At 46.5% G+C, this 144179-nt stretch overlaps 2 protein-coding genes across 2 annotated transcripts; one reads left to right on the top strand and one right to left on the bottom strand.

Annotated features, from left to right (window-relative positions):
* The first annotated feature begins 53049 nt into the window (after positions 1–53049).
* On the top strand, positions 53050–124148 carry ASB6 (ankyrin repeat and SOCS box containing 6). Its single transcript, XM_069609226.1, has 7 exons — positions 53050–53215; positions 66128–66279; positions 105265–105440; positions 107540–107646; positions 122415–122523; positions 123158–123244; positions 123329–124148. Exons 2-7 carry the CDS (start codon positions 66134–66136, stop codon positions 123988–123990), a joined length of 1287 nt encoding a protein of 428 aa, XP_069465327.1. The 5' UTR covers positions 53050–53215; positions 66128–66133; the 3' UTR covers positions 123991–124148.
* An 18334-nt stretch (positions 124149–142482) lies between these two features.
* On the bottom strand, positions 142483–142992 carry LOC138471421 (protein LDOC1-like). The gene has a single exon (XM_069609058.1). The coding sequence runs from the start codon at positions 142990–142992 to the stop codon at positions 142483–142485; it is 510 nt and encodes a 169-aa protein (XP_069465159.1).
* Between the last annotated feature and the right edge of the window lie 1187 nt (positions 142993–144179).

Here is a 144179-nt window from a genome sequence, read left to right as displayed (position 1 = left end):
GGACGGGCTGGTGGCAGCGTCAAAGTTCTACCTTTTTTTTCATTGCACTCATGTGCCGGCTTATTTTTTACTGCATAAAGCCATTTTGAGTATCATATACTCAAAATGGCCATGTCATGTCGTTTTCGAACTGCCCTTTGGCTAACTTGTTCTTTCACCACCTTCCTGCCTTCTCAGGTCACGAAATGCCATTTAAGGCCTTCACCTTACCGGGATCCTGTTTGCATTCATGGGCAAAGTGAGCGTGTGTGACCAGGAGGTTTGGTCTGTCTTGTCCAGATCCATATTCTAGGCAGAGATGTCTGTTGCTAGGCACATGTGGGGTTAAAGGTTGTCCCTGATTGGACAGCCCTTACCTTTGAATGGAGTCCATCCTTGCCATTGGTGGGTTGTGGCTGCCCCCAGTGGGAATTGGAGATAAGAAGAGCAGCCTGCGTTAAAGACTCAGAAGACTGCAGCTGAGATGACCAGCATTGCCAAAGCCAAGTCACAGTGAAGACCTGCCCCTCGTGCATCAATCCTTGAAAACCCTCATCTGTGATTTGAGCCTTGGACACCTACACGAGAAACGAGCCACCAGAAGCTGTCGAAAGTTCCCCGTACCATGCTGTAAGCTGTCCAGCCTCTGCAATGGCCTCTTTGCTGAACTGGTCACTTTTCTGGGCTGCAGCTCAGGGCTCCGCAGGTCAACAATTTGTGGCTGAAGACCACTTCTTCGGCGGCTGCTGCTGCTGCTTTCCAGACCTAAGATGCTGGTGCCAGTCTCTGCAATGTCCTGGGTCTTTCCTTACATCGTAGGACCGGCCATGACTGCTGGCCTTAGGAGCCTGCCACGTAGTGCTAGAAGGTTTTTGGAACCATCCTAGCGGAGAGCAGAACCTCTGTCTAGCCTGAACTAAACTCAACACTGATTTCAGCCCCTACATCCACAGCCACTGGACTCCCTGCAACTGGACAGCAGAAGAAGGTGGTTCCAGCAATTCTGAGTACTATAGTGGTGGCCACTCAGAAAATTGGAGCTCGCGCACAAATCCGCCTACCTGTTTTCACCCCCCATCTGCCATAGGGATTGTTCAGGAGCAAAGTCCACTCCCCAGCGCTCCCTTGCCTGGTGGTGATTGACTGGTTGAGATCCCCACACCCCTCTCTCCACAGTAGCACCTAATTGTTTTGGGATTGGGAGAATATCTCCAACACCTTTTTACTTACCTTTAAAACTCCAAAAGTGCTTTACTCTGGAGCTATACTCAACCTACTGCCGATGACTTCTCTAGGGGGACTTTCGGGACTTCCTGCTCCCTACTCAGGTACTGAGCAGGAACATTGACTCTGTTGAGGCACTGGGCCTACTTACCTGGTAGGGAAGGACCGCTGGAGCTATTGGGACCACATCATTATGCAGCAGAGTTTATGGCTTAGGTTTTAAATGCATTGCTTCTCCCCTTTACTGATTATAGTTTCTCTTATTTTATTAATGTGAACTGCTTCTAGAGTTTTTCATTGTAAAGTGTAGGTGATCTCACTTTGAAATCATCTGTGTACATATGTCTGTATAGGTGTGTTTTAGTGAGAGCTGTTTAAATTTTACTTCACCTGCTTAGAGTAAAAGACCTAATAAAGGATTATATATGTGTACTTGTGTGTTCCCTATTTGATTTGAGTGATGTATGTAGTATTATGAACTGTACTATTACACCACCCCATATCTCCTTAAGTTTGCCTCATTGCTCAGTCTATGTCGCCCTGATAGAGCACCGTGTTCACTAACTAGGGTTTCCTCTTTGAACCCTCCCACAGGGTTGGTTCTGAAAATCCATATTAATATTAGCCTTGACGAGGAGCTTTTGCCAGGTACCGCCATTCTCCAGTGCCAAAGTGATGTCACTTCCTGTGGTGTCATCTGGGTCGAATGGCATATGACATCACTTCCTGTGATGATATAGGTCTCAAAGGGTGCATTTTGTCACTTTTGTTACACATGCCATTTTAGTGATTTACCATTACTTCCTGGACCCCAAGAATATTTCTGTGAAGTTTGCACACATGGTTGTTCCATCCTCGATATTTCAGCCTAATTGCATTGACAGCTCTCTTGTGTTGGTTGCCCCAAATAAGTTCTTGCCTTTTCTTTATAAACATTCTTAATAGTGAGGCTGACTGTACTTAGTTAAGTGAACTGTGAGGAATCCTACGGATCCCTCACTAGACCCGTGCATAAAGTCTCCTCCCAGGTGGTATGGGAAAGGTAGATGCTTCCTGACCTTGGGGTAGTGTTCTGCGGCAGGATCGTCTGAGAGGAGAAAAGGCTCAGGGAAGTGAGAGAAATCCGTGGGGTGAGATGCAATATTTGCCTTCCCTTAGGGAAGACACATCACAAATTCCAAAGTATATAATGCTGTGTTGTCATAATCTATAGATATAAAATGCTTAGGTTTGCTTCTGTACTCAGCGGATGCAATTTATCAGTGTTATGTTGCCCTCTGCTGCCCAAATGGAAAACTGCACCTCTGCGTCCCATTCCACTTCAACAACAGCGATGATTTACACAAACAGAATGAGCATGGTTCTACGCGGTCACCTTCACCTTCCACCATAGCAAGCAATCAGAATAATTTCAAGTTACTTCTTTCAAACCCCACTTTACTTCACACAGGGCTCAGCAGTTCCAGTGTCAATGAACAGTTAATTACCGGATCAATGTTTCAGTCTCTAAAGAGTGAAACGCTGTATGATGAATGCCTCCTCATGAGCTAAAACTGAAAGTAGGTGCTGTAATTATGTGCTGTAATGATGTGCTGTAATTATGCTACTATGCCATCTTATGCCATCACTGGGACTCTGCAATGGAACAAGGTTGACAATTATGGGTCTTCAAAGACACATCATAGAGGCCTGTCTAAGGGATGGATTAGACTTAGATCCTGTTCTTATACAGCGCATACCTCTCATTTGATCTGTTACACATATTCCTTTCAAATTCAAAAGAAGACACCTTCCTATATGTTTAGGCTTTTGAATTACCATCACTAAGTCACAGCGGCAGACTTTTGACAGAATCTGCCTGTACATTCTGAAACCTGTATTCAGTAACAGACAACTATTTGTTGCTCTCTCAAGAGTTTGCTTATTCGGCTCATTAAGTGTTGTATCTGAGAATAACAAGATTTTTAATTGTGTTTACAATTAAATATTTGAGTGAATAAATAAAAAAATGCAATGATATTTAATTAATAACCTTTAAGATGCTAGAAGGGTGTATGTTACGCCGGGTACAGCTAGTGATTTGTATATTCCACAACAGTGTGTACTGGCTGCATGTCTATTTAATTTATATCTCTCGGACATCAGAGAGCAGCTAGGACCAGCCACCTTCATCTCGCCTAAAATCCACTAAAATCCAAAAAACCTTGCTTGCTGTCATATGCAGATGACTTTTTGATGTTTGAATGTACTGCTGTCGGTCTGCAGAGACTATTGAATGTGTTTACAATGTATATGAATAAACATGCATCAAGTATAAATCCAATCAAATCAAAAATTTGCAGTGCACTAAGTCTCGGAAAAAAGAACCTCATATCAATGGAAAATGGATGAGAAGGCAATTGGGAAGGTCGACTCACTCATTTACTTGGGCTTCTTCCTATCCTCCAAACCACTCAAAGTCAGCCTGTTTGAATGCTTGAAGAAGCGCGGCCAAAACCTAACCAGGGTCGACTAGAAATATGGCAGGTGCACTCTAAAGCCAGTTCTAAGCTTCTATAAAACTCCTTCATGGGGCTGATATTTTTACATTAGTACTTTTGGACCATTTACCCATTCTGGAGGCCTTGATTTGGCAGAGAGTGTTACGGCTCCCTAACTGTGTACCAATTGATGCAATTAGGTATGACCTTGGTATTGTGTCATTACAGGCCCGTGCAATTTGGAAAATTCTGACACTTCTACGAAAAATGTTGTTTCCTTCTGTGGCGTCCTTATTGGAAGATTTGAGTACTTATACTAGAGGCCAGGCAAGCACATGGCTTGGAGAAGTCTACTCTTTATGTATCCAACTTTTGACAGAACTGGGTAGCTCTATTTGGGACCTGAGGCATAATCCAATGCATATCAAAAAACTATTATTTGACCCAGATTGGATTGCAACTATTGGTAAATTCCTTTTGTATCCCTCACTTAATCATGTCCAAATTGATCATAAGAAGATCGGAACCCTGGCCATTTTTCTTTCCATATATCCAGCCAAATCTACTAGGCATGGTTAACGAAGATTTCGGCTGAATTTATGTAAAACAAATCTTAGCAAGATACAGGGTCATTAAAGAAGATGAGGTGTGGTGCCGCTTCTGTAAGATCGTCTCTGTTTCAAGCCTGAATGCGAGACACTAAAACATTTACTTATCTATTGGACGGCTCTTCAGGGGCACAGGTGGAATTTTATGAAAAGGGTGTTCCTTGATCAAGAGACCATGTGCAAAGCAGAAAGTATCTGGCCCATTCGTCTATCTGGACACACAACTTTAACAGTTTTAGTGGTAACTAACTTCATTACTTCCCTTGACCTGGAGACTGATTCACAAGTGTGATGTAGTAAAACACTATAAGGGTAAAACTTGGTATTAATGACCTTAGACTAAATTGAGAACGGTACACTTACGGTACACTTATCAATGTGTGACCAAGAAAGCTGAATGTAGAATATCCTTTTTAGCTTGTTGTTAATATCAGTAGCTAACTTTGTATAATGTGTACTCTATTTAAATGATTGTTTTTAAGATGTGATTGTTTTATGAAATTGGTGATTGACGTTTACAATTTTGTATCTATTCATCTTTTATGAATTGCATTATTTTGTAATGCCTATATGCTAAAGGTTGTTTTCAACCAAATAACATTTTTAAAAAAATATTCCACAAGTTGAACACCTTACTGTGGGTAAAAATGGTCCACAACCCTTTGGCATGAAGAGAACCCCCCCATTTCAAACCAGAGGAACTTGTACAACTAAAGTCTCCATTAACTCTCAAACGTATAGTGAATATGTGTGAATAATAACGGCCTGAATGTTAAAGATCTGTATTCCTCTTATCAATCAAGCCCCATGACTAAGCATTATGGCACTTCATTGGAAAATGCTGTAACAGAAAAACAAATGTTGTTACTAGGGTCTTCAAGTCCCACAATTCCATAAGTACTGGGACGAGAAGAGAGTTGAAGAGGAACAATGGAGGAGTAGTCATCTAATAATGTAAATGACCCACACCTGAGGGAGACTACGAGACTACGAGGCATAAAAGTGCCCCTCAGGTGCAGGCAAAGGAAAGAAGTAAGGCTGAAGCAGAGGCAGAAGGAGAAGGAGGAAAGCAGTGTGAGCAGAACGAGAAGTGCATACCGTGTATGCAGGTGAGGTTGGGACTGGAGAAGGAAGACGCAGAGACCGTTGGGAAGCCAAAGACTGTGGCTGGTCAGGAGAGGGTCTGTGTCTCCAATTGTCGCTGGTGCAGAGGTCGTACAGAGGGAATTCTGTCCCTTTGAAGGCTCATTCTGCAGATGCTGCGCAGCGGAAGGCGAGAACAGTGAGGGAAGTTTTCCCTCTCAAGAGGTTTCCGGTGGCTGGTTTGTGCCAAGAACTCTCAGGATCCAGGAAGGTTCCAGCAACAAGTGGCGAGGGTGAAGGCAGAGCCAGAGAGACTGTTTGCCGGGTCACTGGGAGCCACAGAAGTGAAAGACCTGCAACCACGGAGTGGATGTTTGTTACCTACCCGGTGAGTCTGCAGTATGAAAGTGACTCTGGATCGCTTCAAGATTGCTTGCGCGTGCGCGTATAGTAAGCAGGCAATTTCACTTGCGTGTGAGTGAAAGAAGTATTAACAATATTTTTGAATACCGAACTATCAAAAAGCAGTGAAAGTGGTATATTAAGAAATCAAGTGACCGCACAAGTGGGAATGTGGGTTCAGGAAAACAACCTGGGGAGGCACCATTGGTAAGGGAGTAGCTTCTTACCTGTAACTCCATTTCTCCAGCATTGGTATCTTTCATGGATTCACATGCTGTGAATATTTCCCGTCGTCAGGCTGGGAAACCTTGGTAACTTTAACCTACCATTTTCCTATGGAAAACTTCGACACCTTAGTGTCCTATTGATGTCCTTTTTGGGTGCTTTAGGCTACACCAATAGGATGTCCAGTATAAATAGCCCCGCCCCCACGGCATCCCTTCAGGTTTTAACCTCTAAAGTAGAGGAAACCCGAATCACGATTTGCCTGCAGGGGGAGGCGGGCGGGCGCATGTGAATCCATGAAAGATATCACCGCTGGAGAAATGGGGATGCAGGTAAGAAACTAATCCCTTCTCCAGCATTGGATCTTTCATGGATTCACATGCTGTGAATAGATTACATAGCAGTATGACCAGCCCTTGGAGGTGCATGAAAGGCAAACCAACCTGATGCCCCCAGGCCAAAACCACAAACACAACAGATAACATCCAACAACATGCATGATAACAGAACCAACAAGTGATGGAGTAAAACACAAAACTCCGGAAGCTGCAGGGCTTACCTTATTGAAACAGGTTTTGAAGGACCGCCCATCCCACCTGCACATCTTCCACATGTTGCTGACCCAGACAGTAGTGTCTGGTGAAGGTATGCAGCACCACCCAAGAAGCCGCCTGGAAAATGTCAATGAGCGGGATTCCATCCCAGAGCCCGACGACGACGACGTGGATCGTGTACAATGGGCCTTAGGATTGCCCCTCAAGGGATTGCCAGCCTTTTCCCGACATAATGAAATTGTGGACGAGACCCAACAGGAAAGTCCTTGCTTGGAAATAGATCGTCCCTTGCTGGCGGAACCAAACGCCACAAACAGCTGTTTCGACTGCCTGAAGTCCTGAGTATGGGCCAGATAAAACATCAGCGCCCTCTTGACGTCCAGAAAATGCAGGGCTCTTTCCGCCGGCGTGGTCGCCTTAGCGAAGAACGAGGGCAAAGCAATTGTAGCGTGTTTGTGAAACGCTGATGGCATTTTTGGTATGAAGTGCGGATTAGGTAACATGAGAACTTTGTCTCTCATGAATCGCAGGTACGGCGGGTCAATGACCAGCGTCTGAAGCTCCAAAATCCTTCTGGCAGATGTGATTGCCACTAGAAATGCAACTTTCCACGAGAGGAACTTCAAGGACGCCATTGACATGGGCTCAAACGGCAGTTTCATGAGAGCAGCGAGAACCACATTGAGACTCCATACCGGAGCAAACTTTTTCTCCGGGGGAAATGTCCTAAATAGTCCTTTCAGAAAATGCTTAACCAATGTGTCACTAAAAAGAGGAGTAGCATGGTGCTGTCTGGTGAATCTGGAAATGGGTGCTAAATGCACCTTGACTGATGCAGCAGGTGTGGAAGAACCTGGGCCGGTGAAACCTCCCACGGCCGCACTCCCGGCTGCTGTTCACACCAGGCACAGTATCTCGCCCATTTTCAAATGTAAGAGCCATTAGTGGAAGGCGCCCTTGCTGCCTCCAGGATCCGACAGCACTACTGTGAAATACTCAGATGACCGAACTCGCAGTGGTCAGGAGCCATGCAGCCAGGCTGAGAGATGCAGGATTGTGATGCCACACACTCCCTTCGTCCTGTGATAGCAGATCCTGTTCTGCCCCCAGACAAAGCAGCTCTTCCACCGCTAGATGAAGGAGATCTGAGAACCACGTCTGTCTGGGCCAGAATGGGGCGACTAAGATCACTCTGCATGGGTATTTTCACACCCACTGGATTGTCTGCCGAACCAGCAGAAACGGACGGAACGTATACCCGAAGAGGCCCGTCCATGGGAACGAGAACACGTCTCCTTTCGACCCTGGATGAGCCACTGTGCTGGCAAACAATGGGCACTGCTTGTTCTTTGGCGTGGCAAATAAGTCAAGTTTGGGAAACTCCCACTTCCTGAAGATCTTCGTCACCTGCTCCTTCTTGAGCGTCCAGTCGTGCAACTGGCCCCCATCTCTGCTGAGAGCGTCTGCCTGCACATTCTGGCCCTTGGCAGATGGTAAGCTGCAATGTGAATTCCCTGAGCAAATGTCCAATGTCACACCTCCTGAGCCTCTCTGGACATGAGCCGAGAATGCGTGCCTCCCTGCTTCCTTAAATAGTACATTGTGGTGGTATTGTCCGTCAACACTCGAACCACTGCACCTTGGATGCGAGATAGAAAGGATTTCAGGGCCCAGTGCACCGCTCTCAACTCCAGTATGTTGACATGCAACACTGCCTCCTCCCGAAACCACAAGTCCTGGACCTGCGACTGGTCGAGGTGCACCCCCTGTGAAGGTTCGTGTTGTCGAACCCCTTCTTCCTCCCCTTTCTCCAAACTCTCCTCACCTGAACTCTCAGAGTAGTCTGTGTCTTGTAGGTTCCACTGGCTTAGGTAGTCTCTTTCCTTTTTTAGGTGCACTTGCCTGTCACGGAGAGAAGCCACAGTGACCACTGATAGACAGCCGTCCGGGACTTCCCTTCCGGGAGCAAGCCCGAAGAAGGGAAAACCCCAAACAGGGGGGAAAAACCCTTCGTGATGTGAAGCCTCCGAAATGTCCGATAGTCCCAAAGCGGAGTAGGCTGAAGCGTAGAATGCACCGGAGCAAACTTGCAGGCTGGAGGATGTGAGGAAGTCCGCAGGCAGAACAAACCGCTAGCCCTAGGAAGTAGGGAAGCAGGCAGCTAAGCAGTGAATGTTGCAGTAGCTCAGATGGGGACCGAGAAGCGCTGGCCAGAGAGAAAAGGCAGCAGGAGCAGGAGAACGTAAGAGGAGAAAGGGAGAAAACAGGATAGTAGAACCACCTGCAGAGTGGAGTGTGGCAGAGGGAGAGAAATCAACCCGCCGCCAAAGCAGTGACAGCGGAGGGAGAGAAAACAACCCGCCGCCAGAGCAGCGACAGCGGAGGGAGAGAAAACAACACACTGCCGGAGCAGCAACAGCGGAGGGAGAGAAATAGGGAGAACAGTTTCACGAGGAGCGTGAAACCAGTAAACTCGGAGACCGGCCGCTGGATCCGGGAGAAAAGTGCAGACCAGCGGTCGCAAAGAACAGAGCGAGGGAACCCGAAAGTGTCGGAGCGTATCCAGCGAGGTTGCAACGCAGTGACTGCCGGGGCGGGGGAGGATGATAACTCCCGGCAGTCCTGCGCCTGGCCAATGGGCTGCAACCAGAGACAAAGAAGGGACTAAATCCCTTTCCTACCGTGTTGCAATCTCCAACGCGGAAGAAGCCGCCACTCGCGGCGGCGGTGGCGGATGACACCCCCCAACCCACCTGGGAGGCGTCCGCCACTATCGTGAATTGAAAATCCAGCTCCAGCAGGGGCATGCCCCTTACAAGATTGTCTGTGCATGCCCACCATCTCAGGGCTTCCACCAGTCCCTGGGAGATGACCACCTTGTCCGACCATAACCCTCGACTCTGCGACCACCTGTCTGCGAGAAATTCCTGCACCGGTCACATGAACAAGTGACAGTTGGGGATAAGCGGCATGCAGGACACCATGGCACCCAGCAGCAACATGTAACTGCGGACCGAGACCACAGTTCCTTGCCCCGATTCTGCCGCTCTGGATTGCAACTTCACCACTCTCTCGTCCAAAGGCTTCACCAGATTGTCCTGTGTGAAAAAAGAGAAAAACCAACTCCCTGGATGGCGTCAGAAAGGATTTTGCGAAGTTTACTGCAAACCCCAGCCGTTGTAACAGGTTCATGGACACCTGGAGACACTCCAATGCCCTTTCCGGCGCCAGCCTCTGTACCAACCAATCGTCCAGATACGGGTACACATGATGCCCCCCCACCCCCCTGCGGAGGTAGGCAGTGACTGTAGCTAGGCATTTTGTGAAGGTTCTGGGCGCAGATGGGAGCACAGAACTTGTAATGATCGTCCCCCACCAGAAAGCGCAGGAACTTTCGATGGTTTGGCCTCATTGGGATGTGGAAATAAGCATCCTCCAAATCGAACAACACCAGGAACTCTCCCGGCTGCACCGCCCAGATCACATCCTGCAGCGTAAGCATCTTGAACCTCAGGCATTGCAGATTCCTGTTCAACGGCCAAAGATCTAGTATAGGCCTCCATTTTCCATTGGGCTTTTTGATGACAAAGTACCGGGAGTACACCCCCTGGCCCCGTTCCCAACCCAGGACTGGGTCTATCGCCCCTTTCGCCAACATGAGTTTGACCTCCTGCTGCAGGACAGGCAGGTGCGGCTGCACCATGTGCACTGGTGTAATTGGGAGTTGAGGATACTGAAACTCCAACGAGTGGCCGAGACGTACCGTATCCAATACCCAGAGGTCCACAGTAATAAGAATCCACTCGTTGACGTGTCGCGACACTCTGCCCCCAAGTTGACTGCCCGCATGGCAGTCATTGGTGAGACTTAGACTGCCGTGCCTTAGCAGCTGAAGAAGCAGGACTCTTCTTATGCTGCGCCTGATAGTCTTTGCTTTTCTGCGCCGCTTGGAATGAGCACCTGAAGCCTGGGGAAGAGTAACCGGAGCAACTGTAACCTCAGTCAGGAGAAGCGGCAAATCTGGCATTACCAGAGGCCCCTTGAAATACCTGAAAGGGATGAAAAGAACAACATGTTTGCAGAGCCCCCAGGGACTTCACCGCCTCAGTGTCTTCCTTCATTCCCTGAGCGCCTCATCGATTTTTATTCACAGGGCATATCCATTACTTTATGCTGGACCTCTGGATGAAAGTCAGTGCAGCGCAACCACGCTTGCCTCCAGAGAACAACACCATTATTGATTTACTTGAAGCCTGACTCCGCCAAGTCCACTGCAATGTTGATGCTGTGGTTGAAGGCCTCCTCCCCCTCTCGAACCAGCAGCATAGCCTCTTTGTGTTGTTGTTCCGGGAGATGTTCCAAGAGCGGGGCCAAATGGTGCCACATCTCCCTGTCATACCTGGCCATAATGGCCAAGGAATTTGCTCCCTTCACTGTCGTAACGCCCACGTGAGGACTTTCTTCCCGAAAGCATCTTGTGTCCTGGCCTCCCTGTCCGAGGGCGTAACACTTGTGTTGGCTCCTCGCCTTCAGACTAGCCGCCACCGAAACCACTGACTCCGGCATGGGCTGAGACATGAGGCACTTGCTGGTCAATTCAGGTGCCTTAAACTTCCTCTCCAGACGCCTCTTCACGGCTGGTTCCGAAAAAGGATGGTGCATCGTGCACAGGTCCTCCTGCCACACATGGTCCAAAATGGGGTCCGAGAAGACTGCCTTCTGCCGCTTCCCCATGTGATCAAAGAGAAAACAGTCTTTTCGCTCCTCCTCATGCCTTTGCCATCATAGCGTGAAATGCCCCAATATCATCCGGCGGAGGCGGCTGAGCTGGACTACTAGGTGGTTGCACTTCCGGGTCTGTATTCCATGTATCGTCTTTCCTGGGCAACGAGGACACAGTCGACATTGTGTCACGAGGCCTGCTCTCCGGATCCGAATCGACCAGCTCCCCTTCCTCTGGATGAGTTTGTGGAAGGCCCAACCCCACCGGCGAAGGTAATGGCAGCTGCACCTGAGGCAAATCCCAGGGGAGACTTGGGCGAGGGGCCTCAACAGGCACACTACGCAAAACTAGAGCCACCAGGCACGGAGCCGCTGGACGTCGTGCATCCAATTGGCCCAACAGCGACTGGAGCGTACTTAACACCTGCATTGACAGCAAAAAGAGAGGGTTCACCAACGGGTACAGGGGCGTCCCAGCCCCACTCAACATAGACGGATCTGCCTCCCGCAGACCCAGCGCCGATGGATGGAAACCCGGTTTATGCTCCTCCTCCAGACCCGAGCACACTGAATTAGAAGCCGGATCCTGTTGAAGAATGTCCACCCGGAGCAACGGCCCAAAAGCAGGCCCCAGACTGCCATGGATCACCTGTCGGCAACAAACCACCATCCGCCTCCAGCTGCGTTGTCGACAGAATTTGCAGGCCACTGACAGTCACGGCCATAGACGGAGCCGATGACACCCCCGTCGACGAAGGGAGTGAGGATTGCACCACAATCGTCGATGAAGGAACCTCCGTCGACGACCTCATCGTCGGCACTAAGGCCTCCATAGGCCTGGCCTTCTCCAGCGACGCAGGCCACGTGGTTGGAGTGCCGGAACGTGTTTGGACGAGTCTCGCTGGAAGAGCACCTATGATGGTCCTTAGACGATGACTGCTTCGAAGAGGACTCTCTCACCCTCGCCTTCTCCTGCTCCACCGACGCAGAGTTCTGCGCTGACTTCTCCGGCCTATCACTCGACCCCTTGAACTTGTCCGGTCTCGCCTATTTGGACAGCGAAGAGCTACTCACACCTTTGGACCGATGAAGACTTGCTTCCCCGGGACGAAACCTCAGAACCCGGGTAAGTGCCCTCGTTGAGCCAACAAATCAGCCAGCGGAGGCAGTCTTTTAGAGTTTACTGAGAAAAACCCACGACAGATCTCACAGGCGTCCGCCGAATGATTGGGGTAAAGACAATGCAGGCAATATGCATGGCAGTCTCCCTCAAAGACCTTCTTTAGGCCACAGGTTGAACAAGGCCTAAACAACGATTTCTTCTGGCCCACAGATGACTATGGCCGAAGTACGAAAAGCATGTGTAGAACACGAAGAGTAGACACGAGGTGATCCCAACTGTTTGGAAACGGTTGAAATCTGAAGGGAAGCCGCGGGGGTGTGGCTATTTATACCAGACGTCCTATTGGTATAGCCTAAAGCACCCAAAAAGGACGTCAATAGGACACTACGGTGTCAAAGTTTTCCATAGGAAAATTCTAGGTTAAAGTTACCGAGGTTTACCAGCCTGATGACGGGAAATATTCACAACAAAACCTAAGGAAAGGACTGAGTTGTCCTGAAACTAACTAATGTAAATGGCGACAGAATTTTAACTAAAAGACGAAGGTTAACACCAGAGTGATGGCTAGAGAGGAAGATACAACCTCCCACATGGGTCTGTTTACAACTACCCCCACACACTCTTTTCTTTAAAGCACTTAATAAATAAATAAAATATAAAATAATAGAAAGTATCCAAGGAAGAGGGGTTACGCCCTCACAGGGGTCGGAACCCCGCCCTTATAGAAGCTGTTATCTACTGAGCTATCCGGGCTACTGACCATTCTGAAAACGCAAAATGTGTTCCAGGCATCACCTAAACCTATTGTTTAGCAAAGAGTACACTGAGCAAGTGCACCTCAACTGCTCATCCTAGTAGGGTGTGGAACCAGCAGCATACGAGGGATTCACCTCTCAGAGGAACACAGGCCAAGCCTGTCACCGAGCAGGTGACAGCATACCTACAGGGAAGATAATGACAACTGCCACATGCAGCACCTAATACACAACAAAACTGCCGACTTTTAAGGAAAGAATACACTGAGCAAGTGTATCTCCAACTGTTCGCCCGAGCAGGGCGTGATAACCAGCAGTACACGAGGGGGTAACCTTGCATTAGAACTCAAGCAGAACCTGAAACCGAGCAGGTTATGGCACACGTACAGTGAAGGTAATCATCAATGCCATATGCTGCACACAAGCCAAGTTGCAGATTTTAAAAGAGGAATACACTGAGCAAGTGCACTTCAAACTGCCCACCCGAGTAGGATGGCAACCAGCAGCACACAAGGGGAACCTCGCACTAGACCACAGGCAATGTCTGTCACCGAGCAGGTTTGGCACACTTACAGTGAAGGTAATCATCAATACCATATGCAGCAACCAAACAAAGCTGCCAACTTTAAGCGAGGAATACACAGAGCAAGTGCACCTCAACTGCTCACTCTAGCAGGGTACGGCAACCAGCAGAGGGGGCAACCTCGCACTAGAACACAGGCAAAACCTGCCATCGACCAAACCATTTACAGCATTTCAACAAAATTGCAGACTGGCAGCGCATCAGGCTTTTGCGCTGGATGTTCAGATATTGACCTAGCAAACACACAGTCTATCAGTATACATTCTTTCTTTCTAGCACTAAAGGTAAGGAAATGTTATTGTGTCACCAGGGATACAAAATTACAAACATTAGACAAAAAACTATATTTTTTAATATTAAAATGTTCGCGCCTGAGGAGTATCTGTGATTCAAACCCCTGTTGTTCTGCATGGGCTTGCTTCCAAGACCAACAGGTTGCCCTTGTGCTATAATCCTTCTGAAGAAATTATGAACCAACAAAATCCCCAGAAGGAAATCCATGCTCAACTGAGCCAAAAGGTGACAATCAAAATACATCCATTGTAAAATATAATTATTTATTTAAAATATAATTATTTAAAATATATATTCTAAAACATATAAAAATCTATAAAAATAAATAAATAAAAATAAATAAATAAACATGCACTTTATTTGGTGGGCCGCGGACCCGGGTCTTCCTGCATGGAAGACCTGCAGCTCAATCCTTGAGCTAACCTGCCTCTGAACTGAAGCAGAGGCTTTTGCTACAAACATAAGCCAAACCCAAAGCCTGAAGCACCTGGAATCCCCAGGTGACCGTAAATCCCCCAAGGGGCACGAAGTCCAACAAGAGCCCTGTGCACGCCAGGTCTCAAGCAACAGCACGTTTCAGCCGGCGCGCAACGGGAGTCTAAAGGGCGTCACGCCCAATAAACCACTACGCCTGGAATTCACAGGTGAAACGAAAGAGGGGACAGTGTAAACAACACTGCTCGTGCGCGCCGGGAGAGAAGCCGGGCTTCTGCTCGAATGGCGCGTGCGAGTTCAAATGGTCACGAATACATTTTACAAGCACATAAAACACTTAAGTTTACAAGCACGACTGAAACGTAAAATATAAACGTAACAAATATTTTCTGAAAGACCCATAAATAAAACCAACGGCCGCATGCGGCTACACAGATACAATGTATCAAGCATACAAATTCCTTTAGAATAAAGGTAATTAACACATATTTACAATATATATACCATATTTAGACTAATAAAGCCTAATTAAGCCTACTACTGACAAACATAAAAGACACAACTGAAAGGGGTGACTTAGCTGTGGTGTCAGCAGCAAAGAAAGAGGAATTGGGATTAGAGTAATGGACTTATATAAGGAAGGGTCCCTGCTCATTGGTCTCTTGCAGGGCATGACCTATCCTCCATGATGGATTGGGGAGCTCCCTTACATTGACATTGAACACTATTTAGTTCTGTTTTTTACAACTTCTTTGTTTGTAAAAGTTTTTTCTTTACTGCTGTGGTTTCAGAGTAAAGATTGTAATGCATAATATGAGCCTCCTGTCTTGTCATAGAATCAGAAACTAGATTGAAGCTATTTCTTCTGAAGCAAAGAGAAGATGCATATTAAATATATGCATTTAAAGATGTGGCTTATAAAAGTGAAGTAACCACACAATGATGTCCTACTGAGAAATGTTATGTTCGTGCAGAGAGGGATAAAACTGCTATGAGTGAAAAGGCTGATGTATGGCTGAAGTATAGTAACCACCAGGGTGGCATATGAGGACAGTTAGAACGAATATGGTGTAGTTTAAGAAATGATTGCTAACTTGTTCCCACAGCACATTATGAAGCTTGAAAAGTTTAGAAATAATATTCAAAATCAATTTCCTTGAGCAACAAATGAGGTGGCAGAGGAGGACATTAATATTAGATATACAGTTACAAATTCGGTAATGTCAATGTGCACAAAGCAATGGTGTGCAATTAAATGTTAAAGTGAGGTGATTGTCAATGAGGTTAGTTAATTGGATCATTATACTGTTGATTAGAACTGTTATTATTTAATTCAATTGGCAAGGTAACAGTAAAAGTGTGATTTGGAATAAAGCAGAGATTGCAATATTATTCACAATAATAACATGCATTTCGTAAATGGCAAATAAGCTTACATTCTAGTTGCCTCCGTTTCATACATAGGTTACCACCATGTTTGCTAGTTGTGGCTTTTGCCAAACCCAAAAAACGTATGTCTGCTTTATTGGCTAATTGATGTTGTGTTTGCCAATGCGACGCCAGAGGTAAATTAGCATCTGTTAGGTTACCACCACATTTGCTAGTTGTGGCTTTTTCCAAACCCATAAAAGTATGTCTGATTTATTGGCTAGTTGATGTTGTGTTTGCCAATGTGACCCCAGAGATAAATTAGCATCTGTTTCATTGAGACTTGAAAGATGTTCTGTATTGCGGACTCTCAACATTTGGCAAATATTTGCTATAGACTCGGCGCACTTAAAAGATTGAACATGGGTGTTGTGTCGTTCTTCCTGGTCGATGCGTCGGCAGGAAGGAAGGGAAGGCAGGGCCTGGTGTGGGAAGGCCCTGCTGCGCTGCGCGAGCGGAATGAAAGACGACACCAGTGTGTGGCTCTGTGCCCGGAACTGCCCTCGTGGAGCGGGGCCAGGGCTTTTATTAGGAGCGCCTTACATCACCGCATAGCGAGACGTAAGGTGTACATAACATTCCTCCTTTTTTCCAAACAAAACATTAATCAACATAGTATGTGCCAGAACTGTGATCACAAATGGTGTGTACTCATAACGCTATGTGTTGTGGTTCTACCACTCATACCCTTTTAGTCTTTCTGGAGGTTTCGGTGCAGTTCTAACTGCATAGCGCCCACCTCTGGGGACTGTCCCCTGACTCTCATTTAGTTGCGGTTCACCTTCGTTATTGGAGTAGGTCTCCTCTGGTTCGCTCGGCAGCTCGTCCATTTCACAGTTCACCGCCGCTTCCCCCTGAAGATGATGGTATTCGTCCTCGATTTGCAAGTCTGTCTCTTCCGAGGGTTGCTGGTCTCCATTGGTCCACAGTTGTCGTGGTACTTTCTTGAACCATGAGGTGTTCCTGGTGATCTGCTTCTGGCCCCTTGTGGCCGTTATCATGTTGCCACGCCTTTGGATTATGGTCCAGGGGACAGAGTCATACTGGGTGTCCAGCTTCAATTTGGATGGGTTTCGCACCATAATTACATGATCGCCGATCCAGTGATTGGACTTCCTGGCGTGTCTCTTGATGCTCATGCGTTCGTCCGCCACGGTTCTTCTTTGGTGGGTGCGCTCATTGTCGTAGGTGTCTGCACCCCTGCTTGGGTGGTGTGGGATGGATGAATTTATTAGTGTTCCATACATGACGTCTGCTGGGGGTAACCCTGTGGTGCTGTGGGGTGTCACCCGGTAGTTTCTTAAGAACCTCTATAAGTCCACCCTCCAGGGGCTCGAGTTTGCTCAGGATAGGCATAGCACTTTATTGATGGTGCGCATGAATCTCTCCACATCACTGTTGGCTTGTGGCCATCTCGGCATGATATGGTGGTATTGAATGTTGAGGTCGTCTAGGTATTTTTTGAGTTCTTCCCCTTGGAAGGGGGGCCCATTGTCGCTCGGGATGCGTCGCGGGAGGCCATGGGTGGCGAACATTTTTTCAAGAGCCGGTATCACCATCTCTGCTGCTGTGGACGATACAATCTCAACTTCTGGGTACCTTGAGTGGTCATCCACCGCTACTAGCAGGTACATGCCCTCCTGGATTTTGCAAAAATTGATGCTAATGGCGTCCCATCTCGAGGACCCTCGCTCTGACGCCTGTATTGGTTCAGGATCTGGTGGTGCGCTCGTGATCTGACATGGGAGGCATGTTGTGATCAGTTGTTCCACTTTCTCATCAATGTGCAGGAACCATACGCGGTATCTGATTCTGGCTTTGGTCCTTACTAAGCCCTGGTGGCCCTCGTGCGCCAGCGCTATGATTCTGTTCTGTAGACTTGCGGGGATGACTATTTGAGTCCCTCTTAGTATCAGTCCTTCCTCGGTGACAGACAGATCTTGCCTTACTGTGAACATTCCTGCGAGGAACTCTCTGGCCTCGGCTGTGCGATTATGTACGTTCCGAAGGAAGGATCTCCATTCGCCCGAGATGACGGCGTCTTTGACCAGGTCACAACATGGGTCAGCTTGGGTCACCTCCACGATGTCTTCGATGCCGATCGCTTTGGGCTTCATTGCGTGAACAACTTGGAAGATGTGTTCCTTGGTTTCTTCAACCACGTGTACCTCCCCTGGCGTGGCTGCTCTCGGGTGCCTGGACAGGAAATCTGCTGGGTTTCCGCTGCCAGGTTGGTATGCTAACTCGAATTCGTACTGTTGTAGATGTAGCAGCCACTTCCCTATTCTGGCAGGAGGGTGTGAAGAGGAGCCTGTGAATATAGGGATGCAGGGTTTGTGGTCCGTGTAAGCCTTGAATTTGCAACCATACAGGTGAAAATGGCGACATACCCACAGTACTGCGATAGCTTCCTTTTCTATGTGTGAGTACCGTTGCTCCGTCGGGGTCAAGGCGCCGGACGAATATGCAATTGGCATTGATTCTCCGGTGTGAGCCACTTGAACTAGGATCACCCCAAGGCCAACAGGGCTGGCGTCGACGTATAGCTCGGTCGACAGTGTGGGATCGTAGTATGCCATAGTGGTGGGGTCGGCCGAAAGAGATGCTTTGATTTGTTCGAATGCTTCCTGGCAGGTGGGGCTCCAGGCCCATTTTGTGCTGGCCTTGGTGAGTTCTCTCAGTGGCTCGAACATGGTCGCCAGGTTGGGGATGAATCTCCCACAGTATGTTGCCATCACTAAGAAGCTTTGTACTTCGGTGGGTGTGGTCGGGGGAGATGTAGCCGGGATGTCTGCCACTTTTTGAGGGTCAGCTGATACTCCTGCACTGTTAAACACATACCCGAAAAATGAGATCTCCTCTTTCAGGAATTCACATTTGTCTTTGTGAATCGTTAGGCCTGCACTCTCTAGCCTGCTGAGTAGCATGTCCAGGCGACGTATGTGCTCTTCCCTCTCACTGGCATGGATGAGAATGTCATCGCTGACGTTGAGTACCCCCGGGATGCCATGTATCACCTGCTGGATAGCCTGCTGGAAGACTTCGGCCGCTGAGGAGATGCCAAAGCCTGAGCCTCCTCCTGCATCTTGAGCAGGACTTTCTTAAATTCCGGAAACTCCTCAAGACTTTCCTCTTCACCTCTTCCTTCCCTTCTCTCCTCTGCTAATCCCACAGTTGCTGTGATTGGTGTCCAGACCCTTATGTATCCTCGGGCCCCTGCCCTCCCTCAACCAATCAGCTCAGCTCCTGTCTCCTGTTGTTGCTGTCACTGTTGCAGTCGCTGAGTCCCCACGCTGGGCCTCTCAAATCTGGGTGTTGTTGCATTCACCACTGCACTCCCATTTTAAGTCTCTCAAATATAGGTGTTGTTGCAGTCACTGTTGCAGTCGCTGTGTCCCCACGTCGAGCCTCTCAAATCTAGGTGTTACATTCACTACTGTGCCCCCCACATTGGGCCTCTCAAATCTAGATGTTGTTGCTGCATTCACCACTGTGCTCCCATTTTAAGTCTCTGAAATCTAGGTGTTGTTGCATTCATCAATGTATCCCCAGACCAAGTGTCTAAAATCCAGGTGTTGTTGCAGTCACTACTGTGCTCTTACGTCGGGCCTCTCAAATCTAGGTGTTATCACCTTCACTACTGTGCCCCCAATTTAAGTGTGTCAAATGTAGGTGTTGTTTCAGTTACTACTGTGCCCCCATTTTAAGTGTCTCAAATCTAGCTATTGTTGCATTCACACATCTGCCTCCACTATAAATGTCTCATATCTAGGTGTGTAGCACTCACTACTATCCCCCAAACTAAATGTCTCAAATCCAGGTGTTGCTAGATTCTCCACAGTATGCCTCTCACATCTGGGTGTTCCTACATTCACTACTGCCCCCCATTTAACTATCTCAAACCTAGGTGGTGTTGCACTCAGTACGGTCCCATCACTTTAGGCACTTCCCTCTATTCATGTTTTGCAAATCTAGATACCACTGTCCCAAATCTAGTTATCTAGCAATGACTGCATTGCCCCCATTTAAATAACTCAAACCCCCATTTTAATAACTCACTTTAGGCACTTCCTCCCTCTATTCAGGTGTTGCAGATCTAGGTACCAGTGCAGATACCACTGTCCCAAATCCAGTTATCTAGCAATTACTGCAATTACCTGACTTGACCGATTTGCCCCACCACAATACCCCTGACCACAGCACTCCCTACCTGCAGCGACCCACCTAGGCCCAATCAACCCCCACCTAACGCAATGCTCCACCACACGACAAAGACCACCAATTCCAACCCAACAAAAACAGAGCAAGAACCAAGACCACCTCTCCGCGCACTCAGCGCTCACCCAACAACTACACAGCCACTCAAAACAGCAATCCTGCAGACAGCCTTTCCACTAACACTTCCCAAACAACAAACGAAAGAGGCACATTGGCAAGCAAATGAGCTTCGTCCCACCACTGCCTTTCTAGCACCATCATTCTCAAACTCTCCAACCACATACCGCCACCGACCCCTAACCCCAAGCCCAGAAACATCCCCCTCTCTGACGCCCTACTTCCATCACGCTCTCAGCACTCTGCATCCGTCCCTCAAACCAGAGGAGCCATCAGGCCCATTACAAACCTTCCCCTCCCTACCAATCCCCCGCTCACTTCTCCTCATGCTCCACCCTTGCGCAACACCTCCACCTGGTCATACGCCGAAAATGATATCGCCATCACTCTTGCACCTTCATCCTCAAACTCCAACCACAGACCGCCACTGCTCCCTATCCCCAGCCCCAGATACAGTCCACTCTCAGACACCATACTTCCTTGTCGCTCTCACCATTCTGCATCCATCCCTCAAAACATAGGAGCCATCTGGCCCATCTCAAACCATCCCCGCCCCAGCAATCCCCCGCTCACTTCCCCTCATGTTCCCCCCTCGCACAATACCTCCACCTGGTCATACGGCGAGAATGACTGTCACCCCTACTCCACCCCATCGCACTTCCTCGAACTCCTAAGCCAGAGGAGTACTATGGTGCTCCAAACACTATGTCCAAACCTCCCCCCACAAACTTCACACCCAACTCCCCACCCCCCCAGACCTGCTGCCTTAATCACTGCCCACAACACCAAGAAACCCACACCGCCCTACATCCAACTCCCAAGCCACAGGAGCACATTGGCACTCCTAACACAACCCCCTTACACCTACTGTTCCATCTGCCCCTCGCAAAACCTCACCCCGTAAATCACCACCCCTCCCCACACCCATCCACACCTCTGCTGAAACCCTGCAGACCCTCCCCTCACCTCAAACCTCATCAATCGCTCTTTCGGGTAGAGGTGCAAGGAACTCCTGGTGGCAACAGTAAAGACAGAAACAAGTGATCACAGTTCAAGGGTGTTCATTAAACTGTACGCAGGATGGAAAAACACCCCATCTAAACGTAAATCTAAGATGCGAGCAAGCTTCGACCATCAAATGAAAATAAGGCAGTACTTATGGCATCTTGTCAAAATAAAGGGCCTAGAAAAAAAAAACACTATTTCCAAATCCTTACACCTAAATATAGACAGAGTGTGGGATAGGGTTTTCAAGAAAGAAAGTGTTCATAAATAAGAAGTCGAGATGCAAGTTTGTCAGAGTCTACCTTGCCTATGTTTTTAGCACGGGACAAGGTGGGACTTCGGAGCACAGCACCCTTCTCGGGCTTTCTCCAGCATGAGATGACAGTTCCAGTTTCAGCTTCTCAAAAGCTTCGACGGCCAAGTCTCTTTTCACCCAAAGTCTCTCGCCTTCGAGGGTCAGTGAAATAATAAACAAATGAAGGTTCTTTTCAACTGGTATTTTAGACCCCTATTCTGCACCCTTGGGGCTCCCCCTTCTGGGTGCAGACCCCTCTTGATTCTCAGCCTCCCTCCATCGGGTTCATTATGGCTTTTCTCATATAGAGAAATCATAATGGGCCTCATTACACGTTGTGCGGTAACCATGGCGCTATTAGCGCCATGGTTGCAGCCGGTATTTTAACGTGTCCGCCTTGGTGGATGGCGGAATTACCGGCCTACTCCAAGGTGAGCAGGGCCGGTAATTCCCCATTCACCAAGGCCCTTCCCCATTCCCATTTTTGCCCCCATAGGCATAATGGGAATGGGGAAGGTGGTAATTACCGTACCGCAAATTGCGGTACCGTAATTAGCACCGAGGTCCCTTTGCAGCACCCTACTTTAACGGCTGGTAAAACCAGCCGTTAAGGTCGGGTCCCGTAAAGGGAACTCGTAGTAAGGCGGTAAGGGTTTACCGGTACCGGTGCCCTTACCGGTACCGGTAAACCCTTACCGCCTACTGTGTAATGAGGCCCAATGTCTTTTTAAACAGTTCTCTGTGGACATCCCTCTGTCGGGTTCACTTTTGTCAACACACTGTTTCTTGGGACTTTAGACTCAGCCCCTCTTTATTGGCATCCCTCTGCCGGGTTCACTCCAGCCACTTCACAATTCCTATTGCTTTCAACGATTTTGGGATTCACTTCCCTTGCTTTCTCTTAACAGTTTGTTGGTCAAAGCCTTTCGACTGTACACAGATTTTGCTTCACCTCCTGTATGACCACTTTGACATGTCTTGGCGGCTCTCTTATGGCCTTCTGGTATGTGTAGTGTACCCACAGACCCTTTAAAATGAGGTAACAGTATCTGTGATGGATGGGGATGCAGATCTTACTCATATATTAATAATCAGACCAACTCAGGAAGTTGGCAAAAACACAACTGTTTTAATTGCAAATGTCTAAAACAGGGAGTATAACGGGATTCAATGGACGCAACACAGTCAAACGTCTGTCAACGATTTACATGACAAAACACAGCAATATAGTAAAAGCTCATGAGTGATGTCAGACTACATGGCAAAATAAGAAAACCTACTAGGGGATGTGACAGGTTTAAGGGGAACATCTTCATATACTTTCTATGGGGTACTGGACTGTGAGTGGGTCTCTAAGGTCAGGTGGACGTCTATGCCCACCCCTAGTGCAAGTCATCTTCCATGTCATACTAATACACAACGTTCTATTGGCTTCTCAAACTATAGGGCTCTTTGCTACATGGCCCTCTATAATTGGTTGGCATGCTTGTAGCCTTCTAGAATATTCCACTCGCTAGCAGCACGCAAGCTGGTACCCCAGGTGCTGGAGGGTTGGACTTGACCAAGCCTCCCCACCCAATTAGCCCAACATTCATCATCACTCCTGCGTTCTGCCATTCAATTAGTGCTTTGAACTCGGCCTTGCAAAGGATCACTGTGCCTGAGAATAAAAGAGAGTGTGAGCATGTCCTTATCTTCTGGTCTCGGTGTAGCTTGCCCAAAGTCTATTTTCATCTGACCATGTGACAGGAGACCACATTTTGAGCTCCTTCGTGGAATTTAATACTATTAAATGAATAAAACATGGCACTGCTAGTGTTTTTCCATTACACCTCAAACAGGAGCTTGACTCGCTTCTCAAGATCATTCTATCTTCTCAAGTAGATAACCAGGTTCTTGGAAGTCCCAGCTTTTGACACCGGGCCAGACAAGGTGTCATGCCCCGCGTTCCCGCACACGGACGACTGGGGTCATCCGTTTCCATGTGGAAGTTGCCTTGGCGACTATTTCCAAGCCGCGGGACACGCCGCACTACATTTCCCAGCATTCCCCCTTTTTGCGGTCACATGACATGCCGACAACGCGTCTCACGTCCTGGGAAAGAAACTCGTATTTAACTCAGATTGTCCATGCAACGGGTGCTCCTAAAACTAAGCAGTTAGTTGAAGTGCCCGATTCTCGTTATCCTGTTTTCTAAATCTCCTGGACCCGGCTCTTGCTTTAAGGACTATTCCATACGTTTCCTCCCTTACCATTTCTGGCGCTAAAACCCTCGACTGTTTTCCCTTTGGTAACCGAACCCCTGGCTTTTTATACGGATTGCTCTCTCCTGCTCCTGTTTGTTGTGACGCTTTCGGATTTGCTTCCTCATCACTGAACTTCCAATTAAGCTTTGTTTATCTCTGGCTGCTATCTCCACGGACATCCTAATTCCCCTCCGATATTCAACGCTTTTTTGTCACAAGACACATCACTCTACGCATCAACGTGACTATATAGACGCTTTCCTGATTTTACTGGTCACTACCTGGATTGCTTACCATCACTTCAGGGACGCTTTGCTGAATTGAACAAAGGATTTCGTTTTGGACATTAGCGGCGTGCCGTTTGGGTTAGGTGAATCTCTGCACTAACTTCGACCAACTGGGACCTTCTTCCTGCATCACCCGGTTTCCGTGGTGTGTTTGAACTCACATAAGGTTGTGGGATATCTTTCTGGCTAAGCAGGTAAGAGAGGGATATTGTGGGTGGCTGGTCGCTGCATTTTGGGTAACCTTAGTTATCCTATTGAATCATTGTTTTGTTTGCTCCCTTAGCTCTGTTGTCGCTGCTCCTGCCTTTTCACTCAAGCCCCTGGCCTGTTAGTTATTATTAAATTCCTACAGGCTATGCTCTTGGGGGGGAAGTCTTGTTTAGCATCACGCGCAAGGTGTCCCGGAAGAATCTGGTTCACTGCACGTTCAAGCTACCCCAGAGCGGAAGGGCTTCCCGAGAGTGGATGCTGACTGTATCCTTTACACGACTGTATCCTTTTATAAAGTTTGTCTAAACTGTGACAGATTTAGGAGCCTATTCTATTATTGCCTGTCGGTCATGGACACCGGAGCTGATCAAATGGCTACTTTGATGCAAGCCTTTGCGGCTTTGCGTACCGACATGGCATCAGCACATGCGACCCTCCATCAGCGCATGGATGTACTACAGAGTTTCGTGCAGCCACTACCACCCGATGAGGAGTTTGATGATGCTGTTGCAGCGGCAGCTCCTCCTACACCCCAAGTTCAACCTCCTGCTTCAGCCCCCATTGTACTTCCTGGACCTTTTCCCTTGGCCCCTCCGGAACGCTTTTTTGGAGATCCAAAAACATATCGGACCTTCATAAATCAGTGCCGTCTGCATTTTCTGTGTCGACCACTGGCTTTTCCTGATGCTGTTACTAAAGCAGCGTTCCTTCTTTCCCATTTGGGAGGAACAGCAGCGGCTTGGGCTAACCCGTTACTCCAAGCCAACGACCCAGCCTTGTATGATTTTGATACCCTTATTCAATCCATGAATAGAGTATTCGACATGCGTTACAAGGCACAAACTTCCGACCTCGAGTTCCTTGCTATCAGCCAGGGCAAAACGGACCTTTTATCTTACCTTGCCCGCTTTAATCAGTTAGCAGTGGAAACTACATGGCCCGAACAGAAGAAAGCAGCCGTCTTCTATAAAGGACTTTCGGAAGAGTTAAAAGACGCTCTATCAGTGGTACCGGCTCTACCGCCCAGTTTTCCGGAACTGGTAGACTTGGTTTTACAGGTCGAGGCTAGGCTACGACAGAGATGTGGCGAACGACGTATCCCTGATCTTCGTCTTCCAGCCAAGTCAGAAACCTCCTCTTCTGCCTCTCCAGGAGAGGTCGAACCGATGCAAATAGGAGCTGTCAGAGGCCCGTTAACCAAAGCCGAACGGGAACGGCGTATGGTTAACAATCTATGTTTCTATTGCGGCCAGTCAGGTCACTATATCCGTGTATGCCCTAGGCGACCTGTCAAGATGGCGGGAAACGCCAAGACTCGTCCTTAAGCCGAGCCCTAAGGATGAGTCACCAAACGGATGGCTCGGAACAAAGTTCCCCCTCCTCACACATCTACCTGGCTATGTATTTTGTGATCCCTGGTGTGGAGCCTTTCACCAATCCAGTCATGATTGATTCGGGGGCTAACGGTAACTTTATGGATATACAGTTGGCTCGGTGCCATGGTTTAATGGTAGTTCCTAAGGTTAGACCTGAGGAGGTGCATGCTGTAGACGGTTCTCGTCTGGTATCCGGATGGGTAACGGAACAAACAACCCCGCTTTGCATGTCCACCACAGAAGGCCACACTGAATATATAGTATTTGACCTTATTTCGGCCCCTCAGTTTGGGATCATTCTCGGTCTCCCCTGGCTTCGGACTCACAACCCTGAAATCGACTGGATCCAACAGACGGTGCGTTTTTCTTCTGTGTTTTGTACCCAACATTGTCTTCAAATCCCAGATACGACGTCTGTTTCTCCTTGTTTGGCTTTGGTGGCTAATGTCCCCTCCATTAATACCACGCGGAGTGATCCAACGTCCGAACTGCCGACGGTATACAGGGACTTTTCTGATGTCTTTGACAAGGGACTATCAGAGAAACTCCCTCCACACCGTTGTTACGACTGCCCCATCGACTTAGTGCCTGGGGCAGTGGTGCCCCACGGTCGTGTCTACTCCTTAACTGTCCAAGAAGAGGTTCACCTAAAGGAGTATGTGGATAAAGCATTGCGTCTGGGACATATTCGACCTTCCCGGTCCCCTGCTGCCTCTCCCATATTTTTTGTGCCAAAAAAGGAGGGGGACCTACGCCCTTGCGTAGATTATAGGGCCTTGAACAAGATAACAATAAAAAACCAGTACCCACTACCCCTCATAACGGAACTACTTGACAAGATGACATCTTCCACCATTTATACCAAATTAGATATCAGAGGGGCATATAATTTGGTTAGAATGCGAAGTGGTGATGAATGGAAAACCGCATTTAAGACGAAGTTTGGGCTCTACGAATACTGTGTCATGCCCTTTGGGCTTTGTAACGCCCCCGCCACTTTTCAGCACTTCGTTAACGACATCTTTGGAGACATGCTGGATTGTTATGTAGTGATCTACTTAGACGACATCCTGATATTCTCGGATTCACTCACTCAACACATCCAGCATGTCCGCTCCGTGCTGCGGCGTTTACGTACTCACTCCCTCTATGCTAAGCTGGAGAAATGTGTGTTCCACGCCGCCTCAGTTGAGTTCTTAGGGTTCCAAATATCAGCAGAAGGGGTGCTCATGTGCACTTCCAAAGTCAAAGCTGTGATGGACTGGCCGGTTCCGGACTCTGTAAAAGCGCTCCAGTCTTTTCTGGGTTTTTCAAATTTCTACAGACGCTTTATTGCCTCCTTCTCTGAAATAGTGGCACCTCTTACTCGTCTCACTAGTCCCAAAGTCCCCTTTGTTTGGGACAATGAAGCCCAGTCGGCCTTTGAGGCATTAAAAAAGGCCTTCACCACAGCTCCTGTTCTACAACACCCAAACTCCTCTCTCCCTTTTATAGTGGAGGCTGATGCCTCCGCAATAGCGGTGGGGGCCATCCTGTCTCAGACCTGCCCTGCTACGCAGCGGTTGCACCCGGTGGCCTATTACTCCCGAAAACTGTCCCCGGCTGAACGCAACTATACCGTTATGGAGAGAGAGTTTCTGGCAATTCGAGCGGCTTTCAAGGAGTGGAGGCACCATCTCCTGGGTGCTCGACACACCATAACGGTGTACTCTGACCATCGGAACCTCCAAGCTCTTTCACATGCAAAATGTACTAATGCCCGCCAAATTCGTTGGCATTTGTTCTTCACACTGTTCAATTTCACGGTTACATATCGCCCTGGCCTTCTACATGGGAAGGCGGATGCCCTATCCCGTGTCGGTACCGATTTTATTACCCAGGACTCGGTGTCGCCTATATTGCCCTCGGGTTCTGTAGTATGTGTCTGTTCGGTCTCCGCCTCACTCCTTGACCGAGTACGACAGTGGACCAAAGATCATGCTTCTTTTCTCAATACTTTGGATGCCCGAATTGTTACGGGTCTTCCTTATGTTCATGGGCTTTTGTATTTACCTGATGACCAAACCAGACGGAAGGCCTTGGAATGGGCACATGATACCCCGTTGGCTGCGCACCCGGGTCAGCTTAAAACCTATGACCTGTTACATCGATGGTGCTGGTGGCCGGGCATGAGGAAAGATTCTGATTCATACGTATCCAAATGTGCGGTGTGTATTCAATGCAAGAGACAACCTGGGAAACCTTTCGGTCTATTGATGAAGATGCCTCTCCCACCACATCCGTGGCATACGGTTACTCTAGATTTCGTGGTGGAACTCCCCTTGGTCAGGGGGATGTCAACTGTGCTTGTAGTAGTGGATGTTTTCACAAAGATGGCACGGTTTATACCATGTTCTGGTCTACCTACTGCTCCATTGCTGGCTAAACTATTCTTCGATCATGTGGTACGTTTTTTCGGTCTTCCTACAATCATGATTTCCGATCGGGGCACCCAGTTTACCTCACGGTTCTGGAGAGCCCTTACCCATTCCTTGGGCATAGATGCACAGCTTTCATCATCCTACCACCCTCAAACGGACGGACAAACCGAGCGCACCAATGGCACCATGGAGCAGTACCTTCGCTGTCTGTGCTTGCAACATCAGACCGACTGGTTGTCTGTTCTGGGAACCGCAGAATTTGCTTATAATAACTCTCGGCACTCTTCAACAGGTTGTTCCCCGTTTTACGCTTTGTATGGTCTACACCCAAGGATTCTTCCGCATGTCCTACCTTCATTGGACCAGATCCCTGCTGCAAAATCTACAAGAGACACATTGGTTGCTATCCGCGATTCGATTATGTCTCATCTACTGGCTGCGCAGTCTCGGACAAAAGAACAAGCGGATAGGCATCGTTCACCTGCCCCCTCTTATGCACCGGGTGATCGTGCCTGGCTCTCGACCAAGCATCTCAACATTCGGGGTAAACGAAAGCTTTTGCCTCGCTATGTAGGTCCTTATAAAGTACTGCATTGTCTCAATCCTGCGGCGATCCGTTTGGACATTCCATCTCATTGGCGGATTCACCCTGTTTTCCATGTTTCCCTCCTCCGCCCCTTTGTACCTGGTACCCGTCTTTCTGTTACTCCCGCTCCCATCGATGTGCAGGGGGAAGACGAATACGAAGTGCATGCTATACTGGACACTCGTCTGCGTCACGGAGTGCGATCTTACCTGATTGATTGGAAAGGTTACGGCCCCGAAGATAGAACTTGGGAACCGGCCTCAAATGTGCATGCACCCCGGCTTTTGCGTGCCTTCTTTTTGGAAAGATTGCGTGCCCGCAGGGGTAGTCGCTCTTTGCGGAGGGGTACTGTCATGCCCCGCGTTCCCGCACACGGACGACTGGGGTCATCCGTTTCCATGTGGAAGTTGCCTTGGCGACTATTTCCAAGCCGCGGGATACGCCGCACTACATTTCCCAGCATTCCCCCTTTTTGCGGTCGCATGACACGCCGACAACGCGTCTCACGTCCTGGGAAAGAAACTTGTATTTAACTCAGATTGTCCATGCAACGGGTGCTCCTAAAACTAAGCAGTTAGTTGAAGTGCCCGATTCTCGTTATCCTGTTTTCTAAATCTCCTGGACCCGGCTCTTGCTTTAAGGACTATTCCATACGTCTCCTCCCTTACCATTTCTGGCGCTAAAACCCTCGACTGTTTTCCCTTTGGTAACCGAACCCCTGGCTTTGTATACGGATTGCTCTCTCCTGCTCCTGTTTGTTGTGACGCTTTCGGATTTGCTTCCTCATCACTGAACTTCCAATTAAGCTTTGTTTATCTCTGGCTGCTATCTCCACGGACTTCCTAATTCCCCTCCGATATTCAACGCTTTTTTGTCACAAGACACATCACTCTACGCATCAACGTGACTATATAGACGCTTTCCTGATTTTACTGGTCACTACCTGGATTGCTTACCATCACTTCAGGGACGCTTTGCTGAATTGAACAAAGGATTTCGTTTTGGACATTAGCGGCGTGCCGTTTGGGTTAGGTGAATCTCTGCACTAACTTCGACCAACTGGGACCTTCTTCCTGCATCACCCGGTTTCCGTGGTGTGTTTGAACTCACATAAGGTTGTGGGATATCTTTCTGGCTAAGCAGGTAAGAGAGGGATATTGTGGGTGGCTGGTCGCTGCATTTTGGGTAACCTTAGTTATCCTATTGAATCATTGTTTTGTTTGCTCCCTTAGCTCTGTTGTCGCTGCTCCTGCCTTTTCACTCAAGCCCCTGGCCTGTTAGTTATTATTAAATTCCTACAGGCTATGCTCTTGGGGGGGAAGTCTTGTTTAGCATCACGCGCAAGGTGTCCCGGAAGAATCTGGTTCACTGCACGTTCAAGCTACCCCAGAGCGGAAGGGCTTCCCGAGAGTGGATGCTGACTGTATCCTTTACACGACTGTATCCTTTTATAAAGTTTGTCTAAACTGTGACACAAGGCTTCTCGAATCTTCCTTTGCCATCAGCTGTTTTATTCTACTGTGCCACACTTTCAGCCCTTCTATTCACGGGGTCCAAGTTTACAAAAATTCAATGTGGAACATCCAGATTCTATACACACATTTATATATATTGGCGGCATCACCTGCAGTCTATTCACTACGTATAGCCAGCCTTATGACAAATTAGCTCTACTTGCGTTACTGCATCTGTACAATTATAAAATTGCATTGAATTTTCTTTAGTGCTTCTCCCGCACGTGCAATCTTCTGCTCATGAAATGTTGCTCAATTCTTTACTTCGCCATCAGATTCTATAAGCTGTATTCACCTTTTTCATTGGCATCTCTTCTGGGTTCATCATTTCTCCTTCATGTGATGTCACCTGTCTTCTCTTTCACTCATCTTCACCCTTCAAAAGTCAGAAGACTGTCATTTCTCAGTGGATACATCATGCAGGGTTTTCTTGAAGGACACCTTGTTTCAAGGACTTTATGTGGTATAGGTACCATTATTGGCTTTGCGCATGTTGCAATTTCCGAAGCCAACATATAGGCAAAATGGGGGCGGGACTTCTTTTAAAGGCACTTGGCTCCTCCTTTAAACTAGTTTCCATCAAACCGGGATCGACCAGAGTTTCTCGAGTCAGCACCCACGTGGTGCTGGTTGCCTCTGCAGCTACAGTTCTTTTAACTTTCTCGGTATTCCACTTTGCGACTTACATTCAACACAGTTTGGTTGCTTAGCGATTCTCCCCTCGACTCACCGGCTTAATGAACCGCTTGGCTTTCTTTGTATCTGGAGTCAAGGCCGGTACCACGGTAGCAGGAGTCTCCCTCAGTCCTGCTCATCAGCGTAGGCCCACTTTATGTTCCGTTGACATCTGCAAGACTGTATAGCTATTGTTCTCAGGCTTACGTTTTCCTCCTTCAAGGTTTCGCGGGTTTGGGTCGCAAAGGGCAAGGTCGCTTTTCTCACCCTCTTGATTCTCACCGCCTTCCTCCTGCTCTTGAACTGCCGTGCTTGATTAGCTGTCTCATCGTGCTGTCTGCCTTGCACGTACTGTGCTCTCTTGCTCCAGATTTTATCCCTGTGGGGAAGGGAAAGGGTCGTCAGGTGTGTGTGTGATTCTGGTCAATTGCCTGACTCTTGTATTGAGACATGCCAGGTAAATTAGTCTGGTGTTAGTCTGTTCTCTTGCGTGTTGTGCGAAAGTGTTCGTGTCAGAAAAGGGGGGCGAGGGGGCAGTGTTTTTGGATGTCCTATGTGGTAGGATGGGGAAAAGATGTTGAAAGAAGGGGGATACTGTGTCTGTAACGCTCACCTGGTATCCACGGGGAAGTCACTCAGCCTGTTCTGACCTCTTACAACCTCAAACCCTTCCCTGGAGTCTACTCGACTGGATTCTGGGCCTTGTTTTCTTGGAAAGTGTGCTCTCCGTCCTGCTTTCAGCGCAGGGGCACGTTGATTGATGCGGGTTCGTTGCTGCCTAGTTACATCACTGGCAAGAGTCCGACAGGTAAGAGTCTTTTGAACAGTTCTCTAACTTCGTTCCTTTCCTTCCTTAGATGATGGCCGGCGTCCGGGGATGGCAACGTGCTGCTGAGATGAGCAGCGCTGAAGGTGAGTGAGAGCGCGATGCGCGATGCGACCCTTTCGTATTTGTATTGAACTGAGTTCTTTTTCTGTGTCTTTTAGGTGCCGCAAAGTTTTCAGCGTGGATGCTGGTTATGAAGAAATGCGGTGAGTAAGCGCAGTAAGCGGCACCTCTAGATGTTTCCACGCTAACCTGTAGTGTCTTTTCCCTCTTGCAGATGGATGAGAAGTTCCGGAGACAGAGTTCGCCCAGAGCGGCTGGGATTTAGGTAAGCGTTTGAAGCTAGTACAGTCTTTAAAAATAAGCGAAGATTTGCTGAATGCTTACTAATGCCTTTTTTCTGTTCTTTTCCATTTTCCTTAGGAAGCGGTGTGCCGGGATGGGAATGACACCGCCGAAGATGCCCGCAGAACAGAAGAAGTGATGAATGATGGGCAGAAGCGCCGCAAGGTAAGGCTGTTCCTAACGGTGTTCTTGTTCTTGCAGGAGCTGAGCGCAGAAGAAAGATGCAGGCCTACTGGAGACCGATCCGAACACGGTGAGTGTCACGCTGCAGGTGCAGAAAACACAAAGCATGTTTCTCAGCCTGGCCGTGGCTTAAATAGTCTCTGGGTATCTCAGGTGTCTCTGGGCTGAACCACACCCAAAAGACTAGACTGCACATGCAGTTCTGGGAAGCGAAATATGTGGGGGCATCCCTCTTGTCCCCATCAATGCACTACAAGTCCAATCCCCAATGTTATCCTATGGGAGTGAGTGAGTCTGGTGCCACAAGCGCCAAGTCTGACTCCAAGTAGGTCTTTGGAGGGATGGAGAGACCCTTGAGGGCCATGTAGGTGATTATGGCCTGGCTCCAGCCTGACATCTTGGAGGGCTGGGGCCATGAGGGGCAGGAATCATGACAGCACTCCCACCCCAAAGGCCCTCTCAAGGTGGCTCTTCTGTCTGGTCCTGGTTTGTTTGGACGGTTTTGATGAAATCGTCTAAGCAAGCGAGGTGCATGGATGTACTCACAAGGCTCCCATGTCCTGTCTTGTGGACCATACCCCTTCCAATCTACTAGGTAGTATAATTTGGATCTGACGTACTTTGAATCCAGGATGTCCTTAACTTCGAATTCTGGCTCCCCGACGACTACTACTGGCTGCGGTGGCGTTGCTACCCGGGTCCCAGGTTGAACAGGTTTAAGGAGAGACATGTGGAATACAGGATGAATCTGCATGTTTGACGGCAAAGCTAGTCTGACTGCCACAGGATTTATCACGGAGGTGACGGTGAATGGACCCAGGTATCTTGGACGGAAAGTTCGGGTTCCTTTAATGGACACGTGTTTTGACGCCAGCCAGACTTTGTCTCCCACTTCGTCGTTGGGGGCCTTAGCTCGGTGTTGATCAGCAAACTTCTTTTGGCAATTCTTAGATTTAAGTAGGTGTTCAGCTGCCCTTTTAAAGGTTTGAGAAATGGTCGTGTGCAAGATTTTGACTACTGGCATTTCCAGGGTTGTAGGATCGTCCAACTCAGAAGTACGTGGGTGCCTGCCATACATGGTATAAAAGGGTGTCTGCCCAGTGCTGGTTTGTAGGGAATTATTATAAGCACATTCCGCTATCCATAATAGGTCGAACCAGCTTCCTTCAGCTTGGTGTAACATGCAACGCAGATACTGCTCGAGCGTCTGATTTGTCCTCTCAGTTTGACCATCCGTTTGGGGATGGTGACTGGTGGATACCCGGATGTCGATCGGGCCATAGAGCAGCATTTTCTCCAGAGAAGTTAGATACGAATTGAGTACCTCGGTCTGAGACTAAAACTGAAGGAAACCCATGCAGCCGTACAATGCCTTCAAGAAATACCTTTGCCAGAGTGGAAGCATTTGGGAGCCCCTTAAGAGGAATGAAATGTGCCATTTTTGAAAATAGGTCCACGACCACAAGAATAGTGTTAAACCCTTGACTGGGTGGTAAGTCAGTAATAAAATCGAGGGACAACATATGCCAGGGTGCTGGTGGGATTTCCAATAGTTGTAATAGCCCAGCCTGTTTCTTCTTGGATGAATTGTTTTGAGCACACACTCCACAAGATAGGATGAATTGGATAATGTTTTTACGCCACGTGGGCCACCAATAATTTCGTTTTACCTTGGCTAGGGTTTTAGCGATTCTGGGGTGGCTCTTGATCAAGGAATCATGATAACCGGACATGGCTTGTTCTCGTAGTTCTTGGTTTGGTAAGAATAAACGATTCCTGAAGTAGGGCAACTGATCTTTTATCATGTAATGTTCTCTTTGTGCACTCCACGCTTGTAATTGCTCCGGACTCATCAGGTTTTGAATTTCTTCATGTAATTCTTTCTGAGTTATGGTTCCTGTGATTCCTAGGAGCTTGTCACTCGGGATGATTGCTGTTGGGTCAGGGGTCTGATACCCTTGCTCTTCCACCCCCATACGGGAAATGGCATTGGCCTTCCCGTTTTTCACCCCTGGTCGAAACGTAATCACGTAGTCATATTCAGCAAATAAAGAGCCCAACGTAGTTGTCGTGAGGATTGGGCCTTTGCCGTTTTTAGGTACTGGAGGTTCCGGTGGTCAGTTATTACGGTAATTGTGTGTCTGGCGCCCAAGAGGTAGTGCCGCCATGCCTTAAAGGCTGACTTAATAGCCAGGAGTTATTTGTCTGTGATAGCGTAATTGAGTTCAGGCAGTGTGAATTTACGCGTCCAGAAGGCAACAGGGTGTAACTGGCCTGTTTCGGGGTCCTTTTGTGAGAGGACGGCTCCCATAGCCATGCTTAAGGCGTCCATTTCCACCAGGTATGGGAGATCAGGGCGAGGGTGGTGTAAGATTGGGGCAGATGTGAATCTTGCTTTGAGTTCCTGGAAAGCTTCCTCGGCTTCTGTCGTCCACTGGAACTTTTTGATGCTTTTCCTTAGCAATGACATGATGGGATGCACGATTTGCGAAAATCCTGGGATGAACCGGCGGTAGAAGTTTGCAAAACCCAGCATACTTTTAACCCCCTTGAATGAATTTGGGGATGGCCAGTTTAGGATAGCATCTACCTTGTGTACATCCATTCGGATTCCATTCGGGCTGAGAATAAAGCCCAGGAATTCCACCTCGGAGACGTGGAATGAGCACTTTCGAGCTTGGCGTAGAGCTGGTGTTGACGGAGTTTCTCCAATACGGATCGGACGTATTTAGCGTGGTCCTGCTTTGATGCGGAATATACTAGAATATCGTCGATGTACACTAGAGCACAGACATCAATCAATTCCCGTAGGACATCGTTCATGAAGTTTTGAAATGCTGCAGGTGTGTTGCAAAGGCCAAAGGGCATTACTTGATATTCGTACAAGCCGTTTTTGGTGCGAAAAGCGGTTTTCCATTCGTCCCCCTGTTTTACGCTAACAAGGTGATATGCCCCCCTCAGGTCTAGTTTTGTGTAGATTTGGGCATCTTTGACTTGATCAAGCAATTCAGGGATCAGTGGCAGGGGGTAGCTGTGTTTTACGGTAATCTGGCTCAGTGCACGATAGTCGATGCACGTTCTCAAGTCCCCCTTCTTTTTTCGATACGAAGAATAGAGGACTGGCTAATGGAGACTTCGAAGGACGGATGAACCCGTTGGCCAGGTATTGGTCAAGATAGGCCTTCAGGTGCTGGTTTTCTGGTTCCGTGAGTGCGTAAATTCGCCCACAAGGGATTTGTGCACCGGATATCAGGTCGATTTGGCAATCGTATGGTCTATGCGGTGGCAGGGTATTAGCCCGTTCTTTCTGAAAGACATCTTGAAAGTCCTGGTATTCACTTGGTAGGGTGCCGATTGCCACAGTCGCAAGCGTGGAGGTTCTGGTGTCTATTGGTTGTTTCTCTTGGCGATAACATGTGTGGGCGCAAGTCTCGGGAAAGGCCAGTTCTTTTGCTTGCCAATCGATTCGAGGATTGTGAGCTACCAACCATGGCATTCCCAAAATCAACCGGAACTGTGGTGCCTTAATGAGGTCAAAAACGATAGATTCTTGGTGTCCATCCTGGCACAGAAGGGTAAAGCTGCAGTGCATTGGGATACTGGACCAGAAGCTATTTCCGTGCCGTCGACAGTGGTAACAGTGTTGGTGGTTGATTTAGGGCGTAACGGAAGCCCCATCTTTGCCGCAAGATCCTGGTCGATGTAATTCCCAACGGCTCCACTGTCAATGTACGCTCTTACTGCGTGCATCCGAGATGGTTGTTGGTGATTGATCAAGACCACAGATAGTGCAAAATGGGAGGTCTGTAGTTCACTTTCTTCGCTCGACAAGTGGACCCCTACACTTGCCGGGCTGGGGAGTTTTCCGATTCGTTGATGGTATCTTCCGTGTCTGTGGCCCATACCGTCCTCCTCGGTGGCTTCACAGGGCACTCTTTAAGGAAATGACCTGACCTTCCACAGTACAGACATAACTGCTGCTGTCTCCTTGTATCCCTTTCCACTTTAGTCAAGGGGGATCTGACCCCCCCCAGATTTGCATTGATTCTCCTGAACCTTCCGTTGTGCGGGCAATATTGTCCTTTGAACACACGTACATAGGGTGAGGGTCCGGTCTGGTTCGATCTGCTCTTCGGTCCTGCAACCTATGATCCAGTTGAACAACAATGTCAATTAATTCTGAGCAGTCTTTCGGGGGTTCACTACTTGTGCGAGAACATCCTTGAGCTCCCCCCGCAACCCCTGATGAAATAACGTGGTTCTCTTCGCCACTGGCCATTCTGCTTCAACTACGAGTCTATTGAACGTGGCTATGTATGTTAATAGGTCTTGATTCCCTTGGCGTAGGGACAGAAGTTCGTTGTCTAATGCCTGCCCATGAGTACGACAGGCGAACAGCTTTTCCATCTCCTGCTGAAAGCCCCTGAAGTCATGCAGCAAAGGATCGTCTTGGGCCACAAAGGGTACAGACCAGTCCGCGGTGCTACCACTAAGGTAGGATAGCACAAAAGCGACCCGTGATGGGTCATTCGGAAAGGCACCTGGTCTACAAAGGAAGTGCAGGCGACACTGGTTCATGAACGTTGCAAACCTCTTGGGATCTCCTGTAAATCGTTCGGGCGGGGCCAAGGGAACTGCCCCAGGAAGGGTTATCTGAACGGGATTGGCTGATGGTGCTGGCATCGAGGGCACGCTTCCCGGCAATGGTGCATGCCCTGCTTGTGACTGGAGACGTTGCCGGCTTAAATCATCAGTGCGTTCTTTGGCTACTATCAGCTCTCTCCTCAGGGTGTTGGTCTCCTGCCTGGCTGCATGTGCTTCGGAACGTAGCTGCCCCAACATGTGGGCTAACTGGTCGGTTTCTGACGTTTCCATGACGCCCAGGTGGATTTTGATGTGAGGCTTTGTGTTCTGTAACGCTCACCTGGTATTCACGGGGACGTCACTCAGCTTGTTCTGACCTCTTACGACCTCAAACCCTTCCTTGGAGTCTACTCGACTGGAGACTGGGCCTTGTTTTCTTGTAAAGTGTGCTCTCCGTCCTGCTTTCAGCGCAGGGGTGCGTTGATTGATGCAGGCTCGTTGCTGCCTAGTTACTTCACTGGCAAGAGTCCGACAGGTAAGTATAATGAGTCTTTTGAACAGTTCTCTAACTTCGTTCCTTTCCTTCTTTAGATGATGGCCGGCGTCTGGGGATGGTGACGTGCTGCTGAGATGAGTAGCGCTGAAGGTGAGTGAGAGCACGATGCGCGATGTGACCCTTTCGTATTTGTATTGAAATGAGTTCTTTTTCTGTGTCTTTTAGGTGTCGCAACGTTTTCAGCGTGGATGCCGGTTATGAAGTAGAAATGCAGTGAGTAAGCGCGGTATGCGCCACCTCTAGATGTTTCCACGCTAACCTGGAGTGTCTTTTCCCTCTTGCAGATGGATGAGAAGTTCTGGAGACAGAGTTCCCCCAGAGCGGCTGGGATTCAGGTAAGCGTTTGAAGCTCGTACAGTCTTTAAAAATAAGCGAAGATTTGCGGAATGCTTACGAATGCCTTTTTTTCTGTTCTTTTCCCTTTTCTTTAGGAAGCGGTGTGCCGGGATGGGAATGACACCGCCGAAGATGTCCGCAGAACAGAAGAAGCGATGAATGATGGGCAGAAGCGCTGCAAGGTAAGGCTGTTCTTAACGGTGTTCTTGTTCTTGCAGGAACTGAGCGCAGAAGAAAGATGCAGGCCTACTGGAGACCGATCCGAACACGGTGAGTGTCACGCTGCAGGTGCAGAAAACACAAAGCATGTTTCTCAGCCTGGGCGTGGCTTAAATAGTCTCTGGGTATCCCAGGTGTCTCTGGGCTGAACCACACCCAAAAGACTAGACTGCACATGCAGTTCTGGGAACCAAAATATTTGGGGGCATCCATCTTGTCCCCATCAATGCACTGCAAGTCCAATCCCCAATGTTATCCTATGGGAGTGAGTGAGTCTGGTGCCACAAGCGCCAAGTCTGACTCCAAGTGGGTCTTTGGAGGGATGGAGAGACCCTTGAGGGCCATTTAGGTGATCGTGGCCTTGCTCCAGCCTGACATCTTGGAGGGCTGGGGACATGAGGGGCAGGAATCATGACAGTGTCTGACTCCCACTCCCTTAGGACCCCCATGCAGGTGATCCTCCCTCACTGGTCCACCCCCAGTAACTGGATCCAATAGCAATGACCGTGTCCCGGCCACCTGGATGACAGATCCCCGGGGACTAGTTAGGGAGACACCTTCAGGTTTCTTACATACCCTTCCCTCATGCGATGTAGCCACATTTGTTTCACAGGGGAATCGGGAAACAAAATCCACGTTTCCCTGGTCTTTTTCTTTCTGGTGTTCCACCGTGAAACAATAGGGTTGTAGGTCTAGAAACCATTGCATAACTCGAGGGTTGGACTCTTTGTGTTGGCTTATCCACGCTAGGGGTGAGTGGTCTGTAATGAGTGTGAACGTCCATCCCAATAGGTAATACCTAAGATGAATAATGGCTCATTTGATGGCTAAGGCCTCTAGTTCTACCACAGAGTAGTTTCTTTTCATGTGGGAACAACGTGTGGGAGCGACTGGTGTATAGTACAGGATGTTCTAGTTCATCACAAATTCGGGACAAGATGGCTCATAACCCTGTAAGGGTGACATCAGTTTGTAACAGAAACTCCTCCGAGAAGTCGACTACCTTTAGGAATGGGTTCTGGTATATAGTCTGCTTTAAGATGTTATAGCTTACCTCATCGTCGTCGTTCCAATGAACGTTCTGAGGTTCATAATTTTTAAGTTTGTCAGTCAGCTGGGCCGTTTTGACTGAAAAGTTTGGGATACACCTACGGTAATATCCTATTAACCCGAGGAAAGCTCTAAGGTCTCTTTTGGTCTTGGGAGTCGGTGTATCCAAGACAGCTTTTACCTTTTCATGTTGGGGTCGTACATTCCCTATGTTACGGCTGATTGGGCCAGTCTGCATTTAGCTGGATTAGCAGTTAGGCCAGCGTTTCTGAGGACGTTCATGATGGTATAAAGATGGAAAATATGGTCCTCCCAGGTCTTACTATAAATGACAATATCGTCAATATTAGCACTACAGAAATCGGAATAGGGTTGCAGGATGTTATCCATAAGACGTTGGAATGTAGCGGGCGCACTGTGTAGGCCAGAAGGACTTTAAACTGGAATAATGCAAGGGGCGTTGAGAACACCATTTTTCCCTGATCTGGCCCATTTACAGGTACTTGCCAGTACCCTTTGGTCAAATCTAGGTTAAATAGAAAGGTGGCTGTCCCAAGCTTATCAATTAGATCATCTCCTTGATCTCTCAGCTGTCTTTGACAGCATTAACCAATCAATCCTCTTTGACCGGCTCCACTCCCTTGCAATCCGAGACTTGGCACTCAACTAGACTGCCCCGTACCTCAACAGGAAAAAGATGAAAAACATAATAATAAAAAAATCACTATCCTACCTCCTTTTACCTCCTCAGCTCTCAGTACCCCAGGGCGCTTGCCTCTCCTCACTCTTTTTCAACCTCTACCTGACCACGCTGCAAGGCATCAGCTGCTCACACAACCTCACCTGCTACAATAATGCTGACGACACACAAATTATCCTTAGAATCCTGAAGGCTAGCACTGATCACCACCACGGACATAGCAGCAAAGCTCAATGATATCGATCAATGGATGACTAGAAACCACCTTCTCCTCAACCTAGGGAAAACAGAGATCATGGTATGTGCAACACAGCTCTACTCCCGCAACCACTCCCATCTCCCATGCCCCCCCCACCTCCAACACAGTCAAAAGCCTTGGCTGCACATTAGACCCGGGCCTAAACCTGTCCCACCAGATCAATAATGTATCCAAATCCTGCCACTACCACCTCAGACAGCTGAGACACATCTTCCCTTATCTCTGCTTCCCAAATAAATTGACTTCTATTACATCAATTATCATGTCCAGACTGGACTATGCTAACTCCATGTACCTGGGTGCTCCGGCATACCAACTTAAACTCCAAAGAGTCCAAAACGCAGCAGCTAAACTCCTGCTTGCACTGGGACGAAGAGAACACATCTCATCTGCTCTCCGCACCATCCATTGGCTACCCATTGGATGAAGAGCCACTTTAAAAATGCTGTCATCCTCCACCGTGCAGTGCATAAAGCCGGCCCAACATACCTCCAAGAGAAGACCTTGCGCTACCACCCATCACGCACCCTAAGGTTAAGCACTTCCCTGCTACTAATGATCCCAGGCACCAATTCAGCCAGACTTGGAGAATCAGCCTACTCAACCTTGGCATCAAGTCTATGGAATTCACTGCCCCCAAAACCCCCTCCCGAATTCAACACAACCAGGACTACATGGACTTCCGTAAAGCGTTAATAACATGGCTCTTCCCGAGTCTGTGAAATGGTCCACCCAAGGCCATAAACCCATCCACCCAGCGACCAGACTCCTGTGAGGATCAGCACCATCCTGAAACTCAACAGGAGAGCCGCAAAAAACGGCTGACCAATTCATTATCTGAACCCGAAAAAGCAGAAATCAGCCAGGGCACGGACGTCAACCTATAGTGTATTGACTCCTGGACGATGCAGCTGCATGCCGCTTGCACCTAGCTCAAACAGCAAAGTAGAGCTAGTGCGATATGATCAATAGAGGCGACCCCTAGAAAAAACGTACAACCCTACACCAGTGACACAGGAGCAACTATACCTGACTACAACCCACTGGGGAATCATACAATAACCCAAAGAAGCATGCAGCAACCCAGCTTAAAACTCCTCCAGTGACTTGGAAAATAGGCCCTCGGAAGTCCACCTACCGAGTGCCTGAAAAGGACGGCCCGACCAGGATACCACACAATACCCCACTGACCAGTTTACCTCTCCCTGAAATCCACTATCCTAAACCACTGAGGCAGACACAGCTGGGGCACTGAGCTTGGAAAGCATTCCCAAGGGGACCACCTGCCGACAATCCCAGACACTCATTCCTACCAACATGCTCACTCTACGCTTTACATCAACAAACAATATAATGCAGCTACATCCCTCAATCAATTCAGTCTAGCTGCACACATACGTACATCGCTCATTCAACACCTCAACAGCCTGGTAGAATGCAGCTACATTCCACACAAAAAAATCGGCCTAGCAGCTCACATAATCTCTTACACATGCCCCACGCCAGCTAAAATCCAGACTCGGAAACCACCTCCTTGCTGCACACATTACACTGACCTCCGACATCCACCACTCCACATTTAGCTTCAGAATGCAGTCAATCCGCGCAAACCACTGTACCGCTCACATATCAAGTGCACCCAAGCACTATATGCTACACTACTATCTCGACTGATACAGACCACGATCCCCGAGGGGGTTGAACCCACAGCGCTTTGCGATCATACCAATGAGACATAAGGTGCTATACAAAATCACTATAACAGAACATTCATGCTTGATAAACTATATAACAGCAGCCAATATAAACACACATTGCCAAAGCCAAGAAAGAAGCAAAAAAAACTATTTCCTTGACAATATTTGGTTACTGGTGCAGTGAGGAAACAAAAATGGCAAAGAGGCTGCCTTTCTGGAGAAGGACATTCAGAGGATGAGGAGCATAATTTGCAGAAGTGTCGTACATCTTAAAGAGCCCAGAAAGTGAATCTGGTTTCCCTGAAAGGTTGATAAAAGTTTAATTCTGCTAAAACCAAGAACATTGTGAAGTTGTTGCAAAGATGTTCAAAGTTGAAGGTTACCACTGAAGCACATTCTTTTTTTGTGAAAAGCTGGGAGAGGACTATACCTGTATGGCAAAACTTTGAGGCCGCAGGCCTTGCATGGGGATAGACCAGGTAGCAGTTGATAAAGTGCTGAACTGTGGTCCCGATACCTGTGGTTATAACACTTCTGGTGCTGAAGAAAGAATTGTGTATCCTGCTGCGGAGGAGCTACATTTCATGAAAGCATTTAGTTGTGGCAAAAGTCATCCTGACAAAGACAGTGTTCATTATCTTGTGGAGAAGATCATTTTGAGGTTCACTCTTACGCAGAGAGGAGAACGAACATTCTACTTCGATCCATCCTTGTAGTATTGGAACGTTCTGTTGTCCAGTGGAACGTTGTTGCAAACCAGGGCTTTCTTATTTTCTTTGCACTGTGAAGCAAGAACCCTGGTTGAATCTGGGGACGGGGAATTCACCCAGAATAGTAAACCAGGGCTGTGGACATATTATAGAGTCAATTGTGATATTATTTTGTTATTTTGAACTGCCATGCATTAACTTATTGATGTGTTGCATGTATAAGTGTGAGGCACAGATATCCTTTGTTAGAGTGTTTCCGTTTATTACTTTAAGCAGGGAAATCCTTGTTAGGGTAGGGATAGTGAAGCATTCGTCCAACCTTTTTGATTTAATAAAATGGCCCTTTTTTAAAACTCTTTACAACGTTGTCTGCCTCACATTTCTGACTCCTCACAGAACACTCCTCTTTTGTGATATACCAATTAATTGAGTTTAGTTTCAGTAATATCTGTCACTGGTTAGTTGTTTTGGAGCCTCTGGTTTGTTTTGACATTTAGCTACCCGACTAGAGGTTTATAAGCATGTTGTCCTGATGAATGCTGTCAACTGAGAAGACAACAGAAACCGGTAGAGTTCCTTTGTACATATTGTTAAGCTGGCTCAATGGGTAATGCTCGCTTCCAGCTGACGACAAAATATCATTTTAATTTCTGGAATCTGAGGAATTGTATGAATATTTTTATTTATCCTCATAGGTACCTGGTTTTTAATATTAGGATAGATATTAACCAAACAGCCATCTTTCCTGCCTTATATAGTAAGTAATAGTATAAGTATAGTATGCATATAAGAATGCTTTGAGAATTATATAATGTAAGTAAGATAATAATGTGATGAATCCAGTGGAGGTATCACAGATTGCCAGGTGGGGATCTCCTCCAATGTGACCAAGGGAAGGCAGCCGCTACCTGATCCTGACCCTGGAGGTGGCTTTATGAGGGAGGATCACATGGAAGGAGGCGACTGCCGGGGAGATCTCATGACTTCATTGGATGAAGCCCAGTATTCCCCCCCAAGGACGACCCTCTTGACACCCAACACATTAATGCCATATTGTCATTTAACGGTTCCCTCTTTTAGAGGAAAGTCTTTACAGTATTAAAGTCAGGCCCCCACCTTTAACCCCTGAAGGCATATACCTCTGTGCGCACACTCCAGAGTAAATACAACCCACTAGGGAATAAAGCCAAAAGACAGTTTTGCAAGGATAACAAGGTGTTACTTGTACAAAATACAAGTGTCCGCAAAGAACTCTGCTTCATGAGAGCGCTCTGGTGTTACATCACAAAACTTGGGGCTATAAACAGAAAACACGTCACAGCTATACGAGATATTTTGGTGATTCCCATTTGAGGCACCCTACACATGAGCTCGATCCATAGGGGATGCCAAGCACTAATTGGCTGGCTCGTCTATCTCGATCTGGATAAATGTGAGTCAGCTGGCCTCATCCTCGTGATTAAGGTCAGGGCATGCATAAAACACAATATTTCTTAATTAAACTAAACAACTAAGACATACTTTTCATTCATTATGGCAGGTACCTGGGCGGCACAGGAAAGGGATGCTACGGAGAGGGGAGGATAAAATATTGTCACACTGAGCCCTACGTTCAGTCTTCATTGATACCACAGTTCCCGCACCCAAGGTCTCCCCCTTGGGGTTTGATCTATGATTTACCCTCCCCGGTGCCTCATGATACAGAAGACGTGTTGCTATTGGAAAGATATACAGTTGTGCAGGCTTTAGATCTGTGGTGGGCAACTTTTAGGGAGGTTAGGGCCTGGGAGTCGGGGCATTGAAGTGTGGCCGTCTCTGGCCTGGATTGGCGGGGGTCAGAAGCCCAGCAGTTTAGTGTCTATGGACGCAGCGCTGGAGCCTGGTACAGTCACGCTCTTCACAGGGTGCATTCTTGGAAGCGATACTAGATATTCGCAACACTGAAGGGACAGGAGGGAAATGGACTTCCGTGGGAACAGGGTTTGTGCGGTGCAGGCCTGGTGTGCCGATAGCTTGGCACCTCAGTGTGAACTGGGGATGCGGGCATCGTAGGGCTAACCTGGTTTCTTTTCCTGGCCTAATATAAAATGGAGTCGCAGGTCAGGGACAGGGCTAGCGCTATTCCCCTAATTCTATGTGCTATATGGTCTTTATATGTGCCCGGTGGGTGAGGGCTTCTCTGCTCTTGTAGGTTATATCGTTTGTATGGGGGTCCACCTGACTTGGAAGCACCTAGGCGGGTGGGATAGGCTCATTTCCATTCCAATACACCCACAACTCACACATACCACCTTCTGTTTTGAATATGCCTTATTGTAAACATCCTGAGAAAAATGATTTAAAAAGTAGAAGCCCAATGACATTCATGGACTCCAACTCCCATAATTACTCAGTAACTGAGACGAGGAGGAGGATGAGAGAGTTTGTGTAAAGCAACAGGTACCCGAAGTACAATGTGCAGGCAAGTTGTTTTTCAAATTCTACAGTGCGCGGGACATTTAAAGATGGTGACCGCACTAAGAAGCCGACCAGTGCAGGAGAGGACAGTATACTTCAGACAGAGACTTGCGAACATGAGATACACAGAGAAGGTTACCGGGACAGAAGGCGAGATGGTGCAGACAAGCAGGAAAAGGAGTGGTGAAACAAGGAGCTGGGCAGAAGCTCCTGGGTGTCGGGCCACTCGTGGAAGCAGCGTTCGTTAGTTCAGACCAAAAGAGGTAGTCAACGTGTAACCGCAAAGAACACTGGAGAGGCCTCCGCTGACTCCAGGGTGGAAAGTAAACAAAGCAGATGTTCAACAAAGGCACAGGCACCCCGGGGGCATTCCGACATGCATGCCAGCACGCATTTGATAAATATGAGATTGTTAATGATGAAAAGAGCATGTATTTTTATGTAGTCAAGACAAAGGGCCTCATTCTGAGTCGGGCAGTAGGGGATACCGGGCACCGGTAAGGAGACCGGTGCCGGTATTCCCCTACCGCCTGATTCTGAGGTACCCTAACGGGACCCGTAAGGTACGTTTGGTCGGACCAAATGTACCTTACGGGTCCCGTTAGGGGACCAGGGTGCAAATAAGGGGGTTGCCATTCATGAGCCCGTTATTTGCACCCTCCCCATTCCCATTGAGCCCTATAGGGGCTCAAATGGGAATGGGGAATGGTTTGGTCAATGGGGACTTACCGGTCCCTCCAAGGTCGAAATGGACCGGTAAATCCCCATTGACCAACACCGGTGCCGGACCCGTTATTGGTGGCAGTCATGGCGCAAATAGCGCCATGACTACCACTAATCTCGGAATGAGGCCCAAAGTATTATAGCAACACCCAAAAAGAAGAATGTTTGTATGCAGACAATACACGGTCCCTAGGAAAACCCCAATCCAATACAGGTGCACAAGATGCCACTGTGGGGGAGAAGTTTGAGCAAGTGTTACCATGAGCAAATATACCAAGTACCTCACGGTATAGGCCATTTCTGTTTACCCACAGAACTGGGAATCCATTGAGAGAAGGCCTGGCAAGCAAGTGCACCAGGCAGTTGAAGTTATATAAGGATTACTGGCATGGGAGTATACCAAGGTATCTGAAAGGAGCTATAAAAAAAATCCTGGCAGGTGAGTATACCAGGTGGATGAATGAAATTGAATGAAGATTCCTCGTAGGGGAGTACACCAGACAATCTGCAGAGTTAAAGGAAATCTTACAGAAAGACTACGGCAAAACAAGAACATTGTGAGTGCAGTGAAGAAACCAAGGAGCTATTAATTCAAGTGGAACTTTGCCTTCTGGATCCAAGGGTCTTTACCTTGGAGAACATTTTGTTGGAGTCATTATTACATTTTGGTTTTGAAAACTGTTTGCCAACACCTAGAAAAAGACATTTCCTTCCACCCTTTTGTTGTTTTTGTTTTAGCGTCGGGGTCGGGATAGGAGGTTTGGTACACAAGGACAGCTTTTCAGTTACTCACTTCCTGACATAGACTGATCCTTAGTTTTGATTTTTAGGTAGGGAAATTCCTCTTAGAATAGGGCCAATTAGGCAGTTTTCCAACCCGCTTTTGGTTCAATAAATGTCTTTACTTGAGAATATAAATATCTTGTGTTCGACTCTCATTTCTGACCTCTCCCAATAGGTATAGTATAAGTAATAGTAAAAGAATGTTATGAGAATGGTAATACATATTAATCTCTTGCACACTCTGTTGGGTACTTTTAGATAGGTGGCAGTCCGGTAGACTTTCCTAGGGCCAGCGTTCCTTCGTTAAGATAAGGCCAGATATAGTTTTGCTGCACCAGGACTTCCCACTCTAAAATGTATAGGGTCCTTGTTATATTGTATACTTATGTAGTGTTGACCTGTGCATATGTCCATGTTATGTCACATTATGAGGAAGATATTACATCGGAGCGCCCGGGTGGAATTCTTAGGAGTTGAAGAGCTGGGGAGGTTCTAGAGTGCAGGGCAGTTAGAGAGCGGAGAGGAGATGGAGGCTGGGGCCCTGTTTACCCTTGTACTGAGTTTATCGTGATTGCCAATAAACAAGCTTACTTCATGCCACAGTATACTCACCTTATTATAGTGGCAACGAGTGGCTGGTTTCAGGAGCCCCCTGATAGCTTCCTGCCATCTGTGGTAATTCCTGCTATTGGTAGGCGGTTGCAGTGAGCAAGTTTGGGAGCGGCCAAGGTCTGGCAACTGAAGCAGCCCAACAGTGCTGTGGAAAGACGAGTAGCCGGCAGCCAATCTGGAGTGCTGTATGAGGAGAAGTAGTGGCATTGTACAGATCAGTGCCAGCCTGGAAAGACCTCAAAGGCTGCTGGATGTGGTGCTCGGAGAGCCGTGGCTGCACTGGATGTCTTGCCAGCATGCAGTGAGGAGCTGGGGGGGGGTGTTGGTGGGCCAACTGAGCGCAAGCATTTTCTTTCCTGGTATCCATCTTAGAGCCATACGACATTGCTGTTCATGGCAATGGGGCAGCTATCTTGTGAGGAGGCACGGTGGTGGGAATTTTAGGAGCAGGCGAATTTGCCAAGAAGCTGGAAATGGTGCCATTGACTTATTGAAGGCCATCTTTGCAACAGGTGGCGGAGGCCATTTTGGAGACATGTCACTGTTGGGGGACTGCTGATCAGTGTTAGATTGAGGTGGGCATTGGAAGGCCAGGCATCTGTTCAAATCTCTTCTTGGAATACATGGAAGAATGTGTTGTGGCCAGTTGAATTCATTTTTATTTACAAATGGCTAACTTACCTCCGCAATTCCTACCAAACCCTGGGGAGCCTGTAGTGTGATGGAAAACTTGGAAGGAGGACTTCAACGTGTATGTGATGGTCATACATGGACCTTATGTTATGTTAGAGTCTTAAGGTGCGTATGAGCACCGGATATGTGTGCAGTAGGTGTGGCATTCGTGTGATGGCTGCTTCTTAGCGGTAGGTATGGTGGTTGGGAGATCAGGAGTATGTGTTTGTTCTGGCAGGTTGTTCTCCAGTATTTTAGTGTGGATCGCAAACATCCCGTCTTGATGCATAGTCTTGGTATTGAGGGTCGCAGAATTTTAAAAAGTTGACCAGAGCCTGGAATGACTTCTCCTGGTGGGGAAAATTTGAATCCCTATGAAGTACTTCTACACAAGTTGGATATACGCTTTGAGAAGAAGATCATCATCATCTTGGAACGATATTATTTCAGAATACACAAGCGAACCAAGCGGGAGACCATTCAAGATTTGATTACAGGTTTACGTAAATTAATTAATAAGTGCAACTTTGAGGCAAGTTACAACGAGCACCTGTGGGTCCAGTTCATGCTCAAGGTGAGATGGAATAAGATTGGGGAAGAGATTTGGACAAAGAGAGATCAGAGTCTGGAAGAAGTGCTGGATCTCTCCAACATAATGGAACACATGATTTTGTAATAGTAATTGGTTATTTACAACACGCTTAATACCCAGATGTTTCTAAGCAGGTACCTGCGCAGTGAACCTGCTTTGCTTCATGTCGCCTTGGAAATGGAAACAGACAGGTGACTACTGTACTAGGCCTGATGACATTTCTGGTAGAGCCGGAGAAAAACAAAAGGTGAAGGAGAGGGGTGTAGAAAGGGAGGGGAGGAACAAAACAAGCGACTATCATACTAGGCCTGGCGACATTTCAGATAGTGCTGGAAGGGTGGTGGGGAAGAAAAAAACAGTAATGGGAGGGTGGAGGAAACAGACGAGGTAACTATCATATTAGGTCCAGGGACAATTCTGATAGAGTAAGTGCATAGAAGAAAGTAAGGGGAGGAGATAGGAAAAGGGAGAAGAGAAAGGAGGAGAGAAAAGAGAGTAAGCTGTCAAAAAGAGTGGAAAAGCAAGAGTGGAGAGCGAATACAATTGCAGAAGTCAGTAGGAACACATAATGTTGCAAGCCAGGATACAAGATGAAGATGGGAACAGCATGATTCAGGGCCACCATGAGTACAAGATGCAAAGGAAGTCCAGCATGAGAGTTGAGAGAGTGACGCACCGTGAATGAAGTTCATAAAAGTCAAATCCAGCATTGGCCACAAGACAGTGATGGTGAAGGAAGTCTGTTACATAGACGTCAATGGGCTCTCAACCGACCAAAAAACAAATTATTTTCGTAGATGCCAACTGAGCCTTTCCACATGGGTTTGGCCCAAAATAAAACACCTTAATCTCAAGGCCATAAAAAGGTTTTGGAAAAACCTGCGAGCCGGGTAGGCTGAGAAACCACGTCCCGACGTTGCTAAAGTGATTATCCTTTCAGATGCAAAGTGAGCCTTTCCTATGTGTGCAACGTCATCACGGCGGTCTGCTGTGGTAGACAGTCACAGGGCTCTGAACTCCTGGGATTACCTTAGCTTTGCAGACTTTGCTATGGGTTGTTGCTTCGCTCTCCCGTGGGCTTTCACAACCATCCCCCATCGCCTCCAAAAAAGTCAAAGGGAAGATGTTGTCTCTCTAATGCCACTCCCCCAAGCCGGACATTAGGGGTTTACAAATCACTTAAGTTATTTGCGCATCTGAAATAGTGGTCATTCCTGACATTTAGAATTAAGGTTTGGGTGATAAGAGCTGGTGGGGGATTTTGTATTTCAAATGCCGCCCCCATGCAGCTCCAACAGGTGACTATACAAATCTGCATCTTCCCTGGAGACAAACATTGACCCCAGTCACATTTTAAACTGTAATTTATTTCCATGGTGTAATGGACAAAAGGGTTTTTTTTCTTTGGAACATCATATTTTCTTTACATTGTGAATATTTACAAGTTGCAGGTTGATATCCCTTACGGCTTCAAATGAATGTGCGGAAACAAGAGCTGAATGATTAGTCGTACATTACGGCGTGTGATATTTGGCAAATCATGGGCTCTTACTGCCAAAATTGTTAGTCTCTAGAAAGGGGGAAAAAAGGCGATTTTAGTGTTATTGGGTCATTATCAAAAGGTGTTGGTAGGCCCAGTTCAAAATAATCATGAAAATAAGCATGCACTGGGCAACCAGATACACAGTTGTTTACAATTTGGTTACTTGTAATGCCAGACAATTGTATTTGCTCCATTACTACATATTTGCATTAATGATGCTTCAATATGTCAATAGAAAGTCACTGAGAGTGAACACAAGAGCTCAGAACAGCTTTTCCCCAGGCACTTCAGTACAATCCCACCACTTCCTAACACTGATTAACGGCTAACTCAAACGTACAATACAGTACAAACTTCCACTGATGAGATGAAATGCTTCCATGTCAACCTAGTGGCAAAACAGTCAACTAAGAAGTCATCTCTATTGGGGCAAATTCACATATACACACATGCCAACATTCTAAAGCAGCCAGGAAGGAGATTGTGTCATGGAAAGCGGTAGAAATGAAATTTCCTATCGGCTTGCATGGTATGAGAATTATTTTAGGTGTGAGAAAGGGGGGGGGCGCAATATTCTGAATTGAAAAAAATCGGGAGGCTCCCGCCTCAATCAGGAGGGTTGACGGGTATCCTTATATACACTATTAAAACAGTTACAAAAGGTAAATCAAAGTGGCCTGTGTTTGCTCCTGATTCGAATGGAATTTGTCCTCAATGTGGTCCGCTCATGGCACATTGGGCCTCATTACGAGATTGGCAGTAACCCACTGAACGCACAATCTCACACAAAAGAAAAGCTGCATTTTTAAAACTTAAGATAGTGTTAGTTGGTGATAAAGTAATATGTGTTTCTTGGAACAGAAGCACTTAAACCCCCTTCTCCTCCACAGGGCTGTCACATGGTGTGGTGAGGCCCGGGGCAAAAATTCTGGTGAGGCCCCCTTATGATTGTTTGCACTGAGCCAGCAGCGGCTCCGCCGCAAACAGGAGATATGAGAAATATGCCCTTGAGTTTTTGTTTGGAGGAACCGAAATATGGTTTATTCCTACAACTGCGAATCAACTACAGCAAAGTTAGGTTTCTCTACTGAAGAAAAGTTTATGTCAGACTAACCTTTGGATCATATGCATAAATATGTATAGGATGGCATGCCGACGTGTGGTGCAAGGCGCCAGCATTAAGGATGGTCCAGCCCCTATATGCGCATTACAACACACATCATACAAAGTGACATGTACAGTGGAGGCTGGGGAGGGAGCCCAAACCAAACAAGGGGCGCTTGGGAGGGGTTCTCACTCCCGAGAAAATGTTTGAAACATTGGGTTAAAATGGTGCATTTTACAGCACTTTCTTTAAAAAAATGGGATGGCCATTGGTGTTGTATGGTAGCACATGGGACAACCAATAGTACAAATCACCAACCACGGACAGGAACATTTTCAAATGCATTTCATGCCGCCTTTGCCCAATACATATGCCAGTATAAAAATATGTTAATGCTGGCTGTTCCCATGCATGTCCATGCAGGCTGCACCAATATATGCCAGTATTACCCTATATGGACTCCCAGAATGTATATCCAGGCTGGCTGCACATCAGTGTTATTACTGGCTAGACTGGCCTACATTCAATGTGGTCCAGATTAGCCATGTAGTAACATTTAAATGTGCTCTACCCTTTATGCATGGTCCTGTGCATCAGGAGTAAAGCAAAACAAGCATTTGCAATGGCAACAGTTTGGGCTTTCGTATAGGCATGGGAAAGGTACTGCTGTATTGGAATTAACTGACCATCAATGGCAGCAGGTGCAAAATTGTTTGCGAACCTTCCCAACTATTAGCAGTTCCTGGAAAATGCCTAATACTTGTTCACACGCCAAAACTGTTGGCTTTGCCAATGCTTGTTTTTAACAGGACTTCAGTAAAGGACATGCATGGTACTTTTAAATAAAGTGGCTGAAGACAAACCTGATAAAGACTACTTTTTTACACTAATGGTGCGTCTATAGTACACATTAAGTCATTTACTGTAAGAAAACGCTTGAGAAAACACCGGCAGTCACTTTGTGTGTAAAGTCTGACATTAAGGCTTGATTAAAGGTAGCTCAACGTGCTGCCATGTGCTGTGATTTATTTTTGGGTGGGGTCAGGGACTGGGTGGGAATTGCCATAGGTATTAGCATGGCCATAGGCAGTCAATGGAGGGTAGAGGGAGGTATCCAGACAACACTTACAAGCTTTGTGCCATTTCCCCCTATCTGTAGTAGTTTTGACTTATAGGTGGCGCACCTAATAGCTAAAACTAAAAAGGATCTAATAGTCTATCACTTGGCTGATTAATATAGTGGATGTATATGTCTGCATGCTTGAGAGTTGCCTGCCTCAGGTTAAAAAAAGCACTGCTCTATAAGAAAAAAATAAGTGTCTTGGCCTTAAAGTCAAAAGCACTTTGCAGTCTGAACTTAAATTTGTACTGTTCATGTGGGTATTTTAAGTCAGATGTATGCAGCTGTGTTGGCTAAAAAGTACAGCTAAGAGGAAATGTCACACAATAGCATAGGCTATTGTGACAGGACATGTTCAAGGCGGGCTTAATTACTAGCCCTATGGTACCCATGCAGTGTTTTCATTTCATCAAAACAAATCTTGCTGCTGGTTGCAGTGGATACTCACTTTTATTTTTTGTCAGAATAAACACAATCGGACTGGTCGGGTGAAAGGAGGATTTACGGTCAACAATCACTGTTCACAAACTTCGCAGCTGGAAATGCTGGAAACGCAAGAACCTCACACAACAAACTTGATCAGGCTGAAGATGTTTCTGTGCCTCTGGCAGCCGCGAGGCCCCACCTAGACGCGGGGCCCGGGGCAGTTTGCCCCTCCTGCACCCCCCTCGTGACGGCCCTGCTCTACCACCCGCTGCTGAAGTGTAGCGCCTTGACAGAGACTTTGCAAGAGTTAGTTCTATGTTGATGTTAGTTGCCCTATCCAGGTTTGTCACTTTTTTAAACCTGGTCATCCTCCTCTCCCCTCTGTTTGGGGGGAGATGGGGATAATCCTTACCAGCCAAGACACAACAAAGATCCACTGCTGCTGCAATGAAAATAGGAAAAATAAACCCACCGGCACATAAATACACTTCCAAGATGTGTAAGCGCCTCATAAATACACAATAAACAGCTGCCCTGCCCTGCCCTGTCCTGTCTAGCCTTGGCCAGCCCAGCCCTTCCCAGTCCAACATGGCGCTCTCCTCGTGCCATGATTCCCTTCCTGCGCACGCAGACGTCCTACGTGGGAACGTCACCACGACTCCACGGCATTTCAGAATACGTGGGATGCATTATCACGCCTAAAAGGCATTTTTTAAAATGTCGGCAAACTTTTAAACGAACACAGCATGCTAGCGGCTCTCATAGGGACTTTAACGGTGTGTTTCTCTTGATAATGAAAGCGGCATAAGGCCTCCCTCTAGCAGGCGCTCTGTTCCAGTTTCCGGGCAGCGGCAGCAGCTGCGGGAGCATCAGGTGAGTGGATGGGATCCGGCACCGGCAGTGTATGTTATATGCACTTTTCTGAACGTCCACGAACCTAGATCGTTCTATTGGTAAGAGGATCCCTTTGCAACCTCTGGGAGTGCAGGTCGGAGTCAGAGGCTGCAGCTCATTGATGGTCCAGTTCCAGGGGGACAACCTTTTGCGGGACACTTGCCCACAAGGCGGCGATGACGTCACGGCGCCACTCCCCTGTGGCCCCGCCCCATTTGCAATTTAAATTTGTTAATGGCTCTTAACACCTGGATTAATTGCAATGCCACTTCAGTTTACAGGACGGCTGTGCTGGGCACAGGTTCCCCGCAGCCGCCCTGCAAACTGCGGGACAGAGTCCCCAATTACAGGACAGTTCAGGCTCTGGAATGCCCGCAGAGGCGGTACCTGCTGCGCAGCGGCTGCACAGACCCTGCTCTGGTGTCAGTGACTGTATATATAATACCTGCGCCGGCTAATGCCCGCAGAGGCGGTACCTGCTGCGCAGCGGCTGCACAGACCCTGCTCTGGTGTCAGTGACTGTATATATAATACCTGCGCCGGCTAATGCCCGCAGAGGCGGTACCTGCTGCGCAGCGGCTGCACAGACCGTAATACTTGCACCGGCTAATGCCCGCAGAGGCGGTCCCTGCTGCGCAGCGGCTGCACAGACCCTGCTCTGGTGTCAGTGACTGTATATATAATACCTGCGCCGGCTAATGCCCGCAGAGGCGGTACCTGCTGCGCAGCGGCTGCACAGACCCTGCTCTGGTGTCAGTGACTGTATATATAATACCTGCGCCGGCTAATGCCCGCAGAGGCGGTACCTGCTGCGCAGCGGCTGCACAGACCGTAATACTTGCACCGGCTAATGCCCGCAGAGGCGGTCCCTGCTGCGCAGCGGCTGCACAGACCCTGCTCTGGTGTCAGTGACTGTATATATAATACCTGTGCCGGCTAATGCCCGCAGAGGCGGTACCTGCTGCGCAGCGGCTGCACAGACCGTAATACTTGCACCGGCTAATGCCCGCAGAGGCAGTCCCTGCTGCGCAGCGGCTGCACAGACTGTAATACTTGCACCGGCTAATGCCCGCAGAGGCAGTCCCTGCTGCGCAGCGGCTGCACAGACCGTAATACTTGCAACGGCTAATGCCCGCAGAGGTGGTCCCTGCTGTGCAGCGGCTGCACAGACCCTGCTCTGGTGTCAGTGACTGTATATATAATACCTGCGCCAGCTAATGCCCGCAGAGGCAGTCCCTGCTGTGCAACTGCTGCACAGACCCTGCTCTGGTGTTGGTGACTATCTGTCACTAAAGTAATGACTTGCCATTTGCAACTGTGGGCCACTTTTTCATTGGTACACGAGAAATTTGTTGTAAGCTCTAGTCCGACCCTGTGAACCGTCCCTGCCCATTTCTGCCATTTTAAAATGTTTATTTTTAATTTCAGGTTGGGTTCTCACACGGGCCCCCCACAACCCATCACCCATGGGAATGCGGTCGCGCCCCACAGTTTGAAAACCTCTGGCCTAGAGCGACATCCTTACCCATTTTTGGAAGCAGCACAACCATGGCTTCTTCCATTGTCTGGGTGATACACCCTGCCCAATTTCTCTTCCCCCCCCCCTCCTGCCCCCCAAAGAGTTGAAGAGCTGGACTAAGTTCAGTATCGGTGCCGCTCTAAAGGTTAAGTAGAAATATGCTGAAAAGCCATACAGGCTCGGGGCCTTTCCTGATGGCAAGGCAGCTATAGCTGCCATTACTACTTCGGGGGTAATGTCTCCCTCAAGTTCTTCCCGTTCTTGAGTGATCTTGGGGAGAGGGCACCCGGACAGGTAATCCCTTTGTGCTCCCTCCTCGGGGGAATCTGATGTGTACAGGGATGAATAATATTATGTGAAGACCGTAGAGCTGTGTTTTCTTGCCCTCCCCCACCGCCTTTTATTTTAAGGATTGTCCTTGTCGCTTCTAATCCACCTCGCTTACAGGTGATCCGCCTTATTGGCTTTGACATAACACATCTGTTGGAGGTACAGCAATGAATGCTCTGCAGCGCTAGTCTGCAAAACATCTAATTGCCCCCTAATCAGACTTTATTCCCTTTGCAGCATAATTTGAGCTTCCAATTCCTCATGTAAGAGACCTAGTTGGTTGTCCCTCTGGCACTTCATCATGATGAGCCCACCCCACCCCCTCATTGTAGCCTTCAACGCATCCAACACCACCTGGTCGTGTGCAACCTATGTTGCATTAAGTGCAAAGTAATCCAAAATTGTATTCCTTATGTCTTCGCATAGGACTCCAGGTTGTGGCTAGGGAACTTCCACCACCATAGGCCTGGTTCGTTCTGCCCCATATTTAGGTAATCGTTTTGGGCGCATGGTCTGACAGGGTGATCCCTCCTAGCTCTATCCCTGCGACCCTACCCAATAGTGACCTTCAAATCCATGAGTAATCTAACATTGAGAAGGATTTATGAACGTGTGAATAAAATGCGTAGCCCCACCCGCCTCAGTACTCTCCATCCATCTACCAACGCCATTTGAGCCATGTGTTCGTTCAAGCAGGTAGATGGCACCACCTGGTTGTGGAACACCTTGCACTCCTGTCTTCTCTTGGGTCCCACGCCAGATTAAAGTCGCTTACCAATATTATCTGTCCTTTGTCAAAAGTCTCCAATTTGTTCAGTGTCGCCCACAAGAACCCATCTTGCCCCGCTTTGGGGGCGTAGAATGCTGCCACTGTGTATGTCCCCCCTCTCCCATTGGAAAGGGGCTGCCAGATACCCACCCTCTTTGATCCCCTCTGTAGCTATGACCTGGAAGCCTTGGATGTCCCAAATAGCGACCCCCACCCAGTCTTCCCTGGGGCGTTGGATTGAAACAGATGGCGGTACCTCTTGATTTTCAGCTTATGCCTGTCTCGCCTCCGAACGTGCATCTCTTGGAGGGCTACCATTTCTGACTTCCCCTGCCCCAATAACTGTTCCCCCTCCCTTCTCTTAACCAGTGAATTAAGCCCCCTGTTGATTAGGGAGGTCTCCCAAAGCACTTCCCTCTTTCCCATGGTCGTTTTATGATGAGTGGCAGCCTTTGGGATCTCACCCCCCCCCTCTCTGTGCAGGCTCAATCAGCCTCTAGCTCCCTCCCCCAACTACCTCCCCCAAGCCGGCAACACCATTCCTTTCTGTAATCCCCCTTTTCCCTCAACGTGGGGCTACTGTATTGATGGGCATGTGGGCACCTACTACTCCTTGACCCTCATCAGGCATTTAACTGGGCCCCTTAGGCCACGTTTATTTTAGTCCCTTTTCGTCCACTCCCACATTTACCTCTTGAGCGGTTCTCTCGCCTGTCTTTGTTCTTGCTTTGGTGACACTTCGTCCAATGCAGTTTCCCTTCCCCTTCGAACAGTAGTCCAAAGCGAAAGGTCAATTTATAGTGGATGGCTTCTCGCATTAGGGCGCGCACCACTGGGGGTGCCATCCTATGCTTCACAAGGGTGGTCTGGGCTAGGTCCTGGAATATCTGAAGTTCCAAGCCATTGTAGCTGATTGATATGGCCCTCCTGGCACCCGGCAGCACCTTCTCCGTCTGCCGGTACTCGTGCAAGGCCACCACTACATCTCTGGGTCTGGCCCCTGGCTCTCCCCTCTTTGGCCCTACTCTTGTATGCAGTCCAACTCTATCCCCGAACAGTATTACACCTCCAGCAGGTCCCTGAACACTAGCTGCACCATCATGTGTAGATCCTTGTCCGCCACCACCTCCGTTAGGCCCTTTGTTCTGAAGTTAGATCTTCTCAAGCGGTTTTCAAGGTCTTCGCTCTGGGTCTTGTAGTTCTGCGTGACCCTTGCTAATTGCTCTACCAGCTCGCTTATCTTGTGTACTCTGCAACCTCTTGTATGGCACTCTGCGCTGCATCAGTCTGCTTCTCTACTTTTGTTATGTCCCCCTTCACCTCTTGCAGTGATTGGGACAGTTCCATTCACATCATGCTCAACTGCGATTGAATGGTATTCGCTATCTTGTCCCCAAAATCCTGAAAGCATGGTGGGCATGTTTTCTTATAGTATCATTACTGGCATTATGTTATAAGTTGATTTGTACCGCGCACCACTGCCACCAAGGGGCAGTCTGCAGGCGCTCATGTGGCTCTGCAAAAAATGGAGTTGGAGAGGGTTTGTGGGGAAAAGGGTGAGAGGATAGGTTCAGAACCAGGAGGATGTGGCGTCTGTATTTTGCATGTGATCACGTTTGAGCAGCTTTGCGCATTGTAACCGTATGGGTAAGATTCCATGCCTCGGGTGTGTGGTATTGTGTTGGTGTTAGTGTTGTGTGGTTCCGATAGGTTGGTCATGTGCACTAGTTAGATAGGGTCCATAAGGGATCCAGAGTCACAGATGGCCGTGGCTGTGTTGTTGCATTTTAGATGGTATTGGGCTATGTGGGAGGTTCTCTTTGGATGACGGCATGGTAATGTTTGCGTGTGGCTAGTCCAAGATCTGGTGTAGAGGTGTCAGTTATGTAGGAGGAGCAGGAAGGGAAGAGGGTTGGTAAAGTCGGTCAGTTTGTTGTGGTCTCTCTGGGGCGGCCCTTTGGATGCCGCTTGACGGTATCTAGCCAGGTTCTTGTTTACGGTTCTTTGGCCCCTCTCGTCTCCTCTAGTTGTTTCTGCTGTGTTCTTGCCAGTGTCCCTTCTAGGTTGTCATTTTCTGCTGAAGAGCCAGGGTTTGAGCAGTTTCCTGAAGGTGATGTGGTCTTCTGTGGTTCTAATTACGTTGGGCATGTTGTTAGCAATTAGACATGAGACCGCTGTTCCACCAAATTTCCTTTTTCGTAGTGTTTTGCCTATATTTGTAGGTCGTTGCTGGATCTTAGTTCCTTTCTTGGGCGATAGCGGCTAATCTTGTCTTGAAGGAATTCCACTCCTTGTCAGTGCAAGCCTTTGAGGGCGATTCAGAGTGCTTTGAATTTTATGTACTCTTTTACTAGTAACCAGTGTAGGCTTTTCAGTGTTGGAGTGATGCGGTCTCTTCTGTTTAGTCTTAGTAGGATCCTGTCTGCTGTATTTTTCATCCTTTGCAGTTTCTTGGTGAGTCTTTCTGGCATTCCTAGGTATAGGCTGTTTGTCTAGTCGATTCTTGTGAGAATCAGGGTTATGATTGTGAGGGTTCTGTGGTGGAAGGAGAGCTATTGAGTAATTCCGAGTTGTCGTAGGAGGAAGAAGCAATTTTTGGTGATTGTGTTGACTTGCGTTTCCAGTAATAGTCTGTTGTCCATGAGTATTCCTAGGTTGTTTACTACATTTGTAGTCTCTGGTTGCATTCCCATGTCGTTTGGCCTGTCCAGTTGTGGGTTCCCTCCGTCGATACCTGCGGGTGAGAGCATTATTTTTGTTTTAGTTGGGTTAATTTTGAGGTTGTTCGCTGTCATACAGTTGTATATGTTTGAGAGGCAATTGTTGAGGTTGTTATTTTGTTCCTGGTGTTTGTTTTCACAATCAGTTGTGTGTCTGTCTAGTTGTAGGCGGTACGTCAGTGTGATCAAATGATTTTCATCAATGGGCACATGTGGAGTGGAGGGGAACCCTGTGGGTCTCCACAGGATATATGTTGGGTGTTTGAACAGTGGTAGGTAGGTTCTTTTGGTTCGTTTGTTAGGAATGAGGTAAGCCACTTTGGTGTGGATTCCTGTATGCCCCGTTCCATCAAACTTATTAGTGTTGCATGGCTGATTGTGTCAAAAGCCGCTGATATGTCCAATAGAATGATGGCCGATTGGGTGTCGTCGTCTGCGTTTATTTTCAGGTCATCCTAGATCGATAGAAGTGCTGATTCTGTTCCTCTCATCAGTCTGAAGCCAACTTGTGATTGGTCAAGTATTCCGTTTGTTTCGACGCGTATAAGAAGGATCTTGTAGACGTGGTTCTCCAGGATCTTTGCTGGGTAAACTTGTGATTGGTCAAGTATTCCGTTTGCTTCGATGCGTATAAGAAGGATCTTGTAGACGTGGTTCTCCAGGATCTTTGCTGGGTAGGGCAGGTTGGCTATCGGTTTGTAGTTTCTTGGGTCTTCTGCACTTTTTAACCTTTTTATCAGTGGTTTGATGTATGCCGATTAGATGGAGGACGGTACTATTCCTCTTTTCAGTGAAAGATTAATTGGGTTCTGGAAGCGCGCATTTTTTTGTTTTTCTCCAGTTTGTTCTGTGAACCATTTTGCTGCCAGTGTTTTGGTGTTGCTTTGAATGTTTTAGCTGATGCTAATTGGTCAAGGGCCTTAGTGATCCAATGTGTCCTGTTTGTATCAGTGGGATCTCTTTCGCTTGGGACGGTAGCGTCTAGAAGGTTTGTTAGGGCCTCTAGGTTCAAGTTCTTGCTGGTGTGGAGAGGGTACTTCCCGGCCGGTAGGCGCTTTTGGGGTGTGATGTAGAATGGGATCAAGTAGTGGTCACTCCACACCATTGGTGTAGGTGGCACGGATGCGCATAGTCCTTCCCTGCAGAAAATAGCATACAGGGTGTGTCCAGCGTCGGTGGTGGATCCATTTTACCATTTGCTTAAACTGCAAGGTTTCTAGGAGAGCGCAGTGAGTTTGCTGTGTACACATTTTCCTTTTCAAACCATATGTTGAAATCTCCCAGTGTGACTAGGTTGTCGTGGTGGGTTGATAGCATGGCAGCCTCGTCTGTTAGTTTTGTTGCAAAGTTGGGGTTGTAAGAAGGTGGTTTGTAGATCAGAAGGAATACTATGTTGGTTTGGTCGTTGAGTTCTACCTTGATGAGGGATTCATAGTCTTCTGTGTTGGTTGTGATGATTCGAGATGCTCGGACGTGTCCTTTGTAATTGCGATTCCGCCTCCTCTTTGGTTTTCTTTGTTGGCGTGTACTAACTTATAATTGTCAGGAATTGCTTCCCTCGCGATGGCTTTATAGTTGGCTGATAGCCAGGTTTCTGTGCCTCCTTCGCTTAGCAGGTCATCGATTTATGTTTTGCCTTGGATCTAACGTTGAGGAGGCTGCAGTGTAGTTTGCTTGATTTCCCTTTCGGGTTGTTTTTAGTATTGTTTGTTCTGAGGTGTGTTCTTGGTTGGTTTCCGTTCCAGGTGGGTTTTCCCCGGTTGAGTCTGTTGGGTGGTTCTTTGTTGGTCAGTCTCTTTGTTGAGTAGACTACTAAGGTTTATGACGGGGTTGGTGCTTGTTCGTTCCTGGTGGTAAACGGGGCAGCTACCCGTTGGTGGTTCAAGTCTTGGTGATGTAGGGGGTGTAGAGTGTGATGGATTCCAACTTGTCCCTTGTTTTGGTTGGGGTATTGTCCATGGTGCAGACCGCTTTGGGGGGATTTATTAGTTGTTGTTGTGGTGTCCTGGTTGGTTCTGTATTTGTGACGCTTGTTGGCTGTCTGTTCGTTGTAGCTGTGCTGTTTTTGTTTGGACATGTAGCGAGAAAAGTAGTCTGTCTTTGCTCTTATTTGTACGTCTCCTTGGGCCATCTGGGATGTTTGTTTGTTTTTTGGGGTTGTGGGATCATGCTGGGCGGTGCCTTCTTGAGTGGCTTGGGTTTTCTTATTAGTCTGTTCTGGCTTCTTTGTCTTTCTTGTGGTGAGGCATGATGTGTGGGTTGTGAGTGGGCATCCCTCTTTTGATTAGTGTTTTTCCTGGTCTTTTGTGTTTAGCCTTTGCTGTTTGTGGTTTGTTGCTTGTTTTGGTTCCATGTGTTAAAATCGTGGCAAAAATGGCCCCCCTGCAACCCCCAGACCAATTATATCATTTAAGGGGAGAGCGGTGAGTCCCCCTCCCCCTCTTGTTTACCTTAAATGGTATAACGGGGTACACCTTTACCGGGTCAAACCACAGCATTTTTGATGCATATTTTTTTGCACAGGCGACATTTTTGCCACATTTCTATTACTGCATACTTTGTATTTGGTAGGTTGTGGGTAGTTGAGACCTCGGTTGATGGGACTTTGTGGTTCCGTTTGCATATTGCTGCTTTCTTTTTTGGATCGTATGGTTTAAAAAAAAAATATATTTCACTGAAAAAAAACTTTGTTAAAGGGACGTTATGGTTAAGTTGCACTAAAATGTTGTTAAAAGGATGTTCTGGTAAAATCGAAAACCCCCTGAAATTTGCCAGTTATGGCAAACTAAGCAACCACTGTGCACCGCTAAGACTAACACCCAGGATATCAAAGATGACATCACAAATATCATTGATGACATCACATGTCTAGCCCCTTCTTTTTTTTGTTCACTGCCATATCTAGGGCAGGTGGTTTAATTTACTGACCGTTAATTTACTGACCGTCAAACTATTACATTTATAGATATTGCTATTCTCACATGTTCTTACACTACTTTCCTTAGAATTTAATAGCATCTTATGATGTACATATATAGGGGAAGAAGCAGGCCTGAAACGCAGCAATCATTTTTGTGCGTGAATAAAATCATGTAGATTATACACAGTTGCTAAGGGTACTGCCTCTTGTTTGCTTACTTTACTCTCCATATATAAGCCCCATATTTGTATTATGTTTTGTGTGTATTAGTAGAAATATGTACTAAATGATGCATTATTAGCTACTCCGTACATGTTTCACAGTACGGAAAAGTCTGATACAGAAGCATTCACCGTTTTTTAATTTTAATTAAAAATATAGCACCTCTGTGGTGTATGCTGCAGCCAATACCTACATTTCTGTATGAGTAGGTTCCTGTACTAGAAAGAACACTGCAATGGAATGTTCTTTAGAACACTACATTGCGTAATGTAGTATGTAGTTTATTACACATCTCCCGATAATCCCTGATACTTTTTTGCCAACATTACATTTTCAACCCCTTGTATGAAAGGTAAATGCACATGTGATGTCATCCATGATATTTGTGATGTCATCTTTGTCCTGGGTGTTAGTCTTAGCAGTGCACGGTGGTGGTGCGAGTTATGGTTGCTTAGCTTACCATAACTCGTGAATTTCAGGGGGTTTTCGATTTTACTTGTAACAATAACGTCCTTTTAACAAATTCTTTTTTTACGGAATTTATAGGTTTTTTTAGTGCAACTTAACCATAACGTCCCCTTAATGTTTTTTCAGTGAATTTCATGGGTTTTTACCAGTGCATGCTATTTTCCTACAACTTACTAATATCATACTTACCAAACATAACAATATTTGTGTCCAATTTACAAAGTGTCACCTTAAAACTCTGCCATTTCCCACCTTCTAGAATCATTTTTATCTCTTCTACACACTTTCTGCAACTATTTCAACTAGTTTTGCATCCGTAGATGTCTACGAACATCTGACCTCACTGTGGACCTTCCGGACAGTGCCACATGATCATACACTAGCGCGCGGCATGACGTGTCCAAGAACCCGTCCGCACTTCACAATAAGATCCGTCCTTCGTGACAATTCAGAACTGCATTTTCTACTGATCTAGGAACTTTCAACTTTGCACACCTCCTACACCTTTTCGTACTCCTTATCCATTACCAATCTAGTACACAGTACATACTTGGAAGAGTTTTATCAAAACTGCTATTTATCTTAATGGCATCAGTTATTGCCATCCCTCCTCCCCAAGAGCCACCACCACCAGCTGGAGGACCTTCACAACAACAAAAAGACAATGAAGAGGACAAAGAAGATGAGGTAGAGGAAGTGCCTACTTCTAGCACCAAGATCGAATCATAGGTGTGCCAGTTCTTTGCTACTGTTGGGAGTGTACCAAAGGCTAAAGCTACCAAAGTGAAATGCACAGAGTATTCAGTCGCAGACTACCTGGACCGTACTCCTACGGGACCACCTCCATGCGCCGCCACACCAAATCCCAATGACCGCAATGCTCTCAGAAAGGTTGTTCCTTTCTCAGCAAGTAGTAAGCTGTCTTCCTCCACCTCCTCTTCTTTAACAAATACTGTAACCACACAGCCTGATGTCTGCGGCCATTGGTGCGTTATAAATAAATAATTGAGGGCTACAGAACATTATCGTCCATTGCATCCCCTGAAATGGGGATGAAGGCCATTAGCACCCCCGCTTCACAAAGCGGGAACCCAGGGTGCTAAAACATAAATTTTTCTTCCCGCTGTAGGAAGGAAAATCCTTTTCCAAGACAGCCAACATGGAAAGAGAAGGCGGGGCTCCGTGCACAGCCCCTCTTCCCTTGCCATGATAGCCTGCCAAACCCTATGAACATATCGCCACCAGCACTTTTTCTTTTTCCCTTTCAAACCTATCCTACCTTCGAATAACTTTACCACATAGCTGGTCCCAGGTAGACATAGCCACTTTAACACCATTTTTCGTCCATAGCGGTCATGGCCAGTAGACAGATTGTCCACGTCATTACCTTATGCCATGACCCAGACAATCTGGCAACTGCCCACGGCCACAGGCTATACCTCGATCATCAAAGGTATATGTCTATTTTTTTGTACCTACATTATTACTTATCAAAAAATAGGGGCACATTTGCAATATCATGCTTTAATGTCCTTGCCAATGCTCCTCACGAGTTTGCTCGAAACCCGCCCATGTTTTATTTTTTTGAATTGTCAAAATATATGTACATACAGTAGTCATATAACTTAGCCCCCACTTGACAAAGTCCATTCTGTTTTTGCACAAACATTGAAGGTTGGGTCTATAATCTTTCTCAAAACTTATGTCCACATTCGTCAAATAGCAACAAAGTTATAAGCCATCTAAAAATGTTGAGACCCCCTCTAATTTCGCCCCCTCTTGAGAAAATCCCACGAAACTTTAGAAAACCATTTAAAGCAAGATCCAAAATCGTTTTGCCAAATGTTGTTGTGCAGATTCGTCAAATGACACCACATTTATATGCATTTACAATATTTTGGGAGCCCCCCTCTAATCTTGCCCACTCTTGACAGAATCCCACAAAACTTTGCAAAAACCATTCAGGATTAGTCCTAGAATAACATTTCTAAATTACATGCAGTTTCACTGAGTGTCTCAAAAGTTATAAGCCATCCAAAAACTGATTTTCCCCAACCCTGTAATGCAGAAATGGGTACAGATGCTCTAGGACAGCTGAAGTGTCCGCACCACAGGACTGCCCCAGGACATCTGGAGTGTTCAGACTTTTGGGGGGTGAAACAACCGTTTTTTGGCTTCATATGGCCATATCCCATCCCATCCTCATCCCCCCACCTCCCCAGAGATTGAGGTTGATAAGTGAAATGCTGCTTTTGTTTTCACCGCGCTGTCCGCGGACCCCCAAAAAGTCTGCGAATCCAAGATGGCGGATGTTTCAGGAAAACCGACGCATTTCACGTTTTCCCACCAGCCAATCAGTGGCCGCGTCCCGATGTCCGCGGACCACGCAAAAGTCTGCGTGGCCTGTCAGTCCGCGGACCGAACAGGGAAGCGATTCCGCATAGCAGACATAGATATCACTAATTTTATTTTACTTACATTTTTGTCATTTTAAACAAAAAAAACTACTGGGTATTATGTCTGGGGAAAAAAAGAAATTTTGGGAACCCCCCCCGTATAACTTTGCCCCCGCTTGACCAAACCTCACCAAACTTTGCAAAGAAATTCAGAGTGGGCCATAGTTTCGTGAGGATTCGTCCAGGGGGAGCAAAGTTATAAGCTGCCCAAAAAGTGCTCTTCCTATGGGATTAGCAATTTAACCATAACTATATATATATATATATATATATATATATATATATATTTCCCAGAATAACCCCCAAATCATCAGGGACAAACGTGCAATATCTTGAAGTGTTCAGCAAGTCATCCTAAAAGCATCACCCACCATTCTGAGACCTTTGCTGATGACTTTAACAGCGTATTGATATGGGAATGACTTCTAGTGTTCGATGATAATCTGATGACTCCAGGATGGTCTCTAAAGTCAACCTTTCAGGGTTTAATTCTTCGGACAGGGCCGAGCGTCCGACTCCCTTAAAGTGTTGGCACTTAAACCCCAAACCCCCCCCCCCCCCCCGATGCGTTCCCCTCGTAAATGTCCTGAGTCTAAGGCCTTCCCCAGTAAGGCCTGTGAGGCTACACCCCGCTTCATTTCATCTGCTTAATAGCCAGATGCACTTTGCATGTTTTTAGTTTGTGATTGTGCCATGTATGCCCCTACGAACATGAGATTGCAAAGTAATATTGTGTACAAAGCAGGAATTGGCTGCGACATAAGGGGACAGGCCCAACCTATGTCTGAACCCTTTCCATTCAATGCCTCTGGATCTCACTGTTAAATCATTTGGTTGACCCCACCCCCCCCATGGCCCCAGAATAAGTGCAACCTCTGCCAGACGTATTTTGGTTCCTTTTTAAACCTTGCCCATTCAAGGACCAATGGCCTCTTTCCCAATAGGTGTTTCGTTCTGAGCCCATCCCTGAAAGCCACTGGTTTACACTTCTACCCGTAATACCCACAAAAAAACCTTTGGATCAGAGCCCCCACGTCTTCTCTCCAAGTACCTGTGCCTACTGCCTTGTTAGTGATTGTGTGTCAAAGAAACCCCAACCCCCAAGCTCTGTGGTTTAGCATCAGATCAAAGCTGCAACTCTCCAGATGTTTGGGTAATGGCTGACATGATCGCTCACCATGGACTAATCTGGCTAGGGGAGTGATGTTAGTTGTACAGCAAAGCCTCTGGAGAGCCAAAGGTTGCAGACAACGGCTCTTGATCCTAGCACTGGCCCCACTACCAGCAATACTTTTGTGCCACGTGCCAGAGTCCCCACCTTAAAACCCCAGCGTAGTTGTCCTGCCTTTTGAAATCTCCTGCATCTGTCTTAAGCTCCACTTCAAATCTCCTGAAGCTGATGGTTCAGACCTTCCACTCTGTATATTTGTGTTAGTCCATGCAGTGCAGGCTGCCTTTTTGATTCCAATGGTCGTGTTTGGTTTCAGGTGTGAATGGTCATCGCTCAGGTCTGCGTCATGCCGTTCCTGCATGGCTTCCGCAGGATCATTTTCGAATACCAGCCCCTCGTGGATGAGATCTTGGGAGCAATGGGAATACTAGACCCAGAGAGGCACGAAGGAGCAGAGAACATGCTCAGGTAACTTCCTCCATGCTTGTCTGATGCCGGTGAAGTGGTGCAATGAGTGCTTGCCATACATTGCCAAGTCGTATGTTTCCCCAGCTTTGTTGCAGTGTTTATTTGCTTGTACAGTGTTCAAAGGACAATATAGTATTGTTGGTGTGGATGTCTTTTATCCTTGATTACTGCAGAGTCCATAACGCACCTTATTTCCTTTTTGTGTGTGAATTGCCCCATAAAGCGGCTTCCCTCTAAAGGGGGTAATTCACTCCCAGGTCAAGAACTGGACACTTGTAAAACATAACATGTGAAATGGTAGCAGACTTGGGATTCTTTTTTTAAACTTGTCAGTTGACAGCAAGCTTAGCAGACGATTAGGAGCAAATGGCTGACTTTCAGTCATGTAAACAAGCTTGTCTGGAAATCAGAAAGAACTAGACTGTGATTTGCTGGAGTAAAGGGAGAGACTGGGAGAAGTAGGCGACATGCAGACTATTGGAAAGATAAACCATGGGGTTGAAGAAGAGAGGTACGGTAAGTGGGTTTCTATAGCACTCGTCTGTAAATGTTGCCCTTGTTGTGCATCGCGCTGTAAAGACTGCCAGTGGGACGGGGAGGGTTTTGGGTTGCTAGAGAGGCAAATGCGGATAACCTGTAGTGTTTGAGTGCAGGTTGGAAATGACCTTTACCAGTGTGCCAGTATGAAAGTTTTTTGTCCTAGTTTTGCTGTAAGGGCTGGCCAGTGGTTGTAAAGCATTGATTGAGTGAGTGGTTGTTGATCGAAAATGGTAGAGGTCTGTTAAATACATTAGACCTTGTAGGTTGTCTGAAGGGAGTAATTTAAATGTACAGTTGTGATTTTTAGTAAATAACAGGTTAGGTGACGGATCGGAGGGGAGGGTTGAGGGGGAACGAGTGGGGGCATTGTTGCTTCTTGGCTATTTGTTGTAGATTTCTTCAAGGGATTATATTGCGGCTCTATGTTCTGCGGCCAGGGCCACAAGTCGACGGCAGATCCCACGGATGGTGATCTAGAGGGGTAGAAGGATTCTGATTTGTGAGCTATTATTCCAGATAGTACCTATCCAAAATGGGCATTGAGGAACTGGTTGTGGATGCTTCTTACAATATGACATCTTTGAGTGATGGGCATGATCCTTTGTTCATTTTTGCGTCACGATGCTGGGTTCGGGAGGATATTTAATGCATTGCTCTGGGAGGTTGCTCTTTACTTTTATATCTTCCAAGAGCTAAGTCTTTTAATGTTGAATGATTCACTTCCAGGCAGAGATGTTTAGGTAGGGTGTGCTAGAGTTTCATGGCCTGAAATGAGAATGAGGAGCCCGTTGTAATTTCTTATCGAAGGCCAGGACTATAGACTAGTGCAGCGTTGCTGGACCTTAAGGTTCGAGAAGAAATGTTGTGCTGGAACTTTCTTCTTTCCATGGTAGGACCAACGTGCAATGCTCGGTTTTGAAATGAATCCTTTTATTGACTTGCAGCCACAGAACATAATTCCTAATGCTAGTGTGGCATGCTCGAATGCCTCCATTGCGAAGGGATAGTCTCACTGCTGAATTCTGGACACTGTAGTTTATCAGGTAGTCTGGGATTCTGAGAGTGAGGCAGAGAGCCCAGTCTGCTTAGTTCTAGTGAAATCGTGGTCGGTGTTCTGTGGGGGAAGTTAAGGAATGATGCAGTGCAAAGTTGGAAAAAGATGCTTCCGATTATGGCACTGACCCGTGGTTCAAGTATGAGGATGTTATCTTGTGGTTCCAAGATTCCTTAGCGCGGTCGACAAACTGGGCATTCGCCCATCTCTTCATGCCAAGGGATTGTGGTTTTGGAAGTTCTTGGACTGTAGTGCTCCAACAGGTTTGGTAGGATTGACATTTTAGCCTGTTGTCATCCATGTGTCCACATGTGCAAGGAATGTTTTAATATCTGGAGCATTTGACTGGTTGGTCTTGAGCTTGTAGATTATTTGTCTCCTCTACGTAGCTGTAACATTTGAAACAGGCCCGTTTATCAGGTCTAGTAGGGTTTCATGTAGATGTTGAATAGAAGAGGCGTATGGATCCCTGCGGTTACGCCAGATTAGTGAGCAACGCTGGGATTTGTAGGTGTCTATAATGCTGGTGGTGTTTTTGCCCGGGAGGAATGAGGTGACCCAACGTGGAGCTGTTGCTAAATTCCAATTTATTCTAGTCTTTTTGGGAGGACCTTGTGACTTGTGCTGTCGAATGCAGCTGGGATGCTCAGAGGGACGAGAGTGCTCCGAGTTTTAATCTGCTTTATATTTGAGTGTGTCCTAGATCAAATGCTGGACCACATGATGTTATGAGTCCATGCTGTGCCTCTTCCAGGGCGTTGTTATTCACAATGAAGTCTGGAGTTGACAGCACATTAATTGTTCCAGTAATTTCCCAATGAAAGGCATGTTTGAGATTGGGCAAACAGAACTGGGTTATTTTGGTCCGCTCTGGGCTTTTGAGTGAAATGCCTGATTTAAGGAGATTTTAAAGGGGGCATGGGGCACTTCTGGTGCAGCTGGAGTAATTGAGGAAGAATGGGATAATGGCTGTTCTGGATATTTTGTGATGGATTTGTAATAATTGGGAGGGCATGGATCCTCTACAGTTCCAGTGTTGCGTTACTCCATGGTACCAAGTAAGTCCTTAGCAATGTGAGGAAGGCATGGTATCAACAATAAGACAGACACAAGTGACCACAGTTCAAGGGTGTTTATTGAACTTTTGCAGGGGAGTGAAAAACGCCCATCCAAAGATGGGAGCAAACTACAACCACAAATAATAAAGAAGGCAGTCCTAGTGGAGTCTTGTCAACTTAAAAGGGCCTGTACTAAAAAAACCTATTGCCAATTATTACTGCTAAATACAAATAGTGTGGGGTGAAGTTCATGAAAAAGAAGTGTTCACAAAATAAGTCAGACTAAGTGGGCCGTTGGCCTCCCTTCCCCACGTTTTCAGCACAGGGCAAGGCAGTTCACTAGAGCAAAGCGCACATTGACTTCTGCGGAACAAGGATACAGTTCAATCTTCACAGTTCAGGACCTTTTGGGTCGAAGCTTCTTTACTAACCGTAAGTCTCTAGACTCACAAGGGCCTGCTGTGCAAAAACAATATGTAAACTTTCTTTTCCTTTCAAAGTTGGGTGTTCACCCAGGATAACCCTCAACCGGGCTCATATCCCTTTCTTTCAGTCAATAAGTCTCCCAGAGCCGGGCTCAGACCAATTGTGATTTACCTTAAACTATTGTAGACTTTCGAATGTGCACAAGGTTTAGCTTGACCCGTTGCGTGGCCACTTCGAGTTCGTTATTCCTTTTTCTCACACATCAGTTGGATACCCGACAGACTTTCGAATGAGCAGCCACATTGCGCCAGACCATTCTGTGTATCTTTTGTTGGCCTCCCAAAGTTCAATTACTCCTTTGGTTCCAATTGCATTTGTGTCGCTCTTTGCAAACGTCTCACACACTCTTCTCTTTGTACAATGTTGCCGCTTGCAACCTTAGTTCAAAACACAAGCTGGTTTGATATCCGTGTCTCCAACTCACCGGCTGTGCTGTTTCTTCTGACGCCACTTTGTTGTAGTAGCCAAGGACAGTACCACGGCAGCAATCACTCCTCCCCGCCTTGGTTATCGACGCGGGAGAGCCCCGGGTACCTCTGACACACTGTGCAGGTTTGATCAGCCTTAGTTCCTGGTCTTCGGTTTCTTACTTTTCAAGGCTCAGGAAAATAACTTCCCTCCTTGCGACTCTCTGATCTCGTCTTTCTCCTTGCATTAAACTGCCATCTTGGAACTGCTGTTTCCTCACTGGGAGTGTGCTTTCGTGCTCCGCCTTTTATCTGTTTGGGGAAGCGTGATGGAAGTCGGGTGTGTATAATAATCCGTAATTGCCTGACCTTGCCTGTCCATGGTGTTGGAACATGTCGGGTATACAGCTCTGGTGTTAGTCCGTTGTCGCTCACAGTGAAATGTTAGTGAGAAAGTGTTTGTGTTGGAAAGGGTGGCGGGAGGGTGTTGAAGTCCTAGGTATCCTATCTGGCAGGATGGAGAAAAGGTGTTATTGGGAAGGGGATACCACATGTCACCCTTTCTATGTCCCACTTCCACTCCCGTGGACCCCTCATCCAGGTGATCCTCCCGCACTGGTCCACCCCCAGGAACTGGATCCAAAAGCGATGGTCTTGTCGTGGCTGCCTGGATGACAGATCCCGGGGACTGGCGGGTGAGACACCTTCAGGTTTCTCACGGCATTGAAACGGCAAAGAAAAGTTTAAAAGGAGGTGGATGGAGCCTGTGTGGCATGTGTGAGCATTCTTTATTGTCTGTGTTGTTGGATGTCGCATCTTTTGTTGTTGAAATGTACAGCAATCTGATCCAAGATTTTGGTTGTGTTGGCGTTTGTTCGGTTTTTAGTATTGATGCAATGTATTGCACTTACAATATTTTTGAGAATAGCAAATGTTAGATGACTTGCACTAACCACTCCTGCTCCCCTCCCTCATACCTCCCAAGTACCACACGTGCCCCAAGGGGCAGATACACGAAACAAACAAATTGCACATCCAACACATTAAACAATCCCAGACAATTTGCCTACCCCTCCAGCCAGTGCACAAAGCATATCAGAAAGCCGACACACTGCTGCCAGTTTATCCTGGTTCTGCAAGCATCAACAAACGAGCACAGCCTCTATCCTATCCCTCTTCCCTCATGAACCCACTCACTTTCTTACAGAGCCACGTGAGCGCCTTGAGACCATGCAAATGGTAACTGTGCGCGGTATAAGTCAACGTAACAATTGTTGTATTTCCCTTTGGTTGTGCTGATTCAGTGTCTTTGGAGTAGTGTGCTTTCTTTGCTGATTTTTTTTTTCCCTGTGAAAGCAGAACTGTTGCTACGTAGATTTGCTAATTTTTCTTCCAGATTTACTTTTTCCAATTTTCCTTTTCTATGTGACTTAGTTTGGGGGTGAAGAATTTAGCCCGTTTCTTCTTTTGTGAGTTTTTGAAAGGTTTGTTGGGGTCGATACTGTCGAAGGTGGGAACTAACCCATGGTGGAGTTTCACATTCAGCGTAGTCGTTGGCCTTTCTCTAGGAAGGGTGGAACTGATTCCTTCATTTCCTTCCGGTGTCTAATCATTGATGGTTCTGCGGGAGGTTCAGGGGGTGTCTGTGAATAATGTGAAAAGCGAATGTCTCCAGAGGTAAAGTGCTGATGAGCGCAATAATATTTTTGTTGCAGAAAATACTATGCAGCGTATGACCGTCTGAGTGTGGTCCATTTGAGGTGTAACATGGCAACGTTTTTACTCTGAGGAACTTTGTGGCAGGGTTCGGCCAGATGTTAAAAAAAAAAAAAAAAAAAATCTCAAAGCTTAGCTAGATGTTGGTGCTCTACAGGCAGGTTGGCGAAGGCATATGCAAGCTAGTCTACACAGCGTGGGCTGTAGGAAGGGGGTCTGCATATTAGAAAGCAAAGTGACGCGGGGGAGAGCTGGATCGTTGATTGAGGTGGTTGAGACTGTGAAGGGGTCTCCATGAACTAGCGTTTGCCCTCCTCTCCTGTTGCAATTACCATGTATGATGTTGTAGCCTGCTGGGATACGCTTGTGGATAACCAGTGATGGGTCATCAGAAAGCCAGGTTTCCGCATTAACTGAAGGTCTGTTTTGTCTTCCGAGAGTACGTCGAGCATTCCAACAGAGCATTTGGAGACAGTTTGTTGCTCAGGAAGCATCTTGTGTCCATCATTGGGGTGGGTTTGGTTTGTTGAGTGGATGTTATTGAGCCGTTTGTGGTTGCTTTTGTTAATTTCCCAGGTTTCCATATGAAGGTGTTTAGTAGGCTCTTTTGGGGGTCTGGCTTATCCATGTGTCTTTCCTCCGAGGACATGCTGGATTCAGTAGGGAGTTTAGTGATTGATGGTGTAGTAGACGTTGCTTCGTAAGGGTGCAGTCTCATGGCTGTCGGTTTAAGCGTAGTAAGTGATGGGTCAGTGATGAGACTGTGTGTGATTGAGGAAGTAGGGATGCCTAGCTTGTCCCTGCAGCAGTTTGGACGGCATGCTCGCGGTAAAAGCTACTACGTATATTGGCGCTCACTCTCAATTTTCTACATATACACATCATGCCCTTTCTTACTTGCAAGGAGTTCCTTTTCATCTCATTAGCCAAAGGCTAGTGAATAGTGAAACAATGGTTGCACTAGTTAATTGCACTTTTCTGATCTATAATGAAACCGTTCTAATCGACACAATGGATTCCAAACATTGAAATCTGGATCCATGAGATGGGGTTTATTTCCCAATATGGTCCTGATCACAGCTTGCACATGTTTCGACACAATGTCGTTTTCAAGGCAATACTTAATGTGATCTCAAGCCCAATAGCTTCCAGGTAATGCTATATTCTTGTTTGTATTTGTTCTACACTGTATTATCTTCTCCGCTCAATGGCTTTTTCCCTGTTCATTGTGCATTAATGCATCACTTGTTCTTAGTATATGCAGCTCCTGATTAGGTTGGTTGTCCTGTGAGGAATCACGCCATCAGCCCTAGTGAATATTGCAACATTTGAGGCCTGGTATGTTCATCCAGAAATGGGGGCAATAAACGTCTTGTGGCAACACGCTTTTTCGACTGGTGAGTTTCTAGTATGTTGTAAGGTAGTACTTGCATTATTCAAGGGTTTGGTTGTGGTACAGACTCCAGTGCAAGTGTTCCCTTGGAGTGTGGAGACTAAATTGTCTGGAAACCTTTTTAGGATCCTCCATCCAATCCCAAGAAAAATAGTTGGGACTGCCAAGCCAAATAGTCGGAGCCAAGAATTGATTATTTAAAAAATGAATGCTGGTGGGTGCAGCAGAAAGGGGAGTGTGAGACTACAGGCATGGGTGAACCAGCTCCTCAAGAGCCGTACATACATAGCCTCTCGGGTACAGCGAGCTTGCCAATGAGCCCTTGATTTTTGTGGCAAATCAACTTCTGGGGTATGTGTGGCCCAGGAGTGAATATCGGTTTCTAAATCATCAATCAACCCCACACCTCTTAATACACCAGAAGGGATCCGAACAGATTATAAACAAGCAAATTATAAATCACCTTGACCAATTTTGGTAACATGGACAGAACGGCAGGCTTATCTCCAAATTGTGGATTGTTGGTTAGTTGCAACACAGATTACCCAATGATAAAAGACACTGTCCAGTGAATATAGCTTCAAAAATATCTACTTTATTTATATCACATCAGACAGTTCCAGCAACACTACGAAATACAGCCCCTCCCTGTAAAGGAATGCAAAGGACCGACGGCTTCAAAGAAGGAAAAGGGATGCACTCTGGATACTGACAGGAGGGTAGTCTGTATGGTTAACCACAACAGTTTGTTATCTTGGCTTCACTACAAAGAAAACAATGGGTCTTAAATACAAATTCTGGGGGCCTTCTGGGACGGACCAGGGGAAAACAACCACAATGTACCTTGTGCTGTAGGTGTTCTTGATGCTCAACTGGGTCGAGTCGGCTTCAGTGCGCTTTTGCAGTCTTCTGTGACAGGGTTCAAGATGGGAGTCAGCTGCGGGTATGAGACGGCAAGACTGTTTGGCGAGCGAAGCTGGACGAATGGCTGCAGGCTGGCCTACACAGCGGCTTGGGGTCTGGAATCATCTCAGATTAGCGGTTCTGAAGCACTGGTCGAGGTTCTGAAGCACTGGTCGAGGCGCCTCGGATGTCTTTAAGCAACTGGGGCTTGAAAAAGGTTATTGTTGTAATCTGGTTCAGCTTGAGGAACTCGACGGACACGAAAATTTACTTTAAGGTGGATGTCGGGTGCTTGTCGAGGCACTTCTCCCAGCTTCTTCACTGGGCTCTCAACTTCTTCACTGGGCTTGAGCCGTCCTTTTAAGGCTGATGGCCCAAAGCTGAACCGTGTGTTGCAGGCAGCTGCCTTGCCCTTGATTTTGGGTTCAGAGACCACCTGACACTTCCTACCTAGGAAGCTTGATGCACCTACCAGGGCACGCTGTGTGCTGGCTGGTTAATGGTTCTGGAGCGGCTTGAGGGTCCTTTGGATTCAGTATCTCCCTCTGGTCCCTGGGAGATTTTAGGGGAGTGATCTTGCTTTCTTCTTAGGAAATCCTGGCCTTCCTTCACTGGCTGAAGATGTAAGGCAGGATGTACCTCCAGCCAGGGTCCAATGAGGAGTACGTCTTGCTACTCCTTGCTATGTATTCAGATCTGCCAAAAGAGGGGCTCAGCCCCCTTTTTTAAAGCCAAGTGGGTCACAGTGATTGGTGTAGGCTAAGCCAACTTTAATGAAACCATCTCCTGTATGCATGAGGTCATAACCAGGTGCTCTGCAACGGAAAAAGGTAAAGGGATGAAAACGTGTTAGTAAGTCCCACCCATCTTACTGTCGTTGATAAAAGAGTTAATGGCTCTCTGTGGTTCCTGATTACATCGGCAGGTCTCCCTTGAAGCTACGGCGAGACAGACTTTCTGGTTCCTGCAAACTACTTTCTCATACCTGATGAATGGGGTCCCACTACCGGGGAGGCTTACTGTACCTAGGCAGTCTCAGACATGACCGTTCACTGTTAATGATACTGAGGGCTGGAGCTGGCTTCAGATTGACAGTTACATAGGAAAGGTTGTTTGGGTTTCCGGTCTCCTTCGTTAACCTCTGCAGCCCCATGTGGGCTTGTTTGAAGAACACTCTTGGTATGATAATTGCTGTCACCCGCTGAAGGGCTCAGCAAAAGAGCAGGGCGGCTCCATGGAGCCTTTAATCAGGCTGGTCATGGTAGGGGGAAGTTTGGCCCTCCCCTTAGTAAGATGAGTCACATCTCAACTAAATATGACTGGGCACACTGCGTGTAGCCCATAACCAACTAAAGTAGACTCGTCTGTGTGTTTTTGGTGGTGTGGGCATAGGAACATGTGTGTGAATTAGTCCCACGCATTTTCTTGTGGTTGGTCTAACATCATTCAATTTAATTAAACATTTCAAAAAACCCCAGGCGAGTGCACACCCACTGTGCCGATGGTCTAATAATTCCTCACACCCCCTTGATGCATGGACTGGGATGCACTCACCTTGTTGTCGGGCGGGCTTATCCGTCTGAATAAGTCTGTGTCCCTTAGTATGACTGTTGGGTCGCGTAATAGTCTAGAGACAAGTTCTTAGCATAGGGCTTCTATGCAGGACTGCAAGGGGGGGGACAGATGTCCCTATCCTAAAGGATTAGACACTGGCTTTGGCGGATCATGTCTCCTTTTTGTACAGAGAAGGATGTACTGTACTGAAAATATATATTAAATGCTGAAGTAGTGACCATTTTAAGGCGTTTTAAACTATCCCTGGGACTGCAGGTCTTTGCTAAATTAACAGTCACTGTACGTAAGATGCTGTGGTGTTGTTGGGATTTATAATGCACACAGTTGCCATTTGCATGGTCTCTGGTCAACTGAGCAATCCCCTTGCTGGGTGTTTTGCAATACTTGAGCTTTGAAACTTTGGGGTGTTTAGAGGGTAATGGATGCCAGCGTAGTTCTCAGTGGCTCTTTCAACAGAGAGGTGACATTTTAGAGTGGTCTTGAGCCCAGACACTGATTATGCTCTAAGTTTTAGGGAGCTGCCAGAGCGTGAATGTGTGAAAGCAGGGGACTGTGCAGGGTGGAAGGAGGTGGTGAGGTTGATGGGTGCATGTGATCAATTAGGGGGAAGAATGGCAAGGTTTGAATGGCTGCCTGAGTGGCTAGTCCACAGGTAGACAAGGGAATGACTTGAAAGGATAGTGACTCTGTTGAAAGAATAGTGACTCTGCATCAAGGGAGAGGTGGATGGGGATAGAGGGCAATAGGGGTAAAGAAATTGTGTGCCCTCCTATGAGGAGGGTGGCATAGTAGGCCAGTCAGTTTGGGGCACACGGTTAGGGATAAGGGTCTTGACCAAGTGATGGAGTTTGGGGTGAACTTTCATTTTCAAAGGGTTATGCATAACCGTTCCCTGCAGTCCATGTACTGAATGTGATCTCCTACTTGAGTAGTTCCATGTGGGTACAGGAGATTTTGCTGTAACCTTGGACTTCCGGACACTGGTCTGGCTCATGGGAGATGAGCTAGAACAGTGTCCGGAAGTCCAAGGTTACAGCAGCAAAGCGAAGATTACCTCGAAGGCAGCAGAGATGCGAGTAGGATGAGATGCGAGTGGTGAGCAGTAGCCAGGGTTTTGTTGTTGGTGAATGCCAGTTCTATTGCATGTCTAATGCAAAACCTGGATTATTAGTGGTAGTCCTAGGTGTCCTGTTTTCTATACTTGGGTGACAGGGCTTATCTAATGGTCGAACAGATGGCTGATGCGCAATGCGGTCGCTTTGGGAAACAAGATGATGCTTTGCCACATGGGTTTGATACTCCGGACAGTCAGACATACACTGACCAATAATGGTGACTGATTTATTACAGCACTTAGAAACTATCAGAATGTTGTCTGGAGTGGTATATAAGTCATCAAATGATTGTCTTTAGGGCTAGCTGTTGATCCTGGATAAGCCAGGACCGCCACCTGGAAATAGGTAGTTAAGACCCCTAGAATGAAGTAATGAATTGAAGAAAGATGTGTGGGCAGGTTAGGAATTCCAGTTTCTTGACTATGGTGCAGAAGAGCTGGAGAATGTATGTATGTATGTTAGTACAGCAGGGGTGGTTGGACAGAAAGTCAGCCTACAGTGCAGGTTAGGGGGTGGATATGAAGAAGTCATGCTGTCTCCTAGTTTGTAGAAGCAGGAGGCCGAATAGGGGGGCTGAATGAGGAAAGACAGTGGAGCTGTCCTTTTGATTTTCACAGAGGAGAAATTTCCATATTCAGTCTTTGTCCCACCCAAAGGCCGTCCAGCACCGAAATGCTTCCTCTGAACAAGAGTGCCACAAGCAACCCCAGACACTTGTTTCTGTCCATTAAAAAAAGCTACTCATAGTTCCCTTTATTCCACCCTCCTCTTCCAAACCTTTGTTTGGTAATCCTACATAAAACCCACCCCCTCCCATGCAGTGCTTCACATACCGGAATATAAATAAAAAAATAAATATTGCATACTTGTTCACTGAGTCAAGGAAGTCCACAGATGAGAAAGCAATTGGTTCTAGAGTAAGAAAGCCGTGGTGTGTGTTCACTGATGAACCTGGCCACTGATCTCAGGTTTGAAATTGAGGGGAGCTATTTAGCTCCTGTCTGTAGCCGAGAAGAGCCTTGGCAGCAACAGCTACCAGGAGCTACTTTTGGGTCCCTTGCCAAATGATGCCAAACAAAGCACCAATGTGAATTTAACTCTCTGTATTTGGGACAGTATTTATTTATTGTGCAATATAGTTTAAAATCAAACTTTTGACACATACAACAACACTATCACAATTAAAAGGAAGAAAATTCATTATTATAACCACAAAATTACATTAAGAAAGTCCAAAACAATTGATCACTAAATCTCGTTCGCATTCAATACAGAAATCCAAAACCAAACGGATGAAATATCATGTGTGTACAAATCTGCTAAAAGTTTCTGTGCGATAACTAAGCCAGAACATTTGGTGCATATGTTTGTGTTTTCACTTCCTCATTACAGTACCGACAGTCTAATTCCTTTAAAATATTTGTTCTGGCTCCTGTCACATCCCCTGTTTCATAAAAATGTAACTTAATTCGCAAAACTGACGTCCCAAACTCACGGGAGGGATATATAATAAGATACGGTGCAAGTATATTAAAATATTTTATCGACCAGCTAAAAGGATCATTTTAATAAAATATCCCCATTTTAAAATCCAGTCCTTCCTAAAAAATTGTTTTTCTCGGAGCAGTGCATAATTTGTTTGCCGCTGAGTTAATATTAATTAGCACCCCGGGTGTGGGAGCCAGCCATCGGGTGGCTAGGAACGCAGGCTTGAACCGCCGGTAGAGTTGAAAGGGGGTCCTTCTTGGCAAGGTCTAAGATGTGAGAAGCAAAGGAGAGAGATGAGTCGAAGACCTGAGCCTCCGTGGAAGTAGAGGGAGGGGAGCCCATATTTATTTATTTACAAATTCTTGTATACTGCGCCACATGCCCATGGGACTCAGGGCACGCACATACAACGGACGGAACAAACAAAACTTCAACTTAAAGCAGTAAAAGAGAGAAAAGGGAGAAATCAAGCAGGACACAGGAGCTGGCAGAGAAGATGAAATGAGACTTTTTAGTTGGCAAGTCAAAGAGAAAGTTTTCCGCTTTCTCTTCAACTTAACCAGAGTCACGGAGGCTCTGAGTCAGAGGCATCAGATTCCAGGCAGTAGGACTTTGAACATTGGAAGCTGCGGCCTCCGGCGTGCACCAGCTTGAATTTGGGTTGAACCAATTTAAGTAGGTTTTGAATACTAAGGCTACGGGCAGGAGCATATGGCTGAAGATGTACCGCCAGGCACTGAGGAGCCAGATTTGGGATGCACTTATGAGTGCAGGTGAGAACTTTGTGTCTGATTCTGAGCTTGACTGGCAGCCAATGTAGGTCCCGCCTGGCTGCAGTGATGCAAGTTCGTCTAGACAGACCCAGAACCGCTGTATTCTGCACAACCTGCATGGCAGGAATAAATAGACTGCGAACAGTCACTAAGAATATTGTTGCAATAGTCTAGATGAGAATTAATGAGGACTGAGGACAAAGTTGCTGTATTCTCTCGGGGTCAAGAATGGTCGGATATTGCACAAGAGTTCATTGATCAGGCCACAAGAAGATCTGATCTGGCTCACATGGTGAGCTTGGCGTCCAGGACTACGCTGAGAGTCTTGACCTTCTTGGGTATCTGGATCATGGAGCCAAGAATAAGGAAGCTCTTGTACTCCGAGGAGAGAAACTTCAGTTTAGAAATGAGGCAAGCAAAATCAGAAGCTCAGTTTTGTTTGCATTGCGTGCAAGCGAGTTGGCAGCTAACCAGGCACGTATTGACTCATCAATGGTATTAAGGTTGGCCGAGTCCACAGAGTACGAGCAAGAGTGTTACGACAACCTGGGTGTCTGCGTAATTCACATACTGGACACCCAGGCTGTCGAGGAGTTTTAGAAACGGGATCATAGAGACATTAAACAACGGAGGGGAAATACAACCCCCCTGTGGCACACCACAATTGATGGGGGGGGGTGGTAGGTTTGGAGGAGACGTCACCCACACTCGCTCTGGCATTCCTAGGGCCCAGGAAAGAGGAGATCCACTGGGTTGCCTTGAGCGAGCAGCCCACTACCATCCGGCGTCTATCCTCTAGCAGCACATGGTCAACAAGATCAAAGGTAGAGGATAGGTCCAGCAATATCATAACAGCAGGTTGCCCCTGATCGATGCTCTGCAACAAATTGGCATAGAGGGCGGCCAGAATACAGCAGGAAAACTGGAAGGTGTCCCAATAGGAAGGATCTCTGTCTTACTGGCATTAAGAAAGAAGATCATTGGACGTGCACCAAGACTGAATAGAAGACAAGCGATGGCGGATGATTTTTCCTGACATCTCCAATGCAGCAATGTGGAATCCTACCCTTTGATTCTCCTGCAGGAAGGGTAACCCCCTCCCAGACGGCACAGGAACTTACCCCGCCCGCTCACCCCACGAGGAGGTCTCGTGGAAACTGGTGCCTCCAAAGGCAGCAGTGACATAACACAGCCACAGTGATACCTGAATGCTGACCACTGGGGTGCCTTTGAAGTCAGCAGGTACAGAAAAGGGGTAAGTTAGAGTAGAAAGAAGGGAGATGTGGGCTGAGAAGGGTCCCAGCATTTTGGTTTCTGTAAGGGATCTGTTGCTTTTCTCTGTTTACTACAGGCCAGGTACCCTGGGTGTGGCTTCATAAGGAAAAGGGCACTTAAACTGGGATTGGATAACTTGCAGCAGACTTGCTTTAGACCAATTCCATTTACCATTTTTTTCATTTTAAGGGAGAGGGACACCCGCTTGTTCTTTGATTCATCTTTGGTTTCTTATATGGTCGAAAAGGATTCACTGGACCTCTTTTGGTGCAACATGCCCCAAATAGGGGCGAAAACGGAAGGCATCCAAGGCAGAGGAGCGCTCTACCCCCTAACCATCCTCTGGGAACAGTGGCTGTACTAGAACCGGCCCCTGTTCACTAGAGGCGAAGAGTCCCCTGTAGGTGCCAGTCAAGCCCCTGGATTGGAAGTGCTGAATAGAAGGAAGCGACCCCTAGCTGTCCCTGCATCTCCGAACTGCCTGGCTGCCGATTTGGGCACCTTCAACGCCATCCTAGCTGCTTCAAGGGAACCGCTCAAGACATCCTTGACCTCTGCGTTCATCAATCTCCACACCTCCGAGTTCACTCTATGTGGAAGGTCTTCTGTCTCCCCATCTGAGACCCCCCTACCCCCCCCCCCAAGTCTTCTAGCGTTTCCACATGACACCACTACCTGGTCACCAGCTCCCTCAAGCTCCTTCCTAGCTGGCACAGCTGCAGTGCCTCACGCCCATGTTAAGCCAGCTAAGCCTGCTTGCCACTGAGGAAAAGTCTCCAAGCGCTGTTGACTTGCTGCTGCTGAAAGGCAATTCATCTTTCGACCTGTTGCTTACGCTCCCTCACTAGGACCCAGTGCCGAACACACCCAGACTCCCATTTTGAAGCTGCAAACCCTGGCTCAATGCTATGGAGCAGCAAAGACGAAAACTGAAGGTACTGTGAAGAAGCCTTGCCTCCCCCACTCTTGTCCCCCCACTACTGCTTTTCGTACAAAAGTGAATTGTAAGCCTGCTTTCTCTACCTTTTCCCTCGATCATTGAACAGTGACACTGTTGCCAATCCATTGCCTGATGCCTGAACAGCCCTGTTCATCTACCCAGGGTGCCCTTTCGCAAAAGTCTGCATTCTCGGTTTTCTTTAAAGGGGTGGTGTTTTCCATTGTTTTTTTTTTTTGTAGTTGGTTGGTTGCATTTTATGTTTTGCTTAAAAGTCTATAGTTTATAAAAGCTTAATTAAGCATTCTTTTATTTTGGAGCCATTGTATTTGTTATTTTGGTTGCTTCTGTATTCTGCTCCAACCCCTCCTCAAGATGGAGCCTGCCCTCGACCTGTTTCGCCTTCGATTGGCATCTATCTGTCCCTCCAGACCAAGTGACCGCTCTTTCCCAAATGCCCTCTATCCCTCGGCTGCCCATCTCCTGTTTCTCACGACGCCGCAGCCTTAAAAAAATACAACACTCCGTCTACTAAAAAAACAAACTCTAAATCCACTCATTCCTACAAACTACCGCCCCATTACAACAGTACCCTTCCTGCTAAAAATCCTTGCCTATCTCCAAATTCAAAAGTATCTGGAACACCACAAACTCCTAGGAGCACATCAATCAGGCTTCTGTCCCAACACAGAACTGAGACTGCCCTTATCGACCTGAAGTCACAAGTTGATGAGTTGAGAGACAAAGCCCTCCTCTTGCTTCTCGACCTCTCTGCTGCATTTGATCTTGTGAACCACAAGGTCTTATGCAGACACCTTGACTCAGCTGCCCACTTCTCCAAAGCGGCTATAATTTGGATTGAGTCCTTCCTAAGCGACAGGACCATGAGGGTTTTCTCCCCTACTGCTGCAGCGACCCTATTCCCATCACTTGTGGGGTGCCCCAAGGATCCTGCGTCTCCCCCACACTACACAACATATTTACCAAACCCCTTTTTGATGATCTGGACCTTCTTGGTATCACCTACACTAACTATGCAGATACCCAGATTCTCCTCCCACTTTCTGGGGATTATGGAGCGGATTTGGCCTTGGTGAATAGGGTGTATCATCCAGGCATGGGTGGCTACCCATGGTCTATGCCTGAATGATGACAAAACTGAGCTCATCATTGTGGGTACCCACACCAACCTTAGGAAACTAAGTCGGGATTGCTCATCCTTTATAATTGATGGGACCCTTTTTAAGGTGGCCAAGCAGGTAAAGACTCTCGGCTTCTACCTCGATTCAACCCTCTCCCTGGACAAACAAGTGAACACCATGGCCTCCGCCACGGCCTACACTTGTAAGCTTATTAGAACTGGCAAACCCTTTCTATCTGATAACTGCATTACCCTGGCTAGAGCCCTGATCCTTTCTAGGCTCGACTACTGTAATGCCTTATACATTGGTGCCAACAAATCAATTATCCAAAAGATACAACTCCTCTAAAAGAATGCCTTAAGAGTGGCACTTGGCGTGCGCCAAAAGATCACACATCGTTGATGAGGCGCCAAAACTGGCTTTCCACCCTCAACAAAATTCAATTAAAAACGGCCTTGCTGACTCAAAGCACTGAAGAGTGCCGCCCTTAGATATCTTATGAATAGATTCCAAAGGAGAACGTCCACCAGACCCTCGAGGCTAACTTATTCTAACTGCCTCACTGTCCCCAGATTCAAACTTTGTAAGGTTGGTGGCAACAGCTTCTCCGTCTTAGCTGCCCAACTATGGAACTCCTTACCACATCCCATCAGAGAAGATCAATCCTATCCAAAGTTCAGACTTGATTACATCCAATGGCTCAAGTTGAATGATAACTAATGTATCCCACATATATATCCACATGCACTTTGGTACCCCCACACCTTACTTCTATTGAAATGTACACACTTATTTGTATGTACTGCACCTTTGCATTTTTGCTACACCTATACTATATTTTCACCTATGTATATTTTCTCTGCATTTTTGTACCATCTTTGTATCACACTAGTGTTATTACCGTGCCCACATCGTATTGCTATATTTGTAACCTGTTAATCAAGCTTTGCATTGCCTTAACTGCTGCGCCCTGATGCCCCTGGGTCTAGTGCGCATTATAAATGAATAAACAAAACAAATTAAAGGCATGATCCGGTAAAAAAATGTATTGTCCCTACGGGTCGGCCATGTTTTTTTAAGACTAAGTGGCTCGATTTTAGAAAAATTTCCAATGGACCGTACCCGAGTTTTCGTCCATTAAACGCACGCGAAAACGGGCACCTGGGCGCTGCCATTTTGTGATGATCCTATCATTTTCCCCCATCGCCCTGGCTGACCTGCTTTTGCGGCATCAAATCCCCTGCCCCTGAGCCTGACATTATCAAAACATTCATATTCCCCGCCTCTCTCCGTGACGTTACTGTGCTGCGTAGGCAAATGCGCCCAGTCGTCTTCTGCGCAACTCCACACAGAACCCGGAAACCAACACCGATCAACTCACAACACAGCGCGCCACAATTCGGAATATGAAACTGTACTTTAAAATGAAACAGCAACACGGTACATTTTGGTAAAGTACATTTATTTGACATTAAATGTTTAGAGAATATTCAGCAATTGCCATATGAACTCCGAAAGCCATTTATTTTCTTTTATCTGTATCCGCAATAACTGTTCCGTTTCATCTTGAGTCACACGCTCTTCCTTTATGGTACACAGGGTGTTCATTTTCGTAAAAAGAATCACTTTGGAAGCACAGTGAACCGCAAGGCTGTTCCATCAACTAGACACTAGTCCAGCGTAAAGGTTGATATGTTGCTTCTAGCCACTAGTACAGCGTAAGGGCATGTGGGCCCTTGGCGATCGTCCCATAATATGGTGATTGTGCTCCAGTTGTTGACACGAAGCTGCAGGTGTCTGCTGAAGAATCCATCCGCCAGTGTCTCAAACAGATGGCAGTGGCAGAATGGGATCAAATGCCTGTTATGAAAACCAAAAAATTATAATTAGTCTCGCTAGCCGAACTTCATTAATATTACTCATTTTATTTATTACGGCCGATCAGAAACTATTTGCTTGCAAGGATAGTTCAATGGAGTATGTTCGTCTCTAAAATCAATGCGAAATGTAACGAGATAAATCGAGGCCAACACACAATGAGAAACGACTGTTTGTCTACATGCCTGTGTAATGATATATGATATGGCATGTGTAACGCGCCTATACACAAGTGTTTCAAGGCGCGACGAGGCAGGGGGGGGGGGACAAGGGGAGACAGACAACGATACTACTAGGCCAGGTGTCATTCAGATAGGGGAAGGGGAGAGGGGGGAAAAAGTGCTGTACATGGTTAGTAGAATACAAGATAAATAATAGGGCCAGCTGGTGGCAAGTGCAAGGTAAGTGCCGGGAGAAGGGGCTGAAAGATAGAGACAGTCCCGTAGTGTAGGTAGGTAGGCAGTGCAGGGAAGAGTGGCTGGGCCAAGGAACGAGATAGTTGAGACCTGTGGACCTGCATGCCCATGTGCCCACTACGAACACGTTTCCCTTTCTTTTCCTAGCTCTTCATTCATTCATTTATTCATGCATCCATTCATTAATTCTTCATTCCGGTATAAAAGCTTCTAAAGATTTACTCACATATTTGAAATTTCCATTGTGTCTCTGCGTAATGCAGTCTGTAAATCTGACTGTGCTCTTGACAATGATTTTTCGTATACTGAACTAACATGAAACTCGGTCTAGTTTCAGAATTTTCTGCCTTATCGTCTTACGTTATTGCGCACCCCCTTCAAATGAAGTTCTTTCGGCTTGGTCCCTGTCTCAAGGTCAAAAAACAATAGACCCTTATACTTCCAGTGCGACTTGTGGGCCTCTTCTGGGCGCAAGCTGAAAATCAAAGCCGCTGTCCTTCGCATTCTTTATTTGCAACATCCCGTAGTAAAGGCATGAATCCATCTATGTATTGCGCCTCAATGTGAAAATGCAAACTGGCTTCTCTCCCAAATGCCATGGCTCGCTTGGCGCGTTCTAAGGCCCACAATTTTGTCCCCGTTGTCTGCGAGCTTTGCAGCCCCAAAGAATCATAACTATGGAGACATTTAATTTTTGGATGAAGGTCAGGGAAAGTATAAAGTACCAGAGGAGTTCAGTTAAAAGTGAGATTTATTGTTTGTTTTATTGTTTGCAATACGCAAGCCTCCCCTCCAATAACAGTGCGGAACAGTGCGCAGCATTTACATTTACATGAGATGAGACATGAGAAAAATATATACATACACACATGAGGTGAATAGAGAGAGAATTCAAAGATGACACCCAGCAATTTCGCCACCCATGATGGTGAAGGTAGGGGTTAGGGTTCCAGGTACACTGTACAATAACATTTATTTACAAAAAGACAATCGTATTGCAATTATAGACATAGACATGGGCAGCAATATTCAGACAATGGTCAGCTTGTTCGCCACCCATGATGGTGAAGGTAGGGGTTGGGGTTCCAGGTACACTGTACAGTAACATTTATTTACAAAAAGACAATCGTGTTGCAATTATTTAAACCGGGATTTGTACCTCACAACCAGCTTCCCTTTGGGTGGATATGGCACAGTTGCAATGTTCGGTGGCAACGCATCACTGCTCTGCACAGAAACGTCCAAAATTCCATATCTGTGCTTCTCTAACACAGCAACAATAAGGCCTTTCACAAAGTCGAACTGAATTTCATCATAGACTGGTTGGATCACCCATTGCTTTGTTCGTTTTGAAAAGCGCTTATTGTCCTTACTTTACCCCTAGTCCTAGATTGTTCACGTCCGACATTGCTGTTATGGGCCAAGACCGCTAGTAGAGTGCGATGTTTCATGCCCCGAAAGCTAAAATGCAAGCGCTTTGGCCCGTACTTTAGGCACATATTGTGGAACACCTCCAAATCTCCTGTGTGACAGAAATCTGTCAGTCCTCTCAAATCTCTTGATAGAGTTTTGTCGAAAACAATCTTCTCAATGGCTTTGTGTGTCTGTGAAGATGGAATCAACCACTTCTTCTTCCGTGCCTCCTCTGCGGACAAAGGGCCATGTTCACATTGGTGGAAATGTTGATTTGCTGTCCAGCGGTGAACGTTGGTACAGTGGTGCATCAGTGACTGCCATTTTTCAAGGAGTATTTCCACTGACCCTTCACAAGTTTTTGAGCTCCACCAAAGATGGTTTGTGATAGACTGGGACCACTGCAAAATACTTTCAAAACCTTTCTTTTTTCCTGCAGCCGAGACTTTCTTACTGATTGATTTAGCGAGATGCCATACGTCAAATTGATGATTAATATTTGGGAACTGCTCTCTCATTGTCTTGGCAATTGAAACGTGTCTGTCCGTGGCTATGAGTTTGATGTCCATTCCCCTTGATTGTAGATCTTGCACTGATTTTATAAATCCTAGTTTCTCCATGTCCACTGAGGATGTACATTGTGACACCTGCACGACCAACAAACTCACAATTTTCTTACTATGCATGTCCTGAAAGTGGTAGGTGCAGTACTTGGCAGAAAATCCAGGGCTGTCTCACTGTCCATCGCCGGCTAGCCTGAATCGTTTCCCTTCGAATGTACTTGCTAGAGACAATTGTTCAATTTTCCAAGCATCACTAATGGCCGGAAACAGATAATCATGTTGGTATTTGTAGTACTGCGTTTTAGAAATGAAATGGGAGTCCCACAAACTGAAAGAAAGCCTCTTAACTTTCTAAAACTGGAGCCACTAAAAAGTGATGCAGCTGCACACGGATTGCCTGCTGGCATTTTCCCCAGCATCGGTTGTGCAGACCATGAGAACATATGATTTAATCTACAGGCTGCCTTTATTTTGATGTTACTGCCTTTTATTTGACGAGTCACATTATTCAATGGCTTCACACATACTTTCCCTCTAACGGAATGCCCACATTTCAGCATACTTATAATATCCATCAAACAACTGTCGAATACAATGTATTTGCTCTTTCATTAGATTGTCATCCGGCGTCAACGTTGTTTCGGCCTGTGACGTTGTGGAGATTTCAACACATTGGAAAGTAATATCGCTGATATCAAGTTCTGATGCGTCCATGGATGCTGCTGGTTCATTCTCAGTCATTTCAGCATCTGTTACTTCAGCATTAATGGGAGAACACAACAATGTCGACAGGTTTTTGGGTGGCAATTTTTTGGCGGGTGTAGATTGTGTGAATTGATCTTCAATATGCGGTGGTGCGGTCTCACTGTAGCAATGGTCCAATGCAACTTTGCTGTATGCTCCAAACTCAGCAAATTCAGTTTCTGGCCATTGGACAGGAGCATCTCGAGCCTGAACATGCTGCGCCTCAATGAATAGTTCCTCCATAGTGTACATGGTCTGGCAAGCAACATCTCTCATTCGCTTCACTGTCTGTGTATGTATAGTTCTGACACCCACGGGTAAATAGAGGAGAGATTGGAAAAGGGATGTTCAGTTTAAACACAAGATAAAGTGTAGTCCAATTGACTGGAAAAAAACATATAATAGTCCCCAGCACAAACATTTTAGAAAAGTTATGAACTGTTTGTGACTAACCTTTTTTTTGGTTTCTTTTCTTTGCAACTTTTTTGACTCGACCTTCAACATCTGCACGCTGTAGCTCCGATTCATTTCCGCATGTCCTCCCTTCCTCTTGCGCTGCAACGACTATATTTTCTCTATCCGCATAGACAGCACGGAATGAGGCTCCATCGACTCCCTGAAACATAGTACTTTCATCACTATGTATCAAAATATTGTTAGCATAAAACGCACGTGAGGACAAACACAGAGGTACATCTCAATAGCCAAACACGATTTAAACATTGTTTGGAACAATCAAACGACAAGTATTCGACCAGTGATGATGTAGTTCGATGGAGCTGTCAGTATCCATACCTCTGGCTCTGCATGGACTGCCATGAATGGTTGTATTGGAGCGGAGGCATCAGCATCTCCCTGAAACACAGTACTTTGCATTAGTATGGTTTATTTGCAACATAACACACACTTGGCGTCGACGGCACAGGTACATATAAAGAGAACCACAAATGATGCATTGTCTAAAACAAAAAAGGAAAATCAAAATATGCAGATTTCAACGACTGATTTCACCGATTCCTTTACATCTGCATCTAAATGGGATGTTGTGATTGTAGTGGAAGCTCCGTCGTCTCCCTGAAACACAGCACTTGCGTTAATAGGGAAGAAAGTCTAGCAAATGTATTCACGTTATATGATCACGCATGATGGAGCTGTCAGTATCCATACCTCGTGCTGCTGAAGAATATCTATGGATGTTGCAAATGTAGTGTGCACTTCCGAAAGCTGTTGCGCCGATTCGTATACGCAAGGTCCCGCTTCCACTTCCCCTGGAATTACTTGAATGTCAGGCTCTGCATCAAGTGCAGGGGTTGACGCTCCATCAACTGCCTGAAACATAGTACTCGCATTAGTAGGGATTACAATAGTGAAAACATAACACACACCTGGGGTCGACAGCACAGGTACATATCAACGGCTAACCACGAATGAAACATTGTGTAGAACAATCAAACGACCAGAATTCCAGCTCTGATGATGACGCTCGATGGAGCTGTCAGTATCCATACCTCCTGCTGGTGAAGAACATCTAGAAATGTTGTAGATGTGGCGGACGCTTCAGCATCTCCCTGAAAGACAGTACTTGCATTAGTATGGATAACACTAATTATAACTGAAAACAAACACCAGTGGACGGTAACTAAGGTGTATATCAATCGGAAAGCACTAACCAAACATTCGAAAAAATAGTTACACGATAGAATAAAACTATTACTTGACACGCATAAAACAAGTCTGTAGCGGAGTAGCGTAGCAAGATTACCTGATACGCGCTAGAAGTGGTTGATAACTGCGAGCACGTCAAGGATGTAGAATGTTCTTGCTTCAGATTGAAGGGAGAGTCAAGAAGTTGTAAAGGTAAATTATTGATTGATAATGAAATGCCAATATTAAAAATAGCCATGTAAGGCAACGGAATACTTGAAAAATGCGCAATATAGCGCAGTTCCCTGTTCCCATATATATACATTTTGTTTGTGGGTTATGAAATCGAAAAAGAATTTATTGAAAAATGTCATTATTCAAAAAGCTATACACTCATATCAATATCGAAAGTATTACAAGGGATACAACACCTAAAATATCAATTAATCCATTAGGCTATCTACACACTGCCGCAAGGCCTAAAGCTAAATCCGGACACTTGACTCATGAAGGCAAGTGTCCCCAACCAGCACGATCCGCCCCTCAATGAGAGACAATGAAGGACTCTCCCAGGATGGGAATAAGGCCAAGACAGAGTGCGGGTGAGCGTAAATGGGAGTTTATCAATCAGAATAGGGCATGCAAAGAACTCTGCAAACTCAGAGAGCGCTCTGCCTGACAATAGCAAATACAGGCGTATATATTTACAAAAAACGTCATCAGAACCTACATACTATAGGGGGCACAAGTTCAATGGGATTGGGTGGCGATGACTAGCTATAGGCGCTGCGGCGATGTGCTTGGCCTTGGCTGGAGGACGTCACTGGTAAGCCTCGTGGGTTGGGCTGAGCCTGGCAGGTCAGCTGGGTTCATCCGGGCGGTGTTGTTGTGCCACTGTGGCCAGTGTCAGAGATGAATGTCTTTTCCTGACTTATTTGCCCTAGGCCATGCACACCGCAGTCATTAAGTTATTGCAATATTATCATCTTTAGTAAATCTTTCAATAGGTTATTCTACAGGTTAATGCAACACAGGAGGAATGCACCTTGAGAGGGGTTTGATGGCGATTCATCAGTGCATGGTTACCAGTGTCCTGTTGACCGGGTACCATAGGCCGTGGGGCTAGGTGTCCGGGCATGGGACCGGTGGTACGTGTCCTCCTGTCTTGTTAGAAGTCGTTATGAATGTGCTGCTGCGCTGTTGCCATAATATTGGGTGTCCTAATTTTACAGGGGTCATTAATCTAAGGTGATCCGGTGGGTTGTGGGGTTTAAGGGAGGGCGCCCCTGGATTTGTGTATTCAGGCAGAGGTTTACTGCTGGGCTGTAAATAATGCAGGTGGCGGGCCGTGGCCTTGGGTGCTGCAGAGGGGACTACAAATTTTTGAAGCGGCTCCAGCCTAGTTGGGGGAGGTGGAGCAGCGCGGCGCGGGCCTCTGCTCTCTTGTTTGGCAGTCTTCGCAGGGAGGGAGGGTGAATGGCCTTGCACATATTCACAAAGGTATCTTCCTCGTGTGTTGCCGATTTTAGGTGAAAGCATCATAAACATTCAAATACTATACAATACTCATTTGAATCATTCCAAAACATACATTTTAACTCTGCTAAATGTCTCTCAAATATAGCCAGTCTGAGCACATTATTTGTACACTATGTTTTAACAACTACAACATTTGGTTATATGCATATACATTTGCAGTAAGTGAGGTAGTAGTGGGGTTGGTGGAGCACATAGAAAACGACTCGCCACCGTACGTGTGTGCTGTTTCGTATTGTGTGCTGGGAAGTGTAGTTGTTGGAACCAGACTTACCAGAGTAAATCTGTCGCCGATTGGCTGCACCCTCGTTTTGCCCACATCAATTTTTCATCTGCATTTGCTCCTTCCTGTAATTCTAGTATTTGTGATATAGGCATCATATTGTACCCTTCTGGGAGCTCCTTGTTTGTCTTGTGCTGCAGCATGTACTCACCTGCTTCATATTTCTGAAAGTAGGAAGCTTCCTTGGCAGCAGCGTCCGCTGCCGCGTTTCCCAAAGACACAACGTCTGTGTTGGATGTATGTGCTTGGCGCTTCACTATGGCTACCGCTGTGGGATCTTGTACGGCCTCAATTAACTCCTTCAGCAATTCTGCATGCTGCACTGGAGTTCCATCTGCTCGTCGAAAACCCCCTCGGCCCCCCCTCTCGCCAGACCTCCATGTACTGTTGTCGTCATGTAAGCTGAATCTGTGTAGATTGTCACTGCACAACCTTTAGCTGCATGCAGTGCTTCTATGAGGGCAATCCGTTCTGCTGCTTGTGCGGAGTAATGTGATGGAAGGCGGTACTGCACTAGTGTCTCATACTCACCGTCTTCTAACCTCACCACTGCCATACCCACATGTTTTTCTCCTGTGTCCATGTCAATTGATGCTGACCCGTCAACAAAGTACACTTCCCCCTCGCTCAGAGCATTCTCGCCACCACTGTGTCCTCCCCTCTTTCTCCTGTGTAAGTTGCACAATCGTGTTCCTGCATGTCCTCTAGTGTGCACGCTTCTGTAATGAATGTTGCTGGATTCACTGTCCTGCATCGCACCACATGGAAATTGGTGCTGGACAATATTAGTTCATAGGCGGTTGCCCGCTGTGTGGTCAACGTAGTCTTTGACCTCTCAAGTATTGCAAATAATGAATGCTCCACAAACAATGTCACAGGGCATCCCATTACTATTGTGGCACTTTTCTCAATTGCGAACGCGGCTGCAGCGAGCGATTGCTCGCACGCGAAATGTCCTTGCATCACAGCATCTAAAGTGCCACTATAGTAAGCCAAAGGTTTGTGTCCTAGGGACGTCTTCTGTGTCAGTACAGCTGTCATAAGTGTTCCCTTGCAGTGTGAGAACAGGTAAAACTCACGCCCATAATCAGGATTTGCGAGCACTGGAGCGCTTGAAATCAACTCTTTTAATGATTTAAAGGAGGCGCTCATTTCTTCTGACCATTCTATTTTCTTGTTCTCCTGTTGTGCCTCCTTGAGCGCTTGTAGTAAGGGTCTGGTGTATGTTGCATAATCTAATATCCATGCTCGGCAATAGTTACACATTCCCAAGAATTTCTGCATCTCCTTCACTGTTGTGGGTTCTCGTACTGATCTTATTGCTTCTACCCTGTCGGGGATTATTCTTTTTCCATCTTTTGATATTAACTGTCCCAAGTATAGGACTTCTGTCAGACAGTATTGTAGCTTTTCCTTGTCTACTTTGTACCCCTTATTAGCCAACCGGGTCAGTAGTGTTATAGAATCTTTTCAACATGTTTCTTCGTCCTGTGCACAGACGAGTAAATCGTCTATGTACTGAATGATTGTGCTCTCAACTGATAAGTTTCCTAAGTCTTCATGTAGTATGCGGTTGAATATGCTTGGGCTCTCACAGTATCCCTGTGGTAATCTACAATGTTCATATCTCTTTCCCCCTAGTGTAAATGCTGTCAGGTATCTGCTCTCTTCAGCTAAGGGGATGCAGAAGAATGCATTTTTCAAATCGACCACCGTGAAATGTGATGCTGTTTTTGGGATGCTGCATAGTATTGATGCAGGGTTCGGGACCAAGGGGAACTCTTTCTGAATTACATCATTTAGGGGGCGTAAATCCTGGATCATCCTCCAAGACCCTCCTTTTGCTTTTTTAATTGGGTAAATGCATGTGTTGCATGGGGAGTTTGAAGGCACTATTATCCCTTGTGCTAGTAGTGCATCTATTGTCTTTTATCCCTTCTTCTGCTTCGCGGGACAGTGGATATTGTTTCACTCTGGGTAGAATTGCTCCCTGTTCTTTATTACCACAGGTTGTACTCCATGCAACAACCCTACGTCATGGGGGGCCTATTGTCCATAAATTATTTGGTACTAGTCTCATGTCATCATGAAAGAATGACGGTGGTGCTCCCACCACTGCCATCAGTTGGACAGGAATCTCTCTGGCCTGAATCAAAATGTCACAGGGCATTGCTATTTCCATTACTATTTCACCATCCCCCTCTGAATCTGAAAAGAGATCCTCATCAGTTAAGTCTCGCAGAGCAATGTTGGCATTGGCACACAATACTGTACGCCATTCACATCCTTCTATGTCCGTTCCAATCACAGAGATCCTTTTTGCTGATACCTGTACAGCGTGCAAGTCTAATGATACCACTGATCCTGGTGCTATGTCAGAGTGCACTATTGGGCGGAAGAGAAACTCTGCCGGTATTCTCCAATCCATTCTTCTTAGCTCAGGAATTATGAGGGCCAGTGTTTTTAGTCCTTCAATAAACATTCTCTCGTCCACTGGCAAACCACGTATTTCTGGTGCAGTTGTGTGAGCCTGTACTACCAGCATCACACGTAATGGGCATATTCCTGGTGTTGAGCACACTGTACCTCTCTCAGTGAATGATATTGTCATATTGAGTTTGCTAAGAAGATCCCTCCCTAGTAAATTTATTGGCGAGTGTTCATAATACAGTAAGGGTGTTTTCACAGTTTTGCCCCCTACTGTCACATCCAATGCTTCTGTGTAAGGAACTTCAATTACTGCCCCAGAGAACCCCTGCGTCTCTAACTTCCTGTTAGATAACGGGAACCGGCCCTCCCTAATACATGATGTCTCCGCTCCCGAATCCACCATGAATATGAACTGCTTGTCTCCTATCTGCGCCCCTACCAATGGTTCCTCTGCTGCATCGTAGGTGGTAGATAGAACTGGACACGCAAGTGTTCTCTGTGGGCTGTCCTATGCGGGGTGTCTCATTGCCCCCCCCCCCCCCCCCCCCCCCCTGGTTGAACACGCTCCCTGAAACCACTGACACGCCACTATAGGGGGCTGGTGCGGGGGCTCCGTTTGCTGTTGTCGCAAAAGGGTTGCCTGGCGTGTAGTGCATAGTGTCATTGTTTTGTGGGTGATTCTGTGTTCTGTATTAATGCCCCTGTTGTTGCTCATTGTACCCCTGGCCTTGGTTTCTTTGTTGTTGTCCCATTGGGAGACCATATGGGCTCCCCGGATGGGGATGGCCATAATGTTCTGCCTCTTGAAATCCGTTGTTGGGTCTGCTTCTGCACTCAGTTCCAACAACTCCCTTGCGCTCCTCTGGGACCCTGCCATCCATTTCCTCCCATACCCCCGTACCCAGGTCCACCTCCTCTTCGGCCCCTGTACCCACCTCGTCCCCCTCGAGGGGCCCACCCTTGCCACTGCGGACCTCCGCCTTGCTCCTGCTCGTTCCACTGCCGCTGTCCTGCTCCCGCCCAATTAGTTGCCATCCTTCCTTGTATTGCTACCAGCCCCTCCTCCTCCTCATCTCCCTCCCTGCTGTGTGGGAGCGCGGCTACTGCTGCTGCGACCTTCACCAACTTTGTCTGCACTAGTTTCGCTTCATCTGCCAATCTTTTCTGCGCCATCTCCTTCTCCCTTTCTTTTATTCGCTTTATTCGCTTACAGTGGTGCACTATTATGCTCTGAATCTCAGGCCATCCTTTCGCTTCAATACCTGCTATCTTGTCGAGCGCCTTTTGCACCTCCTTTGGCAACCCCCTCCTTTATAATGAAGTAAAATAAAGATGTCGATTGATACCAGGGCGTACCCGTTTCTGCTCTCCACATCTCTTGGACCCGAAAAATGTAATCCATAGCATCTTCCCCGTCATTCATTGTACACTGCATTACTGACTGTAAGTCTGGGGTGTCTGGAAACGTTTCCCGCAAAGCATCCCTGCCCTTGCACGTACTGTGTTAAAGGAGGCCCCATCATGGCGATCGCAGTCTAATGTTACTCCTGGGAAACCAGCCTTGACCCATACTCTATCGGCCTGATCCCCCACTGCTGATGCAAGCTCTTCACATCCCCTATTGCTAGGGGCACCCCGGCAGTGTGTTTCTCAAAGGCGTATATCCACTTGCTCGCCCCTCCCGATAACGGGGGCAATAACTTTAGTAAGTTGGCCTTATCCATCTGAGCCTAGGGTATGTAATTCGGCCTCTCTCCTCCCCTATGTATTAGCGGGAGCTGCAACTTTCCCTTCATTGTTGTATCTGTACCCGTCTTCACTCCTGATTTTCCTGCCATTTTCCCCACCCGGTTTCTTAATCGCCCCGTCCACTCATCATCCCTTATATAACATAGTAGCTCCTCCCTGTCCCCTATAGGCCTTTCTTCATTGTCAGTACATCCCTCTCTTGTCTCTAGTTCAATTGTTCAAGTACTACCCTCGCTCTGCGCTCTAGACGCGTGCTCTGATCTCGCTGCATTAAGTGCTGTTCGCTCACATATGCTTTTTATCCTCAAGAGCTCGTCTTTGGCTATCGAGAGCCTTGACTCTAGATCGTCTTAGTTTTTCTATGTCCACCCTTGGTGTGCTCACCTGGGCTCGCTCCCTAGTACTCTCGTATGGCGGGGGTGCCGTTGGCCTTTGGGTTGTAGTAGTTGTCGGGGGAGGCACATAAGTGGGGTCACTGTACCCCTCTGCGGGCACTGGCTTGTTTAGTATTGGGTATAAACTTATTACCTCTATTGGTGGCTCTTCGTCTGGCAATGCTTTATCATCTTTTTGTATCATTAGTGGATTGTCAGTGGTAGATGGTAGATCAGGATTTAATTATTTTGCCTTAGGCGGCGGTATCTCTTCAAACAGCCTCCAGAGATCTAATATTTCTCTCCTATTATGCAACTGCTTGCCCTTGTATTTCAAACAAATGCATGTGGCTACCATATCTAAGACACTTTTGTCAAATGAACCCCCTTCGGGCCATATCTGGGGCAACCCCTCTCCCTTCAACTCTGTGATCCATTGGTCATGATATTTCTTAATCCGCTCTGCGTACCCCGGTAGGTTCTTGCAAATATGTGATAAGGGTGTTTCTGCCCCCATACTTTGTGCCCTCCTGGTACTTGTATATCTCTATGTATCTCGATACCTCAATATAAACGTATCACCACGGGAGTCCTCGTACTTTGTCTTACTTAATCGTGGGGGCCTTCGTGTTCCTCCCCCCGCCTGCACACCATAAGAATGGCTGTACACAGCCTCTATTCTATTCTCTTTGGGGGGCACGTACAATAGCAAACCATCAGTAATCTCAACAATGTTAACCCAGAAATCAGAAAGGTACACACTCACTTCACCTTATTACTCTTGTCTTTATAAAGCTTTGTCTGGCCACACTTGACCATTTTTACACACCCATCACACCAAATTATCTCCGGCGCATACGATGTGCACACACCCCTCTGTAACACTCTATTCACAGTTCAATTTGCCCTCCCTTTCCTCCCTGGCCGGCTGTCCCTGTCCGTCTTATTCAGATAAATGTGTGTGTGTATATATATATATATATGTATAGGTTTGATCTTCACTTTTACAGTAACTCTCTGTCTCTTACTTTATCTCTTTGGTTTTGTACTAACTCACTTTTATTTTTCCCGCAAGCCTAAAGAAAAAAATAGAAAGAATATATTCTCTGTGTCTCCCTTTGCCAGACACTTTTATCTTATTTTCCACTTCTTCATATATTCCCAGTACTAGTCAAGATAGCACTATGCGGCGCCGCCTTCCACCCCCTCTCGGAGCTAGGTTCCCGTCACTTTTATCTCTTATTCACCTCTTAATCCTAATGGCCATATGCAAAGAAAGTTTAAGATGGTCCTTAGTAGACCCACGTGCCCCTTTTTACCCCGCCTCGTTCCCTGTCCTAAATTTCCTCCTCTACTCCCTTTATGATCGCTCGCACGCAATACTCACGTGCCCGTCTTGAACCGAGAGTCTCCGAAACTGGGTCCGTCCAGGCAGTGCTGCCGTCCGCTCAACAGTCCGCCCCGGCTCCGGCGAGCGGTACTCGAAGGGGATTTTTCAACCGGGATCCCGTACCCTCTCTCTGTTGAGTGCACACTTCCGAGCGTACCGGTCGCCGTTGGCGGGCAGCCTCCCGAAGCCGGCGCACCGTGCGTATCCCTTTTCGACCGGAGATTTTCGTGCCAAAAGGGGACGGTAGTGATATGTTGGGAAAAAATAATAATCACGCTTTCGGGGTCACCACTGAAGGCAAGTGTCCCCAACCAGCACGATCCTCCCCTCAATGAGAGACAATGAAGGACTCTCCCAGGATGGGAATAAGGCCAAGACAGAGTGCGGGTGAGCGTAAATGGGAGTTTATCAATCAGAATAGGGCATGCAAAGAACTCTGCAAACTCCGAGAGCGCTCTGCCTGACAATAGCAAAGACAGGCGTATATATTTACAAAAAACGTCATCAGAACCTACATACTATAGAGGGCACAAGTTCAATGGGATTGGGTGGCGATGACTAGCTATAGGCGCTGCTGCGATGTGGTTGGCCTTGACTGGAGGACGTCACTGGTCAGCCTCGTGGGTTGGGCTGGGCCTGGCAGGTCAGCTGGGTTCATCCGGGCGGTGTTGTTGTGCCACTGTGGCCAGTGTCAGAGATGAATGTCTTTTCCTGACTTATTTGCCCTAGGCCATGAACACTGCAGTCATTCAGTTATTGCAATATTATCTTCTTTAGTTAATCTTTCAATAGGTTATTCTACAGGTTAATGCAACACCGGAGGAATGCACCTTGAGAGGGGTTTGATGGCGATCCATCAGTGCATGGTTACCAGTGTCCTGTTGACCGGGGTACCATAGGTCGTGGGGCTAGGTCTCAGGGCATGGGACCGGTGGTACGCGTCCTCCTGTCTTGTTAGAAGTCGTTATGAATGTGCTGCTGCGCTGTTGCCATAATATTGGGTGTCCTAATTTTACAGGGGTCATTAATCCTAAGGTGATCCGGTGGGTTGTGGGGTTTAAGGGAGGGCGCCCCCTGGATTTGTGTATTCAGGCGGAGGTTTACTGCTGGGCTGTAAATAATGCAGGTGGCGGGCCGTGGCCTTGGGTGCTGCAGAGGGGACTACAAATCTTTGAAGCGGCTCCAGCCTAGTTGGGGGAGGTGGAGCAGCGCGGCGCGGGCCTCTGCTCTCTTGTTTGGCAGTCTTCGCAGGGAGGGAGGGGGAATGGCCTTGCACATATTCACAAAGGTATCTTCCTCGTGTGTTGCCGATTTTAGGTGAAAGCATCATAAACATTCGAATACTATACAATACTCATTTGAATCATTCCAAAACATACATTTTAACTTTGCTAAATGTCTCTCAAATATAGCCAGTCTGAGCACATTATTTGTACACTATGTTTTAACAACTACAACATTTGGTTATATGCATATACGTTTGCAGTAAGTGAGGTAGTAGTGGGGTTGGTGGAGCACATAGAAAACGACTCGCCACCGTACGTGACGGTAGTGGCACATAAGGGGCTTAGACATACACACATGAAGGGTGCATTCTCGCGCGTCCTTCACATGAGCCCTCAGTATGGTTGCATTTGTCTTTCTTTGCATTCTAGCAGCATTAGTTTGGTTATGGCGCGGGACCGTGGGTGTGAGCTTTTCAATGATACGCATAACAAATAACCCCCCCGGGACGCTTCTACTATTTGCACATAACTGTAGTGGTGGGGGTGCTTCATTGCTAATGCCATGTGAACATGTATTCTGCCATATCTGTACATTTTACAGGTTTTCTAATCAAAGAGGTTTGTGGAGAAAATGCGCCCATTACAGATAGTTTTGGCATTAGTATTTGGGAGCTTTTGCTTTTGTCCAAGGCCATTTGACCGTTCTTTTTCCACCCAGACTCTGCTGGCCGGGTCATGTTGGGAGCAGTGATACAATGCAGAAAGTGAAATGTTACAGTGTTGGCATCTTACACTAGCTCATGCCCGTCTTGTTCGTGGGAACGGGCTCACAGCGGTTCTGCCATGGAGCTGTAGCCACAGGGATAGTTGAAACTCTCCAAAGGTGGGGGCCGCGCTGCAGCGCGCCGAGCTCACCCGATCTTTATTAGACACAATGGTTTCTGAGGCCTAGCTAAATTCAATACGTTTGGGCAACGTCTTCAGCAGGTGAGCCATCCACCACCTGGGCCCTGGTGGTAAGGAGGGGACGCCCGATGAGCCATGGCCCTCACCTGGGGAGGGGATGTAGGCAAGGGGGGGGGGTCTTTTGGACCAATCCTCCCCTACACTCACCAGAGGCGGAATGTGGACGAATAGAGTGGGAATAGCGTTTGCGAGCAATTTCTGTGTCGTTCGCTGTTTATTCTTCTTTGTTACCCAAGATGTGGCGTACATGTCTGAGGAAAAGTGCAGGCTGCAGATGCGGTATCGATCACCCTTCTTGTCCTGTAAGACTTGTTGAACTCTACTTTCAAGCTCATCCAGTGGATATCCGCAATGTCTGACCCATTCTCTGATTCGATCAACAGTTTTCGGGAACACATGCATTGTAGTGCCTTCAGATTTCGCATGGGTCTTCGAAAGGCAACCGCTAATCGAACAGGCAGGCATTGTTGACAAATCTGAAAAGTAAATATCGACATCATTATACAATATTCATGAATAAAGATTTGATGCAAAACTCTAAACTCTGAACATGTGACTCGTCCCTTGGATGTTCTGTCTTGCACGAGAAGGAAACATGCTTACATTATAGACTGGTCCCCCGAAGGATGCAATTCGATGACAATTGACACAGATGAAAATAAATAGATCTATTGATAGCATAGCAATGGAAATTCAAGTCAATAGCAATGAGACCAATGAACATAGCACTATTGGGTACTCTACTCGCAAATAGATAGAAATTTAAAAATCTGCGAAATATGACCAGGATACATGGCCTTACCTTGACCAACAAACAGTTGGATTCAGCAAGCAGAGCAGTATGTTGCGGGAGAATAGGTGGATGGCCACAGGTAGCGCACTGATGGGTATGCTCGAAGCGGTCACAGAAGTTCACGGATAGCACGACGACGAGCAGATTAGCATAGATTTCAGTGGTTCCCAGGTAGCACGTTCAGGAGTTGACTTGCAAAGCACAAAGATGTTCTCATGAGACATATCGAGTGGTTTTTAAAGTATTAGAAACTGGGGTGTGTTTGTGAATGAATGACGTATGTATGTCGTGGTATTAGGGGGGCAGCCTGCTTGAAGGGGAGGCCTGCATGGAGACACGGTGTCTGAGGAGGCCATGTGACCGATGGCCCCTTGGCATGGGATACCTTTTCAAGTGTACATGTAGTTTAGCACCTTTGCCTTTCGCGCCTCTGACAGCGCGCATCCACTGGCGCGCACCTCCTTTGATAGAGGGTGGGTGGGATCGAGTGGCCTGGGGCGTGCAGATAAGGCACAGGAAGACTGCCGAATGGAGACCCCTTGCCCTCTACTGCAGTATATCGTTGCCTATCAATAACAAATGCCACATACCGGAGATTCTTGTGAGCACAGACCCACACTTCAACCAGTGTATTATAGTGATCAAGATCCTTGACCTAGGCCTGTATAATCCAATGTTAATTGATATTATAGATATATGTGTGGCTTTTATAGAGACATAACCTACTTAAAGACTTTGAACAAGTGTTATTTAGTGCATGCATTATCGAGAATATTTTATTTTTGCTTAGATAGATAGTGACCACCATGCTTCACAGTGACCATAACCTTCCCCAATTCGGCGCACAGATGTCTGACGTCCATCCTTGAATGGAGACACAACCGTTGTTAAAATATGTGGTGTTTTTATTTTGTAACTTATTTTCATGACACAAAAATACAAGACTTTAAAGATTATACAGGTCAGGTTGCAGCACAGCGAGAGAAAATCCCCTGTACTGACCGCTGTCACTCGGGAACGTTTCTCTTATGGCACGAACGGCACAGGCGGGTGTCACTCTTCGAATGCGGTGTCCAAGCCTCCCGTGAAGCCACCATGTAAAGGAACGATAGGCCACCAGCCTGTACCACCTGTGAAAAGGAATGAAACAAACTGTTTTTAAATGACCAAGACCCCCCCCCCCCCCCCCCCCCCCCAGTGCCAAGCCCTTTTTGGTGATTTCGGTATTGCAACACTCAATACGTACTAACATTTTCTCCTTAATTAACCCCTTCAGTGCCAATGACGAGCTATCTCGTCGTTGGCACTGCAGAGGTAATCCCAAGGATGAGATCTCGTCCTTGGCACTTAAAAGGTTAATAAGCATTTGTTGTCAATGACAATTCTTGTAACTAATGGCATTCAGCACGGACAAATGCTATCTAGACAGTGCACACTATTGAACGACTTTCATGCGTTACTATGAGATGAATATATAATTTTGGATATAGTAGAAGACCATGAAATAGTAGTGGCATGACAAGCAGAGTATACTTACTCGTTACTCGGATTACGAGGACGAACAGTTGTGCGAAGTTCGTGCATAAGCACCATCATTATTCTCAAAACGGCCCGTGTGAGGCAGGCTGCCCTGAAGTCTGGCAGCTCGGTGATGCATTGCGGTCGTGGCTCGCCTTCCGAAATGTAGGCTAGGCATCCCGAGTTTTCTCGGCAGCAGCAGTTCTGGTCCTCGGTTGGCATTAGCTTGCACCGATTGCATGTGCACCAGGTGGAGACGCTGTCCATGCGACTAGGCCCAGGCGCTTCATCTGTTGAATCGTCCTGCCAACTGTTGTCCGAATCCCCATCGTTTTCGCGTGCTTCCCTTTCCAGTAGTTCCTCCTCGGTATACTCGGGCTCGTACATGTACGGCATTATTGTAGCCATTGTGTGGTAAAAGTACAATAATTTATAGAGATGGTACAGGTGTTCACACGGGCTACAAGCGGCGAAGGTAGCTGACCAGAGCACAGACACTGGTCACAGAATACTCAAAGTAAAACAGAGAGAGGAATGGAATCGAAAATCTGCTGCTGTGTGTTATGAAACGGTCTGTTTATACTTATTGAGGAAAGAGGCGTCCTGCCATTTCCATGGCGACACGTCATTAGCTGAGGCGCAGCGATGGTTGACACGAGACGTGCTTTGGCGTTGGGAAATGGGCAGTACGCGTCTGGTGATGACAGGCTATGGGGCGGGGGATATGATTTAGTGCCCAAAAGCAGGTCAGCCAGGGCGATGGGGGAAATGATAGGATTGTCACAAAATGGCACGCCCAGGTGCCTGTTTTCGCGTGCGTTTAATGGACGAAAACTCTGGTAAGGTCCATAGGAAATTTTTCTAAAATCGAGCCACTTAGGCTTAAAAAAACATGGCCGACCCATAGGGACAATAAAATTTTTTACCGGATCATGCCTTTCAAAAAAACACAGTATGAAAGGGTTGGGCTGTCTGAAAATGGCTACCTCTAGCTGGGATCTGAACTGGAGAAGTGGGAAGAGTGCAAATGTGAAGGCGCAGCATACCATGTGATCTTGTGTGATGGTGGCGGGTACTGCTATCATAGCCTGAATTAATTTCCACTCAACCTTAATCTTGCACAACATAGTGCCTTTTAAATACATTTGTGCCTTTTTGATTATTTTCACATTCCAATTATAAACCAGAGAGCACACCTGTCTGTGTGTTGAGATGGACTCGCATTTGTTGTTAAGGCATGTTTTCCTTGTGAAGCGTGTTGTCTGCTTTGGGAATGTATTGCATGGTATCAGAAACTTAAACTGAGCAAGTGTCCTCTTGGGTCTTATTTGAACAGTCTCCTTTAGACCAGGCATTCCTTCTGCTCATCACCTTGATATGGTATATGGCATTTATAACGCGCATATACACAACTGTTTCAAGGCGCGACGAGGAAAGGGAGGGGAACAGAGGGAAGACTGAGACAACGATCTTACTAGGCAAGGTGACATTGAGATTGCACATGTGCAAAGGGGGTAGGAGGGAGCGGGAGGAAGCAGGAAATAAATCTATAAATAAGCAAAAGAAAAAGTGCGGCCAGCTAGTGGTAAGTGCAGACATCGGGTGTCGGGTGCTGGTAGGGGGCTGTAGGGATACAGAAAACAGTCCGAAAGTGTGGGGGATGCCAAGGAGGCAGTGCAGGGGTGCAACTTGCGGGGAGGGGACCTTGGCCCGAGATCAGAAGGTAGCTAGGTGACCAGTGCAGTATCAGTTTCAGCCAGGAGTTTAGCAGGGGAGAGGAGGAGAGCAAGCAGAAGCAAAGAGGAAGGTTTTGAGGTGCTTCCGGAGATGGTTTTCCTCAAGTTTCAGGGAGGCTGTTCCAGAGGGAGGCCCCAGCCGAAGAAAGGGATCTACCACCGACTCGTTGCTTGGAGAAGCGACTGCCTCTAAGGGAGTTGGAGGCGGATGAGCGAAGAGCTCGAGAAGGAAGATATTTGGGAAGAGAGTTGAAGGTATTTAGGCCCCAGGCTCCAGAAGGCCTTGTGTACAATGCAGAGGGTTTTGAACTTAATCCTTGGAGCCAGTGCAGAGATTTCAGTCCTGGAGAGATGCAATTCCCTGGGCTTGAGACCAAGGACCAGTCTTCTGGATGAGTTGCAGAGGGCGGATAGTAGAAGCAGGCAGATTTAGAAAGAGCCTGTTGTAGTCCAGCCTAGAGAGAACCAGAGCTCTAGAGACAGTGAGCTTCTGGGGGAAAGAGTAAAAGAAGAATACCTCTGAGGAGGTGCAGCTGGTAGTGTGACTTCTTAGACGTCAGAGATGTGAGGAGAGAAGGACAGTGTGGTGTCGAAAGATGACCCTGAGGTTTTTAGCCTCACAGGTGAGGAACAGGAGGAGGGCCAAGAGACGCTGGCCAGAGTGACGGGAAAGGAGAGAGCAGGTGTGCCGATGAGTATAATCGCTGTCTTACTGGCATTAAGGCAGAGATCATTGGCGGCACACCACTCCTGAATAGCAGACAGACGGTCAGAGGTGAGAGAAGAAGTGGCAGAACAGAGCCTGACAAGTGTCATCCGCATATCACTGAAAGTTGGAGCAGAGAGCTGCATTGCGGTGGGCAAGAAGTGCCAGGTATTGGTTGAACAGCCAGGGAGAGAGGTTAGACCCCTGGGGAACACCACAGGTAGAGCTGGAGGAGAGGAAGAACCCAAGTTGGACCTGGGAGGGTCCATCGGAGAGGAAAGAGGTCAGCCAAGCCAGGGCCTGATCGGTGATGCTCAGGTTATCACGGAGACGGTTGAGCAGGATGGCATGGTTGACCGTGTCAAAGGTAGAAGAGAGATCAAGTAAGATGGGGTGTTGGAATAGAGGTTGGAGAGCAGGTCTTCACGGATGTTCAGGAGAGCAGTTTCCATGCTTCTGGCAGCTCTGAAGCCAGACTGATGGTCATGGAGAGACAACCAACAGATTTAGTGTGAAGATTAAGCTAGGAGATGGCCAGTTTTTCCAGGAGCTTTCCCAGGAAAGGAGTGATGGATGGCGATAGTTAGCCAGGCAAGAGGGGTCGGCTGTAGGGTTCTTAAGAAGGGGGTGCACAAGGGAGTGCATCAGGGGGGAAGAGAAGACTCCTGTGGCGAAGGAGTGGTTGCAGAAGTCAGCCATAGCAGGGGCCAAAGTGCCAATGTGGTCCTTGATGGTTTTGGATGACCGGGGGTGAACCTGTTTTGACAAGACTTTCATAGATCGGACTTGTCTAGAAACCTTGTCTGGGAAGGCAGAAGAGGGAGGAGAGGGGGCTGAAGAAGGGCCAGTGGAAGAGCAGGGAGTAGAGTGGGCAGGGGGAAAGGAAGGGAGAGGACAGGATGTCCTGAGTTATAGAGATATGAGAATCCAAGGCCGTACAGGGGGCCTGGGAGGGGACAGTAGAGGTAGACTGCAGAAAGGATTGGCTGGCTCCTTGCAGATTTTAAAGAGTTTGGCCGAGTTGTTGGCTGCCGCAGAGACACGGACTTGGATGTGGGCTCTCTCCTTGGTGTGGACAGAGCAGGTATTGCCTGTGGAGCAGGTGGCAGGCCAGATTATCAGAGGATGTACCGGAAGCACGCCATTTCCGCTCAGCCACCCTGCACTTGTGTTTAAGGGTGGAGAGATCTGAGTCGTACCAGGAGTTGCACTTGGCTTTGGGCTTCAAGCAGATCCTCATGACAGGGGCAAGAACACCGATGGTATCAGATACAGCAGAGTGGAGCATGGTAAGGGCTGTGTCAGGGTGTGAGTCGGCCAACGGGAGAGCGGGGAGGGTGGTGGAGGGCGTGAAAAGGTGGCGGTTAAGGTCTCAACTGACACGCTTCATGGGTCGGATAACCGAGAAGGTAGGTGGCAGTGCTGGAGTTTGCTTGGCCTGAGGAGTAGAGAGGGTGAGATGGGAGGAAAGAAGGTGATTGTCTCCAGGAGAGATCGGAACATCAAGAGTGCCCTGTAGAGGGATTCGCAGAGGTTGCAAAAGAGTTCAGAGGAAGGACAGGAAGACCTTGTGACCTTGAATTTTGTATTTATTTGTAATGCACCTATACAGCTAAATTGTGTTTAAGGCATATTGAGACATGGGGAGAGGGGGCAAAAAGGATGAGGTGGTGTAAAACAAAAGCTTTAACAGGTCTTAAAACATTCAAAACGTGCAAGTGCTATAACATGGGGGCATGTGCTCTGTCTTACCTACAGCTGCCCGGTAGAAGATGATGCTAAGATCCAGGTTCTGACAAACGTGCTGCGGAGGGAGGCCCAGTCGACATTTTATCAAGAGGGAGTGAGTTACTCGATGCTAAAGATAGCAGAACTTGGACTGGCGCGCACAGCTGAGGTCCTACTGCAGTTTGGAGCAGATCTCAACTTTGAAGGTACATTGTTTTATGAGTGGTATGCTATAAGGCACTCCAACTCAGAGAATGGTATTACGAATGCCCCTTTGTCAGAACTGTCCTGGGAACAATGGTGTTACTTTGCAATGGTCTTGTGAAAGGTGTCTGGTAACGGTCATGACTAACACTGGGTGACTCCAACTCTATGTAGGGGTCACATCGTGAGCTCAAGGCTGGAAACTCTCTAACCTGTGAAATCATGGGGCTAAATGAAAGCCAGAACTGATCTCACTCTCACTCAATCTCTGATTGAAATTTGAGATTTTTATCATAAATTAAATGCTGATTGAAACCGCATAACTTTGCTAAATAAATCCTCAATTAAATGGTATATACGTATATCAGAGGTAGAGATTTCAAGTTGCAAACTACTAGCCAGCCATACAAAAGTCAGTCGTCGCCTTAATTCTGCGCATACACACCTCACATAATTCCTTACTCCTCCAGAGTCAAGTATCGCTAGCCAGTGCCTAGTGCAATTTGTATATACCCCCATGCCTCTAGAGTGGTACATGGCAAAGAGGATAGCATAAAAATAAACCCTGGGCACTCTATCTAGCGATCAAACGTGATTTATTACAAAAATACTTGTGCGTCCAAATTAATAACAAAACATGGACTTACTGAGATAAGAAGTCCTGCAGAAAAACTCCTTACGCTGCGCGTATCGTCCCTTGGCTGGGGCTTCATCAGGTGAAGTTCAATTCCACGTAGTCGGTCACCATTTATAAAAAAACAAACATGCAAGTATGTCACAAGGTGTTTGGATGGGGGGGGAGAGGGGGGCTAACCCACCAAAAATAATGTTAAAAAAATTCGATGGGTTTTTTTGTTAAAAAAAAATCGCAGTAAAAAAACATTGCGAAAAAAATCCTGCGATGAAATGACCTGGAACCGTTTGGCTGCAGTCGTGTGACCGTAAGTTCACGTAAAGCTACATTTGCGGCATAATGCAGCGCCATCTTGGAATGGTGTGTATGTATATCTATATCTATATCCTGAAAGCCAATACCAATTGTCTATGAAATGTTGACATTAACAGTTTGTGCCAGTACACTTAACCGGCAAAGTGCACTGGCACAAAATATTAATGTTGACATTTCATAGACCATTGGTAATGTCTTTCAGGGTAATTGAAACACACAAATGATTGTGATTCCACTCTGGGATGCCTTTGCCTGCAACATGCGCAAAAGAAATTGGGGGGGGAATGCTTTCACATTGTTAGAAACTGTTTACTTCTACATTACACCTCGTGCAGGCTCATTTAAATCTGCTCCAGTTCATCCAAGTTACACTTAAAATCAATTTATGAAGACCAACAACATGCTAACAACACATAAACCGGCACAACAGCACATGGGAATTCGCACCGACCCGAAAACCGCACTGAAGCTCAACTGGTGCAAACCGAACTGAAGCTGCTAGCAGGACATCACAACTCTCACTTTCCTATTCCCACTTCACCCTACTAATTCCCTTCTCCCCTTACCCCTTTCTTCACACGCTCCTTTTCAGATCCGCCAGAGCACCTCAGGGGCCACTCCGGTGGTGATGGTGTGCGGTACAAATACCTTTACATTTAAGTACTACAAAATAAAAACCGTGTTTAGTTTTCTAACTCTAGTTATCAAAAAAATGTCAACACCGAAACATGCATGTGCTAAAAGCATTATAGACCCCAGAGGGGGTCGTTATCGCATGGGGATAATGACCCTTCCCCTTATGGTACTCTGCTTCGCCTTGGGCCATAACTTGGTGGCGTGTCGTCATCCCGCAATAACGACCTCTCCCTATGTTGGTGCACTGGTAGACTGCTGTAGTTGCAACTTTATATCTGGATAATACAGGAGCCATGTGGCACGCACAATCTAGGGAGGGGTATGGGGGGCAAAGTACTTTGAGATGTGTTGGGGGAAGCAGGGAACCCAGCGTGGCTGTAAACCTCCATTCTGTGCTACATTGTAAGATATTTGGTGTGGTCCTCGTGCTCGCCCTTATTACACTACATTGTAAAGCCTGGTTTTGCTTTAGCCTGCCATGCACTGTCGAGTTAAGGATGCCCTTCTCTTTTGCAGATCCAGTGACTTACTATACAGCTCTGCACATCGCTGTCCTCCGAAATAAGCCAGACATGGTGGAGCTGCTTGTGAAACGTGGCGCAGACATTGACCGGCGGGATCGGGTGAGTCCATTCTGTGTTCTAAGTCCCTTCCACAGCCAAGGCCGTCACAAGGGGGAGGGGGATAAGATGGGCAAACAGCCCTGGCCTCGCGCTTGCTGGGGCCTTGCGGCTCCCTCTCCTAAGTAGAAGGCAGCCCAGTCCGCCCATATTTATTCACACAGGGGACTGTGCTGGCTCCTCTCTTCCCCCAGCAATGATTTTGCTGTTTGTTGCAAAGCTGTTTGGCTCTGCAACAAACAGCAAAATAATGGGAGACAGCAGGGCTTAGAAGTGAGCTATGCTGCCTCCCGTTATTCGGCTGACAATGTAGACCTGCTGAATGACGAGGGGGCTCCTATCCTGTCAGCCAGCATGTTCACGTTGCTCAGCGTGAACACGCTGACTGATATGAGAGGAGTTCTCTCCTGTCAGGCAGCATGTCTACGTGTCGGAGTGCTGTGGCTGCCCGGGTGCTTTTGAAGGGGGCATGGAGGTAAGGTAAGTGTTAAATTGAATGTGTATATATGTGTAATTAAATGTATATGTGTATGAATGCATGCGTGCATGTTGGTGTTTGTTTGTGTCAATGCTGTGTTTAGTTCTATGTATGCGTGCATGTAAGTTGTGTGACTGGTGGATGAATGCATGGGTTGAATGTGAGTGTGGGTGCACGCCAGCCGCACCCACCCTCCTAATGCAGGCTGCTCAATAAAGGGATTGGGGGGGGGGGGGTCATGGCATCAGAGGTGCACATAGGCTAACATTTTGGGGTGGCGAGAGGGCGTCCAGGGGTGAGACTAACACTTCAAATGTTGGGAGAGGCGCTAACTTCAGAGGCTGTTGGGAGGAGCAAACTTACTTGTGTGGGGACATCTAACATCTTTCCACATTCGAAAGATACTATTCTGGTGAAGCTTCAATGTTGGGAGCAACAAACTATCTCCTTCATTTCTGAAACGTCACACTTAAGGACTGCTGTGAGAATGAGATGTCTCATGTCACCACTTCCCTTCTAATCACTCCCCTGGCATGCAAGTGCTAAACCCACATCACAATTAATTGCCTAAAAATGTATGCATATGAATGCAGGTGCTAAACATGGCATGTTTTATGTTAGTAATGGCAGGGCCTTTGTTGACGGTGAATCCCAGGCACTGTTTAATGTCTGTGTCCTGTTCCGTCTGGCCACGACTATGATGGTCAGCACCGGCAGGGAGTGGATGACGGTTTTGAAAGCAGATAGTTAGTTGGGCCAATAAACCCATTGCGCTGTCAGCCTCCCCGACTGAGGGATGGGGTCTGGGTCTTTCAGTTGAAATGGGCCGCCAAGCAGCTGCCCCCATGCTGGCAGTCTTATGACACAGAAACCTACTGATAATCTGCAGCTTTGAACCTCCTTGCTGCATTATGTTTGGCTTCATTATTGATTTAAGCACTCCACAGGTGCCTTGGCCTATTTTTCCAATCTGTAAGGACAGGGGTGCCCCTCAAACATCACAAAGAAATGGGCCCCCACCAGCCCTGACACATTTTCAACCGGCCCAGCTCCCACTTCCCTCCCAATTCCCTAAACCCAGCTGGGAAGCTGAATAGCTATTTCACCTTCCCTTTGGCCAGTAGTCGCCCTAATGCAGAGGCTGTTTACTTGCATAATGCTATGCTAATCTCTGGAGAGGTGGGTCATCTAAAAGCTCAGACCAGAAGTTAAGACTTTGGCTTTATCAAAGTTAGTCTGTTGATATCGCATGGATCGGCTTTTGTGCACCGCATGTTTTCTGCTGCTGCTTCATAACGAGTGCTATGGGCTGGCGACACACCGAAAGAGGCCTTCTTCCTCAAAGTGGGAGGGCTTCAGCCCTCCTTAGTCAGAGGCTGGCTCCGCCCATGCAGCCAGGTCGAGTCAACAAAGCCCAGCATTTCGGGAGGGAGCTAGAGCCTGGTCTGCTCAATGGGTTTGCACCCTGCATGTCTTTCACTGAAGTCCTGTTAAAAACGAACCTTGGCAAAGCCAACAGTTTTGGCTTGTGCATAAGTATTCAGCATATGCCAGGCACTGCTATTAGATGCTCAGGTACTCGGACCAGTTTGCGCCTGCTACCATCAACGGTCAGTTAATACCAATACAGCAGTGCCTTTCCCATGCCTACATGAAAGCCCAAACTCTTAGCATTGCCAATGCTTTTTTTGCGTTACCCTTGATGCACAGGACTATGCATCAAGGTTAAAGCAAACCTACTACTTGGTTAAATTTGGCCCACATTGAATTTAGGGCAATCTAGCCAGTAATAACACTTATGGTGCTCAGTCAGCCTGGACATACTTACTGTGGCATGGCATTTTTACTAGCTGGGAGTCTGTACATGATAATAATGACATTGGTGCAGCCTGCATGGACATACATGGGGAAAACCAGCATGAATATATGTTTATACTAGCATATGTTGTGTGCAAAGGCGCCATGAAATGTATTGAAAAATGTTCCTGTGCACGGTTGGTGACTTGAAACTATTGTTTTTCCATGTGCTTCCATACAAAACCAATTGCAAACTGTATGAATTTCTACCCAGTTTTACAAAGAAGGTGCTGTAAAATGCATAATTGTAGCCCATTGTTTCAGAAATGAATGTTCTTGGGAGTGAGAAAACCCCCTCAAGCAACCCTTGTTTGGGTTGGGGTCACTCACCGTGCTGTCGATCTTGCATAATTGGCACAAACATTTTAAGCATGTTCAGTTCAGAAATTCACCAGCTTCCCCTGTACGTCATCTTTCCGTCACTGTGTATGATGTGTGTTTTAATGTGCACAAAGGGGCAGGGTGCTTCTTAATGCTGGTATCGCGCACCACATGCCGTCAAGCCATCCTATATATATTTATGCATATGATCCAAAAGTTAGTCTGGCATAAACCTTTCTTCAGTAGAGAAAACTAACGTTGCTGTAGTTGATTGGCAGTTGTAGTAATAAACCATGTTTGGGTTCCTCCACACAAACTCAAGGGGAGATTTCTTGAGTCCCGTTTGTGGAGGTGCCGCCGCTGGCTCAGTGCATAACACTGTAAGGGGGCCTCGCCAAGTGTTTTGCCATGGGCCTCACCACATCCAACTCCACAGCTGTGGTTGGGCATGAGGTTCACAATAGGACAAAAATAAGTTCCCAACATAGGAACTTACGTCCCCTGCACACTATCTAGTATCTGGATGACCAGACCAACATTTATAGAAAGAGTAGTAAAGTAACTCTATGAAATAAAGTCTTAATAAAGGACGTGTTGGTATGAAAAAAATACAAATTCTTAAAAAAGGACAACATTCAATCGTTTAAGGTCACAAGAAACAATCTTCATTATTTATTCTTGATAGTGCAGCTGTGGTAGGCCCAACGCGTTTCGAGTGAAACAGACACTCTTCATCAGGGGCAAAAACAATGATTCTAGGAAAAAATATGCACAATATTTAGTATAGAATAATGTATAAATCCAAGTGAAAACTTTTTACCAAATGTCTTTTCTGACTCGACAAAGCAAGTGGTCCCATGATTTTGTACAGTAATTAAAACCCTAGAACATTCAACATGTATGAGATTTGCTGGATACAGAAGAGTAACTGACAACAAGTAAATACTTATTCATATATTTTGGAAAAAACAGACATTAATTGTTTAGATAATAAATAATATAGTGTTAATGTGGATCACAAAACAGATAAGTCACAAAAGCATGAAGAAAAAAAAGGGGGAAAGAGAAAAATCTAACCTTGTATGTTTTATATAAAAAAGGGGGACTGGACGGGGACTGTGACAGGAAACCCAGTCATTCATGTATGCAAGGAACCCTTTATCTGAAAAAGTAGAGCATAACAGAACTCAGTTCAGTCAGAAGTGAGTTAGAGGTCTGAAACAAGTCAAAACATGGAGATACACTTACATGCTTAATTGTTCATCCGGATGGGGGAAACCATCAATTGAAAAAATAAGCGGATAAGAAAGCAGAGGGTCTTGTAGTAGTGCAAGGGCTTGAACACTATGGATAAAAGTCCAAAGACAGAAAGTCAGGGTGAGGAAAACTATATGGAAGGAAAAAAAGCGGGTTCAGCAGAACCCAAAGGTAATATAACTTACCTAACTTACTACAGCGTTGCAGACAGAGGGCAGGAGACCGGCAGGTAATCCGATTCCACCTACAACTCCGCCGCCATTTATGTACTATTCGTTAGTATGACGTCACCATGCGCATGCGCGTGATCCGTCATTATTAGAGCTGCTGTGAAAGCGCAATAAAATTATGCGAAAATCGATGGCATTGCCCCGTATACGGAACGGATAGTGCCTTTGTCTAGAAAAAGCGAAAAATAGGTATAGATGTGTGACTACCAGTTTGGGAGTGTTGATACTCTGACGTCATCACGCAGACGCGTGCATGACGCCACTTGTAAACAACCAGTTGGTATAGGAAAAAACAGTTTAGAGAAGAGGAGGTGCTATGTTCAACAAGGCCTAGAAGTTGTCCAGGAAGTAGCATGAAACGATCAAATGTCAAAATACTAAGTTCAAGGAATCGCTAAAGATAAGGTATGAATAGAGCATTACCTAAGGAAGGGCAAAAGCCGAAGGAGGCGTAAAAGTGTACGTCGGGAAATTAAAGAGGAGCTCACTGCAATCTGATGACTTAGTAGAGACAGTTAATATTAGATGGTATAATAAAGGTGTTTCACAGGATTGACAAAGTCCAGAACTGCAGAAGGACATTAATTCAAAGAAGCATGGAAATGATGACAATAGAAGTATTAATCAAAAAATACAATTGTTATAAGGTGCCTAAATACATGTTCCATTAGGTAACATCTTAACAACATGTCTCAACATGTTAACATCTTACATTAGGTCACTTTTTAAAAAAGAGTGTCTCAAGCCCAAAAAGGCAATCTGAATGCACCACCAGCGCTATTGTCTAACTTTCTATGTAGTCAAAACATAGAAAAAAACACTGCCCACAAATGTGGTTCACATACTTATGATTAAGTTATAATCTATTTAACAGAGAAACCACATATATGGAAATGTCAGATGTGTCTACATGAAATCTTTAAACTGATAGACATTTTGGACAAGTGTACCCTACAGATGACTGCCAACAAGCTGCCCCTTGGAATGGTTCACAGTCTTTAGGTTAGGATCTGGTCTTCTCAACTATCATTAGTTGTGGAAGAATTTGCCTAATATTCACATGGAATAATCCAGGTAAAAGGAAGAGTAAGGAATAATATGTGCTCAGATAAATGGGCCTAGGTAGTAGTCCTCATTGAGCCCAAGAGGGGCCATTGCATCTAGCCTATGTATCCAATACAGTTCCCTTTGTGCCAGTAGTTTTGGTAAGTCACCACCTCGTTGGAGGGGATGTACCACTTCTAGTACTGCAAATCTCAACTGTGAGATGTTGTGTTTATGGTCTCTAAAATGCCTGAAAACCGGTGATTTGACATTTTTAGTTCTGATTTGGGATTTATGTTCAGTCCACCTTTCCTTCGCTTTTCTACTGGTTTTCCCAACATAATATTTCCCACAAGGGCATCTGATGGTGTAGATGACATTTTTGGAATCGCAAGTAGCAAAGCTTTTTAAAGGGATCTTGTTGCCATTATTCGGGTGCCTAATATAATTGCCTTTAATGATGTTTGAGCAATGCTGACAATTTAAGCATGGAAAAGTGCCATTTTTTAATTTTGTCAATACCCTTTGGGTGGATTTTTTAGGTCTTTCTGCTCTGATTAACGTATCTCTGAAGTTTCTTCCCCTTTTATACGCTAACATTGGAGGATTTGGAAAAAGGCGGTTGAGATTGGGATCTGATTTGATCAGATCCCAATTCTTCATAATGATTCTTTTGACTTGATAACTCTGTGCAGAGTATTTCAATGTATAGATCAAATTCGATTTCTTCTGTGTGGGTTGTTTGTTAAGAAGTTGATCACGAGGATATGATTCAGTCCTCGTAATTGCTTGTGTCAACACTTCCTCCGGGAAGCCTCTTTCCAGGAATCTTGATCTCATAGTGTCAAATTCTGTCTGAAGTCTCTGTGTGTTGGAAGTAATCCTTTTCGCACGTAGCAGTTGACTGAATGGTAAATTTTCTTTTAAGTGTCTCGGATGGAAGCTATTGAAGTGTAGGGAGCTATTAACATCAGTCGGTTTTCTAAACATAGATGTAATCAAGACCGTGTCTTGCCATTCTATAGTTACATCCAAAAAATTCACACATGGTGAACCGATTTCCATAGTGAATTTGATCCGGGGGTTACACTGGTTGAGATATTGCCAAAAATCGGTCAGCTCTTGTTTTGTGCCTTTCCAAATCCCGAAGACATCATCAATGTATCTTAGCCAACAGTGTATTTTATCTTTCCAATGTGGGTGGTCTAGGACATGCGTCATCTCGAAATGGAACATAAAAATGTTCGCATATGAGGGGGCTACTGCTGAGCCCATAGAGGTGCCTGCGATTTGAAGGTAGTACTGTTCATTAAATCTGAAGTAGTTGTTATAGAGTATCAGATTAATAAGTTCAATGGCGAAGTTTTTTTGGATCTGGATTTCGTCATGTCTTAGAATGAACCATTCCAGGGCTGCTATGCCCTCATCGTGGGGGATTGAAGTGTAAAGACTACTAACATCCATGGAGAATATTAATGGATCATCAAAATTGATCTGAAGGTTCTTGATACTTTGAAGGAAATGTGTAGTGTCTTTCAAATATGTAGGTATTTTTTGTACCAGTGGTTGTAGAGCCGTATCAAGGTAGACAGCCAAGGGTTGGAATATGCTGTCAGTGCCAGCAACTTAAATTAAAAAATGGCACTTTTCCATGCTTAAATTGTCAGCATTGCTCAAACATCATTAAAGGCAATTATATTAGGCACCCGAATAATGGCAACAAGATCCCTTTAAAAAGCTTTGCTACTTGCGATTCCAAAAATGTCATCTACACCATCAGATGCCCTTGTGGGAAATATTATGTTGGGAAAACCAGTAGAAAAGCGAAGGAAAGGTGGACTGAACATAAATCCCAAATCAGAACTAAAAATGTCAAATCACCGGTTTTCAGGCATTTTAGAGACCATAAACACAACATCTCACAGTTGAGATTTGCAGTACTAGAAGTGGTACATCCCCTCCAACGAGGTGGTGACTTACCAAAACTACTGGCACAAAGGGAACTGTATTGGATACATAGGCTAGATGCAATGGCCCCTCTTGGGCTCAATGAGGACTACTACCTAGGCCCATTTATCTGAGCATATATTATTCCTTACTCTTCCTTTTACCTGGATTATTCCATGTGAATATTAGGCAAATTCTTCCACAACTAATGATAGTTGAGAAGACCAGATCCTAACCTAAAGACTGTGAACCATTCCAAGGGGCAGCTTGTTGGCAGTCATCTGTAGGGTACACTTGTCCAAAATGTCTATCAGTTTAAAGATTTCATGTAGACACATCTGACATTTCCATATATGTGGTTTCTCTGTTAAATAGATTATAACTTAATCATAAGTATGTGAACCACATCTGTGGGCAGTGTTTTTTTCTATGTTTTGACTACATAGAAAGTTAGACAATAGCGCTGGTGGTGCATTCAGATTGCCTTTTTGGGCTTGAGACACTCTTTTTTAAAAAGTGACCTAATGTAAGATGTTAACATGTTGAGACATGTTGTTAAGATGTTACCTAATGGAACATGTATTTAGGCACCTTATAACAATTGTATTTTTTGATTAATACTTCTATTGTCATCATTTCCATGCTTCTTTGAATTAATGTCCTTCTGCAGTTCGGGACTTTGTCAATCCTGTGAAACACCTTTATTATACCATCTAATATTAACTGTCTCTACTAAGTCATCAGATTGCAGTGAGCTCCTCTTTAATTCCTCGACATACACCTCTACGCCTCCTTCGGCTTTTGCCCTTCTTTAGGTAATGCTCTATTCATACCTTATCTTTAGCGATTCCTTGAACTTAGTATTTTGACATTTGATCGTTTCATGCTACTTCCTGGACAACTTCTAGGCCTTGTTGAACATAGCACCTCCTCTTCTCTAAACTGTTTTTTCCTATACCAACTGGTTGTTTACAAGTGGCGTCATGCACGCGTCTGCGTGATGACGTCAGAGTATCAACACTCCCAAACTGGTAGTCACACATCTATACCTATTTTTCGCTTTTTCTAGACAAAGGCACTATCCGTTCCGTATACGGGGCAATGCCATCGATTTTCGCATAATTTTATTGCGCTTTCACAGCAGCTCTAATAATGACGGATCACGCGCATGCGCATGGTGACGTCATACTAACGAATAGTACATAAATGGCGGCGGAGTTGTAGGTGGAATCGGATTACCTGCCGGTCTCCTGCCCTCTGTCTGCAACGCTGTAGTAAGTTAGGTAAGTTATATTACCTTTGGGTTCTGCTGAACCCGCTTTTTTTCCTTCCATATAGTTTTCCTCACCCTGACTTTCTGTCTTTGGACTTTTATCCATAGTGTTCAAGCCCTTGCACTACTACAAGACCCTCTGCTTTCTTATCCGCTTATTTTTTCAATTGATGGTTTCCCCCATCCGGATGAACAATTAAGCATGTAAGTGTATCTCCATGTTTTGACTTGTTTCAGACCTCTAACTCACTTCTGACTGAACTGAGTTCTGTTATGCTCTACTTTTTCAGATAAAGGGTTCCTTGCATACATGAATGACTGGGTTTCCTGTCACAGTCCCCGTCCAGTCCCCCTTTTTTATATAAAACATACAAGGTTAGATTTTTCTCTTTCCCCCTTTTTTTTCTTCATGCTTTTGTGACTTATCTGTTTTGTGATCCACATTAACACTATATTATTTATTATCTAAACAATTAATGTCTGTTTTTTCCAAAATATATGAATAAGTATTTACTTGTTGTCAGTTACTCTTCTGTATCCAGCAAATCTCATACATGTTGAATGTTCTAGGGTTTTAATTACTGTACAAAATCATGGGACCACTTGCTTTGTCGAGTCAGAAAAGACATTTGGTAAAAAGTTTTCACTTGGATTTATACATTATTCTATACTAAATATTGTGCATATTTTTTCCTAGAATCATTGTTTTTGCCCCTGATGAAGAGTGTCTGTTTCACTCGAAACGCGTTGGGCCTACCACAGCTGCACTATCAAGAATAAATAATGAAGATTGTTTCTTGTGACCTTAAACGATTGAATGTTGTCCTTTTTTAAGAATTTGTATTTTTTTCATACCAACACGTCCTTTATTAAGACTTTATTTCATAGAGTTACTTTACTACTCTTTCTATAAATGTTGGTCTGGTCATCCAGATACTAGATAGTGTGCAGGGGACGTAAGTTCCTATGTTGGGAACTTATTTTTGTCCTATTATTTGTGCAACCTAGGTGTCAAGGTTGCCTTTCTCTCCTCTGCACCTCTTACCTCTTTTTACTTAGTTTCCTAACAAACTTGAAACCTACCCCATCTTCTCAAATTTACCACTCCTGTTACTAGGGTGTGCCTATGGGTCCTATTCTCCTCTTTCCATGAGGTTCACAATGCCTCCTGTGCTCTGTGGGCCGTGGGGGTAAGTGGGTCCTGAGCAGCTTTCACTTGTGTGGGTTCGGTTTCAGTTGCCACTCAAGCATCATACAGAACCTTGTGCAAGTTGAGCCTGCACGCTTTTCTGTGTATTGCCAGGGGGAGCGGCCCTGAAACCCATCCTGTGGCCTTCCGGAGCGCTCAGGAGTGTGTATGAGCTTACATGCGGAATGTGATTCTAAAAATAGCTTTGTTACAGTAGACTGGCACGTGGCAGCGGGTTAAGCATTTGAACCCAGCCGAATTCATTCGGCTTGCCAAAAATGACTTTCAAATGGAAACTAATATCGGAGCTGGTGCCGCACAAAAGTGTATGCCTTTAAAGCTAGCTAGAACTGTAATGGCAGACAATACTAGCAGTGAGGGCTAATAGCTGAACATGAGGCAGATGAGCGCAAACGCCAAAAGCTCAGTATGCAGTGATTTTTGTCAAAAGGACAACAATTTTAACCATTTTGCACGACATTTAAAAGAAATATATATTGGTGTGGGAGGGGGTTAGGGTGGGGATAATAAACTAAGTGCTGGGGGGGGGGGGCAATACAAATGTGATTTGTCGTTAAAGTTTATTTTTTCATTCGTTAAAATCACATGTAACCGTCAGCTCTGCTGGTAGTGCTGGGGAGTTGCAAAAGCCAGCTCTGCTGACAGAACTGGGGGCAGCATAGTGCCAGAGAAAACTGCTGGCAGGGCATTCGTGTTTTTATTAGTTGTGTGTAATTTTAGTTTATCCCAATAATATTTTTTTATTTTAATAGAACCTTGCTTGGACAGTCCTGTGTTTTAGTACCACACTGCTATTGTGCCAGCTCACAGCCATCCTGCAGGGTTTAGCGGGGTTAAACCTTTCAAGTTGCGAGCTACTAGCCAGCCATAATCCCTCACCACCTCAATTCTACACATATACACAGCAAACCCTTTCATAATTGCCAAGAGTCCCTTATTAGCCAATGGCGAGTGTAGACTTTGTGCCCTGGGTACAGCCTTCCCCTGGCCTATGGTACCTTTTTAACAAGCAAAGGTTTTATGCCTAATGGGCTGTGCCCGTTTCCCCTTTATGATCACGGAGTACAAATGGGGAACAGTAATGGCAGAGCCACTATAGTACCAGAGCACAACTGGCGTTGGAGTTTGTTTATTGAGTTTATATAGCGCTTTGCCTAGTGTTGCTAGGCAGTAGAAACAAGTGACCCCTGGTCAGAGCAAGAGAATGACCAGTAATGCAGGACATCCTATGGTATTGGTTTGGACCTTGCAGTACAAAAGGGCAATCTGTTGGCTGAGCCAGGGTAGGGCCGCTGAAGAAACTGCTCAACTGGCATAGGTGTTGCAGAACCTGGCACCTAAAACTGAGGATTTGGTGTAGTCAAAAATATAGATTTTTTTTTTTTATGGTGAATGCTGACGCACACATTTTCTTTGCGTGCCCTGTGGATCCTTTGTGCATTGCAGCACTAGGCGCAGGAGGTGAGCTTGGGTTTGAAGCCCTCAAAGTTGATGCCCAAGTCCCTCAGGTTCCACACCGACAAACGCCTCTCCTTCAAGACAGACCTAGCTAAGAAAACTCAGACAGCTTGGAATCGGCTCTTCCTCCTGCGGAAAGTCAGCCGCTGAAAAAAGGAAAGAACCAGAGAACAAGCCGCCTCTGCCTAAGCCCCAAGACTATGAAACCTCCCCCCCCCCCCCATCGGCATCAGACTAGCCCCCACGCTCCTACAGTTCAGAAAAGAACTCTCTTCAAGGAGTCTCTCCTCCTCAACACCTAGGCCATCACGTCGCCCCTCGCGCCACCTGATTTGCTAGACACTGCCTGCCCATCTCCTCCCCACCACCCGGTACAGCTGTAACCCTCCTGTGTGCCCCTCTGTATCCTACCCCCGATATCTAGAGCTACAGAGTCCTCTTTTTAGGGGCTGTTTGGGTGAGGACAAATACATGCAAAATACACAATAGCCCACAAAACTGCTTCCTTCCTTTCTGTTACTGGTGAGTTCTGAAATGCCTCGATAGTCATGTCACACCCTTTTACCATAAATGAGGGCAAGTTGCCATGGATTATCCAAAAATATATACATATTTTAATATTTTATCAAAAATACAACAATACAACATTTAAAAAGACAATGACGGTCATCATTCATTTTTGCAGACATATACACTTGTACATGTGACTCGTATGACAAAGAAGCACCTCTAATCGAGCCTCTTTTGTACCTTAGCCGTGAGCCACTTGAGGACTCTACTGAAATCCTGCCCAATGGTAACCCCTTAGATGAGAGGGCAAAAAAAAAATTGCCTACACCTCAAACAATGTGTTTCTAGAACCAATAATGATTTTTGGAAAATGCAGAATGATTCCTTTAAATTGCATTCCTTATTGGTGCTGTCTTCAGGGCACTTATTTTCATGGGTTCATATTCATCGCATGACATCACAAGAGTTTTCCATCTTTCCAACATTTCTACAAAAACAAATGCAAAAAAAATGATCTTAATACCATGGTTACTATAATTTGACATGTCGCACAACTCTTGAGGCATCTGTCACACCTTCACCTTTGTATCATTTGAACAGAAGGAGTCCTTTATTTCTATTGTCATCAATACTCATAGGGGACAATTTCTCTTGATTTACTCAATTTCAATATTGGAGGCTCACACTCATATTTCTTGCTTGTACCCCTCCTAATGGTTGTAAATGTTCTAATACTACCACTGATTTCTAGATGCTATCATGCATCCTTACCCTTTTCAGTTCCCCTGTGACCTGGTATTTCTTTTCCTCTAGTGTGTTTACTCGGAGTAGCTTGATCTATTCAGCCACCTTGTTTGCAGACACTACAGGGGACCAGGACCACCAATTACCTTGTATGAGGGTTACAATTACTGTCCCCACCTTTAAAGCCACACTGGGTCAGCCAGAAAATGCTCACCCATTCCGATCGCTCTTCCGGGGACTTTTTTTTTATGTAAGGCGCAGCATGCGAGTTGCCTAACCACGTCTCGTATTCAAACGCCTATGGGGCGTCTGTGATCTGGAATTTCATTACTCACAGGGCCTGGACTAACATCCATAGAATGAAACCTCCGAACTCTAAATTTGCCACAGCAGAAAAAATATTGCTCGTTTGAGTCTTACCTGAAAGTGGCCGATAGCTTCGCCCGCAGGTTGCTTCCTGTGGCAGCATGTCACGTGACTGCAAAGATCACGTGACGCACTAACTTCCTACCGTGAGGCTATAAATAGTGTGTCCGTGATGGCGTGAGACAGGACCACACCTATACTAGGTGTGCCTGGCTTTGACGACGCATCTGCGCCCACTATTTTGGAAAGGGCAATGTGAATGTATTCCCAACAAGTTAGAAATATATCAATCTGTTAAACTTGGGGTCCATTAAACTTGCCTATACAAGCGTGTATTTCAGAAATGTCAATTTTATATGGAGAGCAAACAAAACATGTCGCATTCTAAACATACATGCTTGCACTGTAAGAGCGCCCACAATCTAAGACTCAAACGAGCAATATTTTTTTCTGCTGTTGCTAATTTAGAGTTCGGAGGTCTAATTCCATTCTATGGATGTTAGTCCAGGCCCTGTGAGTAATGAAATTCCAGATCACAGACGCCCCATAGGCGTTTGAATACGAGACGTGGTTAGGCAACTCGCATGCTGCGCCTTACATAAAAAAAAGTCCCCGGAAGAGCGATCGGAATGGGTGAGCATTTTCTGGCTGACCCAGTGTGGCTTTAAAGGTGGGGACAGTAATTGTAACCCTCATACAAGGTAATTGGTGGTCCTGGTCCCCTGTAGTGTCTGCAAACAAGGTGGCTGAATAGATCAAGCTACTCTGAGTAAACACACTAGAGGAAAAGAAATACCAGGTCACGGTGGAACTGAAAAGGGTAAGGATGCATGATGGCATCTAGAAATCAGTGGTAGTATTAGAACATTTACAACCGTTAGGAGGGGTACATGGAAGAAATGAGTGTGCGCCTCCAATATTGAAATCATTGAAATTGAGTAAATCAAGGGAAATGGTCCCCTATGAGTATTGATGACAATAGAAATAAATGACTCCTTCTGTTCAAATTATACAAAGGTGAAGGTGTGACAGATGCCTCAAGATGTTGTGACATGTCATAAATTATAGTAACCATGGTATTAAGATCATTTTTTTTGCATTTATTTTTGTAGAAATGTTGGAAAGATGGAAAACTCTTGTGATGTCATGCAATGAATATGAACCCATGAAAATAAGAATAAGTGCCCTGAAGACAGCACCAATAAGGAATGCAATTTAAATTAATCATTCTGCATTTTCCAAAAATCATTATTGGTTCTAGAAACACATTGTTGGAAGTGTAGGCACATTGTTTTTTGCCCTCTCATCTAAGGGGGTACCATTGGGCAGGATTTCAGTAGAGCCATCAAGTGGCTCACGGCTAAGGTACAAAACAGGCTTGATTAGAGGTGCTTCTTTGTCATATGAGTCACATGTACAAGTGTATATGTCTATGCAAAAATGAATTATGACTGTCATTGTCCTTTTAAATATATGTATTGTATTTTTGATAAATATTAAAATATGTATATATTTTTGGATAATCCACGGTAACTTGCCCTCATTTATGGTAAAAGGGTGTGACATGACTATCTCGAGGCATTTGAGAACTCACCAGTAACGGAAAGGAAGGAAGCTGTTTTCTGGGATATTGTGTATCCTACCCCCGATGTACATCTGTTCTGTTACCACTGAAAAGCACTCTGTTATGCATCTGTATTGTTGTATACCACTGTAAAGCACTCTGTTGCTTCTCGAAGCTAGGTCCGTGCTCAAATACTATAATATGCACAAGGAATTATCAGGCTTAGTTTCTTGGTGTGGCCTGGGGATCCATAGTGCATTGCAGCACTTGGGCATGCTATGTACAAGGGATTATCAGGCTTAGTTTCTAACTTGGACAAAGCACACAGGCCCTGAGCACAGTGGAAGTAGTCGTCTAGAGCATGGTCCCAATGGTTCCAGTTTCTAGATTTTGCTTTGTTCTTGTGCTGTTTTGGCAGCTTGTCAGCTCAAGTCTACAATTAAAAACACCTTTGAGGTCTGCATGTTGACATGAATACTGTAAAAATGTGGAATGCAACATTTCTTTTTCAGATTCATGAGAGCAGCCCCCTGGACCTGGCGAGCGAGGAAACGGAGCGCCTCCCCTGCCTACAGCGTCTTCTGGCACTTGGTGCTGATGTCAACGCAGCTGACAAAAACGGTGAGTTCCAGATGGAGGGTGGCGGTCGGTGGCAGGGAGTTCATTGATGTGTGGATTGTGTCTCCATTTTTGAATGCCTCGTGATCCGCCATGAGCTCTGGGTGGATGCAAAGGCTAATGTGGCTGTTCTATTGCACGGCCTCTTTCCTAAACCCAGAAACCTCATTCTAGAAGCGGGTGAATCTTGCATGGAGGGTAGAAGTGGAACACCAGTGGTTATAGTAATTGGGCAATTATAGGCAAGAGTTACTGAATTCCAAAACAAGACTGGAAGATGGTGCCTTTGAGGGGGTTGACTGTGCAGTCGCGTGAGCAAACAGACCCCCTCCCACCCGCAAGAGGGGGCAGACTGAGAGGGAACTGGGTGAAAATTGAGCCTTGGAGAGAGGAGTTAAAAAAAAAAAAACAGGGGATGGTGGAATGAAAAGGAGGAAAGCTACATGTGTCTGTGCTTGGTATTGTATGGGTTCTAACCAGGATTTTCTTTTGTTAATTTGTATGAATACGTATAAACCTTTGTGTCGCAGCACGAAAGCTTGTAATGAATATCCCCTCTAACTGGTTCCATAAAGTGGGGACCCCTCCTACGCCAAAGCGTGTATTCTGCTCCTCACCCCTTGACTGTTCTCTACAGGGAAGACTGCCTTGTTGCACGCCTTGGCAAGCAGTGATGGTGTGCAGATCCACAACACAGAAAACATCCGCCACCTGTTGGAGGGGGGTGAGTGCACACACATTCCTGTCTTGTTTCTTTTCACTGTTGTGTCCTGCAGAACATAACCCTTGGTTGTGGTTCTTATTTCAGGTGCTGATGTGAAGGCCACCACTAAAGACGGGGACACTGTTTTCACCTGCATCATCTTCCTCCTGGGAGAGGCGGTCGGAGGGGACCCTGATGAAGCCCAACTGATAAACTGCTTCTGTTTCAAAGTCGCACAGCTGCTGATGGCCCACCGTGCTGACCCCAGTGAGTGTCCATCCCATGAGTCGCTTACCCACGCCTGCCTGAAGGGTTTCAAGTCCCATTTTCCCCTTCTGCGCTTCTTGTTGGAGTCTGGCGCCTCTTCAAACTGCTCCCTGCATGGCCCGGCCTGCTGGTCTGGCTTTCACATAGTCCTGGACCGACTGAGCAGCCAGCTGGGCTGCTCCGAGACTCCCCCATCCACCATGACGGACCTTCTGCAAACCGCAGAGACAGTCCTGGAGCTCATGGCTGCCAACTCTGCCCGAGTCAGATTACCTGACAACTTCCATGTGAACTCGACGGGCTGTAGCTTGTACGCAGAGAAGGTCTCTGCCCTGTACCGGTACCTGAAGCAGCTGTCGCAGTCCCCGCCTACACTGAAACACCTGTGCAGGGTCGGCATCCGGAAGCGGCTTTGGCCGTGGCCTCTCGATGTGAAAGTGAAGGCACTCCCGCTCCCAGACAGGATGAAGTGTTACCTCCTGGTGAATCCTGAGCTGTGATGAGGACTGGTGATCTGGGCTAAGGCAGCGTTCATGAGTTAGCCCCTCCTCCTATGCCTTTTTTTATTATTTTAAATGCAGCCCCATCATCGATGTTGTACGGCTTTTCCTTCTCCTGATCTCTGTAACTAATTGTGTAATTACAACATTCACTCGGACTCTTGTGTGTCTGTGTAACGTCCTTGCACTGTCCGTGTCCATGAGTATCTGCCTGTGCTGACCACAGCCAGTGGACAGAGTATAAAGGATGCCTACTGAGCCGGGTTGGCAATATTCAGAGCTGGCGTTGCAAATATGTCACTGTAAGGTGGTTTCATACTTGTTAAATCCTTAAGGAGCTACGTGTTAGATTCTACGCTGTAGTTTGCCCTCCTCCCCCTGCAAGGAGACTACCACTCTGGTTACTCAACCATCTTTCTAAACCATCCTCTAGTAAGAGGGAACGTCTGCTGTTGGGGATCCAGAAGCCGAGGTTTCTGCTGTGCTCTGATATTGCTACCCCTGATGGTAAGGCCGCAAATCGTCCTCTCTGCAGACACCCATCCTCACTGCTGGTGACCTTGTCAGGAGTCTGGCCACTTCCTGATCCCTCTTGCGCAGTGTTAAAGGGATTGGGGGCAGCACGCTTTGCTGCTCTTTCTGACGTGAACCTTGGCATGCGGTGCAGAAGGCAGCTGAGATGGAATATCCTACTGATTATGTACAGTGACTGATTTTAGAGCATGTGTACATTCAAAGGCCTTTTAGTGCTTACACAGCTAAGCGGCTTTGCAAACACTAGGGTGGAACGGGAAATAGGCCCCGAAAAGTGATGGAGATGTGTTCAGATGGCAGGGTGGGGGGCTAATAGTGTCGGGAGAACCCATTGTGTTTAGGGCCTTCAGAGATGAGGCTGTTTGATTGTGTCTTTCATGGGGGTGAGGAGTGGAGGGCCAGGGTAGGATGGGTACAATAGAGACTGTAGTTTGCCTAGAATGAAGTGTGGTGATAGCAGGCTTGCCAGACAAGTGAATGTCGTCTACAGAGGCGGGACAATGGGGGTAGGGCAACCCACGTAGATAGAATTGCAATACTCCAGCCTTGTTGAAATTGTCAGTAACGCCCCATGGGGAGTTTTGGATTAACCCAACTAGCAAGGATTTCCAAATTGAAGAACTATTCAAAGAGATTGTTTGACTCCAGGCTTTTCAAAGAATGGGAGTGAAGGCGGCTCTTGATTAGATGACTGCTTTGGATAGAGATGTGTTTTGTTGGTGTAGCCTCGGCAGGATAAAGTATGCGCCCCTGTTGCTTGTCGTTCACTTGCAGGTGTTGCACATGGTGCGATCTTGCCAGTATTTAGTCCTTTAGGTTTCACAGAGATTCCTGAATCTGGTAAATCCGCTACTGATGTTGTACCTGCTGCTAATAAGATGGCACAGTCACTTGAGTGTCTGCTGCAGAGATCAGAGCGTCACCTGGAAACCGTTCTTATAACATAACATAGCAGAGCTATGGAATGCAGTTACTGTAGAGGTGGGTGTGTGTGTCCGGCATGTTGGAGGCCTCTGTCCTCGCACTGGCATCCTTCTGATGCGGTACATTGAGTACCACTCTGTAAGATGCATGGACCAAGAGAGAACTGCTCTTCCCACTGGCTGGCGTGGGCGGGAGTGGGGCATTCTGCACTCTACGTGCTATTTTGGGTTCTATGGTGTTGGCGCTTAAAATGCAAATGATACATATGTTAGAAACTGGTAAAGTTTAACTTCAATTACTACAACAATCTAATTTCCCCAGTTACACTATGAAAATGTGTACAAAGCTTGGCTCCTAGGTATGCTTTGCTTTGTAACCGCAAGCCTTGGCCCAATCCTAGGGTTCAGAGGGCTTGCAGGGTCCTCTCTCACTTCAGCAACGAACGGAATTGCCTTTTCCCATCAGCTCCCCAGAATTGACATTAAAAAAGCCAAGAAACTAGCAAATCTTCTTTTAAAAAGAACTGCCCACTGACTTTTCATGCATTACCCGAACACCTGGCGCTCTACCGCTGGTATTACTTGTCATGGGGGTGGCATCAATTAAGGCACCAGATGGAGTCTTCACATCGTAGACTACCTTGGCACCAAGCTAGTCCTCATCGCTGAGTGACATTTTTCTTTTATCTGCTCCCCCGCAATATCCCTGCCTCTGTCTTGTCCGAACCATGGATGTCTTGTGCACACCGTGGACCTAAACACTGCATTTTGTGCCCGGTTTCCTGCATGATCAACATTGTTCTTAGCAGCACAGACCATGACACCCAACGCAAAGATCAATTCGCCAATAGAATATTGCGAATCAACGCAGATCAGCAAAGTCTCCAATTGCCCTTTCATCTTGCCACGTCTGCATTCAGACGCACTTACCTTCTGAACAATCGTGCCCATTCCTCAACATTGCAATGAAAATAAATTAGAAACTCTGCCTGTGGTGATGAGTGCCACTTGTGGGCTCTCGCTAGAAGGTTTTTAAAAAAAAAAAAAAAAATGCATAATTCCCATCTGCTAAAAGTTGGGCAGAGCCTGATGGCCAACACCAGGTTTTTTTGGCAAAACTAATTCCTGGGAAGCCGTGAAGGCCAGAATTGCTAGAAACGCAGAACATGTTCTTGCTGTCTAGTTTACAAGGCTTCCATACTGTTCCAAATCACCACTCTTGTGGTCTCAGAGCGACTGGCTTCTCTGGTGGTTGGCATGTTGTGCCCCAGCGTGGGCTACTTGGAGTAAGGAGGATGGAGGGGGGGGTGCATGTGCATACTTGTCTGTTAAGGTGGCCCATAGATAAGGATGTCAGAAAGCAAGATGTTTGTTAGACGTGCTTGGAATCAAACTGACTGTCATGTGAAATAGTTTAGAGAAGCAATAGATTGTGAATGCCATATAGTATTTGGCTGCATGATGGGCTTGTGGTGAGCTCCAGCTGCTCAGTTAAACAGTGGTGGCTTTTTGACCGGGGATTTGCTTTTACATTTTACTAATGGGGAAAACTGCAGAAAAGTATATTAGGACTGGCAAGCTTGGAGGCCAGATGTGGTAGCAATCTTAGAATAGACTGAGAAAGGTGGATCTAGTTTGAGATGGAGAACAGAAGAGTAGGCTGGGCCCAAATGGGTCTGCTGACCTATGCTAGGATATGGTGCGAGCCTGGCATCCACGAAGGAGGGAGGTGTGTGATTTTGATAATATATTGCCTATGAACACAGATGGGTTCCTGCACAGGGGTGATGTGCGTGTTACATTTGGTGTTCGACCCCCTAGCCTTGGTAGAGAGAGCCCATGTCTGCAGAACGCCAATCTTGATTGATTTTTTGATCGTTTATACGGCGCTCCAAGACACAACTGTATCCAGACGCAGATGGTCAAAACAGCTAAATTCAAGATGTCAAGGACTAAGATCATAGTGTCTCTGAGTTGAGCGGCATACTTTAACAAGTGAGTTTTTAAAGCCTTTCTGAACTGACCCAGTGACTGACCAGGTCTAATCTCCAGTGAAAGATGGTTCCAGAGCTGAGGTCTGCCTCGTGGTTTGCTTAAACAAAGGAAAGGTCCAAAACAAAATAGCCAAGAGTAAGACTTAACGAAAATACATTAGTATCTCAATGGCAACCATAAAGGTACATTGGGCAACGAAAGTAGCGAGTTGGGCTGCAACCTTGGTGATGCCAATACTAAATTGGAACTGCCACCATCCTGCTCCAGAAAACCGTTGCTGAGTGGGTGATCTAATCAGTTATTGATGGGCGTTCCCTCCTCTGGGAACTCTTGCCCACTTTCAGCAGCTGGAATCTCATCTGCATTATCTGATTCAATGCACGACAATGTCTGGCCAAGTGGGTACATAGATTTATGCTCCTTCATAACAATCGGGACTTTCTTGATGTTTCTCCAACATAAGATAGACAAAATGGGGTGCTTAAAAAGCATTCCTCTCTTACAAGCCATATGGGGCTACCATACCATACAGTAAAATAATGGTCACAGTTGTAGGGGGCTTAACTGAAAGTCCTTCTGACCTTAAAAACAATGCTGGTGATCCTGCAAAAACCGAATGGGTAAAAATCTAACTTTAGGCCGCCCCTAAATGGGACAGAAGAGCTTGCAACAAATTCTTCGCTTGCATTAAAGCACAGTCCGGAATGAAAGCTGCTGTAGTGGATGGTCTTTGTAAAACCCCTTCTTAAGGGAATGATTTACTTCATACTCATTTCAAAGATATCTTTCATTCCCATTCGATCTTTGCAGTGAACTCATGGAGGATGCATGAGGTATCCCTCATTGTGATCCATGTCATCATGGATCAATCTTCAGGAGGATTAATCCATCTAACCTAAGAATCGCTCCATCCATAATTGGCTGGTATCGGTAGTGGTACTGCATGAAACTAACCTATTTCCCTCCTCTGTAAGTGACGGGTTTACTGAGTCTGCACACTCAAATCTCCATGTAGTTCCATGAACTCTCTAGTCTTAACCTAGAGTGGTGGAACAGATGGACTGGCGTATGTGTCATAGCCACCTGCAAGTAATGTCCCACTGCAATCATTCCTCATGTAGTATTGCACTCCACCCGTCTAATCCTACAAACCTAATGCTATGATTACATTGAAATCGTCCACGGTGGACAAACCTGTTGGTATCGGGGTGGAACCTGATGAAATATTTTCATTGCATATACCAGTTACTACTAAGATATTTTGAACTCTTAAATGAGACACGAGGAACAAAAGGAGTAGCTTAAAAAAATGTAACTAAACCAATTAGCATATTGTTTTCATATACATGTACTTCTTTCATCAAAAGATTGAAAAACACCCTTGCGTCTTCTCTTGCTGATTTCTGGAACCACTCCTTTGCCACTGGCTCCTTCCGTCAAACACTCCCTTGGGCATCCCCTCCTTACAAATCCTTCCTCTGACCCCTCCTGCCCTGCTATCTCCATTACCCCCTTCCTGGGCAAACTCCTTGAGACGGTTGCCATCTCCCAACTCGCATTCTGTTTGGTTGTCTCCATGACCACCAGTCTGGCTTGAGCTGCCAGAGGCATGGAAGCTGCTTTACTGAACACCTCTGACGACTTGCTCTCTAATCTTGAATGTAACTCTCCTTCTGTTCTTATCCTCCTGGATGCTTCCTCCGCCTTTGACAAATGCAGTCTTGCCACCCAATCGCCTCTGTGACACCCTTGGCATTACAGGTCTGGCTCTTGACTGGTTGACCGCCTTCCTCTCCAACAAACCTTCTCAGGTTCAACTGGGCCCTTTTCTTTCCCCTAGCACACTCCACCTGCAACGTCCCTCAAGGCTCGATCCTCTCGCTGTGGCTTTTCAATAATTATCGTGCCCCTTTTCCCCCTTCTTGGATCTTCTTTCTATCCACACTTCCAATGTTATGCTGATGAGACCCAGCTCTTAAAAGACAAGATAGTCTTTGAAATAATACCGGCAGACAGAGGTGACTTGCAATGGAAAGAGATGGATGCACGTTTTGGGACATGGAACAAATGTCTCACAGCTGCATTGTGTGCTTTTCTGCAGACAGTGGATTTCTTTTGCCAGGATCCCCCGTGAGTATTGACTAAACAAGTGATATATTCGCACAGTAGCCTGACTGTCCGGGAGCTCCTACATTGTCCCGAGTCTTGGTTCTGTGCACCCCCATGATGGGGAAACATTGTACAGTCAGGAAAGTCTCAGTCATAACAGTCGTTGACATTTATTTTAATAAAGAGCCTTTTGGAACACCTCACCATTTCTTACTCTTCTAGTGTCCTATCCAGTAGCACCCCATTACATACACCTACTTATAACCCCCTACCCTGAAGGGCTGCATTAGGGCTGGGGGTTAGACTGTGAAGTGGGCAAAACAAGGGGCCGTGAAATAAGCCAGGAAGGCTGAATGACTGGTGGCCTCAGGACAAGAGATGGGAACAGAAGAGATAATGAGGGGGGAGGTGAAGAGGCCTGATTGTTGTGGGTGTATCAAGGAGACTCTGCAAGACGGAATCACCAATACCAAGGGGTACACACCAGAAATTCCCTGGGTCCAGTGAGACCTGACAAAGCCTATCTGGTCACCCAGTTGAAGTAAGGTTAGCAGTTGGAAAGGACCACCTACAAACTCTGCATCCTGACCAAAAGGACCAAGAAAAGCATCAACTAACCCAAGAAAGAAGTGCAGGGGACACTTGAAACCCCACAGATGGAGGGTGACGGAGCACAAGGGCAATTGGGGGGGGGGGGGGGGACAGACTAAACTCCTTAAGCAGCACGACCTGCTCCCTCTCCCCAAACCTCCCATTTGTTTTTCCAATCCATTTGTGTTTGAAATAAACTTTTTTGTATCATCCAAAAAGATTTGGTTGCATGGCCCAACGACTGCTCAGAAGCAGCCTGAAGGCTGTGTGCTGAGCAGGGAACCTGCATACAGGGTCACTCACTTATCCTTACTATAGGACTTACAGTTCAGGGGCCAAGGTGCCCTTCAGTGCTAAGGTTTGTGTTAACTGGTATTTATTTAGCAGGCTTGCACACTGAAGGATTCCTGCCCTGCTCCCCTGCCCTGCTCCTCAGCCCTGGAGTGACGTCACTATAGCATAAAGCACTATATACACTGTACACTTGCTAGATACACCTGTTGTGTACGCTAATGCGGTATTCACAACATCTTTGCTCACTAAACCAACAGATAGAATAGTCCCCTTCATGGGACTAGTTTTCACCCAACAAGTACCATAAGAGTTCTCCCTTTTAGGCCATTGATAAACCTACAACGTATTATCTCAGACCCTGTTGAGTGTTACAGACCATATGAACTAATGCTCGATCACACAGGAGCGTCCCAAATCCTCACCACAGACTGGTTTGGTGTATGTGTATACTCATTCAAAGCAGAGTAACGAGATCAAGAGTAATTTCTACACATAGAACATCCTACAACCTGACCGTGCCAGTGGATTTGGTCTCTAGGCCACTAACATTTGCATACAGGAATAAATCATCTTTGAGATATGTTCTAGTGCACGCAGAATGTGGGGATGTGGTGAAATCTACATGGTCTCAAGTTGGCAAGTTTCCTTGCTGTGCTTGCCAGCACTGTAATAATGTGATTAAGGGTCCTATGATCAATCACCCATATGCTGGCAAGAAGATCAATTTAATGTCGTACTGTACTTGTGATTCACGCCTGAAGTGCCCATGTGAACTTTTATGTGGGCTTGACAACGCGAAAGGCCAAATGGCGATGGATAGAATGTAGTCTTCGATATGAACACACAGCTTAAGATATCCTCCAGTGGCATTAAACTTTCAAGAAAAGACACTCCGTGGCACAACTTATATTCGTCACTTTGGAACAGGTTATCCGTTCGGAAAGAGGAGGTGGTGTGGTGAAGCTATTACACCAACGAGAGGTCTATTGGATCAATGCACTCTCAGAATTACACCCAAAGGGGATGAATTTAGACTTCGACTTGAATTGTTTAATTTAATGTCACTGATGGGGTTATGCTGTTTTTCTATATTGGCTTATCTGGTTAAATATGCCTGTACATTTTTTATCTTGAAGTTGACTATTGGTGATCTATGTTAATTTTCGTGTCACGGTTTACAATGTTTTTATTTTCTCTTAAGAGTATGTCCAGGCTGGGATCCTTGTACTCTTCATAATTCCCCTTTTCTTTGTAATTTCCTTTGACACCCCTTTTCTATTTCATTTTACTCCCTCTGTGAGAACAATTTGGTGATTTATGTGGATTGTACCATGTGATCGGTGTCGCTTTTGAATTATCCATACCTTCTATTTTGGTGCAGGTTTTTTTTTTATCTACTCGTGTATTTAAAGCTTGTGACACTTTGTACCCCTAGGGGGTACAATGAATGAGGGTGTTGGGAATTTATTTATGCACTGTTGGACACAAACCTTTCAATATGGTGTTCTTTTATTTAACTGGTTGACTATTCCTGTCTCGCGTGCCATATGTGTCGTAGCCGAGCACCCATCCCTACTTGTAGGGCCAGGCGCCTGGCATGATCGCCTGTGAGGCAGGCTTTCTATTGACCTGGCTAGCTGTTATACGTTTCCCCACGCATTGTGGAGTTGCATTCATTATTTTTGGATTCCATATATCTTATCTTGAGTTCTGGTCACAGTACTCAATCGACAAGATGTTTAAACTGGTCCTCTCTTGTTCTGAACTTCAGTCTGGTACAGCACGATATTGATCTGTTACTGTGGGTACTTGGAGGTTTTTCTTTTTTTTAAAATTTTAATTAATATTTACAAACACAATGTTGTCCAAACCAGCAATTACTTTATCTCAGAAATTAAATCTATTTTCTTTATGTGGCAGTGTAATGCTGTACATTTTCAATTTACTATCATGCACATAATGGGAACCAATTTCCTAGAAATACATTGTCTAGACCACACCTTTTTCCTTGTTTCCTTTTCCTTTATCAAAAGTAATATTTAATAACACTGACAGAAAACAATCAATTGATACATAGAAAAAATTCCTCAATCAATAATATATTTACATACAACAAATTCAGACTGACAGAATCAGCATACGAGGTAGCAATTTGAAATATATCAAGTTCACAATAAAATTATAAATACCTCTCTATCTAGACATATCCACCAGACAAATGTATAGACTCGGAGGTCTATGTTAGTCCCACATTGTAAATATAAGAGACCTACAACCCTGATAAGAATGCTTGATAAATTCTCTGTCAAGATTGAATACGTTTCGACGGAAAAAAACCTCGATAGTACTGCCTTACTCAGGACCAAAAAACACACAGGTAACCCCTGGGGAGCAAATATGAAATATATTTACATTTGTATATTTTCCCATGCATATCTTCAGCACATTATATGCACATTTGCCCTTCACCAATAGTATAATAAGAAAGAAAGAGACATGAAAAGTTTATAATCCCGCTACCATTACATATTTGTTGGGCATATTACTCTATGTCCAAAGAGGTATAAGGGAATATTAGACCTTATGCAAGAGTTGGTTAATGGCAACATTTCCGATTTATCAACATTTAGTTTCTAGCCTGAGATGCTAGAAAAATGATCATCAATACAAGCAATAAGCACTAGGATAGAGGTGGAGGGTTCAGATGAATAACGAAAAAGGCCATCCACATAGGCAGAGAATTTGATAGAGACGTCTTTTTATAGTAATTCCCTTGATGCTGCCATCAAAAGTAATGCTTTGAAGGAAGGGTTCTAGGGCTAGGATAAATAGTAATGGGGATAAAGGGCAGCCTTGTCTAGTCCTGTGAGATATGGGAAATGTTTGAGAAAAGGTGTTATTTATAGAAAGTCTGGTAGATGGTGAAGAATGTAGGGCTAAAGATTGAAACCTAAAGGGCCAATAGACTCGCTCAAAAGCTTTCTCGGTATCAAGTGTGAGAAGGATAAGAGGGTCAAATGATGTTTGTGCATGAGAAAGAACATTAAAAAGAAGTCTATTATTAGAAGAAGCATATCGTCCTTTAATAAAGCCAGGTTGATCCACATTAACAAGTTTAGGCATTATGGCTTCTAGTCTGTTAGCAATACGTTTGGCAAGAATCTTAGATTCAGAATTTATAAGCGAAATGGGGAGGTAATTATTTAACAAAAGAAGGGTCTTTGTCGGGTTTAGGGAATAAGTTCAATAGAGCTTCTCCAAAGGTGCCTAGTCTTTGACCAAGATTTTAAAAGTGGTTAAATAACTCAAGGAGTTTAGGAGAAAGAATAGCTGAACTGGAGCAGTAGAAATCAATAGGAAAGCCATCGTGCCCAGGAACTATGCCAGTTTTAAGATCAAGAATAGATTTTTGAATTTCTTGTAGGGATATAGGAGCATCTAAAAAGGAGCGATCAACAGGATTAGCAGTCATTTTCTGGCTTTTAGGTAGAAAGTTGAGTATATTGTCATTAAGAATAGTCTCATAAGAATAGAGTTGAGGGTACAATTCAAATGAAGAATTCTTAATTTGTTGCAGACTTGTACCTTGTTGATTGATAATAGATGTAATAATATTTTTTTCCTTTCTTTTTTTGAGATAAGAAGCTAATGACTTAACAGACCCACCATAAAAAGAGCATGCTTTATTTGTATTGTATCTATCAAGTTCAGTATGTTTTGAAAGGAGGGATTTAAAGGTAGCATTAGTAGGTTGATTAAAATGAGGATTCAATTTGCTTAATTCAGTGAATTAAGTCTTGAGACAGCTTATTGTTTTGCTTCTTTTTAAATGCAACAAATTGTATAATGAATCCGAGTAGGATAGCTTTAAATGCGTCCCAATTATTGTAGACAGAGCTGTCAATTAGATTATTATAGATGAAAACTTTGGTACAGAAATAATCTGCTGAATTAAAGAAGGATCATTAAATAGAAAATAATTGAAACTCCATCGAGAAGAAAAATTAATTTGGGGTTCCCATTCAAGAACAGTGAGAAGTGGTGCATGATCAGATATAATAATGGGGCCAATTTCCGAATGTAGAATTTTAGAAGCAAGTGATGATGTGACAAGGATTTATGTGGAAGGGAGAAAAAAGTGAATTCTTTGAAATCGGGGTGACACAGGTGACAAAAGCGCCAAGTATCAATTAGGGTGAGGTCATCTATGAAATTAATAAATTGTTTGTGATTTAGAATTCATAAATTTAGTATCAGATTTTCAGTCGGGTGTGAAATCGCAAATTTGATTGCAGTCACTGCAAATAATAAGGTTGATCATAGACTTTTTATGGTACCTCTGAGCTCTATCCCACTGTCCCTCTGTCATGGGTTCCCCCACCACCTCCTCCCAGTCATGCCTCAGCTGGAGCAGCTCCTTCCCTGCCTTCGCTCTCAGGAGCTCATAAATCCTGGATATTTCATGCCCACCCTCAGACATCATACATCATTTCCAGGGTGGCATCAGGTTCTTCCATTAGCACCGTCTCTGGCCACCTCTCCCTCACCCGTTTCATGAACCTGGTATAAGTGATGTATTGGCCTCCATGCACCCCTGTCTCATCCTAGCCTCTGAAATTCCAGTGCCTCCCCTTCCTGCCATATGTCTCCGAGGGTGGCTAGGCCCTTCGGTTCCCAGTAACTGCGGACCCCTTTGAACAGCTGGGAGTCGCCCCCGCATAGTACCACCAGAGGGAACTGCTGGGAAAGTGGATCTGGGTCGCCCACTGTTCTCCATGCTCTGCGCCAAACTTCCCAACCCAACTCCAATAGTCTCCCCATCCCCGCCATTTTAGATTTATGTAGCCGCACTGTCTCTCTCAGAAAGTATGGAGCCGAATCACCTTGCAAAAGCCTAGCTTCTGCCGAGTCCTCTGCAGACAGCCACCTAGCCACATACAACAGCTGTCCCGCCAAGTAATACAGTTCAAAATTCGGCAGGTTCCTGCCACCCTTATCACATGTGTTCTGTAGTTTCCACAGGGCCACCCTATTCCTGGAGTTGCCCCATATGAAGCCCCTGCACATGCCGTGAAGTCACTCAAAAAAGCGTCTGGGGATCAAGTACGGGACATTCACAAAAAAATGCAAGAGTCTCGGCAAAACCACTATTTTGAGCAGTGCTGCTCTCCCCATCATGGCTAGGGGTAATCTAGACCAGAACACCATGCTATTAATTCCCTCGATTGCTTTCTCCGTATTGTGTTTGTGTTCTGTCTCTAACCTATGGTAAATGTTTACCCTCAGATATCTGAAGGTCTCGGTCTGCCAGGGTATCTGCAGGATGGGTAACCTTTCCAGTGGGATGCTCTTGTACCTTCCCAAGGGGAACAAACTAGACTTCCCGGGGTTCACCGATATGCCCGAGAGGGTGGCATAGCGATCCATCACCTCCAACACATATTGTAGGTTCTCCTCTGGGTATCGCAAGCAGAGGAGCATATCATCTGCGTACAGTGATATCAAATGTGTGCCTCCTGTCGTGCGAATCCCCACCTCCCCGTACTGTTGCCTCAGGCAGATTGCCAGAGGCTCTAATGCCAGAATATATAACATGGGTGACCAGGGACAACCCTGTCTGGTCCCCCTACTGAGTTGCCATTTATCTGAGATTATGGGTCCTGTTTTGACTCTTACAATCGGGGAGCTATATAACAGCCGGGCCCACCTGATGTATCCTGGTCCCATCCCATATCCTTTCAGGGTTGCCAGCAACCACGGCCACCGCACTGAATCAAAGGCTTTAACCGCGTCCAGTGACACGATAGCCAGCTCACCCGAGTCTCCCTCGGTTTGATCAATGATATGGTGTAGCCTCCTGTGGTTGTCTGTGATATTTCTACCTGGGACATAACCTGTTTGATCCGGGTGTATCAGCTTGCCGATTACTCTCTTTAGTCCTGTTGGCGAGCAATGTCGTGAGTATCTTGCTGTCCTGATTGAGCATGGACAAGGGCCTGTATGACCCACATTCCACGTCCGGCTTGCCTGGTTTTAGGAGCGGGATGATCACCGCCTCACGGAACCCCAGGGTGAAATTGAAGTCCCCTCCCCACACCATTGCGCTAATTTTACTATACAGAGACCAGGGGGCTAATTTTACTATACAGAGACCTAAAATATGCCGCTGTATCATGGTTAGGGGCATACAAATTTATGATGTTCACCTCCATATTCTCCAGGAGTCCCGTCACCACCACCATTCTGCCCTCTTGGTCCATTGTCGAGCTGAGCAGCTGAAACTGCATGTGCGGCGCCACCCAAGTGATCACCCCTCTTGCATATGCCGAGTATGTGGCACCTATGATTTTACCCTTCCATTTTCTCCTGACTACCTCCAACTTCTCCTTGGTGAGGTGGCTCTCCTGTAGCAAGGCTATGTCAATACGCACCCTCTTTAAGTACATCATCACTTACGTTTTAAATAACTGTTGAGGCCCCGCACATTCCAGGTTGCCACTCTGAGATTTCCCGATGCCATCTACTTGATGTACTCCCCACCCACCCTCCCCTCCGATGTCTTCCCCGATGGCCCGATGTCCGACTCTTATCCCTCCCAACCTCAGCAACTCCCCCCCACCCCCTTCCCCAACTCTGCCCCACTGCACACAACCCTTCACCTCCCCCCACCCTACCCAGCCCCAACAAATTCCCAGCTCCATCCCTGGATCTCAGGCCCACCCACGTCTGGTCCTATCTCGTAACCGAGGACTAGGACCCCGCGGGGCGTCACCGATCTAACAGTGACCTAACTAAGTATACTACTAAGGGGTTCAAGGATTGTCCCCCAGGAGCTCCCGCTCACCCGAATAGGCTTGTTGCATTCCACGGATCCCGCCGGCACATATTTGCTGCAACACATTCCCCACACGCCTTTTATTTTAATGCTATATTCTAGTCCCAATGTCTTAGCTATGTCACTAGAGATGACCCAGCTGCGTACTACTTATCTTCTGTGGCTCCCGTCTGGACATCTGGTTCCTGAGGGCGACCCTGCATGTCCAGCCATTCCTTTGCATCCTTCGGCATCTCGGAAAACAGGGTTTTGTTCTTGTAGAACACTTTCAATTTGGCTGGGTAGAGCAACATGTAACGGTGGCCAGCCTCTCTCAACCTCCTTTTCACCGCCCCATAGTTCATTCTGCTGCGGTGTACGTGCAAAGTATAATCCGGGTACGCCGTGATTTTCGCCGACCCCCTTTCGATCGTCCCTTCCCTCTGGGAAAAATTCAAGTATCTTCTCCCGATCTCAGTAATTCAGAATCTTTGCGATCAGCGGCCGCCGGGAGGTTCCTGGGGGCGGCCTCCTCGTCAAGGCCCTGTGTGCCCTTTCAACTGCAAACCCCTGGGTCAGTGCTCCGCCAGCTATCTCCTGCAGTAGCATGGTTTCCACATATTCTGTCAGATGAGGTCCCTCCATTCCTTCCGGCAGGCCAACGTGCCGGGCGCACCCTTCTGCCTCCTCCGCCCTGCTCTAGATTGCCTAGCCGCTGCACAAGGGCATGGATGTCAGCCCTCTGAGAATGTTCAATCTCCACCCTTAACCTTTCTCCCCTTTCCTCCTCCTCACCTGAAGATTGGTCTTGAATGGATGATATTTGTGGTCTTCTAGCACAATAATCCTTCTCCTTCTTTCTCCTTTCTTTTTTTTTCAGAGAAAGTGTCTTTCTCACGAAAGGAAGCCACAGTGTACTGCTGTGAATAGCACTACCTGCGGCCCCTCTTCCGAGAGGGACAAACTGGGGAAAATGCCAGCCGGCACAAAAAACCCCAGAAGTGGAACAGCAGCAGCGGAGGTCCGTCGTAAGGATTCCGGGTGGAAGGTAGGCTCCAAAGGAACCGTGAGGTAGCCGATAATGACGGCCTGTGAGAGTCAACAGTACGGAGAAAGAATCGGAAGGGAGCCGGAGAAAGGAGGCAAACCGAAGAGAGGAAGGGAGCAGGACGAAGAAGGAAAGGATAACAAGAGGACCGGGAAACGGGAAGGCAAGAAGCGGCCCAAGGGGCGGCAGAGGAGAGAGAGGAAAGAAAACTAGCATAACCGAACGAAAGCAGTCGGGGAGCTGACCAAGCGGGTTGCAACGCACTGTGTGCCGGGGGGGCGTGGCTGATAAGCTTCCCGGCTCGCAGTGAAGAAAACACTAGACTGCTACAGCGACGTTCGAAACACGTGGTGGAACGCTGCAATGGCGGCCCCCAAGCCGCACCCTGGACCATAATGTCCACGGGTGGCGGCGCATGACAGTATGCCCCCTTCCAATGTTGCAACCCCCTGGCTTTCCAGGGTGAGTCCTGTGAAACTTCCGCAACAACCTAGGAGCATGAACAAAGGTAGAGGGTTCCCATGAATCTTCCGCCCTCGAGTATCCCTTCCAGTGTATCAAGTATTCCAAGCGACCTCGCCTGTATCTAGACTCACATATTTGAGATACCTCAAACTCCTCTTCCTCCCGGGGCCGTGGATTCAGTGGAGCCGAACGGGTAGAGGATCCCACGGGAGCTTCCCTGAGAAGAGAAGAATGAAAGACAGGATGGACCCTGTGCAAACAGGGAGGCAATTTCAGGCGAAAAGCCACTGGGTTGATTTTAGCCATGATAGGATAGGGTCCAATGAAAGGGAGGGGAAAGTTTGGAAGGACGAGTCCACCGGGGAAGATATTTCGTAGAAAGCCTTACCCAGGTGCCCACCTTCCACTCCGGCACCGTTTGACGGTGATGATCCGCTTGAGACTTATTTGCCACTTGACTGTCCAAAAGACTGGACTGGGCAGTCTTGTGAGCCTCCTGAATCTTGGACAACACACCTTCTACAGCGAGTAGGTTGGATTCAATGGATGGAACAAGGAAAATAGTGCGAGGATGAAACCCATAAGTACAGTAGAATGGAGTGAGCCCAGAAGCGGAATGACGAGTGTTGTTGTAGGAAAACTCCGCCGTTGGTAGAAGAGACACCTAATTGTCCTGTTACTGGTTTATGTAACAGCGTAAGTATTGTTCGAGAGTGCCATTTAATCGCTCAGTCTGCCTGTTGGTCTAGGGGTGAAAACCGGATGATAATGCCCGTTCAATGCCCAACCGATGACATAAGGCTGTCCAAAATTTGGAGACATATTGGCTGCCTCTATCTGACGTAATCTTGTCGGGAAGACCATGCAGACGGAAAATATCCTTGAGAAATACCTCTGCCATTTCTGATGCCATGGGGAATCCGGGAAGAGGGGAGAAATGAGCCATCTTGGACATATAATCCACTGTTAACATGATGCAGGTACAAACACACTTGAAACTGGTAGATCCGCCACAAAATCAGTGGAGATGTGGCTCCACGGACGTAAGGGTATCGCAATCTGTTCAAGTAAACCCAAAGGTTTGGTAGTGCGATTCTTGCTGCTGTTACAGATCCTGCAGGATTGGACATACTGTCTGATTCCGGATCGCATTCCGGGCCAGTAGAAATACCTTTTGACGAGATCTAATGTGCCGGCCTGACCTCTATGTCCAGCCGTCTGGTGATCATGACACCATTGAATAACTTGTCGTTGAAGAGGACCTGGGGGAATAAACAATCGATGGTCCTGAAACAAAAGCTCTTCTCTGTCAATTAAAGCTATCTTCTCCTTGGGGGTAGCCAGAATCGTAGCTTCTTTAACCTGCTGGAGAAAACTGGTCACATGGAGGAAAACCCGATTTCTGGGAAACAGTCTTTCTGCCGGTGGTAAATGGGATGCTTCCAATCCACCCTTCCGAGATAGCGCATCAGCAAGGAGATACTGACTTCCAGGGATGTACGTAATGCGGAAATCATACTGGGAAAAGAAATGGGCCCATCGGGCTTGGCGAGAATTGACGCAGTCCATAGACTGAAGGACTTGTAAGTTCTTGTGGTCTGTTTGAATGGTGAACGGACTGTTACTTCCCTGCAGCAGGTGTCGCCATTCCTCACACGTGAGTTTCATGGCCAAGAGTTCCCTCTCAATGACTGAATAGTTCTGTTGACTGGAAGTGAGGGTGCGTGAGAGAGAGGCTATGGGATGTTCATTTCCGTTATGTTCCTGGAGTAGGACTGCTCCTACTGCGTCAGTCTCTAGAATAAAGGGTTTTGTCTGGTCCGGGTGCTGCAGAATGGGAGCTTGACAAAACAGTTCTTTCAGGTGTTTGAAATTTCTTTCAGCTTGGTCATTCCATGAGAATGGTAACGAGGACTTTTTTAGCAACTGAGTAATGGGTAACACCACTTCAGAAAAAGAGGGAATGAAACGCCTATAGAAGTTGGCTACTCCCAGGAACTTCTGTACTTCCTTGACTGATCTGGGAGAGTGCCAGCTTAGAATGGCGTCCACCTTTCTTTGATCCATAAGAACCCCCTGTGATGAGAGTACATACCCCAGATAGGGCACGGTGCTGACCCCGAACAGACATTTCTCCTTTTTTATCAGAAGCTTATGTGTTTTCAGACGTGTTAAGACTTCGGTGAGATGTTTCTGATGCTGTTCGGAATGTCTAGAAAATACAAGTATATCGTCCAGATAGACTATAACCGAAACAAACATAAGATCTGAGAAGACCCGGTCAATAAATCTCTGAAACACTGCCGGTGCGTTGACCAGTCCAAAAGGCATGACATGGTACTCGAATAGCCCGAATGGAGTACGGAATGCTGTCTTCCATTCGTCCCCTGATTGTGCAAAAGGTGATAAGCACTGCGTAGGTCTAATTTGGAAAAAAATAGTTGCTCCTTGTACCGCCTCTATTATGTCAGAGATAAGGGGCATGGGATAGCGACCCCGTATCGTGACTTTGTTCAAACCACGATAACCAATACATGGTCCGAGTTCAGGAGAATTCCTCTTTGGTATGAAAAACAAGGGAGCACCTGCTGGGGACTTGGAGGGACGGATTAGACCATTCTGCAAGTTGTCGTCCAAATAAGTCTTGAGGGCTCTCTTTTCTGTTTGTGATGGGGAAAACATTCGACCAAAAGGAACTAGGGCATTGGGAAGGAGATCAATGGCGCAGTCCTCTGGCCTGTGAGGAGGTAGTTCCAAAGGGTTCTTTTCTGCAAAGATCTCCTCGAAAGCCGAGAAGTCAATGGGAAGAGAGTGGACACCCACGGTACTGGCTTGAGGAACAGTATGGGCCTTGGCTTCCATAAACCGTAGGTCCTTTAAGCAGGTCTGTCGACAAAACTTCGATTCAAAGGTAATATTGTTGGTGGACCAATTAATCTGCGGATTGTGTTTGCGCAGCCAGTTAATGCCCAAAATGAGTGGAAAATGGGCCGCACAGATGATATCGAACTCCCAACCTCAGGTTTCTGAATGTTGTTGTATGAACATTTGAAGAAACTCAGTAGTCTGCGTAATAAGGCCTGAACTGAGGGGACTACCATCCACCCACTCGACCTTCTGATCCTCCTTGCGGTCCATGCGTCGTAAGCCAATAGAATCGGCCCAGATGGTGTCCACAAAGTTGCCGGCGGCCCCACAATCCAGTAGGGCCAATGCTTCAATCTTGCGATGGTCTATAAACAATTGTACCTTGAGTACCATTAGTCTCGAATATTCCTGTGGATTCACTGGACCCACTGATAATGACACATAGGGACTGGTTACTTCCCCTCGGATTCCCGTCCCTCCTAGGACCGAGGGTTCTCTTTTCCCGCTCGTCGTGAAGGAATCTCGAAGCAATTCTTTATTTGATGTTGGTCTGATCCACAATAGGCGCATAACCCCAAGTCTCTTCTTCGCTTTCTTTCCTCTGGAGTTAAGGACGAACGTGTGGTTCCAATCTGCATAGGTTCTTCTGATCGTGCCGATGCTGCAACTGGAGGAGGAGGAATTTGGGCGGGAAAGGTAGTATTCCTATTCCGTCGCCTTTCTATTCGGCGTTCGTAGAGTCGATGTTCAGTTTGTAAAGCTGAGGTTGTCAATTCTGGAAAGGATGCAGGCCAGGGAAATCGGGCTAACTCATCTTTAAAATCTTCCCGCAATCCTCTTCTGAAGATGACCTATTGGGTCTGCTCCTGCCAACCAGCTTCTGTGGCTAAGCGTTTGAACGTGGTAAGATAGGTGTGCACATCAGTGTGGCCTTGACGTATGTCTAACAGGTCTTCGCCTGCAGAAAACGAAATTTCAGGCCTCTCAAACTCTTGTTTTAGTCGGCCTACAAAAGCCTTGTAGTCTTGCAGTATAGGGTCTGTTCCCAACACAAGTGGAGTGGCCCAGGCCAGGGCATTACCCGACATGTTGGAAATCATGAATCCCACCCGGGTATGACCGGTGAGGAATGTATGAGGTCTAAAGGCAAAATGGATACTACAAGCTTCCAAGAATTCCTTGAGCTTCTTTGAAGCCCCGTCATATTTCCCTGATGGGAGTGCCATGGGAGGCAAGTCCACTGGTTTTGGTTTACGATTAGAAACCAGTTGTTTTAACATGTTATTTTCAGTCCTTAAGGTTTGCACTTCCATGGATAAATTTCGAACCTCTGCTGAGAGGTTTTGAACAGCGGCCACCATCTCTTGCAATTATTCAGGCGTCGCCATCCTGACCACTGGGCGTTGCAAACTGTCAGCCCTCTGAGAATGTTCAATCTCCACCCTTAACCTTTCTCCCTTTTCCTCCTCCTCACCTGAAGATTGGTCTTGAATGGATGATATTTGTGGTCTTCTAGCACAATAATCCTTCTCCTTCTTTCTCCTTTCTTTTTTTTCTGAGAAAGTGTCTTTCTCACGAAAGGAAGCCACAGTGTACTGCTGTGAATAGCACTACCTGCGGACCCTCTTCCGAGAGGGACAAACTGGGGAAAAAGCCAGCCGGCACAAAAAAACCCAGAAGTAGTACAGCAGCAGCAGCAGCAGCGGAGGTCCGTCGTAAGGATTCCGGGTGGAAGGTAGGCTCCAAAGGAACCGTGAGGTAGCCGATAATGACGGCCTGTGAGAGTCAACAGTACGGAGAAAGAACCGGAAGGGAGCCGGAGAAAGGAGGCAAACCGAAGAGAGGAAGGGAGCAGGAGGAAGAAGGAAAGAATAACGAGAGGAACGGGAAGGCAAGAAGCGGCCCAAGGGGCGGCAGAGGAGAGAGAGGAAAAAGGAAAGAAAACAGTCAGGGAGCTGACCAAGCGGGTTGCAACGCAGTGTGTGCCGGGGGGGCATGGCTGATAAGCTTCCCGGCTCGCAGTGAAGGAAACACTAGACTGCTACAGCGACGTTCGAAAAACGTGGTGGAACGCTGCAATGGTGGCCCCCAAGCAGCACCCTGGACCATAACGTCCACGGGAGGTGGCGCATGACAGTGGAGTTCCGATCCGTGGGCGGCACATGCCGAAGTGTTCGGGGCCACTTCCTTTTCCAGGTTTCCAGTGCGCTCTGCAAGCGTCTGCACGTCCTGTCTCAGCAAATTAACTTCCTCCTGGACCGCTCCGATCTTGAGGTCCAGGCCCACTTTCAGTTTGGTCATTGCCAGGCCCAGTTTAGTCCCCCAGGCAACTCAAGTCCGCTATCGCTGCCAGCACTTCCTGAATCGTGCCCGGTGTCTCTGCTGCTGCCGTGGTAGTATCTTTGCTTTTGCCTCCCTCTGCACCAGGGGGCGACTTAGCATAAGCCTCCAGCGTGGGCCGTTTGTTCCTGGGTCTGACGACTTTAGATGACATCATGCTATATTGTCCGGGCGTAAGCCAGCAGCACCACCCTTCGTGCAGAAAGTC

The sequence above is a fragment of the Ambystoma mexicanum genome, chromosome 8 (genome assembly GCF_040938575.1).
Source record: "Ambystoma mexicanum isolate Mex_15411 chromosome 8, UKY_AmexF1_1, whole genome shotgun sequence".
Lineage (NCBI taxonomy): Eukaryota > Metazoa > Chordata > Amphibia > Caudata > Ambystomatidae > Ambystoma > Ambystoma mexicanum.
This window is presented reverse-complemented; position numbering and strand designations above follow the sequence as displayed.

Excerpts from the sequence above, each read along its gene's own strand:
- ASB6 (XM_069609226.1), top strand. The coding sequence starts at position 66,134 with ATGGTCATCGCTCAGGTCTGCGTCATGCCGTTCCTGCATGGCTTCCGC. Across the intron at positions 107,647-122,414 it reads ACATTGACCGGCGGGATCGG|ATTCATGAGAGCAGCCCCCT; the intron begins GTGAGTCCATTC and ends TTTCTTTTTCAG. Across the intron at positions 123,245-123,328 it reads CCGCCACCTGTTGGAGGGGG|GTGCTGATGTGAAGGCCACC; the intron begins GTGAGTGCACAC and ends TTCTTATTTCAG.
- LOC138471421 (XM_069609058.1), bottom strand. The coding sequence starts at position 142,992 with ATGGTGGCCGCTGTTCAAAACCTCTCAGCAGAGGTTCGAAATTTATCC.